The sequence below is a fragment of the Haliotis asinina genome, chromosome 7 (genome assembly GCF_037392515.1).
Source record: "Haliotis asinina isolate JCU_RB_2024 chromosome 7, JCU_Hal_asi_v2, whole genome shotgun sequence".
NCBI classification, from domain to species: Eukaryota; Metazoa; Mollusca; class Gastropoda; order Lepetellida; family Haliotidae; genus Haliotis; species Haliotis asinina.
In genome coordinates, this window is record NC_090286.1 from 62,297,992 (window position 1) to 62,442,170 (window position 144,179).

At 40.0% G+C, this 144,179-nt stretch overlaps 2 protein-coding genes across 9 annotated transcripts; one reads left to right on the forward strand and one right to left on the reverse strand.

Moving 5' to 3' along the window:
- Positions 1–5,672: 5,672 nt before the first annotated feature.
- LOC137290231 (neurocalcin homolog) lies at positions 5,673–84,693 on the forward strand. 6 transcript variants are annotated; one of them, XM_067820980.1, is made up of 4 exons: positions 5,673–5,761; positions 55,550–55,633; positions 73,973–74,426; positions 78,768–84,693. In XM_067820980.1, the coding sequence occupies exons 3-4, from the start codon at positions 74,049–74,051 to the stop codon at positions 78,963–78,965; spliced, it is 576 nt and encodes a 191-aa protein (XP_067677081.1). In that variant the 5' UTR covers positions 5,673–5,761; positions 55,550–55,633; positions 73,973–74,048; the 3' UTR covers positions 78,966–84,693. The 6 variants fall into 6 exon arrangements, with proteins under 6 accessions (XP_067677081.1, XP_067677085.1, XP_067677083.1 ...); XM_067820982.1 differs by lacking the exon at positions 5,673–5,761 and adding an exon at positions 48,925–48,944; XM_067820979.1 differs by lacking the exon at positions 5,673–5,761 and adding an exon at positions 54,079–54,301.
- A 23,166-nt stretch (positions 84,694–107,859) lies between these two features.
- On the reverse strand, positions 107,860–128,586 carry LOC137290229 (uncharacterized). 3 transcript variants are annotated; one of them, XM_067820974.1, is made up of 14 exons: positions 128,464–128,586; positions 127,289–127,687; positions 124,305–124,476; positions 123,319–123,422; positions 117,487–117,669; positions 116,913–117,066; positions 116,527–116,630; positions 116,119–116,304; positions 115,528–115,681; positions 114,577–114,680; positions 112,054–112,239; positions 111,215–111,368; positions 110,723–110,826; positions 107,860–109,494 (listed from the first exon to the last, which is right to left on the reverse strand). In XM_067820974.1, exons 2-14 carry the CDS (start codon positions 127,679–127,681, stop codon positions 109,282–109,284), a joined length of 2,211 nt encoding a protein of 736 aa, XP_067677075.1. In that variant the 5' UTR covers positions 127,682–127,687; positions 128,464–128,586; the 3' UTR covers positions 107,860–109,281. The 3 variants fall into 3 exon arrangements, with proteins under 3 accessions (XP_067677075.1, XP_067677076.1, XP_067677077.1); XM_067820975.1 differs by lacking the exon at positions 128,464–128,586 and having other exon boundaries at positions 127,289–127,712; XM_067820976.1 differs by lacking the exons at positions 127,289–127,687; positions 128,464–128,586 and adding an exon at positions 125,259–125,376 and having other exon boundaries at positions 107,863–109,494.
- Between the last annotated feature and the right edge of the window lie 15,593 nt (positions 128,587–144,179).

The window sequence follows — 144,179 nt, forward strand, 5'->3', positions numbered from 1 at the left end:
TCAACCACCCTTAACTTACCATCCTTGAAGTTCATAGTCAAAAGATCACACTGCCATTACTTACCATCCTTGGAGTTCATAGTCAAAAGATCACCCAGCCTTTACTTACCATCCTTGAAGTTCATAGTCAAAAGATCACACTGCCAGTACTTACCATCCTTGAAGTTCATAGTCAAAAGATCACACTGCCATTACTTACCATCCTTGGAGTTCATAGTCAAAAGATCACACCGCCATTACTTACCATCCTTGAAGTTCATAGTCAAAAGATCACACTGCCATTACTTACCATCCTTGGAGTTCATAGTCAAAAGATCACCCAGCCTTTACTTACCATCCTTGGAGTTCATAGTCAAAAGATCAACCAGCCATTACTTACCATCCCTGAAGTTCAGTAGTCAAAAGATCAACCAGCCATTACTTACCATCCTTGGAGTTGATAGTCAAAAGATCAACCAGCCATTACTTACCATCCCTGAAGTTCATAGTCAAAAGATCAACCAGCCATTACTTACCATCCCTGAAGTTCAGTAGTCAAAAGATCACCCAGCCATTACTTACCATCCTTGGAGTTCATAGTCAAAAGATCAACTAGCCATTCCTTACCACCCCTGGAGTTCATAGTTAATAGATCACACTGCCATTACTTACCATCCCTGAAGTTGATAGTCAAAAGATCACCCAGCCATTCCTTACCACCCCTGGAGTTCATAGTTAATAGATCACACTGCCATTACTTACCATCCCTGAAGTTGATAGTCAAAAGATCACCCATCCATTACTTAACATCCCTGAAGTTCCTCATTGAAAACTGTCTTCCGCAATTGATGTTCATCGTCAGAAGTAATTAAGTAGATCATGTTGTTGGGTTTCCTGACTTGGTTGATATAAATCATCATATATCATATCTCTTTTGAGTAACTCGACACACGCCACTCACACACCAAAGGATATATAAGTGTTTTGTTGTCGCCTATAAACTTGTCATTGACTAATCTAAACTTTGCAGAAGTAACATTCAAACTAAATAGTAATCATAACACCCAGAAACCTATTGAGGAGTATTTTTAGGTACAGTATAACACCTTGATGTTTCTAAAAGAGTTTTGTCTATCTTGCATCGTGTAATCATATCTGACTGTTGTATTGATTTGATTGTGTGCATCACTGGGTCAGGACTTGTGACAACCAGGGCAGTGCTGACTTGTATTAATGGCAGCTCTCTTCCACTCTTCCCTGCTCCTCTAGAGATTCAGGTTGTCATGGCGAAGATACGTCAGCTGTGTTAAGTTCCCTGCGTCAGAGCACTACACATCATGAATTGACAGTCCATGACAATCACTTTAGGTTCATGGTGCCATTGACAACAGTATATGAACCAACAATACGGCAGATCCTGAGCTTTTATATGGAGTCATTTTTTTCAATACTCAGAGAAGAATTTTGTATATTTTTAGAACAATGTAGACCCATCATGTATATATTCATTGCTTTTAATGAATTTGTATCTCTGGTGTCAGTGACAGAACACTAGATACCATGTTTGGTGACAGTGAAGCGATTAACTGTGATGCACAGAGCACTAAATAATGTGGTTGGTTTCAGTGAAGGGGTTGACTGTGATGGACAGCTAAACACTGTGGTTGGTGGCAGTGAAGTGGTTGACTGTGATTTACAGAGCACTAAATACTGTGGTTGGTGGCAGTGAAGGGGTTGACTGTGATGGACAGAGCACTAAATACTATGGGTGGTGGCAGTGAAGGGGTTGAATGTGATGAACAGAGCACTAAATACTGTGGTTGGTGGCAGTGAAGGGGTTGACTGTGATGGAGAGCACTAACTACTGTGGGTGGTGGCAGTGAAGGGGTTGAATATGATGGACAGAGCACTAAATACTGTGGTTGGTGGCAGTGAAGTGGTTGACTGTGATGGACAGCTAAATACTATGGTTGGTGGCAGTGAAGTGGTTGACTGTGATGGACAGAGCACTAAATACTGTGGTTGGTTTCAGTGAAGGGGTTGAATGTGATGGACAGAGCTCTAAATACTGTGGTTGGTGGCAGTGAAGGGGTTGACTGTGATGGACAGAGCACTAAACACTATGGGTGGTCTCAGTGAAGTGGTTGGGTGTGATGGATAGAGCACTAAATTTCATGGTTGTGGAAGTGGAGTGGTTGACTGTAATGGACAGAGCACTAAATACTGTGGTTGGTGGCAGTGAAGGGGTTGAATGTAATGGACAGAGCACTAAATACTATGGGTGGTCTCAGTGAAGTGGTTGGGTGTGATGGATAGAGCACTAAATTTCATGGTTGTGGAAGTGGAGTGGTTGAATGTAATGGACAGCTAAATACTGTGGTTGGTGGCAGTGAAGGGGTTGACTGTAATGGACAGAGCACTAAATACTGTGGTTGTGGCAGTTAATGGGTTGAATGTCATTGTCATGACAGAGCACTAAATACTGTGGTTGGTGGCAGTGAAGGGGTTGACTGTGATGGAGAGCACTAAATGCTGTGGTTGGTGGCAGTGAAGGAGTTGGGTTTCCAAGGCTGTTTTGTCACATGTGTAATGAATGCACACTCACACACCTAACCAAAGCTGGTGAAAATGAAACTTGCAGAATTTCAGCCCAGATGTTACTTCAAAAGAACCAGTGTTAGCATTTGAATGGTACCAGTCTTGGATACACAGAATATCAATTTCAAGTTATACATGTTCAACATTGCAGTAAAAATCTGCTGTTGTTGGTTTCTGTCAGATTTAGCATGCCACAACATGTTGTCAATAGCTGAAACAGTCTTTAATATCAGCTGTCTGGACATTGGCATCATGTTTAATGTAGGATCATGTCACTTGACAAACCGTTATTGAAAAAAACTCACCTTCAAAATGTTTGCGTGTCTCTGGAGGGATGTTTAAATCTCTTAATGATTGGTCATTGTTAGACATATGCTCAGTGCTGGAATGCTTTGTCACTCCTAGATATATTCACAGTGTTGGATGTTTGATCACCGTAAGATATATGATCAGTGCTGGAATGTTTCATGACTCTTAGATAGATTTTCAGTATTGGATGTTTGGTCACTTCTAGATATATGCTCAGTGCTGGATATTTGATCACTGCTATATATATGCTCAGTGCTGGATGTTTTGACACCACTAGATAAATGCTCAGCGATGGATATTAGATCACTGCTAGATATATGCTCAGTGCTGGATGTTTTGACACCACTAGATATATGCTCAGTAATGGTTCTTTCATCACTGCTAGATATATGCTCAGTGCTGGATGTTTGGTCACTGCTAGATATATGCTCAGTGATGGATATTTAATCACTGCTAGATATATGCTCAGCCCTGGATATTAGATCACTACTAGATTATGCTCAGTGATGGATGTTTGGTCACTGCTAGATATATGCACAGAAATGGCTCTAAAAAATCATGGGACCACCACACTCTTTAATGTTTGCTTTTGACATACATACATACACTCACCTTTCAATTTTGCATGTATCATCATTTTTCATTGTGCTAATATTAAATTTGACACTTGTCAATACATTATAAAGCTGTTGGACATACTTCATGGATTCTTTCATTATCAATGAAATATGATTTGATGATACCTTGATGCTCAACTGTTGCAAGGATGTCATTAATTTTTCATTGATTTCTAGCAGGATGATTTACTGTTGGTGGCAACAAAAACACTCCTTTGTTGAGTGGCATAAAAAATATTGAGTTGTTCTCGTGTATATTCATTGTTAATGGTCTGTTTTGTTGTACTTCAGGCCTTGTCCGAACTGCAATTTTACAATTGTAGAGGATGGCCAGGGCCAGTGTGAAAAAACATTAGTGACACATTAAAAAATGATCATTTGATAGTAGTTGATAGTGATTTGTCATCAGTGAAAACACAACTCATGTTTCTATTCTAAACACGATGAATAGACACATCATTGTTGTCCCAGGTAAATCACATTGTTGCCACATGTAGACACATGTTGTTCAATGTTGCCATGTTTACACAAGTTCTTCAATGTAAATGACACTGTTGCCATGTTTAGACACATGTTGTTCAATGTAAATTACACTGTTGCCATGTTTACACAGACTCTTCAATGTAAATTACACTGTTGCCATGTTTAGACTCATGTTGTTCAATGTAGATGACACTGTTGCCATGTTTAGACACATGTTGTTCAGTGTAAATTACACTGTTGCCATGTGTAGACACATTGTTTTTTCAGGCTAATCACTTTGTTGCCATTTCTAGATACATTTTCTTTCAGGTTAGTCACACTGTATAGCCATTTGTAGACTATGTTACAGTTCAATCTACACATCAATTTGTAGCGGTTAATTTGACACTTTTATAGAAACCAGCCAATTTAACTACCTGCAGCAGTTCCACATTCTCACAAAAACCAGCCAATTTCACTTGCAGCAGTTTGACACCCTTTCAGAAACCAACCAGTTTCACTCCTTGCAGCAGTATGACACTCTTACAGAAACCAACCTTTCTGACTCCTTGCAGCAGTTTGACACTCTTACAGAAACCGTCCAATTTGACTCCTACTAACAGTTTGACTCTTTTACAGAAACCTGCTTATTTACATACTTGCAGCAGTTTTAACACTCTTTTAGAAATCAGCCAATTTGACTACTTGGAGCAGTCAGACAGATCTTTGTCGTGGGAGATGTGCGACATTGCATATTGCAGAGCTGTGTTTTTTACATCAATTATGACACTTTTATAGAAACCAGCCAATTTAACTAACTGTAGCAGTTCCACATTCTCACAAAAAACAGCCAATTTCACTTCTTGCGGCAGTTTGACACCCTTTCAGAAACCAACCAGTTTCACTCCTTGCAGCAGATTTTACATCAGTTATGACACTTTAAGTAGAATAAATTGTTACTCTTATTTTGTCCTTGCAGAGAATCTTCCAGAAGTCTAGGTGTGTTGGTTGCCATGACACCATTGTGTGTGACACAACATGTGAGAAAGTGTTTGACAGGTTTATACATTAATGGATATAAAGATGTGTTGAGGTAGAGCCTGCATGCGTAACAATATGTATTGACTAATCCAATAGCTAGGGTCTCTTCGTCTCACAACAAATCTCGCCCCCAAAATCAATACTGATCTGACCTTGACCTTCCTGGAACAATCCCCATTTCTTCAGTAGAGGAATTGGCTCTGTTGGCAATAATCACCTTGATCGGCGAATAACATTTCAACTCCAGATAATGCTTGACCTACATCATTCAATAAGCTGTGAAAAGCTATATCATCAACAGCCCACAAACTTCAAAACAAGACTTTATGATTTCTCAGAACACATTCTCCAGTTTTTATTATCAGACATCCTGGACAAAGAGGGGAAATATGCTGCCTCATACAACTTATCTTGCATAATTTATAGACTTTGTTTTCCTGACAGAGAGACATGTCCCCCTCATCCAAGCTAACTAGACTGTGTGTGTCAGCAGTAGCTGTGTCTGTTTGTCCTTGTGTCCTCACATCTCTTCCCTCTCCGACCCTCACACACTCTATGATTTATTGATCCTCTGCTGCTACAGCAGGGTCATGTGATTGATAATTTCCTGGTGATCTGATTGGCTAGCTTGGCACATCATATTTAATTCATTCAGCAGCTCTGAGAACAAGTAGCAACACTTTGAGAGCAGGTATATGCTTGGACATCGCTTTGTTTATACTAGAGGTGTTCTGGATACAGCTCCCCCGTGGCAGGTAGGCTTAATTCCACCCTTCTCAACCCATCCCCTTTTCTTCTTCATCAAGCCACCCACCAGCTGTGCCATCCTCACACAAATATTGGACACTGTCTGTGATGTCACGATGATGCCTTGTTTACATATTATATGTATGTATATTAAATGTAGTCTGCCTAGCTGTGTAGGCAAGAGAAAACCACCACTGTGGTATATATGTGTTAAACACCATGGGGTCAGTGTTGGAGCAGCAGGAGGTGTTTAGTTCCAATGAAGACTCAATCAGACATATAGTTTGTTTATATGCAGATCAGATGACTCTGTCCATTCCACCACAGGTTCCACTTTCTCTTGTAGTCAAGACAATATTTGTCAATGTTACATTTTATGATTATTCATTCTAGTCAGGTAATTTTTGCTTGGCTTAATTATTCACTTTCTCACAAAAATGGGTTAACTGTCAAAACATTTACTTGATACAAACAGGCCATCTGTAAGTATGTATCATTCATTGTGATATTAACAGAACTTATTTCTCCCTCGTGATTGGTCAGTGTTTGGTTCATGGTGAATATGTGTAGGTATAAGACTCAATAAGCACATACCTAGTCATTGTTCTAGTGTATGTAATATAGTTTTGTTTTCATCTACATTTTATTATGATGTGATATGGAACTTTACCTTGTGTAGATTATAATTACTTTTGGAAAATAACATCCTGCTGAACTGGAAGGTTTCCTGAAAATTGGGTTGTGGTTTAGGTGTGTGGTTTAAGTGTTTTCATACCAAACATCCTCTTTTGTTTCTCCTCATAGGAGCAAGATGTGAATCACATTTTTATTATCTCTTACTGTAGTAGAGCTGGAACATTTCATACACTCACTCAAAGTCTTCTTATTGCATGTGATCTTAGAAGAGGATTGTATGTTGTCTGGAGTTGGAGATTAATGTTTGCCACATTAGCTTCATGCTATCTTTGTGTGCATCTCAACAGTTTTTAAATAAATATAGTGGTTATGAATGTAATATATTCCGAACAAATTGTAGGTGAGAAATATGTCTAACTCTTCATCAAAAGAAATATCATGTGACTCCATGCACAGTTGCACATCTTCATCTGTACCTTGGACTGATTAATGATTAATCACCATCCTTCATTAATAGTATGCATCAATAGGTGAGAAAACATGCTTGAAGGTATCAAGAGGATGGTGTCAAGGGATACCTGTTGCCAGTGCTAATCATGTTGATTATAGAAACATGGATCAGTGCAAACCAGTCATGGATGGTAGTACTTGGTCTTCAGCCATTGGTCCTCTAGCTCATCTATCCTGTGGGATAAATAAACATATGCTATGGTTGAATGCATCAAGACTTGTGTTAAGTGACATTAAGTGACTTAAATAAGACTCATATTGTGTGGAGCCAGAGTTATCCAGTAGACGACACCCTTGCAGATGGGGTGAAATTCTATATTCAACAGAAGATTGTCTCATTATATAACTTTTACATGACATACATCCCAGACTGGCATGATATAACCCTAATATGACAACCACCCCAGACTGGCAGAATATAACCCGTATATGACATCCACCCCAGTCTGGCATGATATTACCCTTATATGACATCCACCCCAGACTGGCAGGATATAACTCTTATGTCACATACACCCCAGACTGGCAGGATATCATTCTTATATAACATACACTGCAGCCTGGCAGGATATAACTCTTATATTATATGCACCCCAGACTGGCAGGATATAACTCTTATGTGACATCCACCCCAGACTGGCAGGATTTAACTCTTATGTGACACACAACCCAGACTGGCAGGATATAACTCTTTTACTGTATAAGCCCCATACTGTCAGGATATAACTCTTGTAGGGTATAAACCACATACACGTACCCTGGATTGATTCTTCCAGCGGCAAACCGGAAAAATCCCACCCACCATGTTTCAAATTCTATTCCCTCTCTTCACCTGTCAGAGTAAAGTGAAGTTGAAAACTGAATCTAATAAGCAGGGTGGGGAAGGTTGGGGAGGATCGACCAGAGTTGGATCAATGTCTCCATAGTTATGTTAAACAAAGTTCCATATTGATAAGAAAACAATCTCAGAATGAGGGTACATGCACACGCGACTTTGTTGACATTGATTTTGACGTTTTTGAAGTGGTTTTCTGTCTACCCAGTTAAACAAGCAGACTGTTGGATTATGGAATTGATTATTAATAGAAGTTATCTTGAATGTTCACTTTATGATTGAGACTCTAGTGGCTAAAGTTGTGATTGCAGGTTTTAATGAGAGCGATGAATGTGAATAGAAACACATTGGCATTAGTACATGTATCCGCAAGATACTGTCACATGTCTGTTCACTAAATGTAACACTTGTGAGGTGCTTGTACAATCATTCTTTGGTACATTCTTGGAGGTGGGGATTAGTGCTTTCACATGATACTTGGTATCAGTGCCCGTTGATGGTGGTTCAGAAACACAGTCAAGGTATAGTCAGAGGCATACAATATTACCTACTTGTCAGTTTGATCTGTTGGGAATAGTCATTTATTATAGTATCGAAAAATTACAGCTTCTGCAGCAATCGCGTTGGTTGTGAATGCAGAGTCATTTTCTTCATTAAATTTGTTCTTAAAACTTTTTTTATTTTGCATGTTGTCCTGTGCTTTTTTATACCCTGTAACCATGGTCTAGGCTGCAGAGACCACTGCTAAATCTGGTCCAAGATGGTCCCAAACTGAACCCGTGTTGACCAGGTTGATTGTGTGGCCGCAGAGACAACTGCTAAGTCTGGTCCAAGATGGTCCCAAACTGAACACGTGTTGACCTGGGTGATTGTGTGGCTGCAGAGACCACCGCTAAGTCTGGTCCACAACCAATTGTATTATGTTTAGAAGATGTTTGTTTTGTGTGCCATTTAATGGTAAGAATATTCACTTTGTTATTTCTTCAGAAAATTACTGTTTTTATAGTTACGCCTAATGTGAGTTTCATTAGGACGTTTTATCTTCAGGACTTAAATACCAAGGACCTGAACACAGGTCAGTCAAGGTCTGTGTTTGGTTCCAGGCAGCAGCCTGGCATTTATTATGTGTCAAACTCTGGTGATAGAACCCCTAAGATGGATATACTGTGACCATTCACTGAATTACACGGCCCAGGTTGTTTATGTATTCCCTTCATACTGGCTACTTATTGAAAGTTGTTACCTTTACCTGCTCTTGATTCTGGTAGGCATCCTCCACAAATTGCCTAGATGACTAAAGTGATAAAATACTGGTGTCACCTATTATGTATGCCCTATAGTAGACTGCCAAAACGTTTTTATACTTGGGCAACTTGAGTCAGAAATATTCTATTTAAGTATACATTTGGCTTGCATAGATCAGTCAGGATGTTGGTAATGTTAATTGTTTCTTGTCCTTTTTTGAGCAGAGGCTTTTGGATAAAAATTAATCAATGTTAGTTCACTTCAGTTCCAAATTCCAATAAATGTTTATATTTTTCCCAATTTAAGGTACTTAATGTGGAAAGATATTTAAATTCTGATATTCCTTTACATCTTAGATCTCCATTTTCTAAATATAAATGTAATTTTATTTTATCATTTGAAACTGGATATACACAAAAGTTAATTACAGTGAGAGATTATGTTTATTTTAACAAAAATGTCATTGAAGATAAATTTCATGTCTTCTCTAAATGTGAACATTTTTCTGATTTAAGATTAAGATTCATTTAGAAATATTTGATTCTGATTCAAATGCCAATTTTATTAATGTTGTGAAGCCAAATAATGACTGTCATAAAGGATGTTAGTAGTTTACTGTATCATGTTCTTCAGCGATTTTGAAACGTTCCTCTCACGCATCATGTGCAGTAAACTATTAATATCATATGCAAATGACAGTATGATGGGCCTGTGGCCTTTTGCTGAATAAGCGTGTCTGACTGTCCATCTCTCTATAGCTGTGTATGATGTTAAGTACAAACAGTGAGATTATACCTTCCTATTCACAAAGTACACCATATGTCCAATGGCAGGATTTGTCTTACAAATTGGGCACACTTCATCACCCATACAATGACTCATCTGTTCAATCTCACATTCTCTGAAATATTGACCTTAGTCTTGAGTTTGATTGTACATACTTACCACTGACTATTTTTCCAAGGACACATCTACATTGGTGTCCAGTATCTCATGTCTGCTTAATTCTTGTGCCCTTGGCGACATTCAGTTCCAACATGGCAGAGGGAGTCTTGCTGAGAGTAATTACTAGTCATTGATTTCACTGAGGTTTCGTCCTAATAGGGACATCTAAAAGCTGGAATTGTCATTGCAATGTGGTTAGAAACACAATGTAGAACATTATCTTGTGATCCAAGACATGCTGGCAATCAGTCTGGTAAGTGTTGTTCACACAATCTTGAAGATGGCAAGCCAGAGGGTTTGATTAGGGGATTTCTTGTGTGCTGTTTCAAATAGGTGAACATATGGTCATGATATTTTGATGAGCATAAAAGAGCACTGAGTCATTACTATTTGACAGTAAACTGGTATGTGCATGTGTGAGGATGTAAAACAGTACTGAGTCATTACTATTGTAAAACAATACTGATATACTCATTACCAACTGAGGATGAAACTGGCAGCTCATATGCACGTTTAGGAATGTAAAACAATGCTCACACGTTCATTGCTAACTGTTAATAAACCTGACACTTGTACACACCTGTAGGGAGATAAAACAATGGTCACCCATTTATTACTCACTATTGGTAAAACCTGACACTTGTACACTCATGTAGGGAGAAACAACAGTAGACAATGCCAGTATTCTTGACATTCTTTAAATGTAAGTCTTCCAAGGCACTACAAGAAGCTGTCACAAACCAGTATCTGTGCTTTTGAATTGCATATTTATCCAACTTATCTATTTGCGGTTTATATTCACGCACATGAGTTTCACCAAGGGGACGAAACTTCTGTGGTCTGCAGATATTGGTTTTCCCTCCATCAACAAGGTGCCATACTGCAATGTATCAGGAAAATATTGCCCAGTGAGGTTTATAAACTCACTCATTCACTCACTGTCCTAGAAGACATAGACATAGGAGAGTAAGTTATTGATGTGACAGTTTTCTCAATGCTCGTGTGTCATGACATTTGGAGTCTGTGTTATTTGTGTGTTGGAGGTGTTTTATCAGTCCTGTTCAGATGTCATCTGATCAGTGATCTGTAATGCCCTTTTCTCTATTTTGGAACATTCTGCGGCTAGTGAATAAATATTTCATGCTTATGAATTTCAGTAGTTATCAAGCCATCTTTGACATTAACATACTGATGCTCTACAGACTCTACCACCATACTTGAAACAGTAGATCCGCCACCATGCTTGAAACAGTAGATCTACTACCACACTTGAACCAATGATTCTACCACCAAGCTAGAAACAGTAGATCTACCACCATGCTTGAAACATTAGATCCACCACCATGCTTGAAACAGTAGATCCACCACCACTCTTGAAACAATAGATCCACCACCATGCTTGAAACAGTAGTTCCACCACCACTCTTGAAACAATAGATCCACCACCATGCTTGAAACAGTAGTTCCACCATTGCTCTTGAAACAGTAGATCCACCACCATGCTTGAAATAGTGGACTTACTACCATGCTTGAAAGAGTAGATCCACCACCACCACACTTGAAACATTAGATCCACCATCATGCTTGAAACAGTAGCTCCACCACCGCTCTTGAAACAGTAGATCCACCACCATGCTTGAAATAGTGGATTTACTACCATGCTTGAAAGAGTAGATCCACCACCACCACTCTTGAAACATTAGATCCACCATCATGCTTGAAACAGTAGTTCCACCACCACTCTTGGAACAGTAGATCCACCACCATGCTTGAAATAGTGGCTTTACTACCATGCTTGAAAGAGTAGATCCACCACCACTCTTGAAACAGTAGATCCACCATCATGCTTGAAAGAGTAGATCTACCACCACTCTTGAAACAGTAGATCCACCATCACACTTGAAACAGTAGATCCACCATCACTCTTGAAACAGTAGATCAGCCATCATGCTTGAAACGGTAGATCCACCACCATGCTTGAAAGAGTAGATCCACCACCACTCTTGAAACAGTAGATCCACCACCACTCTTGAAACATTAGATCCACCATCATGCTTGAAACAGTAGATCCACTACCACTCTTGAAACAGTAGATCCACCATCACACTTGAAACAGTAGATCCACCATCATGCTTGAAACATTAGATCCACCATCACTCTTGAAACAGTAGATCCACCACCATGCTTGAAACAGTAGATCCACCATCACTCTTGAAACAGTAGATCCACCATCACTCTTGAAACAGTAGATGCACCACCCCTCTGGAAACAGTAGATCCACCCCCATGCTTGAAACAGTAGATCCACCACCGCTCTTGAAACAGTAGATCCACCACCATGTTTGAAACATTAGATCCACCATCACACTTGAAACATTAGATCCACCATCACACTTGAAACATTAGATCCACCATCACTCTTGAAACAGTAGATCCACCATCATTCTTGAAACTTGGTATTCACTAATTTGATCCAATTAGATATTTATGGAAAGTGTCTTAACTCATCAGAACTTGAGGTGTAGGTATTAGTGTGACGGTTTCCTTTCAGGTGTGACATAAATGTGGCTCTGTTCCGGTGTAGTGGTATTTAGTGGAGACAAGTGTATGGTGTAATGTGTTTCAGCTCCCTGGTAAACACCACTATATGTCTCAAAGTGAATTGTGTATACCAAGTATTGCATAGCACCACAGATGTTATGAAATACCTTGTAATGTTATGAGACCCGTGAAGGTCTCGAGGTAGAATAGGCCTTCAGCAACCCATGCTTGCCTTAAAAGGCGACTGTGCTTGTCATAAGAGGCCACTAACGGGATCGGGTGGTCGGGCTCGCTGACTTGGTTGACACATGTCATCAGTTCCCAATTGCGCAGATCGATGCTCATGTTGTTGATCACTGGATTGTCTGGTCCAGACTAGACTATTTACAGACCGCCGCCATATAGCTGGAATATTGCTGAGTGCGGCGTAAAACTAAACTCACTCACTCACTGTAATGTTATGAGATACCTCTATATGTTTGTCGACCATCTTAAAATTATTATTGGAGTTCAAAAGCTTGTACAAATATTCCTAATACTGTAGCTGTGCCTTAATGTGTCATTACAACATGGTGCCAGTGGTTATTTGAGTGATTACACTGCAGTACCACATCTGAGTAGGTCTTAGTTACCTGGTTACAAATGCAAACTGCATCACTTCATGCTTTCCATCTCCAAATATTATACACTGAAAAACTGAAACAGCACTCACTTCTATCCCACTCACTCACAGAAACCATTTAAGCCAATATGTAGGAAAATTGTAACTATTTATTTGTGTGCTATGATGAAAGCAGACACTCCCCAAGAGCTAGGAGTCATTTGTTCCAGCTTGAGTTGATGTCCTGGTCAGCCCAAGAACTTTTGATAAATAAGTCATTTTGGTTGTGTGTAATCCCAGGAGGATATAGGGATGGTAATCCATGTAGTGTACAGGAAGATTTGTGGGGCCTCAGCTGGCCAATCAGAATCCCTGCAGACTAATGACTGACAGGAAGAGAATTCTGTGCTTCCCTGTTGTCTGTGCTCGCTAACAATTGAAACAAAATGACAGCCAGATAATCATTTCAAAGGGGCTGAATTGGTATTTTGCTTGAGAAACATTAAAGCATTGTTGTATTTCATATTATTTTATATTCATTCAGACATACGTGTGTATACATGTGATAACAGGACAACAGTAAACAGGATAATTTCCCGTCATGATGTGTATTTGTGATGAAAACCTTATTCTGAGATGAGACACGTATCAGGTGATTGCGTCTTGTTGTTCAACAGGATCCAGATTTACCTAAAATACTACATATCATCCACAAAACTAAAGGTGAAGTCATTGAATACCAGTACCATTTTAAACTCCCATCCCACATAATGTAGAGAGGCCATGATTTAAAAGAAGTATTGTCCAGCGGTGTGATAATGCAGGCATGACTCAGTCACTCCCAGATTTACAGGTCAGTAATCTCCAAATTCCAAATACTTCCTGCTAAAAACTGAAGCAGTTGGTAGCTAAGTTTGAATTGAGGTTTGTCCAGTGAACTCCATTGATTGACATGCAGTTCTCAGAGGGAGCTCTATCTACTGACAGGACAATATGTGAAGGAGCACCTTTGGCTGACAGAATGTTCTGTGAAAGAACTCTGTCATCTGACAATATGTTCTGTGAGGGAGCTCCATTAAATGACATGATGTTCTGTGTAAGAACACCATCACCTGACAGGACATTCTGTGTAAGAATGTCATCACCTGACAGGACATTCTGTGTAAGAACACCATCACCTGACAGGACATTCTGTGTAAGAACACCATCACCTGACAGGACATTCTGTGTAAGAATGCCATCACCTGACAGGACATTCTGTGTAAGAACACCATCACCTGACAGGACATTCTGTGTAAGAACACCATCACCTGTTAGGATGTGCTGTGAAGGAGCTCCATTAAATGACAGAACATTCTGTGAGGGAACTTCATAAACTGACGGGACGATCTGTGAAAGAACCCCTTTGATTGACAGGAATTAGGGAAATCGTTCAAATATGCTATGTTATTGAGATAAGGATGTTTATTCTTGTCAACGTTTTTCCCTCTGTGCCAAGACTGGAAACATTGTATCTGTTGTTACAGATTGGATAGAGAATTCACCAAGGAACAGGCAGGAAATGTGTGAGAGTCATTATGACATTTGACATGGACATAAGTCTTTGTTTGAATAAAGTATGAACAGAGAATTTATTGTGGGAGTCCTAGATTATTGGTGCAGGAATGTGATTCTTATGGAAAATCAGAAAAACCCTATTTGTGTCTAGAATATTCTACCTGTGTTCACTATGTACAACCTTTTCATAATTTGCAGGTCCCAATGTTATAGGTAGTAGTTGTAGTTTGTCACCATGAACAACTAACCACAGTGACAGAAGTAGTTAATGTGTACATGTAATATTTTCCTCATCAAAATATGTGTCAGAAAAAACACGCTGAATGAAAAATGTTAAATTCTGAACAGTGTTTGCCTCTGAGATGTAATGTTAGCACCTTATCATAGATTTACATGTAATGAGAAGTGAGAGGGTGTCTGTGGCATTATGTTGATAATACTGGAGTGACAACTTGTTTAACCAGTGCCCAGGAGAAGGCTGCCACAATAAATCATGTTTATGTGTCTCAAATGAGAAATATGGCTAATAGCAGTCGAATTAACAAATACTTTTCCTGTATTTTGATGTCCAAGATGTAGAACATGATTGAGTTACAGACTCCCAGGAAGAGGCAATAAGGAAGCTAGAACAGCTATACGTCATAGGGAGCGAAACAGGAAACAATCTCTGTGCAGTTTATATAAATAAATTGAAATTGTTTGATTGGTTAACCAAGCAGATATATTTTTCCTATAAGTTTCCATAAACTGAATAAAGTTTAGGCTATTTTTTGTATGTAAGGTTGTCACATAATAAACAGGGTTTGAATTTTTATTATTGCAGTGAATTGTGTCACTGATTTCCTGTTGTCAACAGCGTTTTTGTGTTTATGTTTTTACAAGGAAGTTTTGTTGGCCTGTCTATCAATGAGAAGTAGCTTCAGTATATTTTTGTATACTTTACATCCATAAACAAGAAAAGTATAAGTAACATAAATAATCTTGCAATCTTGATCTGGGTCCTGTAGAGAGCAGAATGAAGATTCCAGTCACTGGTTAAAGAGAGCAGGAATGTTGAACTTTGTATTGATTGCTTAGTTTCTTCCCTTCCTGGTTAGTGCATGCTCTCAATGCATCTCACCAGTACTATTAGATCAGGCCTGGATGGAGTTTGTCTGTAGCAATTTTTTTAATAGTTTAATCAGATTCAATTTAAGTGGACTGACATTGGCAGGTGCTTGTTTCAAAGGAAAATCATTGATTTTTTACCTGTGCCTCCAGCTATGTTATGTAAATGCATTCAGGTAAACAGGCAGTAAATCTGAGTGTTTTGTCTTTATTGTTGTCTTATTTGAATCATGCACCGTAAATAACAGTGGGACAATGGAGCTACTTTACTGTTGAGGCAGAGAAACCGAGCTCTTGTTAATTGCTGCTGAAACTGGCTTGTAGTTGGAAGTGGAATATTTCGTTCAAAACATGTTTGCCTCCCCTCCTGAGATGCTTCACTAGATATCAGTATGTTTTGTATTGTTGCTGCCCTTATTAGCAATACAATTTTATCTGCATGGCAAATAACAGCAAGAAGACATTTTGTTTCAGTTAGATCTGTTTCATATGTGTGGTGTATCTGTTTCCTGAAAACAGATGAAAAACTACCATTTTATGCATACATGTCTCTAAAGATCTGTTCATTGAGATGAAGTTGAATGTTTTTTTGTCCCCCCCAAAAATGCAGAAAGGGGACTATGTATTCAGCAGCCTCAGTCTCTCTGTTGCAGTTGTTGTTAATGCGATATCTCCTGCACTGTTATACCCAATGTCTTCAAATTTGATGACAGCCTATATTTGGATATTACACAAACACCAATCGATATTGGTGACCTTGACCTTATTTTCAAGGTCAACATGACACTTTGACCACTTTTCACTCGTTTTAATGCAATATCTCATGTACTGTTGGACTGGGAACTGGTGGCCCACTTGTTTATAGCTGAAGACTGGTGAAACACTTGCTTGTAGCTGGTAACTGGTGGAATACTTGCTCATAGCTGTAGACTGTTGGCCCACGTATTCCTAGCTTATGACACAGATTGAGGGTTTAGGTCCAGGCCAAGATTGACCCATATTGTGTCATATGGCCTGTCTGTACCTTGCCATGCTTGTGGACTTCAGCAAAGGATGGTTTTCATTTAAGATAATGCTGGCTTCACATGGTGACTGAAATTCTTTTCTGTTTCAGAAAGCTTACTTGTTCCTTACAGTGAATCTTGTTGGTGAAATAATCATAACTTGCTCAGTTATGGAATTTACATCCTGTGGACATTTAAGCTAAAAAATAACTCTAGTTGAGCTGACCTGATAAGCTACACTTTGTAGCATTATGGCTTCCATCTTTTTCTTATTTGACTCTTGAGTATTTTCTCAGAAGCTATGTTAATGTTCTTAAATTAATCAACATCAATACTCACTTCTTGCTTTGAGCATTTTGCCTTCATCTTTTGTCAACAATTTGAAGGTCATTTATTCTGATCAGCATGGTTTGTTCTTTGATAGTTCACTCTCTGATCATGTCAATCACCTATCGTTCTGTAACTCTCTCCCATCGTGCATACTGTTTGTGCTGAACTGTCTCTTTGCTAATGCTTAGTTTCTGAATCTATGTAATTTGGTTAAAACTCCTTCTTCTTTTTGAACTGAAAATGGCCCAAAGTTGGTTAACCAGAACATGAAGAGATAATGCTTCATTAGGCCAATGCATTGCAGAAGGGCCTGGGTGGAAGGGAGGTATTGTGGTTCAGGCTCTGTGAGACAGACAGTCCCCGTGTCCAGTACAGTCATTCTCTAGCATCATGTATAGATTGATGCTCATGTTGTTGATCACTGGATTGTCTGATCCAGACTCGATTATTTACAGACCGCCGCAATATAGCTGGAATATTGCTGAGTGCAGCGTAAAACTAAACTCACTCGCTCACTCTGTCAGTACTGCTTGGGTCCTTCTCAGACGGTGTGTTCAGTACAGTCATTCTCTAGCATCATGTATACAGGAACACCAAGGTGTCTGTCAGTACTGCTTGGGTCCTTCTCAGATGGTGTGTTCAGTACAGTCATTCTCTAGCATCATGTATACAGGAACACCAAGATGTCTGTCAGTACTGCTTGGGTCCTTCTCAGACGGTGTGTTCAGTACAGTCATTCTCTAGCATCATGTATACAGGAACACCAAGGTGTCTGTCAGTACTGCCCGGGTCCTTCTCAGACACTGTGTACAGTACAGTCATTCTCTAGCATCATGTATACAGGAACACCAAGATGTCTGTCAGTACTGCCCGGGTCCTTCTCAGACACTGTGTACAGTACAGTCATTCTCTAGCATCATGTATACAGGAACACCAAGATGTCTGTCAGTACTGCCCGGGTCCTTCTCAGACGGTGTGTACAGTACAGTCATTCTCTAGCATCATGTATACAGGAACACCAAGATGTCTGTCAGTACTGCTTGGGTCCTTCTCAGACGGTGTGTACAGTACAGTCATTCTCTAGCATCATGTATACAGGAACACCAAGGTGTCTGTCAGTACTGCTTGGGTCCTTCTCAGACGGTGTGTTCAGTACAGTCATTCTCTAGCATCATGTATACAGGAACACCAAGGTGTCTGTCAGTACTGCTTGGGTCCTTCTCAGACGGTGTGTTCAGTACAGTCATTCTCTAGCATCATGTATACAGGAACACCAAGATGTCTGTCAGTACTGCTTGGGTCCTTCTCAGACGGTGTGTACAGTACAGTCATTCTCTAGCATCATGTATACAGGAACACCAAGATGTCTGTCAGTACTGCTTGGGTCCTTCTCAGACGGTGTGTACAGTACAGTCATTCTCTAGCATCATGTATACAGGAACACCAAGATGTCTGTCAGTACTGCTTGGGTCCTTCTCAGACGGTGTGTTCAGTACAGTCATTTTCTAGCATCATGTATACAGGAACACCAAGGTGTCTGTCAGTACTGCCCGGGTCCTTCTCAGACACTGTGTACAGTACAGTCATTCTCTAGCATCATGTATACAGGAACACCAAGATGTCTGTCAGTACTGCCCGGGTCCTTCTCAGACACTGTGTACAGTACAGTCATTCTCTAGCATCATGTATACAGGAACACCAGCAAGTACTGCCTGGCTCTGCTATAGTTATTGCCTCCTACAGACTGCAGTACTACTGTGCAGTCCACAGCCACACATTCACCCACAATGCACTTATGGGGTCCTATGGAAGTACCTTCACTACAGCTGCTTCTTGCCATTGGGCGTGTAGGGATCACAAAGATGAATGCTGTCTTGGAGGCTGTGTACAACTATATTCACTCCAGCACCAGATGACAGTCACAGACAGACTTTACAGTTAAACTGACAGTGCAGACTTTACAGTCATTTTCTTTGATTTACATCATGTTTTATTTTGAGGAAGTTTCCCAAATAACAGTATTTATTTTTAACAATGGATAGTTTCCTGTCATGAAACCGATCTGTACATTGTGATATAAGGAAGTGTCATTAGTTGCAGTTGTTCTTTTGAGTAGAAATAATGGCTCCATTTGTATTTTCAATTGTATCACCAGAAACTTTGCCTGGTTTATACACAGAGGATAATTGCTTGAAAGGAAGCATGGTGGGTTTATCAAGTCAATCTTTTCCTCAAATACTTTCATATTTGACTTGGTGAAAGGCATTCCTTTATGTGATGTTTCTTTGCACAGATTTGTGCATGCATGCTTTTTCTATATGTTACCACCCAAGCTACTGATTGGCAGTACTTGTATGCTACAGTCAGTTCCACTCAATCTGGGAAGGTAGTGTTCTATCACTGTATGTTTAAAAAGGGGTGCTCACATATCCATAAGTAGTGCTCAGATTCTTTCATAAGCTAAAGTGTGATGATGTAGTATTGAAGACATAGTTAGGACCCGACATATGCATGACCCGTTGTAATATCTATGATTTTTATATTGTCTTTGAAATCATATGTATCATATAGTCACCAAATCGTGTAGGAATTTAAGTGGACACAATGACAAATAGACAAACGATAATGAAGTTTTTCATTTTCACTTATGAAATTGAATGTGTCAAGAAATAAATTGCCAGTTTAGTTCAAAGTTGAAATCAGTGCTTGGATTCACACTGCAGATGAATGAGTTTTGTACCTTAATGTGTAGGACGTTGCACATCAGTGTGTAAAGCATATATTGTCTTGAATGAAAGGCATCATTGCCTTGAATGTTCGAAAGTCAAGGCATCTTTCAGCAATACTGGCAACAAACATCTCCCAGCCAATCATCCAGGGATGCCTTATTTGATGACATTGCCTATCAACACTCCTTTTCTTTTACTTGTCATTGTTGTGTCATCCATAAAATACGTAATTGCATGGTGGGTGTGTTAACATCACACCAGGCATCCCCACTAAATGCTGTAACTTATGACAGTTGTAAATTAGCTTTTCTGGATTAGGCCCAGGATACTGTGCTGAATTGTTCATTTCCAATTAACAAATTCCAGGGATAGATCCATACTCTTTGTTTTTGATCTGACTAAACAGCTCCATGCATTATGCAACACTTATGACTGTAAGTATCAACTGCCACTCACTGTGTAATGTTAATGTTTGTTAACACTTGGTTATAATGAGGAGCAAGTCTTTGGCAGACCATTTGCCCAGGAATCATTGGTGGATGCAGCAAGATCTCATGCTTTTTCACATTAGTTAACCTCAATGAGCAATTTTCCAAATTGTCACTGTTGTAGATTAATTTATTTTGATAATTTTTTTAAAATTGGAGATAAATCTTCCTGTATAGACCTTCAAACTTAAACCATTTGCAGTATTGCCTCATCAAACCTTTCCCATGCATTGACATTATTGTTGTGATGTTGGTGGAAGGGATTAGTATTTCACCTTACCTCATGTTATGTGTGAACATTCATACAGAGGACGAAACATGGGGCAGGAACAGGGCTCCTTTCTCAAAGCAACCATTACTTAGGTTAACCTTAAGTCCTATTGTTAACATTTCATTGACTTACGATCACTTAAGTTCTTTGTGAAAGGAGCCCTTGCTGAGTGTCATCAGCATTTGCTGCTGTAGGTGATGGTTGAGCATTACTACAACCCTAGCTGAGGAGAAGTTAAAGGCTTGTTCTGACCAAGGTGTTTATCTTGACTGTTTTATGGTCCCAGAAATAGGCATACTTTCAAGTAAAAATATGTTTTGCATTTGTTATCAAATAATAATTAAATTAAGACTGATGAAACTTGAAACATTGTTTATCTCTGATAAACACACTCCTTCTCGGACAATATATAGAAAAGCTGTAGATAAAGCCTGACATTGTTAGGATGTCACTATAACCAGTTTGGCCTGTAAATAACATCAGAATTTCCAGATAGCCCCTTTCACACACTTTCTACACCTCATGCTGCAAAACCACCTAAAGCACCCAAATTCAGCAACTTGCCTCTTCAAGACAACAAGCAGAGAGAACATGTCTCTCCTGGACCCACATTTCAGCTTTTTTCGTCTTCAAGAGAATGTTTGTAGATCATGAGCTATGTGACAATCCTGTACTTGAGTGAGAGTTCAATGAAGAATTCCAGTGTGTCACTCATGTTCAGGCACATTGTTGCTGATGTTGACACTACACAATTTACTGCCATGTAATGCTGCCACATGTTGCACAGTCCATTGTTAACACTGTGTTTATGCTGCATAATACTACATCTGTATGTCTGGTATTACATAGGTAAATATGGAGTAGCATCATGTATACGCAATATGAACATATATACCCAGTCTGTTATTACTGTCAGTGTGTGTGACAGCATGTTCACATTATAATCATTGGCTGTTTACATGATCAAAGAACATTAGGCTGCAGCTGCTGTTTTAGCAACATTGCGTGTCATGGGCTGGGTATTGAGCTTGTTGAAGTTTTAACTGATACTTTTACAAAGATAGGATTGATGGTCATGTACAATTTTTTAATCAATTTTCTTTACACTAAGCACAGTAATGATGTTTACTTTTAAGATCAACATTAATAGAAACTGACACTAACTAGAAAATGGTAATGCCCATGGAAAAACAGTTTCTTTTGTCTGACAAAACAGGTTCTGTTGAGCATACAAGGAAACTGATGGAAAATTATGTGAGATGTCTGAGATACAGCAGGTGTTTATATATGGAAATATATCCATCTTGGTTTTCACAAGGAAGTGTATTGGTAGCGTGAATAGTTTCATAATGTAGTATTTGATATCTGTTTGATTTAAGCCTAGTTTCACTTCCCTATGGGTATATTTCTGATATTCCACCCATAACATTTCTGGAAATGCTGTCAATAACTACTTGCTAGGAGCACCTGGGGTGTAGTTTTCATTTTTGTATTAATATTCTTGGGAATGTGTCAAAATTGATCATATCTTTATCTGTAATGATTATTAAATATTGAAGAGAAAAAGAGATGAGGACAATATTGTTTGCTGATACCTGGTAAAGATTTGTTCAGTGTGATGTTCTTTGATGTGATACTTAATCCAGTTTTAAAAACGTCATCTACGATTATGTTTTCCTATCTAGACTGGTAAGAAAATATCCTTTGAAAAACAATTTGAAACCTTTCTCTGTCAATTACAAATGCTGAACGAGTGCAGTTTTACCAAGTGTAACAAAGATATCTTCTAACTCGCCTACACTTTACGTTAAGAACAAAAAGGAAAAACAGTTACTATGGTTACGACAGTAAGGTCTTAGATTGAGAGAATGGAGACATATGATTGTGTAATGAAGCAAGGGCATGTAGACATGGAACTGTTGGCAGTGAGTTTGTGGGGGTGGAAGAAGAGGGGCAGGGAGACACCATGTCTTGGCTCATAGGTCAGCTCTCCAAGTCTCCAGACGGCCCTGCTTTAATAATAGAGCCAGCTTAACACTAGGCATGCACACCACACAGGGAATGTCATTGTCCGGGGCTCTTTACAGTAGGTGTTCAGACAGTCTTCAGTTTTGACTTATGCAGGGCCAATGCATGTTAATTTGATAGGGTTGAGCTTTTTGTTCCTACTAATGTTGTTACTATTCTTTTTAGAAGCCAAAGAAATCTTCTTGAAGGTTTTTTTAGTCATGACTGTAAGACATCAGATGTGTTCCTATTTTGATCATGAATTGATATGTCTATAACATAGCTGATAGTACAAAAGAGTTCAGGTCTAGCAAGTTTACGTAAAGAAACTGAAGTGAGAACTGTCTGCATGTACAATTATGAACCCGTGAAAAACAGTGCTGACTACAGTGTCTCAGTGTATATCATCAAGTTAGGGTGTGTATTGAGGCCGTGCCAAGCCATTTCCCTTGTCAGCATGAGTCCCATGAGGAATGGAAATTAGTGGCACACTCACACTGCATTCTCTGCCACCCTCTCCAAGATGGCAGACATCCAAATGCAGGAGTGGATTTAACAGTCAGGTGAAAGTACAGAAGTTGATGCGAGGACAATTTGACAGATTTGCTGAGAGTACTTTAGCAAAGGTTGATGTTCACGACTTTATTACAGAATTGTCCACTTGGCACAGGAACGATGCCCTTCCCCAAAGCAAGTGACTAGTTGCTATTTCAGTTAACATGCAATACTCTTGACAGCCTGGGTCATACAGGCCATTACCACTGCATTCAGGCTAAAAGCATAGGATCAGTGATGAGGCCAGGACCGCTGGTATTGATGACTAAACACGTCTTGATTGAGAATCAATGAACATATTAGAATCGACTTTATGTAACAATGCAATTAAAGCGGGGTCATACAATACAAGCTGGTAGAGTCACGGGCTGCCATTGACGCTGCTGCCGTTGATGAGGTGATGATGGATTCGGTACTGATGCAGGTGGGTGGAGGGGGAGGAGGAACATCTCCAGCCCCCAGTCGTCCTAATGAAGGGGAGTTGGGGTATTGTCGTAGTCCAAACATTAACTTGTCACCACTCACAAATAGTTTGATTTTCAACATGGAACTTAGTGTTAAGCCCAGTCTTTTTATTCTTTGTGAGATATTTGCTGGAATATTTCTGAAAATGGTATGAAGTATTTTCTTCGGGCAGATCTACATGTAGTGGCCATAGAGACAGCCAGGCCATGTCAAGTGGTAGAATTTTCACTTCACAGAACCCCAAGATCATTGGTTAGCATTGCAGATTTGCCCTGATTATGACTATTGATTTGTCAGTACATACCCTTATTCACAGGTCTCACCAGGTTGACAACTGGAACCTTGCCTTCCCGATGTTGCTGACATGACACTATTTAACTGAATATCTATTAAGTCTGTACTGACCCTCATTCAGTCATTCAGTAGGTGAAGATTGTTGGAAGTCAAAGCATCTGAAACACCCTTGGGTCGAATGATGTGAAGAATGATAGGGTAGCATTATAGTTGAAAAGTTAATGGTGAACCCCCAGGTTCAAGTCCATATTCAACAGGAGTTCCGTGTTCCATGGCCATCCCAATCACTGTTACATTGATTCTTTCTTCAAGTTAACAATGGTTAAAGCGTTTGCTCATCACACCGGAGACCTGGGTTTGATTCCCTATATGGATACAATATCTGAAGCTCATTTCTGATGTCCTGTGTTGTGATACTGCTGGAATATTGCTACAAGCCACACACAACTACTCACTCACTCACTTTTGATGCTGCTGAGACATGGCTTATATCTGGTAATACATGGCAGCTGGCTGCTTGCTGCTAGAGATATGGTATGGCTGCTTGCTGCTAGAGATATGGTATGGCTGCTTGCTGCTTGCTGCTTGCTGCTAGAGATATGGTATGACTGCTTGCTTCTAGAGATATGGTATGACTGCTTGCTGCATGGTATGACTGCTTGCTGCTAGAGATATGGTATGACTGCTTGCTGCTAGAGATATGGTGTGACTGCTTGTTGCTTGCTGCTAGAGATATGGTATGGCTGCTTGCTGCTAGAGATATGGTATGGCTGCTTGCTGCTAGAGATATGGTATGACTGCTTGCTGCTAGAGATATGGTATGACAGCTTGCTGCTTGCTTCTAGAGATATGGTATGGCTGCTTGCTGCTAGAGATATGGTATGACTGCTTGCTGCTAGAGATATGGTATGACTGCTTGCTGCTAGAGATATGGTATGACTGCTTGCTGCTTGCTGCTAGAGATATGGTGTGACTGCTTGCTGCTTGCTGCTAGAGATATGGTGTGACTGCTTGCTGCTTGCTGCTAGAGATATGGTATGGCTGCTTGCTGCTAGAGATATGGTATGACTGCTTGCTGCTAGAGATATGGTATGACTGCTTGCTGCTAGAGATATGGTGTGACTGCTTGCTGCTTGCTGCTAGAGATATGGTATGACTGCTTGCTTCTAGAGATATGGTATGACTGCTTGCTGCATGGTATGACTGCTTGCTGCTAGAGATATGGTATGACTGCTTGCTGCTAGAGATATGGTGTGACTGCTTGCTGCTTGCTGCTAGAGATATGGTATGGCTGCTTGCTGCTAGAGATATGGTATGGCTGCTTGCTTCTAGAGATATGGTATGGCTGCTTGCTGCTAGAGATATGGTATGACTGCTTGCTGCTAGAGATATGGTATGACTGCTTGCTGCTAGAGATATGGTATGACTGCTTGCTGCTAGAGATATGGTATGACTGCTTGCTGCTAGAGATATGGTATGACTGCTTGCTGCTTGCTGCTAGAGATATGGTATGACTGCTTGCTGCTTGCTGCTAGAGATATGGTGTGACTGCTTGCTGCTTGCTGCTAGAGATATGGTATGGCTGCTTGCTGCTAGAGATATGGTATGACTGCTTCCTGCTAGAGATATGGTGTGACTGCTTGCTGCTAGAGATATGGTATGACTTCTTGCTGCTTGCTGCTAGAGATATGGTATGACTGCTTGCTGCTAGAGATATGGTATGACTGCTTGCTGCTAGAGATATGGTATGACTTCTTGCTGCTTGCTGCTAGAGATATGGTGTGACTGCTTGCTGCTAGAGATATGGTATGACTTCTTGCTGCTTGCTGCTAGAGATATGGTATGGCTGCTTGCTGCTAGAGATATGGTATGACTGCTTGCTGCTAGAGATATGGTGTGACTGCTTGCTGCTAGAGATATGGTATGACTTCTTGCTGCTTGCTGCTAGAGATATGGTATGGCTGCTTGCTGCAAGAGATATGGTATGGCTGCTTGCTGCTAGAGATATGGTATGACTGCTTGCTGCTAGAGATATGGTATGACTTCTTGCTGCTAGAGATATGGTATGACTTCTTGCTGCTTGCTGCTAGAGATATGGTATGGCTGCTTGCTGCTAGAGATATGGTATGACTGCTTGCTGCTAGAGATATGGTATGACTTCTTGCTGCTATCTGCTAGAAATATGGTATGGCTGCTTGCTGCTAGAGATATGGTATGACTTCTTGCTGCTTGCTGCTAGAGATATGGTATGACTGCTTGCTGCTAGAGATATGGTGTGACTGCTTGCTGCTAGAGATATGGTATGACTTCTTGCTGCTTGCTGCTAGAGATATGGTATGGCTGCTTGCTGCTAGAGATATGGTATGACTGCTTGCTGCTAGAGATATGGTGTGACTGCTTGCTGCTAGAGATATGGTATGACTTCTTGCTGCTTGCTGCTAGAGATATGGTATGACTTCTTGCTGCTAGAGATATGGTGTGACTGCTTGCTGCTTGCTGCTAGAGATATGGTATGACTGCTTGCTGCTAGAGATATGGTATGACTGCTTGCTGCTAGAGATATGGTATGACTTCTTGCTGCTTGCTGCTAGAGATATTGTATGGCTGCTTGCTGCTAGAGATATGGTGTGATTGCTTGCTGCTAGAGATATGGTATGACTTCTTGCTGCTTGCTGCTAGAGATATGGTATGGCTGCTTGCTGCTAGAGATATGGTATGATTGCTTGCTGCTAGAGATATGGTATGACTTCTTGCTGCTAGAGATATGGTGTGACTGCTTGCTGCTTGCTGCTAGAGATATGGTATGACTGCTTGCTGCTAGAGATGTGGTATGACTTCTTGCTGCTTGCTGCTAGAGATATGGTATGGCTGCTTGCTGCTAGAGATATGGTGTGATTGCTTGCTGCTAGAGATATGGTATGACTTCTTGCTGCTTGCTGCTAGAGATATGGTATGGCTGCTTGCTGCTAGAGATATGGTGTGATTGCTTGCTGCTAGAGATATGGTATGACTTCTTGCTGCTTGCTGCTAGAGATATGGTATGGCTGCTTGCTGCTAGAGATATGGTATGACTTCTTGCTGCTTGCTGCTAGAGATATGGTATGGCTGCTTGCTGCTATAGATATGGTATGACTTCTTGCTGCTTGCTGCTAGAGATATGGTATGACTGCTTGCTGCTAGAGATATGGTGTGATTGCTTGCTGCTAGAGATATGGTATGGCTGCTTCCTGCTAGGGACTCATGAACTAACTAAATTAATTGAACTCTGGTAAATTGCTAATATTTACTTTGCTATGAATGATTGCTGAAATACTGCTGCTTGTTGCTGGAATATAAGTGATTGAAGAGTAAGCAGCCTTAAAACTCCTGCTTTCAACAGCAGAGAGTACAGAAGAACTTACACCTTGGAGGCTTCGCAGAATAAGTGTTTGATTTTTTGGCAGATGAAATGTAAATACTTCACTGTGATTCTTGGATATTGTATTTCGAGGAATGTCAGTAATGCTGGCAAAAACATGTTTCGCTTGTGTACAAAGGTAGGTTTTCTGTGATGATTGTAAGCGGTATATGGTGTCTGAGATTTTCAAGTTGTTTAGAAGCCACACAAGTGTGGGAAGACGGAAATGTTTTCACAATCAAGGACTAGTAGCTTACCAGGAAGGTACATTCTTAACATAGCCTGTTATAATCAGTATGTAATGTCCAGCTTTTTTTCATCATGATAAGGATTGATTGATTCACTGACTTTTGACACCGAACTGGGAATTGCTTCTGCTGTGTGAATGGTAAGTGCTAGCTGTGCCTCATGCAAATAGCATAGCAGCTAGAATGTGAGCTCTCTAGGGAAGCATCATTCTGTTCAAGTTTACGTTTTATCACCATTGGACTCATTGTCTGCAGAGCTGTCAAGTTGATGTATTCAGAGCAGAAGTGAAAATACCTCATTCTCCTCTGGAGTGTGCTGCACGTTTATTCAATGGTAATGGCTGGACTGATGATCACAGGTAGGATTAGTCAACACAGCTGTCCTGCTGCAGTGTACCGTTCAGAACTGATCACTTAAACAGATTACGCCTTAGCTGCAATAGTCTCTCTATTCCTTACCTTCAACATAGTGTAACAGATCTAAACAATTACAGGCTCACAGATATAAACCAGTGTCTCTTAGGACCAAAGGAAATCTGTTGGCTGATCAGGGACAAAACAGTTGATAGAAGATACCTCAGTATGCTAAAGTATTGCAGCTTGCATGGTTAGAAATTAGTAGTGAAACATGGCTGCCGAGATGCATCTGATTGCTATATACTGTTGTGTTGTTCTGGTTAGAGGTCTGGTTTTCCAAATAGTATGAATAACTCTTAATGTGGCAAGATTGTATGTTCTATTGTGTTTGTTTCCAGGTGTTCATACTTGCCTAGTTGGTTAATTTTCCAGAAAGCTTGCTATGGATGTTAAGTCTAGAAGGAATTACAGCAGTTCTTGATCATTTCTAATTTGGAATGGTCAATGGTAAACATGAAAGTGTATGTGGTGATGTTACAAGAAGGACTGGTCTACTGAACAGCATTACTGAAATGGCTGTATGTATCTTTGATTGCTTCACAAAGTGTGTACAGAAATAATGGCATTTTTTGCCTGTCGAAGGATAACTGTTGACCAGTTCAGTAGTCAGTCAGTCACTCCACTTTCTGTTTCCCTTACAGTAGTAGTTCACTTGCTATGATGGATATTTTAGTTCATGTTGCCTCTTCTATTTGGTTTTATCATGTAAGCCATCTGACATGTCATGAAAGCCTGCTGTTGCTGCTACACAATGCCAGTCTCTTGACTTTAGTTTCCTTATCATAATGGCAAGGTAGTTAATGGTGTGAACCGTTTGTTTGGAACTGGAGTATCCAATAGGATCTGTAACTAGACATAACATACAGTCTGTATTTAATGTCACAGATGGCTAAAGTGCACCCATCTGTATCTGTGCAGGACGCTTGGACAGCAATGTATCATGATGGTGCTACTTTAGCTTGCATGCACATGAGGGTGAGAGTTACATTATGAAAATATTGGAGGGATAAAATCACTCTGATTAGCAAAGGTATTGATGATTGAAGATTGTTCAGTATTGCTTGCCAACCCATAATTAAAGGAAATACTACAGATTCAACTGCAAGAAAGTCAGGATAAGTATAAAATATCAATTTTATCTGAAAATTACATTTTTGAAACCCTTTATGATCATGTTTGATTGAATACTTACTCCTAGTGTATGTTAGGTGAGTCACTGACTCAGTATGTCTTACCACTGCTACAGCCAATACAAGTGGCCCAGTTTTCTAAGGTGCCAGACTTGCATTTCCAAGATATTTTATTCCACTAAAGTGGAGAGGTTTGCATCATGCTTCAATTTGTGCATTACTTTCACTTTAACTAATATGCTCTGATATCTCCGTTTCCTTTGGAAATGTTGGTGATAGATGAAGCTGTATTTGAGGCAGAAAGATGAAGGTCCACAATGCTGAAAACCTTGGAGGCCCAGAAACCCCCTGTACACTTCATGGGTGATAAGGTACCTATGTATAGATGTAGTCTTACTGATCAATACAGAATGCTTTATGCAAGATTTGCAAATTGCAGTTCAGACCCAAGCTGAGGCTGTTTGGTTCTTGCTATCCAGTATGTTGTTAAATTACACAGACTGAAGTCGGGGATCCTGTCCATGGGAGATTGAGTTCTTTCACTGTGTCAGTGTTTGTACACTCTAATGAAGCCGCCAAATATATCACAGATCAGTAGTTCTGTGTAGTTCTGGGGAGGGAAGGTGTGGAACCTGCTGAGATGCTGGGATGTGGAGGGAATATTGCAGATGGCAACAGTCTGCATAATAGTGCGTCTGTAAGCTTGGTTTTGAGGTTTGAGAATCTTTGAAGAAGCCACAGAGGCAGTTAATATAAGAAACTAGAGTAGTTGTACATCAGTATGCAGCCTATAGCCTTACTCAAACAGGTCAGTGCACAGGTACTCATCAGGATGTCAGTGCTGTGGCTCATACCTTAACACAAGTCCCAGTTAATATCCGATCATTTCAGAGCTGTGACCCTGTAAGCCTCAAGCTTGTTCACATGACAGTGTCACTGCCACAAATGACCTCACTGCTATGACCAACCATTGTAAGCCCCATACTTGTACATATTCCAGGTCTAGCTACTGCTTCTATTGTAAGCCCCATACTTGTACATATTCCAGGTCTAGCTACTGCTACTATTGTAAGCCCCATACTTGTACATATTCCAGGTCTAGCTACTGCTTCTATTGTAAGCCCCATACTTGTACATATTCCAGGTCTAGCTACTGCTACCATTGTAAGCCCCATACTTGTACATATTCCAGGTCTAGCTACTGCTACCATTGTAAGCCCCATACTTGTACATATTCCAGGTCTAGCTACTGCTACCATTGTAAGCCCCATACTTGTACATATTCCAGGTCTAGCTACTGCTACTATTGTAAGCCCCATACTTGTACATATTCCAGGTCTAGCTACTGCTACTATTGTAAGCCCCATACTTGTACATATTCCAGGTCTAGCTACTGCTACTATTGTAAACCCCATACACATGATAGTGGAAGAAGGTCCAGAGGCAGATCCAGGAACAGTAGTTCCCTCAGACCCTTTGCACTCTCACCACTGGACAGGCAATTAAGTGCTTCAGTGAAAACACTTCCAGCGAGAGAATATTTCCACCCTTGTGGCCAACAAGCAATCATTAACATTGATTGGAGAGTGTATTGTGACTGTTGTCCAAGGTGAAGATGGCAGGAAGGTGCAGCTAATTGCCAGTCATCATGGAAGAGCATGGAATGAGGATGCCCAAACACTGGGTCAATGTTGTAGAGTGTATGAAGGTGGTATGAGTGTTGACACACTTCCCATGATGAGTTGTCAGTTTGTTTTACGGGAATCTTAGTCCCAGTTCCAATGTGTTCATTTCCTCTAAAGGAGTTGTCGGATTGTTTTACAGGATCTTAGTCCAGTTCTAATGTGTTCATTTCATCTAAAGGAGTTGTCAGTTTGTTTTACAGTGACGTTATTCCTAGTTCCAACCTCATCGTTTTGTCTAAATGAGTTCTTGGCTTGTTTTATCATTTTTTGTGCACCACCTCCAGAAGTATGTTCATGATTTTTTTCGAGTTCGATTTTTTTGGCTTTTGTGTTTGTACAAAATAAAATTGCTATAGTCTTGACACTGTTTGGCTGGATCTCTGATTGAGCCATGAGAACAGTGTCAACATCCTTCTCATTCTGCTGATATTACCTGCTGACTGTGATGTAATTTAAAGAATTGACGTCAACATGTTTGTGTTTCTTAATGTATAAACATCAAGTTGGTATGCTCTCTAGCAGTTTAGGCAAAATGTGCACCCCATGTTTAATGTATATACCTCAGTATATGCAAAGGTATTTTATAGAAATTTTATTAACATGTTGACAGTAACTTCACTTGCTACTAATTTACTCATGCACATACAGAAAACTGTAGACAACAGTAAAAGCTGATATTCAGCCCCAAAATGCCTCCCAATCCCCACCCATTCTGCCAGCAGTAGTTTGTTAGTGAGCATGGTCTCTTGCTTGATGCATAAACACACAAACTGCTTGGCTATCCAATCAAATATCATGAGATCATTACCATATGTTTATTTACATTTATTGATGCATGGAGTTGTGATATCATCTGCAGACTATGATGTCTGAACAAAGCAGTGCCACCTGAGGCTGTGATCTTACCTGCCCTGATACCTGTAGACTGGCTGGTCTGATTATTGTCATCAGCATCACCTTTCATATTGAACTCATCATCTGCTGCATACACTGCTGACATGCATTTACTTGGCAGCAGGGCATGACACACAAATGATGTCACAAAAATAATTGCTGTGTCACCATGACCTGACATCCATTGCGTTTGCATGGGGCAGATTGCCTTATGACCTCATCTGTATCCAGTCGTGGGATCTTTAACAGCATGTCTTGAATTGTAATTGAGATGGAATCAAAGTAAAGGCGATGGACAAGTTTTTAATGTTTATTTCATACTTGTTATAAACCACATTGATGCCTTTGAAGGCAAATACAGTGAACTGTTTTGTGTGGAAGGAATATTTAACAGTGAAATGGACAAGAGACCGGAGAAAGTTTCATATACGCTGTGCATAACTGTGTGAAAGTGCTCTTGTTTCTGATGATATTTCCCCTTTGTGTATGACATAAAATGATGGTATAGTCCATGTTTGTACCAAATGGGATGTGATTAATAGCTTCAATGGAGAATGCAACCGCCACTTTCAAACTTCATGTCAGTGCATTTTCCTTCAGGGTACATTGTGATTCATGCACTTAGGATACATTGTAATCCAGGTACACTCATCCAGACACATTTCTAAAGAATGTTTTGTGGCTCTTTATGGACTAACTGTCCACTTTGCATGATCCCCTATGTTATAATTTCTTGGACTACCAGATGTCACTCAGTGCCTATCCCTAGTGGCCATGTGCAGTGATTCCCTGTGCCTTACATTTGGAAAAGCTGTCAGGTTTTCCAGAACAACAGTTCATTATGTGTAGATCCAGAGATGTGGGGGAATGGCCAAGGTCAGAGTATTTATTCTTCATGCCAATGTGCACTATTTCCATCAGTCAGAATCTCCATTATCTCCAGTGGAATCAATCCTGTCTTCTGTTATCAACAGGCTTGGGGTCAACCAATCTGTACCTCAGGTACTTACAATAGCTCCAACCAATTAGCGAGAGGTAGAGACTCTCTGCCACAAATTTACTTTCGGAAATGATGTCCTGTCTGTTCAGGGACTGAGCTGTCCATGGTCAACAGCGAGCAAGCGTGATGGCAGTCTCCTGGTTACACCACCCTCTCCATGTTTGCCATGTGCCAGCACACAAGCAGATGTGGGTTTCTATGGTAATTAATCAACACAGTGAAATTATTACCTGGCTCACTGTATCCATTTAGGTGACTGAATATATCAGTTTGTTCCTATTTCGAAATAGAAATAAAGGAATGTAGGGTTCAGTGGTCGAGCAGAGCAGCTACCATAACACTATGGATCAGAGAGAATGCAGATCGGGTACATATGTACTTGATGTGAAAAGCTAGGTTCTGTCTCCAGTTAATTAATTTTTCGCATAATACTGGCATGCAGACTGCTCCTCTCATAAAAGTCAGTGTACAAACAGATAATGAATCACCAGCTAAAGAATATCTATAATTCCTGTCGGTACTTAACAGTTTTGACACTAAACTGAATCAGTGTGATGGTGTGTTCCCCATTATTGAGATGTTCTTGATGTACTGACAAGCACATGACTTAGATTAGTTAAACTGGAGAATGTGACCCCCTCCCACTAGCCAGCTACTGTTGTGATACTGGCAGTATTATGTGTTTATGGAGAAATGGGGTAATGGCATCATACAGCATAGATTACAATGAGACACTTCAGACACCAAATATAGCCGGCAGAGATAAGGATCGTCCTCGTCATCATATGTAACGAGATTAAATACACTTCTTGTGATGCATTATGGGAGAAACTAATAACATCAGTGTTGCAGTAGTGGATGGTGAGGAAGGCAGAGGAGAACAACACAGCCTGTGGGTGTCACAGCAAGATTACTTTCTATCTTATGTCCAGGAAATGGGAACAAAATGAGATTTGGCTGTGGAGTACACCTCCTTGTATGGCTTGTTGACATGGAAGGATACATGTTGATATGCATTCACATAGTTTTTCTTAGTATTGAAATATGTAAATTATTCAAGATGTGATGTGAGAAATGAACACAGTTGACATAATGGGCTACAAATTCTTTTAGGGTTGAGAGGTATTAATGCACCTTTATCTTACAAAAACTAAGGTATTTGCTTGATCAAGTTTCCTGTTTCAGTACCAGAGCATTAATATTGCAAGGGAAGACTACAATAGATGAAATCTGTCAGCCCTGTTTGGGTTCATACTACAGCTTCGGACATGTCACATAAGATACTGAGATATCACTTCTTGGAAGAAAATATTTATGTTTCTGTTTTCTTTAAGTATTTTGTTGATAAATATGGGTAGAATAATTTCCTTGAAGTCTTCTCTGAAGATTGTGTTTGTGAATTTGTCAAGTGTTTCATACAGTTACTTATGTTATCTTTATGACATAGTACTTTAAGCCATAGTAGGTGATGGGGAAGAGTCCCTTTCACATGTGAAAACCAAAATGGCTGTCATGTTGTGCAGTAGTCTTTGCTTTAACCTTAGGGATTTCTGAAACTGTACTTTATGATTTAGGAAAAGTTTGTAATCCATCTATGCACCCAACATTAGTCATTTCATCTAGGTAATAGTTTCTCATCTAGATAATAGTTTCTAGAAGCCGTACTAAATGGTTATTGTAAGAACACAGCCAGAGAACACTAAGAAGTAATGCTGTCACCAGCTGTCCTTGATTGGAAATCATTTAATGGTTCACGAACGGCATTTCTTCCACTGTCTGACATAGTGTCTATACCTCAACATCTGAAGCTGGAGATGTTAAATTCCCTTTGGAAATATCACTTGACAAGATACACAAAATACTTGACAGTATGAGAGAAATAGTCATGACATGTACTTCTCAAAAGTAGTGACAGGACATTTATTCAATTTAGTACAATTTCTATTTAATACCACAAGACAAAATCACACAAATTTTAGTAAAATTAAAGAATCCGTGAAATGAAAGGATTTATGTTGCCTTGTTACAGATTCCACCTGTAGACTGACTCTGACTGCCTAATTGATCCATGTCAGGTCCTTGTTACAGGTTCCACCTGTAAATTGCCTCTGACTGAGAGGTTGATCCATGTTAGGTTCTTGTTACATGCTGACACTGTCTACCACTGGTTTCAGTGCCCAGACTTTCTCTGGTCTTCATAGTTACTGTGCATGTATATCATCCATGTGCTCAGTGTGAGTGAGTGAGTGAGTGAGTTTAGGTTTAGGCTTCACTCAGCAGTCTGGCTGTAAATAATGTAGTCTGGACCACATGGCCCAGTGATCAACAGCATGAGCATCAATCCTCACAATTGGGATACAATGACCTGATAGTGACAACCAAGTCAGCATGCCTGACCACCAGATCCTGTTAGTCCTTCGGCTACTGAAGACCAGGATCTTCAAGGGCGTCATGTGCTCTGAGACAACATTCAGTCCAAGCAGGTGTTAAGAATGCGATAAATGTTGTTGGAAATTTCAGTTATTTTTTGGTTCTGTTTGGTATGTCCAAGCACCATCTTGGCAGGAAATGGGAACTCTGTTCAAAGCAGTGTTAAGAAAAGCTCACTATGCTGAAGTGTCTTTTCATCTGTATGGCATTAGTTTGCGGTTTCAGAATCTTAAAGCTATAAACAGATAGGCAATTTCATATTTTCACCAATAACTAATAATAGATTGCGAGTGTTCAATAACATTTCCAGCAGATGACATTTTGAAATCTGATTCATTATTGATAGCATTTTCTGTGGGAAAGGTCAGTAAAAAATTACGCTGCCTCCAGAATCAATACGGTATATATTCTGGTTTGCCTATTGTGTGGACGTGGTGGTAGCCCAAAGTTGAGTAGGAAGTTAGCATGGGAGTCCCTGTCTGTCTTGCTGTGACTGTCATGGACGATCGCGCCATATTTCCCTCAGCAGAGTTGTGTCCCTTGGGCAGGTGAGTTCATGTGTCAGAATTTCAGATCTCCAAAAGAATTTATCCTCTGCCTGTCTGCTTGTTTGTGGGTTGTCCTTTTCCAAAACAAAGCTGATATGCCATGATATTTTGTCACCACCTCTGCCTGGTGTTGCCTATTGTGACAGAGCTGGGATATTAAGTGATGTAGAACCTAGTTACTTCCTCTCTGTCATTGTTTTTACCATCTGATAGTTTACTCTGATTGTCATATTTTTACACTGTTTCCTGCTTACAAAGATTGTAATAATGACATATTAGTTTGTCAGTTATACTGTTACCGTAGCTATCATGGAGTGTTCTCCGTCATCAGTGTATGTATACTCATCTCTCAGCTGCTTCTTGTGAAACAGATGTATTACGCCTACAGTTGTACAAGGAGCCAGTAAACTGTTGGCATTCACAGGGCAGGATTAGCGGAGACTGACGGGATGGAAGGTGATGGGTAGTACAATGTACTGAGGCCATGAGGCCAAGATTCAGACAGTCTCACAAGTGACCCATTCCTTATGAGCATTTATTTAGGGTGCAAATATCGGGGGTTCATATTTTTCATTCCATGCCCTAGGGCAAAATATCACTTTGTCATGGTGACGTGACATCATGAACAGTTCTTTGACGTCATATTTCTTGTATGATGTTGCATTCTACCTGTGGGTAGCCAGCCTGTGTTTGAAAGTAGAATTTGGTGTATTTTGACGACTGTGGTACTATATAGAATGTTATATTTGTGACCATATCATACTATGTTTTCAACATTTGTGCCAAAAATATCAGTATATCCTTTGCTCTCACTTGGGAAATACCAACGTTTAGGCACTTGTGTAGAAAACATTATAGTGTGACATGGACACTCATATAAAATCCTCTATATATGATGGGTCGTATGACATAGATAGAGGTCCTTGAATTGGAAAGTTGGTGAACAAAACTGAAGCACTAGCAGCTAGAGCACACCTGATGCTGGTGAGAGTGAGTGAGTGAGTGAGTATGGGTTTCTGCTGCTTTTAGCAGTATTCCAGCAATATCACGGGGTTACACCAGAGGTGGCTTCATGGTCAGAACCTCAGACATATTGTTTAAGTGGCAAGAAACTGGTGACACACTTCCGCATACTCGAGCCATCAGGATGAACTTCCCATGGAGCTTGACTAATGTGACACCTTATCAGTGTCCAAGTTGTCGGTCACTCACATTAGTTCTCTTTGAATATTTATGATTGGCCAGTCATTGAGACATTGGGATCAATAGTGATGACGACATTATAAAGCTTGCATGTATTGTCCAGTGGCAACAGAGTTGCTTTTTCAAGCTACAATTGGTGAGTCCTCATTGTGTTCTTGGGACTGGAGCCTTGCCTGTGGTTTCACATGGGGTAGAACATTTTTCACACAAAATCTTTCATGTGAATACATTGATCTATCACTACACACAGATGTTTTTGACAGTGGTTGATGATTAGATTGGAACTGTACATGTTTGGGATGTTACCATGTTTGTCACTCACAGGTATGTGTCATCACAGCAAGTCATCAAACTGATAGAAATAGGACAAACTTGGGCATACAGCACAGTCAAGTATAATATACACTAACCACTCTGATAAATATCTTTCATGTGATGCAAGACCAGCATGTCTTCAGGTGAAGAATGGTGGTATTCAGATGTCCCATAGGGTGGTTCTGCTGCTAATGGTTGCAATGACAACTTGAATCTGTATCAACTATAAAGTACTAAAGTATCTCCTATCTTTTATAATAATATCCTGTACCAGTTTACCACCATAAATGTGACTTATCTACCTCAACCAACTTTGTAACTTCGCACAGGGTTTATTTTAAGAATAATTTGATCAGAGGGCTAATTTTAACATTGTGGTATTCAGACTTTTTATATGTTCTCACAATACTTTCTCAAAATATGTCACCTCATCACCTAAATTACTCTCAAATATGAGCAGCTACATGAATCGTTTATATCATTTTTCACTGGTGATTCATAAGGCCAAGACTATCAGTTAATAATTTATATTTACAAAAGCATTAGTATAATTAGAAGTGATGCTTCATGGCAAAGAACCAAAGTGTCTTCATGTGTCATCTCATCAGCTAGAAATCTCCAGGGTTGTCTGTATGAGGATCTTGTTTATCAGGATAGCAAAACTTTTGTACATTGCTATCAATTTATGTCCTTACATGGGTCTGGTTGAATGGTTTTCTGAAATAATTGTTAGTTGCTAGTTTTAAGTAAATTTGCAAGAGACATATTCCTGTTGCACAAAACAATATACTGAAATATAGATGTTATCTTTCTGCCTCTGCTCTATACTATTGGTTGAATGGTACAAGGAAAAGATGACAATATCAATATCTCCCTTGTCATTGTGAACAGTAGTTCTTGATAACTGTGGACATTTCCTTCAGAGCTGACACAGTTGAACCAAAAAGGATACTCTGGTACTTATGATTCCCAAATGTTTTCATATTTTCATCTAGACCTCGTAAGAGGTGATTAATGGGTCAGGCTCGCTTACGTGGTTGACACATGTCATCGGTTCCCAATTGCGCAGATCGATGCTCATTTTGTTGGTCACTGGATTGTCTGGTCCAGACTCAATTATTTACAGACCGCTGCCATATAGCTGGAATATTGCTGAGTGCGTCGTAAACCTAAACTCACTCACTCACTCACTCACTCATCTAGACCTGGTCAAAATAAGATAAAAAAGGTCTGTAAAGTGAGAAAGTACTTGCAGATGAGGGGAATCATACTTGTGCCAATTTGCCAATTTTAAGTGATCTATTTACGCAAGGTTTTAATGGCTATACTGTGATATTTTGTAATGAAGTTGATGAGATCTGACCAGATGTTCTGACACTGTCTGTGAAATGAATAGCTGAATGGCATTAATGATCTGAGTCAATATGGCAGCAAGGTAACAGGATTTGCTGCTCTGCTATCTGGACTCAGTATTTCCTGCACTGAGACATTAAAACTCTTTAAAAAAGTAATTCGGTCTTGTGGGTACTGCCTTTACTCCCTGCAAGTGAGGGAACAAATGTCAGCAGGTATGCACCTTGTGTTGAAGTTTCATATTGGAGTTTGAGATGATTTTAATTTTTAATTTTTTGCCATTTGCATAGAGTCCTGTTGAATGTGTTTAAGATAACTAGTGGTATATTGTCCAAGGAAACAAGTAGTATATGATGTTGTGTTGTCCACCAGGTTAACATCTTCATTGACTGTGCAAGTTACATTTAGCATTGTTAGTAGTTGTAACCAATTGTATCTGTGGACTCTGATCTAATGCAAAATATCACAGTGTAGTAGTGAGTGAGTTTTGTTTCATGCCAATTTTGATAATATTCCAGCAATATAAATGGGCTTCACACATGATTTCCATGTGGAGAATTGAACCCAGGCCTTTCACATGACAAGTTAACGTTTTAACCACAAGGCTACCCCACTGCCCTTCAAACAGTGTAGTAGTATTAATGTAAGTGATGGTTAGATTGTCTCTTGAAATTGAAAGGTGTCAGTCATGTACAGTGAAATGTTACCAGCTGCAGTCTGTTAACTCCGGTCATATTGACAGGCCTAATGTAAGTCAGGAGTGTATAAATCAAGGAGGAACAGGTCTATTCTTGGAACTACTTGATCCCTGTGCCCAATCTGTCCACCCTGCTGAACAGGTATCTTGATGGATTTAGGATGTGGCTGAAGTTTGTCAAGAAATGTTAAGTTACCCAAGTCAGTGAACATCTAAGGCCACTTTGAGCAATATTTTTATAAGGTCATGTTATGTCCAAGATATTTTTGACAAATCCAGTTTTGTGTCAGCTAGATAATATAAAAGGACCTCAAGGGACTTGACACCCAACAGTAAATTTTCTTCAGACCAAGGATTATTTGACTAGTCAGTCATGACAAGCAGAGCCTATCAACTCTAAGGGAGGAAACACACACGAGAGCTGCGAATTTTTTCACTTTGGTGGAATTATAATTAGTAAGCTCTGTAGATGGATGTGTGTGATGGGTAAAGTTCCTTAATTAAAGAAGTTAATTTCTGCAGTAAAAGCTTTTTGGAGTAGAAGTCACTTTGAGGTGGAACTCCCACAAACCAGCTGTGTAGAATCTAGATTACTGCACTGGGAAACATGCAACCTAAGGCAAAGAAGGGAACTGAAGCTGTTAGAGGGATTAGGATCTTGCTGATCAGAGTGGCTAGAGCCTGGAGCCTGAAGTCTGGAGCCAGGAGCCAGGAGCCAGGAGCCAGAGAGGAACACTGAGGGACCATGTGACTGTGTATCAGCCCTCAATCTGAAGTTATTTCCCACAAAATTGGAGTTGGCCATAGTTATTCCACCTAGTTGGACATAAAGGACTGTGCAGTGTTAATAACTATTTGGTTGGCACCTGCTAAGGAACACTTTTCATTCTTTATTTTACATTGTGCTCTCTCCATGAGAATAAATTCCGCTCTGTTGTGCAAGGCCAACAAGATGACCCTATTTTTCATGTTGATGTCATGTGCAATTTGCCACTGAAATCGTCCCAGCCCCATCACAGAAAGTTTGGGTAATTTGAGTTTTGCTGAGTTGTTGGACCATTTCCAGTCAAACAGTTTTCAAATTATGACTATTTATTCCAGTATGCCATGGTTAATAGAAATGCCTCATTGAAAGACTGAATAGTGTTTCTGATTTTGAGTGAGTGAGCGATCATGAATAGGAGGCAGACAGTGAATGTTACCTGTCTTCCATTGCATGCTACACATTTTCAGTAGAGCAAGTTCCAAATCATGCTCAACAGGATGCAGTGGGTTTTCTTTTATCATAGTAGTAGTAGGTTATACCTCACAAGAATATGATGGGACTTCCATTAAAACAAGATAATTGTTGGTTTGGCTTGCAACTGCATGAACCACATATTCTGTGTAAGGCATGTAGATCTCCTATTGTCATTAAGATATTGCTCACATGGAAGCTGCTGTTGGATAGACTTATGGGAGACTTGTCTGAGACAGAGACCATAGAACATCAAGCCAACTCCATGGCACGCACTTCACAATCAGACTGGACAACAACGTTTTGATCTCTCACTCTTTGCCATGTTTACTTTTGATTTTTGCCCTTTACTGGATAGGATGGTCTTCTCTGGAGATGCAAAGGCTGTGAAGACTCCTATAATTGCTGGTGATTCTTGGTAAACATGGCCAGCAAGGTAGAGACAGTGGCCTACTTGCCAAGTCCACCAGGCTCAGATCAATAACATGGCCTTCTTTCAGCAGAAGTGTGGGTCAACCATGCCAACATCAATCTCAAATGATCAGTCACATCTTAGATTCACTACGCCTACAATTTGTCTCAAGACTGATGATGACTGGTCCAACATCTTGACTGTGGAGTTTGTGCCTTACCTGATATCACCATGGCGGGGTTTCCACCAATGTCTGTAAAACATTTCCCTGTAATCAGGGGGTCAGGATGGTGGTAATCAGAGACTTGGAAACTTTTATGTCTGTGCTGTAACAGTTGTGCTTGTTACAAGCCTGTGTCTGTGTCTCTGTCTGTGTCTGTGTCTCTGTCTGCCACTATACTGCAAGACACAGATTCTGTCTGCCATGGCTGCAATACACAGAACTGTGTCTGATGTTTCACCTCAACTTTGACAGATGTTGTAAACAGGATCTGCTTTTATTTTCTGCTTTTATTCTGCTACCATGTCTACTGACGATTATAAATATAGGCTGATATTTTCCCAGGAAAGCTTTTGACCACATGCCATGATCTTCTTCTTTATTATCTTCAGAGTTTCAAACATTTTATCGTTGTGTGCTTTAGGGCTGGCTCAATACTTGTATAATTTCAGATATTGTCAATGGAAAGAAGCACTCATTGAAATGGACATCATGTCCTCCATAGTATCTTAAAGTATGGTGACCTAATCACATTTTAATGTACACACAGTTCACAATAAGTTATGTCTAAATTCTGTGTTTTTGACCCATGAATCATGTCCAGGACACTGTGTTGTTTGTAACCCCTGTTGTATTATGGTGATGTGTGATGTCTTTTGCATTTTGGCTCAGGAATACTTGTGGAATATCTATCAATAATCAGGTCATAATTAGTTGACAGTATTTGATTTCTTAACCTCTTGTAATATGCACTAATGTTAATAGTTCACTAACTGTCTCACTTAGTACCTTCCATATAGGTTTGGTAACACATTCAAAATACTATTTCTGAATTTCTGAAAATGTAGTTAAATTTGAAGTAAAAATACTCACTCTAGTCCTATTTGAGAAATTATCAGCATGGTTCTTGATGAACATGTTTTAAGCGTATTGGAAATTTCTGCATTCATTCCGCGCTTGATGTCAGAGTTCACAAAGCTGTCATTTGATTCATATGGAAGTCCTAAGGTTAAATGTGACATTGATATAATTGATTAGATCCAAGTTGTGTTTTTAGTACTCATGTAGAAAATTCCTGCTACCATGAATCTATATTTAGTTTCTCTTTTGTTTGGGGGATTAACATTACTTTTGTTTGTACTTAAATCTATGTATTTTGTCACCAGACACAATGCCCTCCAGTCTTGGTTTCAGTAATGCACAGGGACAGTGATATGTGCTATGTGTCTTGTTTTCTTTTAACACATTGTCCATGCCTGTAAGGTTAACATGCTGCTGCTGTAGCTGTGTGGAGCAGACCATGTGTGGAGCCCTGCTGTAAAACCTCATTCATCATGAGATGACACTCATAGGAACAATAAAGTTTGGCTTGAGGCTATTTTGAGAGTTTTGACAAGTGTTTGACATCTCACCTACATACCAACATAAAGGGCACCTTGTGGGTCACACATAACCCTTAAGACTATGTAGAAAGAATAAGCCAATCATACTCTGTCTAAAGGTGTAACAAAAAGTCTACCTTTTGTAAGAAACAGTGTCTAGTGGTCTGTGACAATCTGTTGTGTCCTGTGACAGTGTATGGTGCTCTCCAACACTGTATAGTACTGTTAGAGTGTATGGTGGTGCATAACAGGGTATATTGTCCTGTGGGTTCTTTCTTGTTTAGAGTACATGATATTTCACTAAATCAGATTTCTGATGTAAGTAACATATTCAGTAAATATTTTTCATTGACAAGTGAGGTAAATATTTTACTTATTTTATTATTCGAACATTTGCTTGAAATGGAAATCATGACAACCTTAAATAAAAATATGACAAAAGTGTTTCATGTTTATGTGCTAGTGATGGAGCTTGAAAGGGATGAATGAGAGGAAAGCCCGAAGTGATGCACATCTTACACATCTAACTTACAGAAAATGTTCCATTTGCCTCTTGCTGACCTATTTCCTTTCCTTAAGAAAATTGTGCTGATTTACATATACCATGGGGAATATTCAAGTAGAAAAAGTCTTCAGATCTTATGTGAATATTTTGCAGCTAGACGCAGAGGCATCTGTATCAGTGTGACCAGTCTCTCTCATCTCACTTCATGGAGAAGAGATGTAGTATGGGATTCCAGCATTGATTTCTGACTGTGTGATGATCAATGATGTTCTACTGTCAGACTTGTACCTTTGATCAGCTACAGATCCCTCTAAGTATGTGAAGGATACTCTGTAAGGCTTCATCATTGGGAGCTGGTCAGATGTCTCTGTGTCCTCTTGTTTCCTGGCCATTAGAACTCACAGACTACATACACTGTGTCTGGTGCTATTGGATTGGAATCAGATGTCTGTTTGTTTCTCTCCTACTCTTTTTTGGTGTCTATTTCCCTTTAACCCATGCATTTGATAACACATGACTGTTACTTTCTCACTTCTCAATGGGAATTCCTAGACCAAACATCTTACTGGGACCTCTTGCTTTTCATAACAGGTGATAGAAATGAGAATATTTTGAGTTAGGGGCTGATTGTTGCAAAGCACAGTCACTTTGCAGCGTTGTTTTTCACAGCTGTTGCAGAATCTCTTGATTTCCTGGGTTCAGATCCTGATACCATGGTTTTAGGTGGCAACTGACATGTAGCAAGATGCTGGAGTGAGCCACCCTTCACCTAGCCGCAGCCTGAGTTCCTGGGTTCAGTCTTAGCCTCTGAGCTCCACCACATATGACTGATAGCAGACTGCATCATGGGTAAAAGGGAACAACTGTATCTACAGTTGGGATTGGCTACACCTTCATTACATAAACACCCACCACAAATATCTTGTTCCACAGTTAAACATCAGCATGGTTAATTATGTTCTGCATCTGATGTGGGTGCTGACATCTATTGTTTCACACCACCAGGGTCATATCAGACACAAGACTGTCTAACTTGCTGCGTATCATCTCCGTTTCACCTCAGTTGTCTCTGACAGACCTACTTGTGGTTCTGCAACATCCAGGCACATCTGTGTCCAACATGACTGGTTCAGTGCACCTTGATCAACATGACAGAGATAAAACTGTCTAACGTGCTGCATATCATCTCTGTTTAACCTCAGTTGTCTCTGACAGACCTGCTTGTGATCCTGCAACATCTGGGCACATCTGTGTCCAACATGACTGGTTCAGTGCACCTTGATCAACATGACAGAGACAAAACTGTCTAACGTGGTGCATATCATCTCTGTTTCACCTGAGTTGTCTCCGACAGACCTGCTAGAAGCCCTGCAACATCCAGGCACATCCTGAGTGGTGTTGTTTTGCTCCAGCAGCATGCAGCCATATCCTGTGTCCAACATGGTTTATTCAGTCTCCTTGATCAGCATACCAGTTTTTAAACTGCACATCAGATTGATGTTTGATGGAGGCCAAAGAGTCATGGTTTGTAAGTATTTACTACTTAAGTTGAATGTTTCCAGGAATGGGTACGGAGTACACTGATGAAGATCTGGAATTCAGCAACTAAGAGACTGCGACAATGTTTCCAGATCCAGTAATCCTCTGATGATCTTTTGAATACGATAACAAATGGGTTGTGATGTTGATTGTCTGTACCTCTAGAATTACACTCATAAAAATACCTTCCTCTTAACCATTTAAGACTACGATAGATGGTAATCTGATAGTGTACTTATTCTGGTCTACTATTCAAACTGTTTACTGAAGAACCTCGGATGGGCTCATTCTATGTGTTAGTTTACTGAGCAGTTACTGAATCTTGCTGTGTAGAGTGTGGTTGTGAAGCTACTCAGCTGTCAGATGGGTTTCACTGCACATTCTGTGAAAGAGCAACAGTTCTATCATTACACTCAGTCAGGGTGTCTCAACTCTCAGTGGCAAGACCCTAATGTGCCCGCTGTAATGTAAATAACCTGGAAATAATCAAGTTTGAACCAGATAATCCAGTGACTGTTGGTGTATGAAGACATTCAATCCATAGGTGAATTCAGGGATTTGGAGGTGACAGTGAGGGGTTATGAAGGGGTGCACACCTCCTTTTTGTCCGTGAAAATGGGTGAAAAGAAAGTGTGCATCCTCCCTTTCTCAAGAACTGTATCCGCCTTAGTTGTTGATTCTCATCTGTACGGTCAATGGTCATGACCAACATTGGTTGCTGGGAACCTGTTCTACCTTAGAGCCTCCACAGTGATGGTAATATTGCTGTCCTCAAATGTGACACAACTCCAATTCAAACTGTTCATTGTTAGCTTCATGGACATTTTTTACAGTGGTGCCTGTTACTTACTTTTGTCATTTTTTGTTTTTCTTATATACAAGTCATGCTCCTCTTCCTGTTCAAAATGTAAAACAAATAAATATCTCCATACACAGATGTATGTCTCACACTGTAATCCTATTTTGTTTGGTGATATGCATGTTTTGATTCTATGTCTTTATATATTACGACTAGTGAACTTTGGCATTGACTAGAGAACTTTGGCATCACTCTGGAATCCCAGTTCTCATCACTAATGATGACTTGACAAATGAGATTAGACCAGAATAGCTGATCAACTTATCCCAGACTGCAAATGAACTCCATGACCCCGCCTCCATATTGTTTTGGTAAGCAGCAGAGCATACACTGTCTTAGAAGACCACACCAGCCTGTCAGTGTTATTAATGACTGACCCTACACCGATGAGGTCAGCAGTTTATACCTTGTCCGCCTCTCAACCAATCAACTGATTGTTTGTTTTGAATACACAGTTAGTCAGGCAAGGTCGCCAGCCACACAGATGTTACACATAACCGCTTCAACACATCCTCGTATGATCTCATCATTTTTGAAGATGTGCCTATGAAAGTTAGACATTATTTTCCTCTAGCAGACACTTTGACAAATAATTGAGATTAATGTTGTTCATTTCTTCCTGGTGCAAGATGTTATTGTTATTAAAAACATTTGGTTTTCTGAAGCAGTCAGTGTGATTGGCCACTACACTATTTAGCCACATCAGAGGCTGACTGAAGAGACTGTGTCCTGGGAAAGATCAAGTACTTTGTAAGGTACTGTTTGTGAGCTTCACTTTTCATTCCATACATGTATACCCTTTTTTTATTCTTTCACTGACACTGGTTAACTTTGCACAAATTAGTGTGATAAGGTTACTTATACATCAGTTGTATTTGAAATGGACGGTAGTAATTTCCATTATGATATGAAGTTCCCTTAGCAGGTTTACTCCATAACTGCTGCTTACAGTTTTACTTATCTGATAATGTCAATTTGTTAGAAATGAATGTAGAAATAAACCCATCTGTATGATAAGTTATCTGATTATTCTGTCACAATAAGGATTTAATGTCCAAAAAATGAGCATTTTGATAAGAGGACATTAAGTGAAATAGTAGTAGATTGTATTTCTTCCCTCACTGAAAACAGTTAGCCTTGATAATGATTGTTTATCGCCATGTGATTTATCACGCAACAGCCGATACTGCGGCAACCATTTTGCAGCTGATACAGGATTGTTTTCTCACTGACTGGTGTATAATCAGCATTAAACCCTGAGGAGTCGTCACAAAAGTTGGCTGTATCATGCTGCTTCATTAACTGTTGGGTATATGGCAGTGTGTGCCATCACACCTGGACAGCATGGGTACTTGTTGTTTATGATATCCATCTCTGGTTTGCCCATTACAGACTCAGATTATTTCAGGTTGACATCAATTGTGGAAGGCTGTGCCATTCAACATTTGAAGTGTCACTTGTGACATACTTTTGACCAAAGTTAAGTATTTTGGGTTTTGTTTTCATAATTTCTGCTTGTTCAACTTATCCAAGCATATATTATCATAACTCCAAAGGGAAAAGTGTTTGGAAAAAGAGTTAATGAATGCTGAAAGAAGTTTATTTCATTTACACCTGTGACCAGAATGACCTCTGTCATTTTAGTCACTTGTTTTCACTGGATACTTGACTTACCTTTGCATGTATTTGTATCATCACCTTTTCATGAACACCAGGAGTCATCACAGTGTCATAGTTGTTCATAAACACATGCTTGGTATATGGTTATGTGTAATGGTAAGTTCTCATAAGCATACTTCAGAACCTGTTGTTTCTAATTCTAGTCATTGAATAGACAATAGAAATCTTGTTAAAAAGCGTAAATTGGTACAATGTGTGAATCCCTGCCTTGCTGTTTCAATAATATCTCATTGTCTCTGTACTGTCAGAAGTCGACAAAAAACACTCTAGTCATGAAATAGCCAGTTTTCTACACTACTGATGGACATGAAATCTAGATAGTCTGGCTTCTGCATCCAAGTTTATAATGCAGGATGTAAGTGTTACAGATACCTTGTTTCAGAAAACAGCGTATACACTTGTACAGGAAGGGAAAGGCTATCAGTTTCCAGCAAAGCCTATCTGATGGCAGGAGGAATCAGAGTGTTATGGCTGCTGTTGCTGCTGACAAGCTTGAGAAACTATCTTGAGAAAACATTTGATATTTTACCTGAGGAGCTTGCCTTGAAAATGTACACATGGTTGTTTATATGTAGATCTCCTGATGATAGGCTGCAAAGGTTGGTGCTTGGTGTGAACTTCAGGAAAGATTCATAACCTGATAATGCTGGAGTATTTGGTGCAGTCTTGTTGTCATTCTGTTCTGCTGTGACCTTTCCCAGATATAATGGATACATTCTTCAGAAGGCCAAGACACATTGTGGGTTCATAGACTGAAATATGTATCATAATAACACATTTGCAGACTGTTTGTAGATGCATAGTGATTTGAAACCTTTCTGTTTTCGTTTGTTCTGTGATGTTGTTTGTTGCTGGACAAATGGCAGTATGTAGGTAATAGATATCGCTGAATAGATGTTGTAAAGATGACGTCAGGACCACATCTCTGTGAAGAGGTCTTAATATGGTACTCAGTGACTCAGTTCATATGGAACTGTTACAAGAAAACTTGAGCACATGTCAGCTTTGTTCAGTCATCTTTGTAATGTAGTATTTGATTTAACACACTTGGATGTATAAAGAAAAACTGTTTGTGAAAGATAAGAAATGCTTTGCATTGATAAAAACTATTAAACAAGGATACCTAACAATTACTGGCTTATTGTTTGAAACATGTTGCATATGGGAGAAATTTGGAGGCATTGGTTCTGGTGTACGAGTTGTATTCTGTGATCCAGGGTGTCTCTTCTGAGAGTGGAATATTGGTGGTCCGTCATCTGCTGTATGATACCAAACACAGGTAAAAGACGGTAATTATTGCTTCCTATCTTGTGACTCGGCAGAAGTTACAAACTGTTGACTAAGCACATCTTGAGGTTCAGATTCAACTCATTTGCTGCACATTATTTGTCTATGAAATTATGACATGTTTTGTTGGGGGTGGGGGTGGCTGGCAGTTTTACACATTATGTAGAAGGAACTAGTGGACGGGGATGTAAGGGCAGAGTGTACTGGCAAAGAAATAGTGTAAATGTTGCTATGAATTTGTCTGTTTTGCATTATATTAGAAGCTTAAGTGACAATGACTTACCCTAACTGTATCTGCATACATATTGTATGTGCAGACACTGCCACTGAGTAGCCATGTTTACAGGTCAGACCACTTCTACATTTCCGCCATTTCATCAAATCAAATTCAAAGGGGAATAATGTTTTGCGAATGACCGTTTGTGTGTATCTGAGATGAAGCAATAGAAATATTTATGGAAGTAGGGTTTTTTTCACTCATTGTATGAAAACAGGTAAAACAAATGCAGTATGTGTCTTAATCAATCACATTGCTGTATGCAGGTGTACCTGTAATAGTGTGCAGTGACCATGCACAGCTGTGGCCAGTGCTTCACCATGGCATGTTGTTCAGCAGTCCAGCCAATATCAGTAGGTAATGAAGACGCAGTACACTCCTCATAAATCAGTCTGTTGCTGTGCCAATAGCTTTGTGTCTGTGACAGTGCTGCTCAAATATATTTATATGGGGGTCATTAATCAGTTCCAAATTCAAGAAGCTCTGTTCCTTTTACTGTCATAAAGGCACGTAACATATGACGGCAGCTGATAACAGCATTATATTATGGGCTTCTGGAAATCCTTCCAGTTTCAGCCTAACTTGGCTATCAAGCAATGCTTTAAGTGTATCCACTGGTTCATCTGCACCAGAAACAGTGATTTACATAGCAAACAGCTGCACTCACTTCAGTACAGTGTGTCCAAACTCCTTGTAAATGTGTTGAAATTGACCCACTCTGAAACATAGTTTGTTGTAAGCTGTTAAACTTCTTTGTAGACCAATATTCAGACCAAAGTCCATTGCTAATGTCGGTGAAACTTTTGAAATATGCTTTAAAAAAAATGTCCACTTGAGTGAGTGAGTGAGTGAGTTTAGTTTTACGCCGCACTCAGCAATATTACAGCTATATGGCGGCGGTCTGTAAATAATCGAGTCTGGACCAGACAATCCAGTGATCAACAACATGAGCATCGATCTGCGCAATTGGGAACCGATGACATGTGTCAACCAAGTCAGCGAGCCTGACCACTTGAGAATATCTGGTGCTGCATTGACAAAAGATACAATTAAGAAGAGACTGTTTCATGCAGATTTTCCTTCATAACTGCTTGATCTCTTTGTTAACTCTTGTACTGCTGTTCTCACATGTTATGATATTTATACCACCTGGATGACTCTTCATATCACCAAGGCCAGACAGTGAGTTAACCTACTCCTATCACCCCACACTCCTCCAGTAGTGGAAGTCCATAGCACCATTGAGAGCTTAAACCTGTGCCACTAACAGGCATAGATAATTGTGTAACTAATGCACTATTTATAGTAGGATTTAACATTGTCTCAACTGGTTGCCAGTGGTAGGAAGCTTGTTGATGAGAAACAATGCAGTTACACATCTGGTAAAAAGGTTAGGTCTGACAACACTATTGGGCAATTAGCTGTGTTGATAGAAGCAGTGTAATTCATTGTGGAATACTACTTTTCAGGGAACATGTTGAACAACAAATAGCATGGGTGGCTGAGCAGAACCCATTACTGCAATAAAGTTGATGGTGAGACTGTCAACTGAACAATAGTGTGTTCACCTCCATCACACCTATTCTAATAGCAGCTGTGTTGCCTGTAGAGCGTAGATTCAGACTCGACATTAAGTACTACTTGCATCGATGACTGAAAACAATAGACAGAGAAATTTTCCAATGCTTAATCCACTGAGAATTGTCAAAAACACAGCTGGTCATATCCAGTATTACTTTATCTGAAAGGTTCTTATCAGGCCAAACCAGTCAAATTGCTTATGTTTTTGGAAATATTGATCTTGTAAAAAAAAAACGTTAAGAATATGCTGACAGACAAATAAATGACCAGTTTGGGGGGGATCCTAAAAGCAAACATTTATACATGTGTGTGCGTATTCATCTCCAGCTTTTGTAACTGTAACTGCTGCCCATGATGCATGATGGCTGCATGTCTTTGTGGTTGTCTGAAATACCTCCCTTAGTCGCATGGCTGTTCTCGAGATCATCATGTTCATAAAATGTTTAGGATATATTGAATTTCTGTTAGCTTGCAGTGACATAATGTCACTTGTGTACATGCACTAAACATATACTGAAACTAATATGTGTAAATAAGGGCATTTTCAGAGTGTAATAATTGCTTTTTTCAACAAAGTTATTTGTAAGAACAGCATATGTTGACATATTGATATCTGATGAATGTTCAGTGAGAGCTTGAAACAAGCTCCTGTCTCACATTGGCCCATCAAAAGTCTCATGTACTGTTATTGCTTCTCATAGGTCCCTGTTGTCTTGTCATGGTGATGCAAGGAGCCTGCTCCTGGATGAGCTCATGCAGATAATGAACATAATAAGATTAATTGTTCTGTAATATATTCCTTTTTTCTAATGTTTATTCAGGAGTTAGTTCCAGGGTTCATTTGTACCAGGCTGATGATGGTGATTCGGTGGATTTACATATGAATGGATTATGCTAAATGTTATGCCAGTTTATTCTATGGAGACTAATTGCTAAACTATGTAATTAAAGATGATTTTCAGTGACATTAACTTCGTGTCTCATCATATAAACAAAAGGCATACATAGGGTTATGCATGTTATATATATGTATCTGATGTAATGTTTTTTACATGTTGCAACATTCACAAATAAATGCATGATAATACGTAACTGGCATGGCGGATGTTTGTGTCCACCTATTCCGCTCTACTTATATTATAATGAAGTGAGGTTCTGAATTCCTTGTCTCTCTGGGCTCCTTTCCAATTTAAAATGGGTTTGTTTGTTACTATCAAATTTCTATATGCATGTATTCTGAGACTAAGCATTAGTCGAGTGATCACATGCATGAATTGCTTTAATGAGGTAGCATTACCAGTGGGTAGATGAGTGATTATACTAGCGTTGTTATAACAAAGAAACCTCATACATTGATCAGACATTAATACAGGGTTAAGGAATATTGTTACTTGCAGTTTTTTCTGCCTTTTTTCAGAAGTTGTGACCCATGAAGGTCAGGGGTAGAATAGGTCTTCAGCAACCCATGCTTGCTATGGAAGGCGACAGTGCTTGTCGTAAGAGGCAACTAGCAGGATCAGGTGGTCAGGCTCGCTGACTTGTTCGGCACATCTCATTGGTTCCCTGTTGCGCTGATCGATGCTCATGCTGTTGATCACTGGACTGTCTGGTCTAGACTTAATTATTTACAGACCACCCCCATATAGCTGGAATATTGCTGAGTGTGGTGTAAAACTCACTCACTTACTCCAAATGTTATAATATATACTATGATCAACTAGATTCTTGGACTTCCTGTTCTGAATGGTTATCTGTAATAAATAATTATAACATGCATGGTGTGGGACTTTGCATTAACTTGATGCTGATGTGCTTTGATATCCTTACCCTTAGTGATGTTTACCACAACTCACTCACTCACTCACTCACTCACTCACTCACTCACTCACTCTACCAACCGCATGATCACCCAGAAACATACACTGTGTTCATGATGCAACATTTTGACAATATTTTTTGTTTTGAAATGTTCAAAATCATATCCCAAATTGCAGATTTATATCCTATGACTGTTTTCATGAAACAGAATTGTTACATATAGCACACACATGTCAAACAGTTTATTGTTGTATCAGGAAGACCCATTGTTACTCAGTGTACTGTGACTTATGTTGAAATATTATAAAATGTGGAGTATGAACTTTCATGTAGTGTGTGTAGTGTTATTTTCCTGGCAGCAGTTAGGGCTATTACTCCACCCACAGAACAGCAGGCATGGTATGGTATATACATCCACTGCTGTGCTGGCACAGCGATAGAGCAGTGCACAGCATGCTGTTGGCAGTGCCATAATGCCCATGCTGTTCACTGAAGGGAGGTGACGGTTGACAATCACAGCATGCCAGCCAGCCTTCACATACCACTGTCAGTGTAACACTACATGTGTCAACAATGTGACATTTATCTCATGTCAGACTCATATCAATACCCATATACAGTAATTATATATGGTAGCTTGTTAGAAACTTCATACTCAGATGAACACTTAGTCCCTAAATACACACAGGTTTCATAGAAACAAGCAACCACTTATAAATAGAGTTTCCGTGATTGATCCAGTGCTTAGTTTCTGTCTTTTGGAACTTGTTCCATTGTTGTTTGAAAAGAAATAAATTTCAGTAATAGAATCACTGTAAGTGTTAAGAAACTTATGTTAAGGAACAGCTTACAAAGCAGATTTCATGATTTGCAAGAATGCTTTGATTCAGAAGTTATTTCACAGGTATTCAAGGTACACAAGTTTCATCTCAGCGTAATTGTGTGTATGCTGTGAGAAGATAGATATTTCACAGTTATTCAAGATACACAAATTAACAAATTACATCTCAGTGTATTTGTGTGTATGCTATAATTAGATAGATATTTCACAGGTATTCAAGATACACAAGTTTCATCTCAGTGTAATTGTGTGTATGCTGTGATAAGATAGATATTTCACAGTTATTCAAGATATACAAATTACATCTCTGTATTTGTGTGTATGCTATAATTAGATAGTTATTTCACAGGTATTCAAGGCACACAAATTACATCTCAGTGTAATTGTGTATGCTGTGATTAGATAGATATTTCACAGAAATATGAGATACACAAGTTACACAAGTTACATCTCAGTGTATTTGTGTGTATGCTGTGATCAGATAGATATTTCACAGGTGTTCGAGATACACAAATTACATCTCGGTGTAATTTGAGAGATAGTGGTAATGATATTGTGATCATTGTTTCATTATTGTAATTATTCTGAAAATCTTATACTACTGTACTGTTTATTCTGTTAAGCAGACATTTGTTAGCATGCCCTATATTAAGTCAAATGTTTGCTGTCCAGATGACCCCGAGTATCATTGTCTTGTTTCACTTCACCCATGTCTGAAACACACAACATCCTCCACACAAGTAATCCACACTAGGATCACAACCAAATTGACTTAAAACACCTATAGATCCAATTAAGCAATTCTTTACATTAAATTGTCAGATTTCCTGATATATTGTATACACTACAGGTAGGAGGGACTGGAATTTCTCCTGCTGTTAATGAGCTCACTGGTTCCTATCCCTGAGCTCTGTGAGCTAGCTGGGCAAGCAAACCATGGTGTCTGCAGCACCTGGAGAGTTGAGACATTCACTACACTTAATAACAGCCAAGTATCTGCACAGATGTAAATGGGGAGAGAACCAGGAGGGATATATGTGGCACTGGTGGGCGTTTGGGGGGTTCATTATACACTGTGGCAGATTCCATGCCACGCTTGATTCAACTGTTTACACCTTTTGTAAGAAATCAACTGGATTGTCAGGTCCCACCAACATATTGAGGTGCAGTGATCACACACACCTAGCTGTGACGGAAGTACAGCAACACCCGATCACAGCTGCAGGTATACCAGTGCTGACCTCTAGCGAGTGTTCCATTCACCATTCACTCGCTTGACTTGTGTATCTGGGCCAGCGTGATGTGCCGAGTCTAGGTAGCTAGGCCAGTTCACACAAGTGGCATTGTTGCTTAGGAGCAGTCAGGCAGAACGGTTGTAAGGGAGAGATACTCTCAGGATACTCCACCTGTCACCCTGTCTCTGGTTACACTACTGGCAGTCACTGGGATGGAATAGGCTGGCTAGCACCCCCAGGTAAGACGAAGCTACTGGTCTCCTAGCAAATAGCCTTGTTAAGCCTCACACACACACTCACAGATCACCCCAAATCATTGTACACTGTAGACACTCAGGAGATGAAGGTAGGGTTGAGTCACAGCTGGATTTTCCCTTCAGTTGGAGGGTAATATCTACTCATACTTGAGTTCAGTCACTATAACTTTAAAGGTTTAGCCATGTGTGATACAGCAGGCTGACTTGAAGTGCAATGTAGTCTATAAATAGCTCAAGTCGTAGTGTAGGACTGGTGACCTCATAGTGTTGTGTTTGCCATGATGTATATGGAAAAGGAACTATTTCTGTGTGTATGTGATGAATAAAGGTAGGTGAAGGTGGTGGCATCACATGCTGGGTTTGGAAGGGTGTCTGTGTGTGCTGATGCCATGAACAGCTTCTCAACACACAAGCACCTGCAAGATACCGGCCATTGTTGGGATTGTTGCGTACATGACTGATGTTGTAAGAATGGCTGTGTTTCAAGGATTATGCTGGCTGAACCGCTTGGGTTGGACTGGACAGCCTCAAGGGATATTGGAGGAATAATCATTTGTTTTTGTGGAACCAGACTGTGGTTTGGAATAATAATATCAGGACAGGTTGTCAGTTAGGCAAGGGCCCTGTGCTGAAACAGGAAGTGCTCTATCATTCATAAATATCCACATGTACTTATTGATTCAGACAATGGTGGGAGATTACAGCAATGGACATCATGAATGTGTGGAATGTGATACATAGATTCTGTCAGGAACCAGTCAGTCATTTGAGCCTATGATATTGGTATTTTATAACATGCTGACCAGGAAATTGTCATCCATATTTTTTAAGGAATGCTTTATGTATGGAGGTTATATGCTGTCATGGTAGGTGTATGTTTTGACACATTGTTTTATGCTCATATCTATAGTTTACTATAGTTTGTGTGAACACATGTTTAACTACCTTTGTTATCCTGAAATTATTTTGTATTTTCATATCTACTACCTATTCCCAAACACCCTTCCTAATTTCAGCCCCTAAAATATTGTCTTACCCACCTTGACTCCCACTGGAATACAGAGATGACTATTTGAAATTTGTGGCAAACAGGTGTTGAACTTGTTGTTCATGTTTTCATCCATTGGTTTTACAGATGACTTAGTTTCAGCAGAATATTTATAGCTGTGACTAAGTTATAGCAGGGCTGTTGATAACTGCTAACAACCCTGACTTTTCATCTGTTTACAGTTTCAACTAACATCCTCCACCCTTCTACCGTCATCAACCAACAAGCCCTAGCCAGCCTCCATTCAACACCTATGCTAACCCAAGGTAGTTCCTCATCTTGTTAAGTGTTGGTGTCACTGTCGGATCATCTTGTTCTATTTTGTTTCCTTTATTATGTTGACATCAAGCAAATGCCGTCAAGCATGTTGACACTTGTAGAATCATTTCCCATCATATAACCCCTGCTCATGCATGTGCAAGTGCACGCAAGCACGCACACACGCACGCACACACACACACATGTGCATGCATTTCCTTTTTGCAATAGTCAGAAACAGGAAAAAGCCTAGCATCAGAGCTGTCTGTCGGAGTCTGTGAATGTGAGTGTATTAATCATTTACACTTAACTGGTATTTCTCATCATGTTTCTTTGATTCTTTGTAATACGTGGAAAACATTAACTGATTTATGTCCTGTCTGATAAATGACAGTATGGTGACTGTCAGGCTGTTCCTCCAAATATTATTACCACCTGGACAGCAGCAATGTGAAAACAGTGACAAGAATCATGTAATGGCTGTCAGTTTTGATGTTTTTATTCCTGTAGAGTTATGCAGAATTTAAAACTGCAGTCCAATCCTATGCTTCATTGAACAAATAGGTAATTGTCCTTGAATTTTATAAACGATGGAAAATCATGACCATAAAATTCCACCATGTTTGAATATTGATGAATTCTCTGCAACATATTTTTTAAACACTGACATGAATCAATATTGCTCTCTATGGGCATTGAGGACCTAATTTTGGTAGAAAGAAAATGCAAACACTCATCAAACTCAATTAAGGACCCATTTGTTATGCAAGAACATGAAATAATATCTATCTCATTATTCTTGAATGGCATAATGATCCAGCAGAGGCTTCAGTTTATGGTAAGGATTCAGCATTCACTGGAGACCCACTTTAGGATAAACGTTTCAGCTTGGAAGCTTCCTAAAGTGTTTTAAGTGAAGTGTAAGATTTTTAGTCTCTCCTTGCCACCAGACCGATAGGCTGCCGTCAGTGTAACGTCATGAGTCATGACGTGTTGACATCAGCACCTGTGTTCAAGTCAATCACAAGCCATTCACACTTGGTAGCCGGGACAGCACCAAGCTGGAGGTCATGTAGGTTGGTAGACTGCTTCCTCCTATTGGACCAGGAAACATCAACCTCCTTCATGAATATTTTCTGAATTGTTGGAACAAAATTTCAGCAGTGTGCACTGCTTGTTGTTATGGAATATTTCAAAGATGAGGCTATTTTGTAGTATTCCACTTGGAAATTTCAAGCTCTGATAAGCAGCTTTACTATATACATGGAGTTTTGATTTTATATGGTGATGTTGCACAGCAGTTTTAGAATTAGGTCTTTAATGGCATTTGGAATTATAACATAAGGTAAAATTGCTTGAAAAAGATGTCTCCACTTAAGTCTCAAATGCGCTAGCTACATAAGACATATTCCCTCTTCTATCATTTGAATTAGTTGGCAGATATTGAACTAAAATATTGAACCTAAAAGAAGTGATATCTCTGTTTTGTTTCCTGATCGTTAAAGCAGAACATTTACTTGGTAGTTCATTTCTCCAGGTGGAGTATTGAGGGACATGTACTGGACACATTCATGTGACTTGAATACCTAGCCAATGGTTGCTTAATTACTTTGTCACTAGGTTTGTCTTTCTTGCTGTTTCTAAACCGTCCTACGTCCTGTTGTACATTTCATTTCCCCTCGAGGGTGTTTCCATGTATTGTCTTGTGTTGTGTTGACCTATGGGACTGTGGTGGCACTGCTCCTGGCTTCTTCTGAATCTGGTGCTTCCAGCAGGGTTGAAGGCCATTTGTGTTGCATGAGAACTATTACTGTCAGATACCCCAGTGTTTACAACAAGTCTTCTGATAATCAGAGGTGTGAGGTGTTTTTGTGATGGTTGTTCTTTTCTGTCTTTTCCAATATGGTTAAAATGGTGCAGTGTATTCTAATCACACAAAAGACTTGTATAAATAACTGTAGATGTATGAACTACAACTTGCTAAAGCTTCAGTTCAGGGTCAGATTTATATTAATGGTGGTTTTGTAGTTTTAGGATCAATGGTTCTTCTTTAGCTTCACCCATTAGACTTTAATGAGTATCTTCTGCAAACACAACATTTATGGGTCAACATTCTGCAGATGCCGCCTACCAAGGCTTTAATGAAAACTAAATTCTGAAGCCAGTAAACACAGTGTGCAAACCCTGTTGATAGGGCACCTGTCATTGCATCTTTAAGATACCGGCTTTCTGTACATCTTGACCTGGACATTGGGACAGAACAAATTATGTAAATGTTCACTAGCTTGTCTAGGTATTTAGGTTGAATTATTTTATTTTTGGAGAAAAATCATGAAAGAATTTGAAGTAGGAAATATGTGTCATATTTCATTGTGGCACACGGAATATTCTGTCAAGGAACTATCAATAATGTATGTATTTGATACATATGAAAGGAATACAGTACGTGTTGCTAATGTACTTCTGTCAGGTGACTCAGTTTGATCTTGTACCAGGGTCTGTTGATGGTTGGTTTGAATCTGAGCTTTGCTGCGATTCTTCTTGACCTTTCATTATGCTTATCCTTGAAGGTGCGTGACAGGAAGTTATTAAGCTGACTTCAATATATGCAACTAAGCAACACACTGTTTACTAAATAATAGTTTTTAAGCCATATCTCCCTCCCATGAAATATGGAACCAATGCATACTACATTGTACCACAGATGTCTTTCTCTATCTAGTGTTTGCAGGATGGCATGGTTGTCTTTACTGTACAAGAAGTTATTGAAACTAATAACATGTTGTGCCTCATGTTACTTTAGCTAACATAAGTTACTTTGTATTTTTTTATGGAAAAAGACTTTCCATCTTCTGGATTTTTCATGGTTGCCTGATTCTAATGAGGAGAGGTGAGGTCACACTAAAGAATATTTAGCTCAATGTGTATGCATGTGGCTGCTTGTACCAGTCCAGATTGAAGCTGGTTTTATAGTGCTATCCCACAAAAATATCTTTCCGCAGTTAAGAAAGAATACCCCACTCAGACACAGTATACAGACTCCGAGCTGATCAATTCTTCTTTAATCCATCAGTGCTGAGTGTGTGGCAGGGATAAACAAGTACCATATTTTAATGTATTTTGGTATGTTACGGATGGGGATCAAATTGTAATCTTCCGCTCTCCTGGCGGATGGTCTAGTCACTACATGACTGAGATGGTCCCTCTCTTAATGAAACTATATGGAGTGTTTCATAATTTATGTCCATAATTTTTCACATAAATATTGGCTTGCTTCTTTGTATTATCAAAGAATCTCTAGACACTGGTCTTGCTGAAATTATCTGATATAGGTTTTTCCCTTTATATTGTCAATTAATTCAAAGTAGATTTGGGAAGCAAATGTCCGGGACAGCTGTTTAACAAGAGGCTGAATGAACAGTCATACTATCATGAAGAAGTCATTAGAGCATTGTCGTAGAAACATACCTTTGAGTTAGTGGGTTACCTCATGCTTGTAGGAGCATTCAGCTGTGGACAGGTCTCGATGTATGACAGTGTGACAGATTGGGTTGCATGTGTGACAGCAAGGGGCTGCATGTGTGACAGTGTGACAGAAAGGGACGTATATGTGACTGTGACAGAAAGTGGCTGCATGTCTGCATATATGTAAATGCAGGTACTTCAGATATCAGAGATGTCATTAAACTACAGCATTCCGCCATAAGTATTTGGAAAATCAACATGGCGGTCATTACGTGCCGTTTCGCCTCATAGACATTTTGTAGTAATAAATTAAATTAGGTAAGTATAAACAAAGTTATCTTACCTCAGTATTTGGTAATATGACCTTTAGAGGTAATTACTCGCAAAAGTTGTCTTGGGATGGTGTTGTAGAGCGATCTGATGTACTGGACAGACATACCTTTCCACGCACGATGGATGGAATGTTCCAAGTCGACAACACTGTTTATATTTTGAATGTTTTTCTGAATTTCCTTTTTAAGTTTCCACCACACATTTTCAATAATGTTTAAGTCAGGAGACTGGGCAGGCCAGTTTAGACTGTTTAAATCATTGATACGGCGAAATTCCTGCACTGCACGAGCCCGATGTACAGGTGCATTATATAGTCATTATTTGGATAATGACGAACAATAACAGGCCAGATGTTGTCATTTAGTATATCAATGTACTTCATATTGCCGCTTACAACCATCATTGTCCCCACGCCATTGTAGGTAATACATCCCCACATCATGAGTCCAAACTTTTTACGTGATGGAGGACAGATACAATCACCTAGCCATTCTACGCTGACTTTTCTCCAAACTCTCACACAACTTTCAGAGCCCACTATAACTTTGCATTCATCGCTGACACAACTCCAGTAATCAGCAACATTTTTCATTCTCTTCCCTCTGCTTCACGCTGCATGATTTCTACGATTCACCTCACAAATTCTAATGACTTTTCTCACCGAGCGTGAAATCCTCCCGAATGTAGTTTTTTTTCAACAGTTCCCTTGGAGAAACTTCTGTCCCTGCTATCATTGAAAATATTGGTAATTCCGTTCAAGGAGCTCCTACGATTCTTTTTTACACATGACAAAAGTCGTCGTTCATCTCGAGCCTTGAACAAAACTGTCCTTCCACTTCTATGGTGATTTTCTGTATTTCCTCGTGTCAAATATCAGTCTAAAAAACTGTAAACGGTGCTTGAAGGCACTGCAACTATCCTGACAGTTTCAGATCTTTTTATCCCTGCTTCAAATAATGTGACGATCTTTTCTTTTACAGTCGATGACAATTCTTTCGATTTCCAACCCATGTTGTTTACGATCACGATTTCAGTGAAGCAGACGACAAGTGATGTCACAACTTTGTCCACATGAGGCTCACGTGACGTATCAACCACTGTCAAAATTACATGGTGTAAGACGACGTAGTTTTTGCAGTGCCTCAAAAATACGGCACGACTTAACACCATATTAAAATTTCGTCACAGGATTTTCCGAATACTTATGGCGGAATGCTGTAGCTTATACAAACTTGAATGCAGATATTACAGACAGTACAGGTGTAATTACACAAGAATAAATGCAGATGCTACAGGCAAGATAGGTGTAATTACACACTATTGAATGCAGGTATTACAGATGTCACAGGTGTAATTACACAAGATGAATGCAGATGTTATAGGTATCACTGGTCTAAGTATACATGCTTGAATGCAGATATTACAAGTATAACAGGTGATATCATACAAGAATTACAGACAGCACAGGTGTATTTACACAAGATTGCATGTAGATATTACAGACAAGACAGGTGTAGTTACACAAGATTGAATGTAGATATTTCAGGTATCAGGTGTGTTAAGGTGCTAACAAGATTTTCCTTGTTCTACTCACTGTGGCTCTGTAGCTAGTGAGATAACAGTTCAGGTAGATAGTTCAGGTAGATAGATTGACTACTTGTCAAACTTTGCATGTCAGAAAGAACTACACTCAATGAGTATTGTCCTTGGCACCCAGCAAACATTATGGTGATACTGCTCAAGTTAATTAATCTAATAAGCTCAAAGGAGAGAATTATTTTAGCTAGCCATCCGATTGTAGCGCAAAACATATGCAGCAATATCTCCAAGTTAGACAGAATGTCAATTCTCAACTCAAATTGAAATATTGTTGCCTTTTATGTCATGTAATCAAACAATTACTAAGCACAATTTGGGCAAAATATATTTTATGGACCCCAGAAACTGATATTGACCTTGACCACTGACCTTGGTTGATATCAGCTTTTGAAGTGACATATGGCTAAATACTGAAGGTTGTAATGTAATAAATACATATTACCAACTGCCTTTGTCACAAACTCACGATGACCTCCTCCAAAGTCAGTTATTGTCTGTTAATCAATCCTCCTCCCCGCCTGTCTCACATACACTGCAGATGGTTTGATCTGTGAGGATTGTAATTTCTCATGGTTGAAGCTTGAAATGTATGATTCTGTGCATGCAAAGGAAGTGTGGTCATGTTAAGCATGTACTGTATGACGGGAATATAATTTTTCCCTCTGACTGACATTTTACTGATGGAATATTAGCCATATAACAGAACTTGCGCAACCTGCTGTCGTTAATGGGTTGCACGTCTTTGATGTATGAAGTCAGTGGAGCTCAAGATGAAGTCCTCATGGTACTGAGTGAACTCAAGGCTCATCATTGGGAAGATAGTATATTAGTGTTGCTGCGACTGCTGGTATTAATGTGCTCCTCAAAGACAATTCATCAAGTAATCCTTTCATATTATTATATTACTGTAACTGTTACGCCTTGTTTTAAACTTCATGTGAATAGCATAAGTCAGTGTATCTAGAAGATTCTGTGAATATGGATCTGTGCTTCAGTTATGTACAGTGAAGACTGTAGTGCATAGATAGCATTGTCACTCCTGTTTTTTATGTCTTTACATATAATGTTATTCTAATCCATGTGGAACTTATTGCCATATTTGAGTTATTTTACGAATAGGATAAGAACATAAAGATGAAGCACAGACAGAAAGATATCGCCCTTCAAATAATAACTTTCCTGTTCCTCTCCCTATGGGCGTTCTCAGACAGAATGGATCATCAGAAATATATTGCCCCTCGGATACCATCCTTCTCTCATCCCCCTAGTGGGCATTCTGTGATATGAATCTTCAGGAACTATGGCTGAATATTTGAAAAAATGTCCCTGATGTAACAGTACTTTAGTAAATCATCACAACACTATCCCTCATAACAGCTGTGGTTAGCCATGGCATTAACTACAAGCTGAGGTGGCACAAGTTTTTACACACAGGCCACCTTTACACAAGGCTCTCTCAAACAGGCTGAGGTGGCACAAGTCTTTACAAACAGGTCACCTTTACACAAGTCTCTCTCAAACAGGCTGAGGTGGCACAAGTCTTTACAAACAGGCCACCTTTACACAAGTCTCTCTCAAACAGGCTGAGGTGGCACAAGTCTTTACACACAGACCACCTTTACACTAGCTCTCTCAAACAGGCTGAGGTGGCATGTCTTTACAGACATACCACCTTTACACAAGACTCTCAATCAGGCTGAGGTGGCAAGTCTTTACAGACATACCACCTTTACACAAGTCTCTCTCAAACAGGCTGAGGTGGCACAAGTCTTTACACACAGGCCACCTTTACACAAGGCTCTCTCAAACAGGCTGAGGTGGCACAAGTCTTTACACACAGGCCACCTTTACACAAGGCTCTCTCAAACAGGCTGAGGTGGCACAAGTCTTTACACACAGGCCACCTTCACACAAGTCTCTCTCAAACAGGCTGAGGTGGCACAAGTCTTTACACACAGGCCACCTTTACACAAGGCTCTCTCAAACAGGCTGAGGTGGCATGTCTTTACAGACATACCACCTTTACACCAGGCTCTCTCAGACAGGCTGAGGTGGCACGTCTTTACAGACATACCACCTTTACACCAGGCTCTCTCAGACAGGCTGAGGTGGCACAGGTCTTTACAGACATACCACCTTTACACCAGGCTGACTTAGAGAGGCTGCAGTGGCATGAGCTGGCACCAGAAATGTTTTCCACACATGGATGTGGGGAGTTGAAACTGGGTCTTCAGCGTGACAAGCCAATACTTTAGCCACCATGTACTCCACCAACCCTGATCCCTTTAAGGGTTGAAATTCCTTGTTTCACTGAGGTGTGGGTACAAGGCTGAAATAGGCTGTGTTGTTGTCAAGTGTTGCATACATTGCTAGAGATGAGGTTTTGATCCTGGCTGAGATATGCCCCAAGATTCTGATTTGTTGTAAACATCCATGACCTGCTTTTTGAAAAACTTTCCTCTTGTAATTAACTTCAGTATCAAACTGAAATTCTGTTCAGTTTCTATTGAGGACAGTGAAAAAGAAAGAAGAAGAAAGAAAGAAGAAAGCTGCCTATTTTGACAGATGTTTGTCAGTTTGTGTTATGTGATCAACAGGTGTCTATTTTAACAAGGCAAGTGAACCCTAATCAAAGTGTTCAGCTTTACAGGGAATATTTCTATCAAGTGTCTCACATTGATGAAATATGTCATCCAGTGAGATGCTGAAGGGAAAGCAGCTCTGTTGATCACCGTATAGTGTGGTGACAATGTTGATCACTGCTGTCTTTATTAATATACTGGGCATGATTGGAAATGAACATCCTTAAATGTCAGGGAAGTGTTACCTTTGTGGGGCGTGGCACTGGGACATGATGACAAAAGTGTTGTTGACAGAAATGACATCCTATCATCTCGGCATGCTATTCTTCCCAGCATGCATCTCTCTTGGCAATATTGCCTGAGCAGAGGTTTCTGACCTGCATTCGTTAGACTCTGTGAGTGAAATTAAACAAGAAGATTGGTGGCAGTGGACTTCTGAAGACAGAGTTCAGCCAGATTATTTTTTGTTTGTAAATATTCTGATTTTGAATAAAAGGACAAAAATATTAACTGAAAAATATGAAATGAAAATCTGGAAGATCATGTGAAGTAGTAAAGTAAGTTTGGAGAGAGTGATTGAGTTTATGCTGCCTTTAGCAATGTTCCAGCAATATCATGGCAGGCAACACCAGAAATGGACTTCTAGTGTTGTACCCATGTGGGGAATCAAACACGGGTCTTCAATGTGACAAGCAAATGCTTTAAAACTAGGGTATCCCACACCCCTTTTAAGTTTAGAAGATGGAGACGTTACACAATATGTTTGAGGCCAATACTGATGTCTCATGACCGTAAGTCTCTACGTCAACTTGTCATACATAATATGTTCAGGTTTTCATAGTGGCCCTTGAACTGCAAAAATACACAACACACAAATCATGAATTCATTCATGAATGCTTATTCACAACATCAACTCCTCTGAAATATACTTTCCTTAGGTTTCCTTGTAGAGATGTTTCCATGTTGTACAATGTAGAAACGTTTCCATGGTGTTCAGTTTAGAGGTGTTTCCATGGCGTTCAGCGGAGAGATGTTTCCATAGCGTTCAGCATAGTGATGTTTCCAAGGCGTTCAGTGTAGAGATGTGAGAGTGCACCATATTATGTATACCACTCCATCATGGTGTAGTAACTGCTGTGTCAGTTCTTCAGTGTTATATATGTAAACTTATACCACTCAACTTCAACATGTCAGCTCCTACACCTGATGTTTATCTTGGCACCAGTCTGTTTATTTGTACAAATTGTACATGTGCTGTAAGATTATCTGACTTGAACATCTTGCTTTGAGGATACACATGGAACATTTACCAATTCCCTCTTCCATCCACATACTCTAAAATGTACACATTTGTCTGCAAGTGCTACTCATTTATAGGTGTCAATTATCGAATTCCAGACATCTTGATGTATTTGGATAAGTCATTATTTTCTTGGTCAGCTTGGCAGTGGCTTAGTTTTACTTATGTGGTTGAGGCCTGCCATGGTCATGATAGCGTTACAGGAACAAAGTCATCTAATTTTATGATGGGTTTATTGCTTCATCCTGTCACAGATCCATGTGACGTATGGGGGACCTGCCAACTGCAAGACAGAAATCTTGGCTGTCCATTGTTTTGTCCATGTTGGTAGATCAGATCCGACATGTTGTACCTGAAAACAGGATAGGGCTATTATTAGAGTGACTGATTAAAATAAACTGGTCAGTGAGTGAGCAACTGTGGGTTGTTCTGGAGACTCCGACTCCTGGCCATGACAGTAGAACAGTGAGTTTGACTGCTGGTGATCACAGCAGAACAGTGACTCTGACTGCTGGCGATCACAGTAGAACAGTGACTCTGACATTTTGCGATCACAGTAGAACAGTGACTCTGACATTTGGCGATCACAGTAGAACAGTGACTCTGACTCCTGGTGATCACAGTAGAACAGTGACTCTGACTGCTGGCGATCACATTAGAACAGTGACTCTGACATTTGGCGATCACAGTAGAACAGTGACTCTGGCATTTGGCGATCACAGTAGAACAGTGATGCTGGTGGACGCATCACATTTACCACCCCAGTTGTAGTCACTCCTACATTGAGGACTGTTTGCCACATTCACTGACACAAGTAGTAAGGGATCATGAGATGTTCATGAATACTATACACTTTTAATGAAAATAAGTCTGTGAAATGTTCTTGATCCCTAACTGTTTGATGTTCAGTACAAAGATACAAATATTTGCTTGCCCAAAATATAACTGACTTGCCCTGTGTGTTGGGCAAAGGGATTTTTGAACCCCTGAATACACTTGTCACACTGCTGTTTATTACTCTATATGATGAAGTTGTGACAGTGTTGGTATAAGCTTGCCATTATTCACATGGAAATCAGTAATACAGGGATGTTTTCTCAGGTGTCATGACCAGAATTTCTTCCTGTGAATAAAGCCTTGCCAGTGTCATGTTTTCCATGCCTGACGCCATGTTGCCAATTCCTGTGGTGTTGGAGCTTTCATGTAGCTGTGAAGAAGGGCTGTAAGTGAAGAGCTAAATATATTTGATGTTCCTCAAGATTGGATTGTATTTCACTCTGCTAGTCTGCAGCACTAGAGGCGGAGGTGGTGGTAGCAGCGGCAGTACACATTTCTTCCTCCCCCACCACACCCCATGATGTGCAGACAGGCAAGGGTTCTGCACTGACTCTTGACCTTCTTCTCTACTCACCTAGCTAACCTTCCCATGCTTTCTGTTTATTTATCATGGATTAAACAAAGCATTTGCAGATAGCTTTGTGAACTGTGTTTGTGAATTGGTGTCTATTCGTCTCTCTTTTCTCACTCCTAACAAATAGCATTACACAGGATGTGATGATAACCTAGTGTGACATTAGTTAAAATTAAAAACCCCACCAGGTTAAGTTGGAATAGAAACATCTGTTATTTGTAGCAGGTAAAGAATGAATTATATCTGAGTGAAGGATGTGTATCAGTGGGGGTTAGGCCCTAGCAAGATGCTGAAGACAATCAAGCTCTGTTTCTGAATGCAAAGCAGGTTAATGTGATTCCTGGACCTTATTGATGGATTGTTGCAGACCACATCTGTCCCCATGTGTACTAGCTGTGGGCAGACTGGAACCATAGTGGTCTTGATCCAACTCTGCTTCTTCAGAATCAAAATTTGTGCTTGGCATGGAATGTGATTGAAATGGGGATCAGATGTTTACAATGGCTGCTAGGTATAGATAATTCCTCCCTTGGGCAACTACTGAGGCAGGTGAATCACACAGCAATCACAAAGTCAAAATCATGGTATATGAATCTACTTAGTGTAGGTGCACCTGATTGAAGTGCATCTCATGTTGATTATTAAGTTCTATGGTGGCAGTGTTGACCTCCAGGTAGCCTGCTTCAGACTCAGTCTCACCTGTATTGTGAAAGCTGACTGCAACTGCAGTTAGAGAGGGAAGCTGCCTACGAGACACCACCTGCCCATCAGATACGGATTCATGAGTACCTGCTTATACACAGGTGGGGACAGTGTAACTTTATTATCACACATTCAGATAATATCTGACAAAGGGGTGACTGTTGGGGTCTAAGGAACTATTGTGATATCAATAGACAGTTGCATTCTACTATTGCAATAACTATTGCAATTGTTCAGACAAAATTCAGACAAGTTGCTATTTTCTGCCAACTTATGTTCCATTTAACTGCTTAAACCTTCAAAGATGTTCAGTTGTTTAATCTTTATAACTTTCAGGTCAGTATTGGTCAAGTTGTCATGATGAGTTCTTGATGAACAGGATTTAAGATTAAAAAATTCCCAAACAAGCCAACACATTCAGACAGGATTTAATACCTAGGAAATACTGTTTGCTCTACCACCATGTATAGCATGATAAAGCTCGCTTTCGCCCTGAACTATTATAGTTAAAGCATGAGGGCACTTGTTTTAACAGTCTCCAGCAAGATGGGCAAGGCTGACCCTGAGAAATACGGGGATGGGATGGTAGAGGTTAGGGATTTTGTAATGAGGTTCCAAAACCATGTTCCTGAACATATTCTTAAAAAATACAAACCATCAGTTTGGACAACACAGAATGGCCGCAAATCTTTCACAGCAAATTGAAGAATGGCTGCCTAAATGTGCTCCTTTTGACAAAACTAATAGTGAGGTAGTGTTGTCATTTAGCACTGTCAGGGTTGTTTGACTCTTAGGTCTATAGACCCACGCCAGTTACATTGCGCTACTTGACATAATTTCTGTACTCTTATATCATAATTTCGTGTTGCATAAATAATTTTTTTGAATTTTATTTTTGTAAGAACAAGTCACCTTTTGCACATATGTGAAGAATCATCTTATATACAATCACATAAATTCTGTTGCTTATTTATTGAATGGCTAAAATACAAGTTAATCAACATGTGTACAGTGCTGTGAACTCCTTTAACATGGCAGCCTATGGGATTGTGCATTGTGGATAAGTGTGATGTCATTAGGTAAAAGGTAGGTGGTTGGAAAACTGAACTGAAATTGTGTGCGCAGAGCAGAGATTTGCCAGTCAAATTGTACAGAGATCAGTCCTAAACTAACTTAATGAGAATTATCTATGCTTCACTGAAATAACAAAGAGGTCTATTGAAATAACCAAATACAACTGGCACGGGTCTGTACCTTTGGTTAGGGCTGGCACATCAAGATAGTGTCTCCAGTGCACACGATCAGTCAGTTTGATTGTATTTCCACAATACTTCAATATCGGCTTACATCTTCTGACATGCAAGACGCTACTTTTCGACTTACCTGTTTTTACCCAAAGTGTTCCCATACAGTTGATTTAGCTGCCACATTGTTTATGATTTCAAATTTCACAAAATCCCCACTGTCTGCTTGAGCTGCCATTTTGGCAAGGCGTAACTCTACATCCCCCATACATCACTGCAAAATGTCGTTCATGGCAAATAGATATTAATCCCAGTCAAATGTAGGACATGTTTTCAGGTTATGGTTATTCATAAAACAAATTAAAGTGATAGCAGCGATAGTTGATGCAACTAACAATATTTTGGATCGTCATTTCATACACTTATTGATAAAGCACTATTGGGGGGCTCACAATGACGATCAGTCAATGGTTCTTTACATCATAAGACCTTTAATCCTACACATGCTCCAAGATGTTTTTTTAACTTTTCATTTCTCAGGTTTTGGAATATGATGAGTACAGACCGGCTGACATTTTGTTTTGAAGAAACGATTTACTGTAGTGTGAGGACACAGGTAGGGCTTATTGTACTGATATATCAGCAGAGTCACTTGTCTGTGCATGTCGGACCAGGTATTCTTACATGAAGGACATGATTTAGTTGCTCTTCAGCTGTCGGCAGAGAAGTCACTCATCACTGTGAGTGGACACTAGCTGCAGCAGGTTTACACTGTAGCTAGGTAACAACACCAGTAACAGCTAGAGTGCCCCTCTCACATTTCATTATACTCTTACATATCCCTGTCAGCTAGTCACCGATGGTGTCATAAAGCAATTATATAATAGCCAATATCATATAAAACACCTACTATGCCATGTCACCATCAGATATGACATTTTTAAACTTTTATGGGTTTATTCTACAAATGTTTCCACAGAACCTGTATCAATTTCCATCCTTGTGCTGAAGGTGTGGTGTATGACAAATGACACAGTGTCGCTGTGCGTATTACATCACAGATAGATTGTTCTTTTAACTGAATGCTGTAAGCTGAGAACAAAAGAGTGTCCAGATTGATGTGAGCCCACCATTGTCTTCAAGTCTTCTAATCATCTAGCCTCAGGGGCATGCTCACATTTTACCTGACCCTGTACAAGTGACCCCTCTGGCTATGCACAGGGAGTTATCCCTGGTGTGTGGAGTGAGGTAAGACTGGCAGGCAGCCTGCTGTCCATTCAGTGGTGTACACACGCTGTAGGTGACCAGTTGTACAGTTTCTCACAGGGAGGAGGAGAGTGTGAAGGGTGGGTAAGCTAACTCAACTTCATGACAGAGTAAGTTAGCCCTTCAGACTTTTGTATTTAAACATTAGTTTGATGGCTATTTCAGTGGTGTGTAGAATTTGTTCTGTTTACATGTGTCGTGTGAATTGAAAGACCAGTTTGATTCCATGAGGACACTATGTGAGGACAATATGTGAAGCCCATTTTAGTTGTTATGCTCTGCACTGTTGCTGTTGTTGTTGTACAAATAGTTTGCATCTGATTTATACTTCATTTAGTTAGATACAGATCTTGAAACACACTATTACTGTCTGGTTGTGTTTCCGCTAAAGAAAGCCATATCTTAATATTGTCACTTATGATGGCAATAAAATATCATCTTATCTGCCATTGATGTTTTATTGAATAGTATAATTTGTTTACATGACAGTGGCTACTGATTATGATGTGTTATGGCTTGTTATTACATGGATCTTTGGTCAATATGTGTATTTTGTTGGCTCAGCATTCTGTGAATTGATCCAGGAGTTATGTCATTACAAGAACAGCATGTTGTCTCTGGCATCACTGTGCAGCCAGGGTCTAGCATCTGAGAGGCAGCTCTCATTTGCAGCTTAGGTGTGTAAGTGATGACAAGGGCCTTGAAACTGATGACTTGCACTGTTCATGTAAATGTGATTTATGATACAGGTGTATATTTCAATCCCATTTTTGTGGTGTGGAAAAAAAATTCAGTTTATGTTTATGAACGAGAGTCTTACCTTAAAAATACCTCACCCCTGTTGCCATCACCAAGCTGGGCAGAGGGGATGTTTCACCATTTTTCCCAGTGCTGCAAATTGATGATAAAGAAAGTGTAAACTTACTTCAAATCATGTCAGTAGTGAACATGATCAAAGTTCTTCATTCTGTTCAGGAGGTCTTGATATAGATGTGTATGTATGCTTCGCCTTTACCATATGCTTAGAAATGAGCCAGATATGCTCTGCATTACCTGCACTTTCATCTGTATTAGATTAACACACATAGAGGAAGCCATTAGTCCCAAACAGGCTCCTTCCCCACCAACTTTGAAGTTTTTTGACTGTGAAATAATTGGTGAAACTAAATGTGTGCAATATTGTGTGTTTGTATAGGATGGGAATGTTGGTAGATTCATGGAACCTCCATGAGGGAACACTTATGTGTCTTCTTACACAGGGGTTGTATGTAGGTGATCTAGCTCTCCCTGCTGATCAGCTAATCCATGTAATAGGATCCATGTATATATTACATCTTTAGCTGACTGGAAGATCACTGAAATGGTTCACAGCTCAGCTGGTCAGCTTATCCATGTAATAGGATCCATGTATATATTACATCTTTAGCTGGCTGGAAGATCACTGAAATGGTTCACAACTCTGCTGGTCAGGCAGTCTGTATTATAGGATCCATGTATATATTAGATGATTAGCTAGCTGGAAGATCACTGAAATGGTTCACAACTCTGCTGGTCTGGCAGTTTGTGTTATAGGATCCATGTATATATTAGATGATTAGCTGGCTGGAAGATCACTGAAATGGTTCACAACTCTGCTGGTTGGGCAGTCTGTGTTTTAGGATCCATGTATGTAATAGATGATTAGCTAGCTGGAAGATCACTGAAATGGTTCACAATTCTTTTGGGGAGTTAGCTCAGTTTGATTTGGGTGTATGTGTAAGGAAGATGTCTTCGGTTTTGAAAACAATTTCAGTGTATTTTGAATGTAAGGTTGGAAGAGAACACATCTCAAGCTTCTTCCTGTCAATAATTAACAATCCAAATATCAGCATGTCTTGGAAACTGATGCCTTATGTTTGGACACATATGACTGAAAATATCATTGAAATGTCTATAATTTTAGCACACATTATTAATCTTTTCCCCTCTCCTTTGAAATGTGTTTGGCTAAAATGTTTGTAGTTTCTCCCATGGTTGCTATAGTGACTTTTCCTGGGTGTTCCTGGTGAGTGAAGACTGGTATTGATCTCTGTTACAGCTGCAGAACTATTCTATAAATCATTCATTTCACAAATATATTGATAAACTGGATGAAATTAATTTTGAGAAAATAAATGATAGACAGCCTGTATGCTGAAATACTCTGATTGAAAACAGAATCAATGTTATTATCAGTTTCAAAGTTAGACTTCATAATCATGTGACGGTTGAGATTTGTGGATGAAATTATCAAGGAGCCATGTCTAGGGAGCTACCACAAAGTCCAAAATGCCATGCTACTAAACTGTTTATATTTGTTACTTGCTTAAAATTCTTGACCTCCAACTGCATGACTTTGAGATGTAACGAGAAGACAGAGTGCTGTTGTAGGAAGGCTGCTAATGGCCTGGCAACAGTCTATTACTGTTACATATTTCTGGAGGGAACTCAATACTGGTCGGAATTACTGCCATTCATTTGTACATGATTTGGTTGCTAACAGTGAGGTTATGGAGGAAGTGGTCATTCCTAAAGGTATCGGTACCAGTTCTAAGTTTAGACATGGAGGATGTCCAGCTTTAGAACTAATGTAAGTGTGTTCATTCCAGGATTTATTTATTTGGGTGACCAAAAAAGTTTAACCAGAAAGTGGGCGTGATACTTTTTCCTAATTTCACTTAGCATCATCAGTCAACGCAGGTTTTGTCACTCCATGTCATGTTCATTAGGTTGTGGTTGTTTAGTCAACTAGTTGCTGGGGTAGCATCATGTGATGTGCATTTTTGCCTTTCCTTGCTATGATGATAATCAAATATTTACTGCTGAAAGCTAGGTTCACTCATTTCTGTCAAGAAGGATCAGTCTCAAAACAAACCTAACCAAGGTATGCTATCTGAGGGCTGCAGTGTTTACAGGACTGAGGACTGAACTATGGTGTGTCATGCAAACACTGTACCTACTGGGTGACCCCATCGACCCCTTCAAAGTAATAGACTTAAATATTCTTGCCAACAAGCTGAAGCTTCCTGTTACTGGACAGTGCCTGCATGTCCGACAGTTTCAGCCCATATCAATAATATGATTAACATGATTATCGACATAATTCCCAGGGTAGTTATAGCCTGCTGATCCAGCACATGCCTTCACATGGCAACCTTGCTAGGCACAGCTGGATTAGGGGCTCAAGTACAAAGCTATGGTGAGATGTAATACAGCTACACTCCATACACAACTGAAATGACTTTGTTTACATTCTTGAGTTAGGAGTAGTGTGACGGTCTAGGAGTTGTCACACAGCTGCTGGAGTTCAGGATGGTATGTGGTATGAAGTATGCTTTTTGATATGCATGTTTGATCAAGGACATTTTGCCATAGAATTCAAATCAGGGAAGTGGAAATGTCATCCCTGTGTATATACTTCATAGTTGGCTAGGTGGTGTCTTGTGCATAGTGCCATGGTAAGAAAGAAGTTAAAGTTGGTCATGGAGAGTTCTTATGTGCTTCCCAGGCAGCGTGACTTAACTGTGGCCATATAATATTGTCTTTGTTTCAGATTTCTATGTATGTTTCTCATGTGACACTGTTTGGATGGTTGTCGTGTGACACTGCATGGATGGTTGTCGTGTGACACTGCATGGATGTCGTGTGACACTGCATGGATGGTTGTCGTGTGATACTGTATGGATGGTTGTTGTCTGACACTGCATGGATGGATGTCGTGTGACACTGCATGGATGGATGTCGTGTGACACTGCATGGATGTTTGTTGTGTGACACTATGGATGGTTGTCATGTGACACTGCATGGATGTCATGTGACACTGCATGGATGGTTGTCGTGTGACACTATGGATGGTTGTTGTGTGATACTGTATGGATGGTTGTTGTCTGACACTGCATGGATGGTTGTCATCTGACACTTCATTGATGGTTCGTGATTCTCCATAGTCGTATGGTTGACATGGTATCTGTTTTTGTGTAGTATTGTATAGTAGATGTGTGACACAGAATGGGTGAATATCCTTACTAAAATTATGCTGTCTCTTACGTTAATGGTCCTCTAATTTCATCCCGAGTCGAAAGTTCCACTTATGGCTTCAAAGTGCTGTGTTCTTGACCAATCCAATCTGTACAATCAATTGCTGGAATACTGCCAGATATTGCCCGTTCACAGTGCTGCTAAAGAGCATGTACAAGTATTACAATTACCTTCTCGGTCAACTGACAGTATGATTTTTCATATTTTGATCATGTATGTTTGAGGGTTTTTTGTAAGTAAACAGATTGTTACTTTGATTTAATGATTTACCATTATTTTCTGTCTTTATTTATGTAGAGAATAGAGCAGTAACAGCTGTTCTGATGGCTGAATGGTTTCCACCTCTATTGTTTGTGAAAAGTCTTCACACTTACCATTACCATTTCAGTTTGAGCTTTGAGCAAGGCCTGTGAGCACCAAAGCCAAGCAAGGAAGCAGCAGCAAGTGTGAGAGGAAGAGCGAGCATGGGGAAGAGCAACAGTAAACTGAAGCCCGAGATTCTGGAGGATCTCCGCCAGAATACAAGCTTCACAGACGAAGAACTTCAGGAATGGTATAAAGGATTTCTCAAAGACTGTCCAAGTGGACACCTCTCTGTAGATGAATTCAAGAAAATATATGGAAACTTTTTTCCGTATGGAGATGCATCGAAATTTGCTGAGCACGTGTTCCGCACATTTGACACAAACAGTGACGGTACAATAGACTTCCGTGAGTTTATGTGTGCACTCAGTGTCACTTCAAGAGGGAAGCTGGATCAGAAGCTTAAGTGGGCATTCAGCATGTACGATCTGGATGGTAATGGATACATTTCTAGGAATGAAATGTTGGAGATTGTTCAAGTAAGTTGTCAGTTGATCCTTTTCACTCAATACCCCTGTGATAATCTGTTTAGAATGGTTAGCTGCAAACCTTTGTAGGAACTGGTAGGAGTGAGTCAGGAGGGGTTGCAATCACTGGCTAGATAGATGCATGTCTTTGTACCAAAACTGACTAGATCAATGGTCATGATGCCAATAACTACTAGATTATATGGCCCAGTTTTGAAATAAAGCAGGACAAGTGCTGAGTGCAATCTGAAAAAGCAAGACTATAATTTGGTTAATTGGTTAGCCTGGAGGTTACTGGCTCTTCACACAGAACTAGCTGGTGTGAGATCACATTAGGTACAACCAGCCTTGTAGCTCTCTTCATGGAAGGCATAGTGTGGTAGATCAACTGAATTCTTGTGCAGATTTTCTTTCCAGGGTTACAGCAAGTGTTCACCATACATAAAAATCAATACACCGTAGAGAACTTTCTTTTCCTGAGCATTTGAAATATATGGGTCCTGCTGCCTCACAGGTTGTTATATGACAATAGGGATCATTGCTGTGGTAGGACATACTTGACTTCTAACAGCAAAATACATATTCGGTCATTGAGATTTCTGATTGAAATTTGTATATGCTTGATGTGACAGACACAAAACAATAAACAAACAGGACAAAACATCAAACCTGGAGATTTCATTATTAGCATGACAAAAATGTCAAATCAAATGCTGGATGCCCCAATACACTGCACACACACTATAAGACTGTTGGCCCCATGAAATGGTCTGCCCTATGCCCAGTTAAACAATTAATGGCACATCCCATTTCCCATGTCACAAGCTCATTATGTCTCTAGGATGCCTGCTCCTCTACCTACTACCCTAAATCCACTTCATTCTAAATCTTCTGGCAAGTTCAAGCACAGCACAGCAGACAGCAGCTTAAATGAATTGCAGTAAAAAAGTCTGTGCCTGAGTTTATAGAAATCTGTATTTACACCTGTGTATATTTCTGTTTAATGTGTTTCCTAGCAATTAAATTATGTGTCATAACTGCAACCAATATGGAACAGGCAGCCAAAATACCTGACTCCTGGCAGTATCGTGCTGTGCTTATCTGACTGTGGCAGGTCAGTGAGTGCCTCCAATCTACATGGTTTAAACATGCAGCAAGTGAAAACAAGTTCCCTAGCTCCCAGAAAACACTACACATCAGGTATTAGGTCTGACATTCAACAAATCATCCTTTCATGAACAAAAGGTCAGATTGTAATCATTTAAGCTGATCTCCATCTTGCCTCCAGAGTACATTCTACAACCTCTGTTTCCCTGTCATTATACACTGACTCTCACGGAGAGCATGTTATAGAGAAACTTGAGCCACAATATTTCTTGTCATGGTGGAGTCATAACTAATGGATTTTATGCAAAATAGTAGCGGTGGAATATCTATCAAGACTTAGTTGGGCTCTGGCCAAGATTTCAGTTCTCAGGCTGTCAGTCTGTGATAATCTCTGAGTAGAAACTCGCACGTGATTTCATCACCACCTCTTGATACCATGCATGTCAAGAAACTTGCAATACTTCCTATACCAGATACCACATAAATATGCAGCTCACTTTTTGCGTGGATATTCCATTACATATACCTGACTACTGACATCCTCCAAATTCCTGTGATGTGGCAGAAGACATGGACATTGTCCAGTGATGTCAGTCAGTTGTGCATGGAAATCAGTAAATGTTCATTACCTCAATCAGGAACAAATCCTGTGAATAATTAATCATATGACTGAAACCACACATTGTACCTTACAGTACTGATTTGGATTGAGTTTACCCCAAGAAATTCTCTTATTTCCATCAGAATGGAAGCGAGCTGTATAGTGACATCATTGTATTTCCAGTTGATTTAAACCTGTTTCATTAAACATGTTACATGCTACTTTCTTCTCACCATGCCAGAATAGCTATCTGTGTTGAATATAAAGGCAGGGACTGGATTCTTGATTACAATGAAAGTTTCTAAATAATGCACAATTACACCTTTGAAATCAATCATACCCAGATACAGCAGGCCCTGATATATTCTACCCAAATACACCTGACCCTGATATATCCTACCCAAATACACCACTCTAAAATATCCAACCCAAATGCAGCAGGCCCTGATGTAACCTACACATAATTATACAGTAGGCCCTGACATATTCTAACCAAATAAAGCAGGCTCTGATGTATCCTACCCAAATACAGCAGGCCCTGATATATCTCACCCAAATACAGCAGGCCCTGATGTATTCTACCCCAAATGAGTAGGCCTTGATATTTTCTACCCAGATACAGCAGGCCCTGATATATCTCACCCAAATACAGCAGGCTCTGATATATCCTACCCAAATTCAGCAGGTCCTGATATATCTTACGCAAATGCAGCAGGCCTTGATATTTTCTACCCAGATACAGCGGGCCCTGATGTATCCTACCCAAATACAGCAATTAATCAATGAACATGTTTTACTGAAAAAAGGATCATAGTTAAAAAATCTAGACTTGCCACATTTCTAGACTGGTGTAGGCTTTGTTGGATATATTTGCTTCAGGGTCTGTACGACAGTAATACAGCATGTACATCTCCATGATTTACAATACTGCACAGGAATTACACTATAGCATCTCGACTCTTCAACATTGCAGTCACCAGTACCAAACTTGGCCTTGGTCATTCTCAAGTTTGAATGTATTCTATAAACAAACCTCCTCCCCTGTTTAACTTGTTGCCATAATAAGCTTTACTATGCTGTGTGTCTGAGCAAGAACAGCGCTGCCAAGGGAGGAGGCCCAAGACTCACCAGTGTGTGCCTTGGGGATATCAGCTGTTATGTCTATGCTGAAGCAAGCTATATTTAGTTAAGAATTTACATTCAGTTAGACTGTGTGCAATAGTAAGGGTCAAGGTTAAATACATTGCACAAGCGCATCATGAGATAAAAACAAGCTGAACAAATCTGCTTCAAATTTTTGTCTTACACAGGGTTGTGTTCGATGTATTTTCCAAATGATTAAAGACATGGAGCGAAGGTTTGTTCTGTTGTTTTCTCAGGCTTCTCCATCATCCAAAGTAGTGAATGTTACTTTGTTAGGTTGATACACAATTCCAGACTAGAACTGAGACTCCTACCACATCACACCTTGTGTTCTATAGTCCATTTGACTCAAAAGTGAACCAATAAATTGCAAGGTAACTCAAAAACTGATAAACATAACATACTCAGTGAAATGCTCATCAAAATCAGAACATCATACAACTCTGTGAGGTTTTTGCAGAATGTTTTTCCTTAAAATAGAAAAAAGGTGTTTAACAAATTATCATTAAACTATTGACACAGTTCACTATTTGGTAAAAGGAAGGAGTGCAGAGAAAGGGAAAGCCAGGTCATTGAGTTTGTTATGTTTATTAGTTTTTTAGCTAGACTGCAGTTCATCGGTCTGTTTTTGAGCCAAACGGACTATATGTCCTGATCAGTCTGAATTAAATGTGAGTTCATAACAGTGTAATTGTACTTCTTAAAAAGAAGTTTCCTCTTGCATGTAAATTCTTTGATATTAGAGACCACCATTTGCCTGCCCGTAGACATTGCATTATCTTTGAACCATCCCTGCAGTACATACTGTTAAGTAACCTACTTCCTTAATTAGCTGGCTCCACCTCCACACCTATCATAAGCCTTATGATGATACAATCCACAAAATCAGTATAACCTTGGGAAGGTCTGTGTACAGCCTTTGTGCTGCACCTGTCTTGATGTACATGGTCATGACGAGTATATCGACATGTGTCTGTGATGGAAGGGGAAGCTTTCTTGTTTCCACACTTTTATTTACTCCTCGAGTTGCTGTGCCATAATGGACATGATAGATTACCCCACTGCATGAGATGTTTCCCTAATGCTCTAGTCTCATCCACTGGTTGTGAGGAAAGTAGCTTCTGTTAAGTATGTGTGGGTGGACCTGACGCACTGGTGCTTTGTCCATTTGTCTTTGATGGAATTATCACTTGAGGAGCCTACATTGACTATCAAGTGTAGATTTGATGTCTGAAATACATCAAACACAATACTTAAGGATTGATCTCTTCTTCAGATATTTTTTCTTTTGATTTTCAGTTTTAAAATCAAGAATTTGTCATTTCATCAAAATAATGTCCTTGAATCTTTGCATGGAACAACAATGTTCTGTACTCTTTGCACTTGCAAAACCCACCTGCAAATCAGTAGGCTGATAACACCTTGATAAATATGCAATCAAGTGGTAAGGTCATCCAAGGTTACCTGACTGCATGATTAATGGTGTTAATGTTCTGTTTCAGGCAATTTACAAGATGGTCGGCACAGTTATGAAAATGCCTGAGGACGAATCAACACCGGAGAAACGTACCGACAAAATCTTCCGACAAATGGATAAAAACCTGGATGGGAAGTTGTCTTTGGCAGAATTTATTGAAGGTGCCAAAAGTGATCCTTCAATTGTGCGTCTGCTTCAATGTGATACTCACTCCCAGAGTTGAGTGGGATGTATTTGGTTCTTTTCTATGTAGATCTATCACCATATTCTGGGGTTGCCTCCTCTTCAATTGCCTCTTGCAGAGCCTTGTGACTCAAGAAAGTATCTCAGTCCAGGCAATGGCAGGCATAATGGCGGCCACCTTGTGTTACTGTTTTGTTCAGGCTCCAATGCTGTATATATTCACTGTACAAGGACAGCCAAATGCTGTGAAGAATGAACTGATACTGTATTCCACACACCCCATTACAACTTGGGAGAAAGATGGTCTCAGTGGTGTTCCTACAGTATACTATTTTCCACGTGTTTGTTGTTAGAGATTTGTATGTATGTGAATATAGGGAAACTTCATCTAAACATGTTGATTTGGCTTCTGATTTGAAACTGAATGCTGTTTTTCTATGATTGAGTTGAATTTGTTGTGAGGACATCATTTCCATACTTAACATTCTGAGATGTGTTTGTACAGCAAATAATTACAATTATTTATAATTGATAATATATGAAGTTATTGATATTCATGAGATGTTTATATTCTGCAATATAAATATACATATATATATATATATATATATCAGAGGATGAGTATAAAATGACTTTTAAGAATATTGACTGTGTTGTCTGAGCTTTTTTATAATAGTCCCGAGTGTATTTACTTCTCCATCAACACTGATGAACTAGACACACAGCAGCATGAGTCCATAGCACTGAAATAGCTTACCAGACATTGATTAACCTGTCATAGAAAGCAACTTTTTATTCATTGTGGTGCATCACAAACGTCCATGTCAACTTGAAAGCACTGAACAGTTATTGATAGGCACCTGCTGTGTTCATGTGAAAGGTGTTTGGTCAAGGGCAGATAATGTATCAAAACTATCACGACAGGGATCTGATATAAGTATTTAAGATTATTCATTGGGGATGTTCATTCCATGAATGACTGTACTCTTACGTTTTGCCAGATCAGTTATATTTCTTGTGTTAGATGTGGGTCAAAGCGTCAAGATAAACAATAAGATGTGGGTCAAAGCGTCAAGATAAACAATAAGATGTGGGTCAAAGTGTCAAGATAAACAATAAGATGTGGGTCAAAGTGTCAAGATAAACAATAAGATGTTGGTCAGGGTGTCAAGATAAACAATAAGATGTGGTCAACGTTGATCTGAAGATCTAGAAATAATGATAATAAGTAGTATACATTTCAAATGGGGTCATGGGTGGAAGTCTTACCAGTTTTTCTATCTATATTAAAGATTCATCTATAACACAAGAAAATGACTTGTCTGGCACTGGATAGACTATAATATTTTGCTGTTGATCTGTCTTGAATGTGTAACGGTAGTGTGTTCCTGAATGGACACGTGATTTATATATTGTCTTGCCAATACACTGGTCTGCGGTCCAATCTTCTTGACAACACATTGGATTTCTCGTCCTCATACATTTCATCAACACCTACACAAGGACTGGTCAAGCTGCACTAGTATGGCCAACATCTAGGGAGCATTTGAGTCAAACCTCTCGGATACCATTTGCTTCCATTATTATTTACTGTAATCATTATGTTTAATATAAGCAATTCTCATTTTCATTTCCTTCAAATTCAGTATTGTTAACCAAACATACTTTTTACTATACATTGTTAAATGTTAATTCATATATTTTCATCTTGAAGTCGTTTTTGTTTTCTGAGGAATAATTGCCATGATATTTTTTCATTTTACATTGTTAAATTGGCTTAGTTTGCAGTGATGAAGATCATGAGAATGTTGATTGTACTGACTGAAATGAGGGAGGGCTTCTGAGTGCTACCACATGGCAGTTGTATCAGTGAATGGTAGTTCTCACCCATCTGGTATTTTAGTTATTTTGCAGGTAACATTTTCATTCTCTTGGGTGATTTCTGGGTTTCTTTCATTTCATGGAGGTTACTTTCTGAACATATTATCATGGTAGTCCTATTTGACTTAGACAGCTGTTTAGGCCTGGACTTTTGACACCTCATATTTCTCACCTAGATATTAAGGGTAGATTTCGGATACAAACACCAAGCTATACAGTCATCGCAGATTTACTGCCTGTACTGAGTTCCTATTTAGCGAAAGTTAGTTGTAAAGCATTTTCAAGAAATGTTTCAGAAATGAACATTGATTTGAGCTATTTTTCTTATTGTGTACAGAAATATAAGGGCAGTGTTTTTCATTATTCATAGTTCATATAGATCTGAGCTGGATGAGAGAAAATGTGGAGTTATTTCCCCTTGATATCAATCACAGCCTGACCTCTTATTTCATGATAGGAAATAGTTTCCACACTTGTATTTGCACCATTTCTATCCATGCTGTCTGTGAAACTAGGATAGGGATTTGCAGCTCAGTTCAGTGCTATTGCACATGTGACATCTCCACATTTGATTTGATGAATGTGTAATAAAGGGAGATAAATCTTATGGCTCAGTGATGTACATTATCACCTGTAGATCTGTAAATATATCTCATCTAGACTCAAGCTATGTAGGTCATGTTAAATAGGTGTCATGGTGGAAGCATTGATATAAGCACAACCTGAGACCACTCACCATGAACAGTCATGTTCATATATTCATGTCAAGTGTTTGCAGGAATCTGATGAACTAGTGATTACTATTCCGTGGAATAGTGACTTGAATGTTTCTTTTCCAAATGCTTGAAAACAAAATGAAGGTAAGGAAGAGCATGGTTCCTACTGTTATACATGACCCTAATTAAAATAGTGAGTGAAGGTCTGGGCCCTGTTCTACCAAGCGATCATGGGACTACACTTGTTGAAGGTCTCTCACTGTATGAGAGCTATAATTGTCTTAGCACAGAGGTTGCTTTTAGGATAGCACTTTTTCAGTTTCCTTGACAAGTCAGTAGAAATATACCTTCAGCTCAACAGAGGTGCTCTTTGCTGTAGTAACAACAGACTGATGCAAGTTCGTATGAAAATGATTTAATTCCTTGTTACGATGTTCCTAGTTTCCCATGTAAGCGGACGCCTGTGATTGTGAAGTGACACTGACAGGATCTAGGAAGACACTGGGATTAATGTTAAATATCTTGTTTCACTGTCACTTGATGGTTACACATTGCTTTACAGCAGTTTAGTTCAGTGTTAATGCCAAAAATGTAATGCATGCTCTCAAAAAAGCTGTCCAAGATGTGAGTACTCAAGTATCCATTCCTGTGGGTACACCCGCCTCCTGTATTACACATGTTACATGGCCACCAGAAAGTTGGAGACATTCATTGGTAGAGTGGAGTGGGATGTGTGTAGCCCATCCTTGAAGTGTTCACTAACTCTTTAGGCAGAATGATGATTTTAAGCTCCATATGACTAACTCATTTGATATTTATGCAATGGAAATTTATTGTATATTTTGCATGGAGTTTTGCTTTGCACAATCTTTGCTATAAATATTCCTGGCCCAAAGTTTGAAGCATGTGCAGTACCATAGTGATTCATTGTATTTGATGGGACTGCAGTCATTTGTAATATACATCTCAGATCATTTAATGTTATTTCATATTTTCTGATCTCATGTTAAGCATTTACATGTGTGTTTGTCATATGTCATCTGACAGATGTTGTCGAGGAAGTTATTCTTGATTTCAGGTGTTCTTATCCTAGCTCTGTTAGAGGCTACAAGCCTTGCACCTAACACATACAATTGCAACCCAGAAACATACCATTACAACCAACAAAACACAGTTACAATCCGAAAAAATACAGTTGCAAACCAGAAACATACTATTAACACCATGAAAACATCATTACAAACCAGAAAGCATACCTTTAACACCATGAAAACATCATTACAAACCAGAAACATAAGGCTACCAATGAGAAACATATAGTACTGACCTGTGGAACAAAGACAGTCTCTCTGCTCTTGTGGATAGGACATCTGCACAGGTTGCAGAAGATGATTTGCTAAGTCTCTGACTATGTTCTCACAATCACTCACCAGACTTACATTAAACTAATATTCAGATATGGGCATCACGAAACACTGATTAATTTATATCATAGCACCCATCAAATACAGACATGATCTTTTGCAACTCTGCACCGATCAGGAGTCTGCCCATCTGGAGTCATGTTCTCAAGACAAAAATGATGAAAAAGACATTCACCAATGATAACTTTGCACTCATCAGAAACCTGTTCATCCACTGCTACACATTCATCCAAAATGCTTACAAACATTCATAACACTGCACCCATCCACAGCCATAACACCAAACAGGTCGTTCACCAAAAGTTGCACCCAGACATGAGACCCAGCTCCATATGTAAACACAGACCAAACATACAGACATGGTTTCACTCAATATTCGTTTGGTTGTAGCAAAATACACAATGTGTTTATTCATTTGTATTCTAGCAGCAAATGCCTACATCACAGGCAGACTAATGTACAATTGAGATGTTCTAAATTGTTGATTGGCAGTTGTTCAGGAAAGCTTTATTTCCCTGCACTGTGACTAGATTAACCAACTGACTAGACTCCACCTCACACAACCTTCACCATGTGTTGTGGTAACATGTATGATTGTTCTACTTGATATTGTGCCTCTGGGCACATGTTGTGCCACTTGGCACATGTATTTTTTCATCATTGAGAGTTTTATTGTGCCTGCACAAAGTCCCCACCCGCTGTATGCCTGTAATACATAGTTTGATTATGTCACACTCAGGCTTCAGGCAAACGTTTCTATATTTCTTGGTTTACAGATTTTCCCACGAAAATGCAGGTTGGTAGGTGTAGAAACTACTGAACACATTTCAGAAGAGGTTCTGTTCGTTGACGGTCATCTGAATGATGCTGAACAAATATTTTATCTGTGACAACTTTGTTTACTTGTTATTTGTTTTCTTATTTTGACATTTTAGGTATGAACACATGCTATGGCATCTTGGGAAGTATTTAAAGCATTTTTGTCAGATGTTTTCCCTTTTTGGTGGGCTTGGTGGATCTGTAAACCAGTTTTTAGAAAAAAGTGTTGCCTTGGAACTGAAAGAATCTGCCTACTGTGCCATACCTCAGAGCACTATATGACAGAAAATGACAGCTTTTTCTGGGTTTTTTACTGTATCATGTTGAAGGAAATGGTTGTATTATTCAGTTATTTCTTCTGAATACAAATAGAAACTTAAAATGTTTAACCAATTAGCCCTGTACAGTGTACTGTATGGATCAGTTTACATTATGTGGGATACCTACCACCCTTCACAGTTTAGTACTCTGCAGTAGACAGGTGCATGTATAGGGAGCTGGAACATAGTCACAGGACAACATGCCATGTCTGCAGTCAGTGACAGGCCTCAGAATGTTTGTAGTATTGCCTGGTGTACTGTACAGTGTTTCATCTGTACATTTGTGCATAGTTTGGTATAAATACTGGACTTAACTGTACAACTGTACACTAAGTTGAACATGTTGATCCTTGACCACTGTATTGCTGTACAGATATTTTGTTCATACATCTCCACTGTACAGTACAAGCCTAGGTCTGGTAAGACCTGTACAGTACAGTGAAGGTGTCTGGAACTGTACATCGCATCTGTGTACACATGTGTACAATTCTGTTGCTCCCCATGTTATTCTCTTTGATGTAAGCACCTGCCACAAATGTAGCATTTTCATCATGGCCCCCAACTTTTCACCTGCCACTGTGTTTGCAAATAAACTCTCCCTCCAGGTTTTTGTTCCCATGTTTTTGATTCCTAGAAGACACCAACGATATGTGACTGGGCAAACCTACAGGTCCTGAACCAGACTTGTTCCATCATACTTATCACATGGACAGTAGCAGCTTGTCCTCTTGTCTGCTTTTGTCCTCAGCAAACATACAGGCCAAGAGGTTAAAGCATGAAGTCCTGGGTTTGATTCCCCATATGGGTACTACGTATGAAGCCCAAGACCCATGTTTGATTCCCCATATGGGTTCGACGTATGAAGCCCAAGACCCATGTTTGATTCCCCATATGGGTACGACGTATGAAGCCCATTTCTGGTGTCCCCTGCCATGATATTGCAGGAATACTGCTAAACTGAAACTCACTCATCAGTCATCCAGGGTTTATCAACTGTGCTATATGCATCGCTTATTTGGTTAGCTATAACTTTGTGCATGAATTTATGAGCCTGTACAACCAACCAAAGTCAGTGAACCTATATCTCAAACATTTATAAAACTAAGATTTACTGAACTTTGGTTGTTTATGCAGAATATACCAGCAAAGCTGCTCCTATAGATTAGTTTTGCGCTGCATTTAGCATTATTCCAGTAGTATCACAGCATGGGACAAGACACCAGGAATGGGCTCCACACACTGTATCCACGTGGGGAATCAAACCCGGGTCTCCAGAGTGACGAGTGAACGCTTTAACCTCAAAGCTCCACCACTGCCCTATATGCAGGTTATTGGTTGAGCAAGGTCTCAATGTGCAGCTTTATCTATGAGTGCCTTCAATGATCCTCACTTTGAAGGAATTGCTTAATTGACACATCTTTTACTGTTGAAATTGTGTGATGTCTTAGGGTTATAACTACTAAAGACTGAAGTGAGCAAATTGTTTCGCAGGTGATATAACTTGAAGAACATGCGATCAAGTACTTTTTAAGTAAAAAGTGCATAAACATATTACACAATAGGGACGTTTCTTTCCTATTCTACCTTAGAGAAGTGGACATAGTCAGGCCTTCACTGACTAGTTCTCTATCAGCAACATTGAAATCATTGAGACAATCCACAATAAGTTGAGGACTTGAGTTGGCATGAGATGGTTGTTCTTTGGGCATTTCCCAAACACAGAATGTAACAGCTCGTTGGGTTCAAGCTTCTGACATCTGACCAAACACATGGAAACTTGACTCGGTTTGAAGAGAAGATCAAGATTTCTTCTTGCAACTAGACATGAATACAGATGAAACTTGGGTTTGTCCTTTTCAACTTGAGCCCAAAATATGCATGTGCTTGTTCGTTGTGCACGTTCTCACGTTGCTGCACGTTCAAGGGTCAAGGATTCCGGCTTATGTCAGTAACTGGTCACATTGAAACAACCCATTTGATGAACCTCTGTCTCGTTATGTAGTGTAACTTTTACAATCGTGCAATTCCTGTTACGGCATTGCTTTAAATGTATCAACCAGCCCTTGTACTAAGCAATACATCTACATGCAACCATATCACCACAAGTAAAGTAGCGTCACTAGGCCGCATACTTGAAACGCTGTACGATTTCCAGGTTTCCGTTTCTCAGAGCTCGAAGTACAAGAGAGCACGCTGTACGACGTGTTTGTTAGGACCAGAAGGAGCGTAGTGTTACAATATACAGGTGCTTAGACTTATGAAATCATATTCTGATCTGGTTATCGCACTAAGTTGTGCATTAGGACGGAACCAGTAATCAGGAAACGAGATTGTTCTGTAATCGAGGTTTTGACTTGATGATGTGTTACTGCTGTAGTAAAACAAACATAATCTGGTTGATTACCATGAAGTGAGGGCAAAGTTGACTAACTTGTTTCATCACTGAGATTTTTCCAGTGCCGTTGACTGAAACATTGACACACAAATATATCTTATTGGTATAAACGTCTTAAGTTAACGCGGCATCATACAGCAGCGCATGATTTGTCCGTTTGCCAGAAGAAATACGTTCATTGCGTGTTTAGCCACAAAGTACCAGTTATAAGTAAATTCCTTTGTAGACATCCAATTACATTAAACGTTCTTAAAATCTTTACGATGTGTCTTACGTCAAACACCACATAATAAAATAATCTGGGTTCTCTCTTTCCTACACAGCAAACAGTGTACACACCAGCAACAACGCATTACTTCATAGTCGTTTCCCATCGCAGACTTGTGACGTCGAACATTTTACCCCACGTAATCGTTCCTGGTTGTAACCAAGTCACTGTGTGTGAACATTCACTCATACACAGCAAGACACAGTCGGCCTGAAGTCATCGGAAGACATCGTGTGACATCACGTGTAAACTGTGTGGATCATGATCAGACTTTCACTAGGATCACCTGCATCAAATCCGAATTTGTTTATTTTCCTATTATATTTATCCCTTCGTTGCGTCAGTACCAGTGACACATCGTACCAGTGTCTTTGTTTAAGCTGTAGTAAACTGACAACAAAGGGAAGCTCTCAAATCGGAGACGAACACAACAACTTTGTTATGCTGTTGATGTCTGACGGACTGTCTAGATTTACAGCAACCCGGCCAGGGCCCCGTTTCAAAAAGCCTAAGATCTCGTAACTTTTCTCGTAGCATTTGCACCTCCTATGTTACAGTATGCCATGAACGAGAGCTACGAGAAAAGTTACGACATCTTAGGCTTACGAGAGTTTTGTGAAACAGGGCCCTGGAAAATATTTTAAATATCATGTTCCATACATGTGAGTAAATCCAACATATCTTAATATATGCCTGTTGTAGATAGGCAGTAAATACGCATATATGTTTCATAAGATTATACACTGTGACGAAGTAGTAAGTTTTTTTCTTTTGCTTGTAAGCATTGATTAAATCTGTTTTGGGCTCTACTGGTAACATTTTGAGGTTACGAGCCCTAATGTCTGTCTGAAGGTTTGGCTTACCCTTGCTTGCCATAAAAGGGGACTATGCTTGCCGTAAGAAGTGACTAAAAGGATCGGGTGGTCAGTCTCGCTGACTTGGTTGACACATGTCATCGGTTCCCAGTTGCGCAGATTAATGTTCATGCTATTGATCTGTTGACTGTCTGGTCCAGACTCGGTTATTTACAGACCACCGCCATATAGTTAGAATACTGCTGACTGCGGCTGAAAACTAAACTCACTCACTCACTTTACACTGTTATTAATGGGTGTAACATTTGGTTATTCTGTCGGAAACTGTATAAAACTGTTCTTGTTGTATAACCTCTCTTTGTTATGTGTGCCACTTATACATAGGTCGAGACGTTCGTAAGGTTTGTTTTCTGGGCGCTTGGGACATTCAATAGAACCTGTTCTCGGCAATGTAAGATTCTCTCTCATGTAAAACTACTAAAATACATCCAGTGTAATCCACCCTCTAAGAATGTGCTGAGGGATGCTGTTGATGTTCGACACGTTCACACCATTTACCATAACGGTAGTGCTGCTGTCACCTTGTGTTGTACGTGCCAAATCTGGCACTGCTGAGACTGACCCATACACCGAGTGAGAACACAAGAGAATATCACACCCAAGTAAATGTGAAGTGGCAGCACCAACAGCGTGGTGACTTGCGAAGATGATGTCATGTCCCCCCTCCACCCCACTCAATGTACCGCATCTAGGCACTGCGGCTGTTGGAACACAAAGTAGTCTTGCCTTGTTGAATAATTGATCTGAGGAATGCTATCGCAAATGTTTGCTCACAGAAAGGAAAAATTGATTTTGTGGACTGGATACCAACATGGTACGTTTCCCCGGCTCCTACAAACGTCTAGGATAGTGGGTATTGTGTTGACTTAAACGGACACGGGCTTCAGACAGATCCGTTAAAAAAAAAGATTGGCTATTTCCCGTGAAATTCCGTGAAAATGACAAAGAGGCCGACCACACAGACCAGACAATCAGATGGCAGTATATGTCAAACATTTTATTCTTTGCCCTAGTCCAGTATCCATCCACATTATTCCGTTGTTGTGCATAAGTTCAGAATTACGACCCAGAATGAGTTCGCGAATCGACTTCTTCAGACAAAGCGACGTCTTCTTTGATTGAAATATTTATTTGATACGTCTGTCCAGTTTTTAACCGGGCTCGTCTGACGTTCACTCATATGCTGGCACGTGCAGTGACGACATTGCACCAGTCAGTCAGTGACGATGTCACACACCAGGTGCTAAGTGAACCTGTCTAGTTCATCTGAAAGAATGCCTCCTTTCTATACTTTTCATCTCAGGGTATTGTTTGTTGGTTGTTGAACGCCTTGTAACAGATGTCAGTAAAAAATGGAGTCTAGAGTCTAGACATGGGCAAAACTAATAGTAGTTTTGTTGATAATACTTTCATTTGGCTTTAGGTACATTTGTTGGGACGCTCGACAGGGGATAGCTGTAAACATATTGATGCAGCAGTAAGTACCGTCTACTGTTCCTCGCTGTTTAATAAGTGACTTAGGTTTATGCCGCCTTTAGCATTATTCCAGCAACATCACCCCGGGGGACACCAGAAATGGGCTTCACGCATTCTATCCATATGGGGAATCAAACCCGGGTCTTCAGCGTGAAGAGCGGACGCTTTGACTACTAGACTAACCCACCGCCCCTCGCTATTTAAAAACATGGAAGAAGAAATAATCTTATCCAGCCATGTATTGATATGTAGTCAGTCTCTATGTCAGCCAGACCTCTAGGAATACGTCACACTGTTATTCCGGGTTAAGGTTTCTGGCAGATGACGGTTTGTGTGCGCTGTTCCGTGAAATGAGGCGGGGAAGTTTACCTAAGACGTCAGTACAACATTCTACTGGCGATGGGGAAGATAGGATTATTTCTGCCTCACACAGTCAACCCCCTACATCATCCATCTCTCGTACAGATAGTTTGTGTCTACCTTCGCTGTAGACGGAACTGACCTCTCTGCACCCGCACAAACACTTGTCCGGGTAATTCATTTAGCTTGTTTTCCAGCATTGTCCATTTTTCTGCAGTCATTCCTGGTATCAGTAAACTTTGCACCCATTTATCACTTACATATGAATGCACAAGTGACCACCAATACACTTAAGTTCTAGGCTCGACGCCGAAATTTAATCACCATGCTAATGTTATCTATGGCTCCATCGGAGACGACCCGTGAAGGTCCCTGGATAGAATAGGCCTTCAGCAACCCATGCTTGCCATAAAAGGTGACTATGCTTGTCGTAAGTGGAGACTAACGGGATCGGGTGGTCAGACTAGCTGACTTGGTTGACACATGTCATCGGTTCCCAAATTGTGCAGATCGATGCTCATGTTGTTGATCACTGGGCTGTCTGGTCCAGACTCGATTATTTAGACCGCCGCCATATAGCTGGCATATTGCTGAGTGCGACGTAAAACTAAACTCACTCACTCCAATGGAGACTAGTTTAGGAAGCGGAGTACATCTTAACTCACTCACTCACTCACTTACTCACTCACTCACTCACTTCCACTACTCGAAACATGAATACGGTTCTACTTTCACCCACATCAGTCGGGTGTTCTCCCCGCTGTCATCCATTCCCAGAGTGAGACCAGGGTTTCGACTCAATGCTAATGATCAAAGAGATAAGGTGTCTTCGGTCTGGCGGGCTAAACTTGTCCATTGGTCTTTACATGATCTAGCTCTGGCATAGCGTTTCGGCTAAGTCATTTCCGTTAATTCAAGCGCCAACTAAATTGAAAATAATTATAACATTGTTCATTTTCCTGCAATCATATTTGGTTCTCACTGCTGTTGGTAAGACTCGAACAAGGTATAATAGATTAATTGGGTAATTGGCCTTGTTTTCTCCGGCGTCGAAAATTTAATCATTATTATATACAACACCATCAGCAACATTACCACATTTTATGACAGTCTGTCTCTTGGATAATACCACTAACACCATCTATACATGTTTACTTGTTGGTTAAAACCATTAAACAGTTTATGCATATTTAGTTACCTGCTGGTTAATGTCACTACCACAGCCTATTCATATTTACCTGTATAAAACATTGTCACAGTTTATCGATATTTACTTGTTGGTTAACATAACATAACATCACCACGATTTTGTGCATATTTACTGTGTGTAGGTTAATAACTTTAACACAGTTTATGCATATTTACCTGTTGGTTAATAACATAACCAAAGTTTATGTATATTTGCCTGTTCGTTAATAACATTACCACAGTGTATTAATGTGTTTGCCTCTTGGTAAATAACATTGCCCTAGTAGTTTGCATATTCATCAGTTGGTGAGTAACATTACCACAGTTTTTGCATGTATATCTGGTGGTTAATAACATTACGAGACTTCAGGCGTGTTTATAAGCGTTCTAATCTCCAGCGACGGAATCAATAAAGTATAATTATCGTAATCGTACGGGCGGGAAACTTGATTATGATCAATGACAGTATCATTTGGTAACATGCATTTATGATTGTTTAACGGAAGGACGGTGGAGCGACGCCAGTTCACTGTACCGCCTACAATGAGTTGATGAATAGCGGCCAAGTCTCGCACCATGTCGACCAGCGGGCAGCGGTAGTCCTATATAAACATTTTCCATGTAATGGCCACCGTGTAAATAGTCAAACTACTGTCATCCGATCATGATGTGCCATCTATGCAATCAATTATCATGTGCATGTGTAGATTTCATATAAATATCATTGATTTTAACATTTATGGAGAGAGCATTTATCCTGAAACATGTTTGGTATTTGTTGTTTTTATTGACCTGGGTGTTGTTTTGTTTTTTAAATGATAAATGAACGTATGCATTATGTTTCAGAAATAAAATGGTTAAATTATTGTCTCCCTCTGAGAACATTATTCTACTCTTATTTCTCTATTTTAACTGATGTCTTACAAGACATACAACTACCAAATACATAATGAAAGCGATGAAATGACGACAAAAATCTGAAAAACTAAGTGCAAGCATCAAGATGAATATACTTGCACCGGACGTTCATGGTTTGGACACGTCCGCAAAATGGCATTTATTTTTTCTCGCCATTTCTTGTGAAGAGGTCCCAGAGCTGGATCATGATGTCGGGTCAGCAGCGTTCACTCTCGAACCCAGAATGTCCTACATATGCCCTGTTACTGAAATGTGAAGAGATCTAGCCAGCCGGTGTAATGTCAATGTACCTTTTTGTCGGGGGAGTATCTGTGACGATTATAAATACATTGCAGGAAAAGGTGGCAAACGAAACATCAAGACACAATGTTTGTGAACCTACAGCAGACTAGATACCCAGTGAGAGTAACAATTAGTCCACCTGCAGTATAATATCATTGACTAGTCATTATTGACTACCCTTCACTGCTCCTACCTACCGATACCCCTACACTGCCACCACTACCACCCACTACCATTCACTGCCACCGCTCTCATCCACTAACCTTCACTGCCACTACCATCACCCACTACCATTCACTTCCACCACCCTCATCCACTACTCTTCACTGCCGCCACCCTCATCCACTACCCTTCACCGCCGCTACCATCACCCACTACCCTTCACTGCCATCACCCTCATCCACTACCCTTCACTACCACCACCCTCGTCCACTACCCTTCACGTCCACCACCCTCATCCACTACCTTTCACGTCCACCACCACCACCACCACCACCATTCACTTCCACCACCCTAATCCACTACCCCTCACTTCCACCACCACCCTCATCCACTACCCTTCACTGCCACCACCCTAAAGAAGCCGTCGAACACCAATTATAACTTCGTTGAGAACATTCGTCTAACATTTGACGTATATCCTGAACTTGGGTGTAGAGTTGGGATGCTATTGTGAATCACATTAGGATCTCCGTCACCCTCTAACACCAGTAGCTCTATGATCCCCTGCGCATAGAAGAACAATAATTGCGGGGTTTTTCATCTGATTCATGTCCTCCGTCAATAATTCGGCTTTCTTTGTGTCGGGACAGAGAGAAATATGAAGCAGTTGCCTTGATTTAGCAATCTCCACGTATTTAATGTAATTCTCTCTCAAGACATTACCTATTGAGCAGGGCTATTATTGATTAGGTTATTGTTTGTTCAGGTAAACATTCTCCGACTGGGCTGACCCTATCCGGCACGATGCTGAGGTAGTCCCAATGTTGTTACTGACGCCGTGACAACACTGCTGTTGTCAAAACAACATCATTAATAGAATTTCCTTGTTTTGGTCTCGCATATTGAACTGATTGAGGCCACCGTATGGTGGATGACAGACATAACTGATTATTGATCCGTTGGGACAAGTCTTGCCTTCTCAAGCCTCGTGGAGAAGATTTGATTTAGTGTCTCTCCTCACTGATACAGCGCAGGGCTAACGGTAAACTATAGCAGTAATGGCCTGTTAATAAATAGCTCATTGACATTTGAATGTAGCTGGTAACATGACACTTTAGACGACAGTTGCTGATTGTTGAATGTACCAAGAATGGCTTGATTACATAAGGACATTTAGCACGAAATCGTGTTATCGGCCTTGCATTGTGGAAGGTAAATCGGCACAAAGAGGGTCATCAGGACGGTCTGTGTAAAAATGCTGTCAACAAACAAACATCTGTCACCCACAAGAGGTACATATTGTGTTATGACTGTCACCAGCAAGTTTGTAGGTGTACATTGTGTATCATGACCATTTGTCACCAGCAAGTTTATAGGTACATACCACATCTTGTGTATTATGACTGTTTGTCACCAACAAGTGTACATAAAGTAAATTGTTATGAGTGAATGGCATCACTAAAGCTCACAAGGTCCGGTATCGAGTCTCTTCACTTGTACCTCTGAAAATATTTACGCGATACAGCTGGAAGGTTGAAAGATTGGAATAAACCCAAACCACTCGGTATTGTATGAAGGTTTATCATGTCAGGTGGTCACAAAACAACGCAGGCCAGTGGGACAGCCTTGTGGGCAAGGTGTTGGCTTGTCACGACCAAGACAAGGATTCGATTCTCTTACATGGGTGCAGTGTATGCTATTGCTGGAATATTGATGAAAACGGCGTGACACCCATCCATTCACTTATAGCAAAACGATATTACCCAAAACTCCTGCCTGTAGATCCTAGCGATCCTTCCGTCCCATTGTACATAGTCAGATCATCACATTATTGTTAGAAAACATTTTAAATTTTCTTTGTTTACGGTTCTAGACGCGGACATCTAAGTCCGGTTCATAGCGAACCATGCAGTCACTCTCTGGGTAAAGAAACATTACCATGCAGCTCACTATCGTCGTCTTACTTGGGATTTTAACTATTTTGCACAAGAATCTGTACATCGCACTGAAAGAAATCGGTTATCGCTGAATGTTCTTGATTTCAGTATTAGCGCGTTTGTTTAGAAGCAAGAGGAGAGTCTGGTCACGCGATATGCAAATTAGCTTCTCGCAATGGTATAACGCCCGAAGCTGTTATCGCCGACAGATTGATTTAGGTAAGTGTAAATCAACGTCACCAGCGAGGAGCTGGGTAAAACAGTTATGCTATGACGGAATGACCGATGTGTGAGTGTTGCCCAAGACAGCCTGGAAGGTTATATGCGCATAGTTCTGAATGTTTGGCTGGACACGGTAGACAGACCCACATCATGGACAAGGCGGTCCCGACACCGGTGATGGAGTCCGGTGAGGCGGCAAACTATACCGACGGTAGGAGACTGACATCTGTATAGCATGAAGCATGTGTGTGTTTTCAATGTTATTTAGTTGCACACAATACATGCTCTTAGTCCCACAAACACGTAAGTCATAGTTTAGTTTTATGCCGTTTTAAGCAATATTCCAGCAATACCGTGGCGGGGAACACCTGAAACGAGCCTCATACACCGTATCCATGTGGGGAATCGAACCCGGGTCTACCCCGTGACGAGTCAACGCTTTAACCACTAGGCTACCCACATACGTTAAGTTGACTCGTCATGTGCAGCATGCTACCCTAACCCAATAATGAGTGTTTTACTAATACAATTAGAGCTATTATCATTTTGTTACACACCTCTGATTTTCCAACACAGTGTGTTTATCTCCATTCTACCATAACCGTATTATTAAGATTTTTAAAAAAAAATGAATACTTTGTTGGGAAATGAGAGGTATATAACGTGATTATACACCTCTGAATTGCTTTAAGTAATCAGTCACAATCCAGTATTTACTGAAGTCATTACAGAATGTATTGAATGATGTGGATTAATAACCGCTTCCACGGTTCACCTCCACAAAGGCAGTAAAGTTGTGCGGTACATGGGCGCCCACCAGTGGCAAGCTCGTGTTTGGTTCAAACATAACTGGATCCAAGCCCTGCTACATGACACACTACGATGGATTAGGTTGGAAATATCCGTACGTCTTTGTTAACTTGTCTCGGCTCTAGAAGACGTCCAGTGCTTCATGGCGACAAGGTGTTTGCGTCATAGCCCTCAGAGATTATACGTATTTGTAATTAGCTGGACATCTCTCCAGTTTAGCGGTAAAGGCTTCACAATTGCCGGCTCGGGGATGTAATGTACTGCGTCGTTGATGTTGCTGCTGTTTATCATCTACAGGTTCACGTTTGTACATATAATGCATGTGCGTGCACGTGTGTATAGGTATATGTGTTTGCGTTTGTGTGTGGAAGAGTCTGCATTCGTTCGGGTCTCTTCCTGAGTGATGGATAATCGTTAACTTTCTTTTCGTTTAAAATGGCGTGGCGAATGTAACCTATCCCCTTTAAAAACAACCAATAGCCAACACACAAGAAAAAACACACAATAAAACAACACAAAAATAAAAACAAATTCTGAAAAACCCGCGAAGTCTGTCTTCCACGTGCACCAGACTGTTGTGTGGGGGTTTTTGAATCAAACATAGTTCCAGTGATCAACGTGCTCCATCAACGCAGCTCAACATAGTTCAGCGCAGGACGTTTCAGTCGGCTCAGTGCGGGTGTGTAGGTTGCACCTCCTACATCAACCAGCAATAACGGTGGGGCTACTGTCGATGACGTCTCCTGGGAACACCGAACCAGTCTCATTTACCATGATTTGTCTAAATACTCCACGCTAAATATGAGAAACAGCAGTTACTCCGGTTCAGTGTAGGTGGGTCGTTTCCGTCTTTTTTTCTGCACGTTCTGCCTGACTTAAGAGGTCAATGGACTTCCAGACATCAATTGGTTCGGCCCAGCCTGTTTTGGTCGTACGAAGAGACTGATGAACCGGGTGAAGAGTTGCCAGTCATCATACCCTGATAGCTGTTCATACTCCAGGGATAAGACATCGATATGCCCGATGTTCCCACCAACACATTTGTGCATGCAACCTTTTAACGCAACTAAGAATCCCGCGCCCCGTACTAGCCCGCCCTTGTGATCGACGGTTTACCTGCCTTGGTGCTCTGTGGGGCCCCGGCTACGTTACTCTGATATTAACCTCCACATAGGTAGCACAAAGGCAACTGGGCCAGAGATCTACGTACCCGGCATTCTACCATCTGATGTTCATAGATGCTGAACCGCGAGTGTCAACACGGTACGGATGACAGATCGTGACTTGCAAACGTAGTAGACCATAGTTGTCATGGTGTTACCTGTACTAACCGTACTTTATGACCATCTCTCATACACCAATGTCATGGTGTTACCTGTACTAACCGTACTTTATGACCATCTCTCATACACCAATGTCATGGTGTTACCTGTACTAACCGTACTTTATGACCATCTCTCATACACCAATGTCATGGTGTTACCTGTACTAACCGTACTTTATGACCATCTCTCATACACCAATGTCATGGTGTTACCTGTACTAACCGTACTTTATGACCATCTCTCATACACCTTTGTCATGGTGTTACCTGTACTAACCGTACTTTATGACCATCTCTCATACACCAATGTCATGGTGTTACCTGTACTAACCGTACTTTATGACCATCTCTCATACACCAATGTCATGGTGTTACCTGTACTAACCGTACTTTATGACCATCTCTCATACACCTTTGTCATGGTGTTACCTGTACTAACCGTACTTTATGACCATCTCTCATACACCAATGTCATGGTGTTACCTGTACTAACCGTACTTCATGACCATCTCTCATACACCTTTGTCATGTTTAACAAGTCTATTAGTAAATCATCAAGCTGGCGCCCGCGGCATTGTGAAATACATCCAGCTTGGTAGGTATAATCCACTTTCCCATCTCAGTGTGCGCTGCATTATTAACTTCCGATCAAGGCGATACAAGGGCCATGGGATCGCTCTGCCATCCACATCAAAATCACCTGCGGATTGACCACAGCGACCGATTACTTACAACCCTGGAGAGATAATTGAAAACAGTCTATCAAATCAAAATGTACCGTTTGTTTTCACAATCGCCACAATAACTGTTTTAACCGCGTGTTTTCGTAGCCCGGCACTTCTGGAGCTAGAATATGTATAACAAAATCCGACATGGTGGATATGATTTTATTTCGTGTACAAGGTCATTATGGAAACTGGTCGGCAGTGATCAACAAGAACTGAATGATTTAGCTATGAATGTACAGATAAGATCAGTCGTTTATCACATGGTGATGAATGTATTTTTTCCATTGAAAGTTTCCATTTCCACTACCGCTGGGGATGTGTTTACTTCGTGCATGTACATACAGTGGAAATAGAGTGTGTAGTACATTATTCATGTCACCTGATGCCTCGACAACCGCTGCATGACGGTCAGTTTCTAAGTGCGGCGGCAGACACCATACGCGTGTGGCACGTGACAGACTCCGCGGGAGGCGTGTTAATCAAAAAGACATAAGACACAGTTAATACCCGATGCTCTATTCACTACTACTACTACTACTACTACTACTACTACTACTACTACTACTACTACTACTCGGTATTTCACATTACAGGAATGTAAGCCTGTTGAATTGAAAAAGCCTTTCACTTCAAGGAAAAGTAAAACCTGGAGATTTTACGAACGACTCTATCAGAGTGAGTGAGTTTAGTGTTAGGCCGCTTCTAGCACTATTCCAGCAATATCACGGTAGGGGGACACCAGAAATGGGTTTCACACATGATAACTTCATGAATATTGGTTAACTGGTTTGTTTGTTGTTTAAACTGTACTCAACAACAAGACACACCAGCAAACGAAGACCTCCCTATGAACCTTGATCCACCATCTACAGAGGCGACAAGGCGAGCTTTTAAGTCCCCGAAGAACGGAAAGTAGGAAGGCCCAGATCCCATATCCGGGGAAGTCAATGGAAATTGCCCTGGAAACACCAGTAACCGTGTCCCAACACTTGTTTCTAAAGACCTGGCAACAACAGCCTATTCCTCAAGAGTGGAAAGAAGGGTTGATTGTCAAGCTGGTATCAGAAAGGACAGGTATAGCCACACTCCCTGTAATAACAGAGCAATCTTCGGAATGGTTTGTATGGCAGCTTCACTGACTTTTAGAAAGCCTTCGATAGTGAGAACAGAACGTTATTGTGGAAGATGATGGAGCACTATGGAATCCCAGACAAGAACATCTCCATTATACGATCTAATTACGAGGGAATGACATGCAGAGTATTACACTCAGGCGATGTAGCAGAGAACAGGGATAATCTACAACATCTCTGTATGGTCTCCCTGCAGAACAGTACCAAGGACAGACAGGTGCCTGACAAAGCTGAGTACTTTCACCATTCCTTTTCTTGCTGGCAGTTGACTGGGTGAAGAGGGGAACAATAAGCGGGAGGAAGAATTCTAGGAAGTGTTTTGGAAACAAATGGTGCCACAGGGAATGCAAGAACTGCCTTAAACCTCATAAGAAGAGTATGGAAAGTCAAGGACATCAGTATGAGAATGATAATGTGAATTTTCACCTCCAATGTGAAAAGATGTTCCTTATATAACTGTAACTTGGCGTACAACAGTCTATCGTCAGAAAAGATAATTCAGTCCTTCATCAACAAGTCACTGTGCAAGATCCTCCGAATCTTGTGGCCCGTGAATATCGGCAGCCATGAACTTTGGCAAAGAACAGAACAGCTAGCACCTCCCCTGCAAGTCATCAAAGGAGAATGGACATAGATTGGGCGCACCTTTCAAAAAGACCCAGAAAACACCACCTGAGAAGCTCTACAGTGGAATCCACAACACAAGAGAGCAAGGGGACATCAGAAACTCATGGCGAAGATCAACCATTTAGGAAGTAACTAAGTAACTGGTTACTCCTGGAACACCATTGTACAACATGTCCAGAATCGAGGCAGCGGTCGATAGTCTGTGGCCTTTGCTCCACCAACAGCGCGAAGGCATAATTCCAGTGAAGTCAGCAACATTCCAGTTATATGACAGCAGTCTGCAAATAAGTCGAGACTGGACCAGATGATCCAGTTATCAACATCATGAACATTGATGTATGCATTTGGGATATGATAACATGTGTCAGCCAAGTGAGCGAGTGGTGTCTTATGACAAAATAGGGGTTGCTGAAGATCAGTTCTAACTCGGGCCTTAGGAAGAACCACTGCCGTGGTGTATGTGCTGTCTACACGTTGGTCTTCAAATGCATACATGTACACAACTGTACGTGTAAGGTAAGATGTACAAATGATAACCATGTGCAATATTGGCAAGAGAGATTGTTGAGGGATTTGTGTTCCTGAAACAGTAATCTCATATCTGCAGTCACTCCTTATCCTGGTGAAGATTTGACCCATTCAGTCATTGTGTTCCTGAAACAGTAATCTCATATCTGCAGTCACTCCTTATCCTGGTGAAGATTTGACCCATTCAGTCATTGTGTTCCTGAAACAGTAATCTCATATCTGCAGTCACTCCTTATCCTGGTGAAGATTTGACCCATTCAGTCATTGTGTTCCTGAAACAGTAATCTCATATCTGCAGTCACTCCTTATCCTGGTGAAGATTTGACCCATTCAGTCATTGTGTTCCTGAAACAGTAATCTCATATCTGCAGTCACTCCTTATCCTGGTGAAGATTTGACCCATTCAGTCATTGTGTTCCTGAAACAGTAATCTCATATCTGCAGTCACTCCTTATCCTGGTGAAGATTTGACCCATTCAGTCATTGTGTTCCTGAAACAGTAATCTCATATCTGCAGTCACTCCTTATCCTGGTGAAGATTTGACCCATTCAGTCATTGTGTTCCTGAAACAGTAATCTCATATCTGCAGTCACTCCTTATCCTGGTGAAGATTTGACCCATTCAGTCATTGTGTTCCTGAAACAGTAATCTCATATCTGCAGTCACTCCTTATCCTGGTGAAGATTTGACCCATTCAGTCATTGTGTTCCTGAAACAGTAATCTCATATCTGCAGTCACTCCTTATCCTGGTGAAGATTTGACCCATTCAGTCATTGTGTTCCTGAAACAGTAATCTCATATCTGCAGTCACTCCTTATCCTGGTGAAGATTTGACCCATTCAGTCATTGTGTTCCTGAAACAGTAATCTCATATCTGCAGTCACTCCTTATCCTGGTGAAGATTTGACCCATTCAGTCATTGTGTTCCTGAAACAGTAATCTCATATCTGCAGTCACTCCTTATCCTGGTGAAGATTTGACCCATTCAGTCATTGTGTTCCTGAAACAGTAATCTCATATCTGCAGTCACTCCTTATCCTGGTGAAGATTTGACCCATTCAGTCATTGTGTTCCTGAAACAGTAATCTCATATCTGCAGTCACTGGTTATCCCGTTGAGGATTTGACCTATACAGTCATTGTGTTCCCGAAGCAGTAATCTCATGCTTGCAGGCAGTGGTTATCCTGGTGAGAATTTAACCACCTAGCGTAACCACTGACCACTCTATTATCCAACTTGTCCAATATTATGCAGAAATAATTCAATAACTTTTCCTGCTATCAGATAATGATAAAATCACTAGTTTAAAGAATGAATTTATTTTCCATTGATGGTGAATACACAACCTATTTGTGGCACTGTGGGCAGTGTGTGGAGGAAGAGTGGACAACTGACCCACAACCACGACCCGCAAACAAACAAAATGTAACAATAATCTATAATAAAACACCAAATAAAGTTTGAGCTATGATTCACAGCCACCTGTTATTCAGTCACTGTACATGAAATCATCCTTCAGTACTCCAAACAGAGCCTTCCAGTCAGCTGTGGTGAGGTAATGTGAGTGGTGACACACTATAAACAGCCGGTGATTAGGATGGAGTGGTAAACACATATAAACAGCGACATGTCCTAATACCATAGTTTGATCATCAGCTTTCCTCCATGGCTTTGCAGTGTGATCAAAATCATTATGCATTATATATTTCTTCCTATACCAATTTTTCTGTAAAAACCTTGTTGGAAGGGACAAAAAATTGTATGAAAAATGACTTTTTAAGCTTTTCTCTTGTCTTGCAGTGTAATGGGCTGATGACAATTTGTGTGTAGTGGATACGTACACAGTCAGCAAAATGTAACAACTGCGTTTTTCAGTTCATTTTGCCACTTTATAGTTCAAAGATGGGTAAAGACTCCATCAGTTAAACAATCTTTGCTTGAATAGTTATTATTAATACACGAAAAAGCCTCATTTCAAGACATTTCAAACAAGTTTACAAGGCCCAACATAGAAAAGTATGATACTTTAGGGATAACAACTTCTTTATTTCAGTGATGTGACATTATGGTATAGCTTCTTATACCGTTTTCAAGCAGTTTTCACTCTTGCTTGAAAAACGGTATAAGAAGCTATACGAAAACGTCACATCATAGAAATAATGTTATCCATAAAGTATCATACCTCTCTACTATCCATCAACTTTGATCAAACAGATCAAAAGTCCAATATGTCAGTAACAAAAACAGGGGGACTTTCATACCAAATCTGACAACATAAATGTGCATTGTCTGCCTACAACAAAAGCTCAACACCTTTAAGTGTAATTAGTGTTGTTGATGTTGCAGAGATTTAGCATGGCTATGTATGACTGGTTCAATCTAAAACATATGAAACGCTAGGAAGACTGGAGTATTAAATCCAATCCATACATTGAATGAGTGAGTGAGTGAGTGAGTGAGTTAATATTTAACGTCACATCGGCAGTATCTCAGCCATATTGTGACGAGAACATTTAACAAAGAAAAGGACTATATGTACATTATAAACTCTGTCGGCGAAGGACAGTAAAACAACTAGGATATCACAATTTGAATTAAAACTAGCGTGGAAAGTTAAAACTAATATCACTATTCGGACAATACAACATAAAATCAGGCTATAGATTGCCAACACCTGAAGGTAGATCACCATACTAGGGATCATGGGGACTTACAGTACCTTTGCTACCTGCATGGACCCTAGTTGGATTTACACCGTCCCCTCAGCTGTTAGCAATTTAGTCCCATCTAGCCAAAAATTAAAAATACACATATGCTACGATTAAAAACAGTGGAAGTCTAAACGTACAGGAAAGGTTTTGGGACTTACATACCCTCTCAGGAGGACAATATTTTTATGGTACTTCAACCTCCTTTGAGGGTACAGCCACTAACATTTCAAGTTACTAATCTAAACTACCATGAATTAAAATGCAGCTATCTACACAATATAATAATCAAAATTCAACGATGAAATCAGTTTCTTTTAAAAATCCAAGAATTAAATGAGAACTTACGGTGTTAAAAAGGTCCTTCATTGTTTTCACATTGAAATATTTATCCCTTATGATGGAGAATTCAACACAGTCAAGCAGTATATGCTTGACCGTGGTTCTCTCATCACAAGGGATGCAAAACGGAGGATCTTCACCTTTCAATAGGTATGAATGAGTATATCTAGTATGGCCAATACGACATCGTCGCATAATGACCTCTTCAAATCTGGACTGACAGCCCAATTGAGTATAACCAATATAAGGTTTTATGTCATGTAATTTATTTATTCCCACTTGGGTGTCCCACTTCTTTTGTATCAGATCACGAATGTAAGTTCTAATGCTAGCTTTATAGTCACTGTATGGAATAAGAAGTGGTGTCACAGATTTGTTGAGTGCAGCCTTAGCAGCAAGATCGGCCATTGCATTCCCAGAAATACCTACATGGCTGGGTAACCAACAAAAGACAATGTCGTATTGGCCAGTAGCAAGATCATTGTACAATTCAATAATTTCTATTAAAAGTGGATGTTTACAAGAAATATTTTTAATCGCCTGAAGACAAGAAAGAGAGTCTGAATAGATTATATATTGTTTACGTTTAGGGTGTCTTTGAATATATTTGAGAGCTGTTAATATAGCGTTAGCTTCTGCTGTAAAAATAGAACTATTATCAGGTAATCTAGAAGATATTGTTCTGGATCCAATGACAGTGGCACAAGCCACTGCGCCACCATTCTTGGACCCATCTGTAAATAAGGATTTATAATTGCTATATTTATGTTTCAAATGATTATATTCTTGTTTATACTGTAATTCATTCGTTTCTGACTTTTTAAATGAAGTTAATGTTAGGTCCACTTGGGGTCTGACCAACTGCCAAGGAGGAGAAGAAATAAGACGGGAGGGAGCTATGTTTTCCAGCTCAATGCCAGCAGCAGAAAGAAAGGGTCTAATTCTATGTCCTAGAGGCGGGACAAGAGAAGACTTTTTGTTGTATAAATCCTCATAAAGGGGATTGAAGACACAGCTATATGCAGGGTTAGATTCATTAGAGTGTAATTTAGTTATGTATTGTAAGGATAATTTAATACGACGTTGTGTAAGAGATGGTTCATCGGCCTCAACGTAAAGACTGTCAATAGGTGAAGTTCTGAAGGAACCAAGACATAGTCTTAGACCTTGATGATGGACAGAATCAAGAAGTTTCAGGTGGCTTTTGCAGGCTCCGCCATATACGATGGAGCCATAATCAAGTTTGGAACGGACAAGTGATCTGTATAAGTGTAGGAGAGTAGCTTGATCCCCTCCCCACTTTGAGTTCGAAACAACTTTAAGTAAATCGAGTGCCTTCAGGCATTTAGTTTTTAAGGATTTGATATGTGGCAAAAAAGTTAAATGGGAGTCGAAAATAAGACCCAAGAACTTGGCCTCCTTCACAACTTTGATGAGAGTGCCATTTAGAAATAGTTCCGGATCCTTATGATGCTTATATTTTCTACAAAAGTGAAGGCAATTAGTTTTAGACTTTGAGAATTTAAAGCCGTTTTGTAGACACCAGGTATTTATTTTATTTAAACACAACTGCAATTGCCGTTCAATAGTGTGCATATTTTTCCCACGACAAGAAATATTAAAATCATCCACAAAAAGTGATCCGTCTATTGAATCATTTAAAACCTTGGATAAACTATTGATTTTAATACTAAACAATGTGACCGACAAAATACTGCCTTGCGGAACACCCTGATCCTGATTATAATGGTCAGACAGGGTAGAACCCACTCGGACTTGAAATTGTCTGTCACTCAAAAAACGTGAAATAAAAAGAGGCAAACAACCCCTCAAACCAAAATCATGTAAATCCTTTAAAATACCATGCTTCCAGGTGGTATCGTATGCTTTCTCAAGATCAAAGAATATCGATACTGCATGTTGTTTATTAACTACTGCATTTTTAACGAAGGATTCTAGTCGTACCAAATGATCAATGGTACTACGGTTTTTCCTAAAACCACACTGAATATTTGTTATAAGTTTATTGGTTTCAAGATACCACGTTAACCTACTGTTTACCATTCGTTCCATGGTTTTACAAACACAACTCGTTAAAGAGATTGGTCTGTAATTAGACGGATCAGTATGATCCCGGCCAGGCTTTGGAATAGGGACAACAATGGCATTACGCCACGAAGGTGGAAACTCTCCTGAAGTCCATATGTGATCAAATATTTCTAAAAGGATTTCTAAACATGAGTCGGACAAATGCTTTAGAAGCTGGTAGTGAATATTATCAGCTCCTGTTGCAGTATTATGAGCTTGCTCAAGGGCAGTATGGAGCTCATATAATGAAAATAATTCGTTATAATCTTCACCATTGTCTGAATTAAAATTGATTTTTTTCTTCTGTTCTTTCTGATATTGTAGAAACTCAGGGACATAATTTGATGAAGATGAATTCTTGGCTAAGGTTGCACCAAGTTTATTTGCAATGTCAGTTTTGTTAGTTAATATAGTCTCACCGTCCTTCAGATGATGAATAGTAGATTTGGAGCCTTTGCCCTTTATTCTTTGGATCATGTTCCACACCTTTGACATTGGTGTACGTGAATTTATTCTGGAAACATAATCTCGCCAAGACTGACGTTTGTTTTGTTTAAATGCACATCTAGCCTTAGCGTTAGTAATTCTGACTTTGTCTAGATTATGGACAGTAGGATGTTTGCGAAAATATTTTTCAGCTTTCTTCCTACACTTTCTAGCCTGTTTACATTCATTAGTAAACCATGGTTTACGAATGTGCGGAATTGGAGAGGACTGTGGAATTGTTTTGTCAGCAATGTCGTTTAGGATGCTCGAAAACGACTGTATAGGATCTTCACTGTTCTTAAAAAGATCACGCTTCAAGTGTTCAACACACAGAGTCTGATATAAAGACCAATCAGCCCTGGCAAAGTTCCTTCTTAATACAGGTGGATCATCAGCAGGGTTTATGTTTTTGAGAATGGTGTGGAACTGATCACTGCCACATAGGTCATCATGGACCATCCATTCAAATTCATTATATAAGGTGGAATCAGCTAGTGATAGATCGAGGGAAGAATATGTTCCCGTGGCCGGATGTAAATAAGTGACTGAGTCGTCATTTAAAATACATAACTTATTATCGGAAATGAATTCCTCTAAAATTTTACCTTTATTATTAGTATTTTCACTTCCCCAAAGCGGATTGTGTCCGTTAAGGTCCCCCATAATAATGCATGGTTTTGGAAGCTGATCATATAGATTTTGAAGATCGGATTGGCGAACATCTGAAGATGGAGGAATATACAAACTGCACAATGTCAAAACAATGTGTAAAGTCAGGCGAACTGCAACTGTTTGAAGATTCGTATTTAGAGTAACAGGGCTATGTGTCACACTCTGGTGAACCAAAATAGAAGCACCTCCAGTTGCTCGATCTCCCGGAGGAGAAAAAGAATGATAATTGTTGAACTGTCGTAAAGTAAAGGTATCAGTAGTTTTTAAATACGTCTCTTGGAGACATAGCGCTGATGGCTGAAAGTCCTGTATCAGCAATTGCACTTCGCTGAAATTGTTTTTCAGTCCTCTACAATTCCACTGCAGTATATGTGACAACTGTGTCATGGTGCCTCAATGGGCGATCTTTCACGTGAATGTGAAGAAGAACTATTCCTCCGCTTGTCCTGTTGGGACACAGTTACGTCCATGTCTAGAGGTCCAAATGAATTTTGGAGAGGAACCTCTGAAGGTGAAGAGTCAGTAAGTGAGAGATTTCTATTTAATTTTTTCCCTTTCTTTCGTTTTGATTGATCTGTGGCTGGTTGTGAACTGGCACGTTGCAAGGTAGGCGTTTGTGATGACTCAGGCTGAACATCAGTCTGAGACCCAGACGTCGACAGGATAACATGGGCAGTAGCTTGTTTGGGTGAAAGGACGGGTTTTTCTGATTTGACCCATGTCAAGTCAGTCTGACACAATACAGACGATGTTACCACAGATCGGGAGACTGCAGCGGAATAAGTTTTAGTCAATGGATGTGTTGTCTGAGTTTGAAACAGTTTCTTTGCCTCCAGGTAAGAAATATTATTTTGACACTTGAGTTTCATGATATGTGATTCTGTTTGCCACACTGGGCAAGACTTGGAAGACGCAGCATGAGTGCCATTACAATTGCAGCATTTGAGGTCCTTCTGGCAGTCAGTGCCATCATGGTTGTCACCACAACGATGGCAGACAGGAGCTTGAACCATGTCCAAACTTTTGACATTTATAACATCGGAGTGGAGTGGGGACATACACCTCCACTCCAATGTTAAAATAGCCTACTTTGATGGAATCAGGAAGGGACGAACGAGCAAAAGTCATTAAGTATGTATTTGTGTTAATGATAACACCATCTTTCTTTATTGTGAAACGTTTGACAGCAGTTACCGCCTGCTCTGTCAACTCGGTAGTGATTTCATCCTCAGACATGTCAGACAGGCAACGAGCCCTGTCACGAACAATGCCTCGACAAGAGTTCAGAGACCTGTGCACAGTCACAGCAACCTCAACATTTGCAAATGTTTTGATTGACAGCAAATTGAGAGACTGCTGTCTCCGTGCACACTCCACAAGAAGCGAACCACTACGGAGACGGGTGACGTTGCTCACCTCACCACAAATCCCAGATATAGCTTTGGAAATGGCAAATGGGTTTAGTTTGATTGGTGAAAAATCAACAGCCTCGATCACCAGAAATCGTGCCCATGAATCATTGTTAAAAGAAGTATTTCCAGATGAAACATCCAAATCCTCAAGACGTCTTTTCTTTTCGCTGCGAGATGAACCAGAGTTTATTAGTGCCATGATGAAAGAAAAACGTTTCAGCACCCCTGCTCCCCACCCACCATGGAGTGTCAACAAGGACGGTGTCAAATAGCATCGGATATCCTAGATGCCGACACCAAGGATACAAGGATGTTATACTCCAGTGAGTATGACACAAATAGCAACATTTGTATACCATATTAACTGCCAGGGTGGTTCTGCCCATGACAAGAAATTGGACACATGTTGAATCTGGAGGTCAACATCACCAGATTGGCCCATGAGCCACCGCCTTCTGGCACAGGACTCTAGGCAATGTAATTATATTACAGAGTAGAACGCACCAATGTAAAGTTATGAATCATTTAAACATTGCAAATCAAAAATGTCCAAGACCCAAAAGATAATTTACTGTGCAAATATAATCACCATGCACAGGGCTTGGCGTGACCAGCCGATTGGTCGAACCGGGCCCATTCGACCACCCGTCTAGGTGAAGTCAGGGCCAAAGTGGTGTGTTGAGCAACAGGAACACGGTTCCAGGCCCCTGTTACCCTCAACCACCAGGACCATACATTGAAGCATGAACCATATCATTCATTAAGGAGATCAGTAACTTCAAACCAATAACTTTAAAACACAATATACACATAGAAACTGGAGTTGAATAAGACTGTAAACATGTCTGCTCTGAGGCAAAAAACAAAATATCTTCAAAGTTGTAAGGAAAAATGAGAGTATGACATTCTTAATTTTTGAGATTTATTTTAAGAAACTTCCCTTATCAACATATATAAAACAGGTGAGATGTGAAAGAATCAGAGTGAATGTAAACTGTTTCATGAGCATTGTGTACTACATATATCACAGTAAATATAAGATTATTAGCATCATAAAGAACTTTGTAAAATCTGTAACATAAACACTTTGAAAACAGTAACACTCACTCAGTATCGTTCCAGTCACATTTTACCTGAGAGGTAAAGTGAGTACAGGTACTGAGCACAGGTACAGTCACACTTTACCTGTCAGGTAACACTTGCTTAGTACAGGTACAGTCACACTTTACCTGCCAGGTAACACTTGCTTGGTACAGGTACAGTCACACTTTACCTGCCAGGTAACACTTGCTCAGTAAAGGTATAGTCACACTTTACCTGCCAGGTAACACTTGCTCAGTAAAGGTACAGTCACACTTTACATGCCAGGTGGAGAACCAAATAAAAGTAGTTAACCAGGAACAAGTCTGAAGGTAATGTGGTTAATCTTGCTGATCGGCTGTATGTCACAGTACCTGTGATTCAATGATCAGCTGTATGTCACAGTATCTGTGATTCAATGATCAGCTGTATGTTACAGTACCTGTGATTCAATGCTCATGACATAAGCTTGGTTTGTTGAGATTCAGCTATGTGCATACATTATAATGTAGCAAAGGTTAAACAAACAACTTGTAAACAGAAGGTAAGGGTATTCAACATGGGAAAACAATATAGACAACACACATTAACATAAACATGTGAGAAACAGAATATCCACATTCAAGCAGTCAGTGTTAAACAATGCTGGGTGACAGTGAATGATACCAGAGCCGCGTGAAGTGTTACCATATTGGTAACACTTCAGGAAGGTACATGTACTTCACTCAAGGCATATATACATATACATTACTCAAGGCACATGTACACCCCTCAAGGCATATGTGCACCATTCAAGGCACATGTACATTACTGTGGGCACATGTACCCAGTCAAGATACATGTGCACCACTTAAGTGAGTGAGTGAGTGAATATTCCAGCAATATCACGGCAGGGGGACACCAGAAAATGGGCCTCACACATTGTACCCATGTGGGGAATCGAACCCGGGTCTTCGGCGTGACGAGCGAACGCTTTAACCACTACACTGCCCCTGTACCACTCAAGACACATGTACACCACTCAAAGCATATGTACATAACTCAAAGAACGTGTACACTACTCAAGGCATATGTACATTACTGATTACATTAGTGTTGACATCGGCACAGAGTAAGTGATGTAAAATACAGAATACATCGTGAAATGATGAGTACCAGATGGTTGGACTAGCGCTAACAAGCTACGTCAAACACACCAGTGTTACACAGATGCTGTCTATAGTGATGAACCATCTGCTCCTGCTCATGTGTCTCTATTGAACCTTTTCTCAAATATCGAGTTTTCTGAATTGCATCCTCAGCGCTCAACCTTTGAACTTTGACAAGGTAACATGCAATCATTGTCCCAGTTCGACCTTGACCTTGAGCACAGTGGAGAGCAACTGCCTGGAACAGATAATGTGTCACAAATACAACCCACTGTCACTCAAATTATGTAATCTCTACAAATGATTTTCCAGTAGAACGAAAGCTTGATTATTCCTTTTCAAACTGTTGACCTTTTCAAATTACATTGACCATAAAGTTGAAAAGCAAAGCAGTACTTGAATTGGGCTGCCATTTTGCCCATGCTGTAGTTCCCTTTTAAAAGTTATTTTGGGAAGCAGCTTTAATCAACATCTTACATATGATTAAATTAACAGACATCATCCTACTGACGTTTAAATCAACAGGCATCATCCTAATAATGATCAAGTCAACATACATCATCCTATTGATAACCAAGTCAACATACATCATCCTATTGATAACCAAGTCAACATACATCATCCTATTGATAACCAAGTCAACATACATCATCCTATTGACAATCAAGTCAACATACATCATCCTATTGATAACCAAGTCAACATACATCATCCTATTGATAACCAAGTCAACATACATCATCCTATTGATAACCAAGTCAACATACATCATCCTATTGATAACCAAGTCAACATACATCATCCTATTGATAACCAAGTCAACATACATCATCCTATTGATAACCAAGTCAACATACATCATCCTATTGATAACCAAGTCAACATACATCATCCTATTGATAACCAAGTCAACATACATCATCCTATTGACAATCAAGTCAACATACATCATCCTATTGATAACCAAGTCAACATACATCATCCTATTGATAACCAAGTCAACATACATCATCCTATTGACAATCAAGTCAACATACATCATCCTATTGATAACCAAGTCAACATACATCATCCTATTGATAACCAAGTCAACATACATCATCCTATTGATAACCAAGTCAACATACATCATCCTATTGATAACCAAGTCAACATACATCATCCTATTGACAATCAAGTCAACATACATCATCCTATTGATAACCAAGTCAACATACATCATCCTATTGATAACCAAGTCAACATACATCATCCTATTGATAACCAAGTCAACATACATGATCCTATTGATAACCAAGTCAACATACATCATCCTACTGACAACCAAGTCAACATAAATCATCCTACTGACGATTAACTTAAAAGACATTATCCTACTGACAATCAAGTCAACAGACATCACTGTACTGATGTAAGCTCCAGTGTATGTTGGAGAAGAACACAGGACACATGAAGGAGAGACTCACCTTCTTCTTCACCTCAGCCTTGCTGATGATATTAAGAAACTCCTCAACCTGCTCCACAGTAGGTGGGGTAAAGTCCTGTATCTTTAGAGACACAAACTCCAACTCTGTGACCATAAGAGAAGCAGTTGACCATAGTTTCTTCAACACAGGTAGGTGTATCCTACAGGGGGACTTGTAGTCCTCTCATTCTGTATAACTGCATATTACTTAAATGTGTCAAATACAAGCACAGTACAAACCATGTTTCTTTTTGCATAAGGATCGCTAGCTACCTTCATTGGCAGATGCCATTTGGTAATGACATAGTAACAGATACTGTGACAAATGGCAAAATTCTGTCTACATCATACCACCTAAAACAACAACCCAGTGATTGAAAGTATGAACAATCATTCAGTGATCCAGTTTAGTCGGTTCCTGTGGCAAGAATGAGAACTTGTAACCTGGTAAAGCCCAGTATGTGTGACGCTGTGTACACACCTTGTTACTCACCTGGACAGAGGGTGATAGGGGGATCACGCTCAGCAGTCAGGGACACCAGATATGCCACATTGTTGTCCAGGAGGTAGCGGAGGTTCTGGCGGGTTTCAGGAAATGCCAGGGTACACAGTAAACCATCCACAACCCATGAGAAGTTGTCTGGCATCTGCAACATGGCCACACAGCACAGTTCAGATTATGTCTAACATGGCCACACAACACAGTTCAGATTATGTCTAACATGGCCACACAACACAGTTCAGATTATGTCTAACATGGCCACACAGCACAGTTCAGATTATGTCAAACATGGCCACACAACACAGTTCAGATTATGTCTAACATGGCCACACAGCACAGTTCAGATTATGTCTAACATGGCCACACAACACAGTTCAGATTATGTCCAACATGGCCACACAGCACAGTTCAGATTATGTCAAACATGGCCACACACCACAGTTCAGATTATGTCTAACATGGCCACACAACACAGTTCAGATTATGTCTAACATGGCCACACAGCACAGTTCAGATTATGTCTAACATGGCCACACAGCACAGTTCAGATTATGTCTAACATGGCCACACAACACAGTTCAGATTATGTCAAACATGGCCACACAGCACAGTTCAGATTATGTCTAACATGGCCACACAGCTCAGTTCAGATTATGTCTAACATGGCCACACAACACAGTTCATGGGATTTGTCTATGTTATATGCTCAACGTTGGAATAAAGTATAGTTTTCAGCCCACATATAAGCTGCACACTACAAGCTGATCCGAGTGTGACCGCAACGTTTGTAAAATGTTCAAATTTCACATAAAATATGTGAGGGAAGATACCTGTCTGATGGTCTTCTCAAAGTCGTAGATGGCCTGTTCCTGTTCCTTGGTCTCAACAGACCCAGGTCTGAGTTGGCGTGTTCTCCGCAGGGCTGCTGTTGCTGACACCCCCTCCTCATTCACCAGGTAACATGCGATTAGGGTGCCTGTCCTGCCTCGCCCACCTCTACAGTGAAGTGCCACAGCCTGGATACATACGGGAAGGGTTCACAGTTAGATGTGGCATTTCATTCATAAAACAGATGCCTGTTCACTGAGTAGCACACGTTATCAGTTGTGATGCAAACCCTACCTGGCAAGCACCTGTCAACTACAGAAATGCTACAAAATGCTACATCACATGGTACATGTATACTCTCACTGTAAAGACTGTAGAGACATTGTACAGTGTTCCCAGAAATTATTGAGAAAATGTTTGTTTTTTTTCTAATGATGCTAAGATTGGAAAAAGGGCTTTCACTATGCACTAAGCATACTAAATAAGGGAGACAACTCTTGAAGGCTTAGAAGGCAGCTCATTACGTCAAGAGTTATCTCCCTTGTCTGAGCAGACGGCTTCCTGTGTTGACATGGCAGAATTTACAGCAAGAGAGAAAAGAAAGCTCATTCTAGATGATTTTGAAAGGGGTGAGGCTGATGCTAAAGTGTTAGCTTGTAGACATGGTATTCCTCTGTCTACAGTATACAGAACTTTGAAGAATATTCAAACAGGAACCGGGATAGAGCACAAAGCAGGGACAGGTCGGCCTAGGAAATTCAGCGTTGTGGATCGCCGAAGACTTGGGCAGATTGTGAGTAGGGGCAAATTGAAAAGTGTTGAGAACATCAGAATGAAATGATTAGCAGAGGAAGTCCTCAGGTATGCAATGAAACAGTTAGGCAGGAATTACAGAGACTTAATTGGGTGAAAAAACGTGGAATTCCCTCGCCGTTGATGAAAGATGCACAAAAGGAAAAACGTTTAAACTGGTGTCAGGCTCATGAAAATCAAGATTGGGATAATGCTTTCTTTTCGGATGAAAGTTCTGTTTGGCTTTTCCCTAATTATGTGAAAAATTGGACCAAAGATACTGTCAAACCTATCTACCAGCGACCAAAACATAGCCCGAAGTTTCACATGTGGGGTGGCATATCGGCTCGCGGAGTGACGTCATTGTGTGTTTTCATGGGAAACTTGACAAAAGAAAGATACGTTGACATTCTAAATGATCACCTTCTTCCGACAGCACAAACATTGTATGAAGATGATTGGATTTTCCAGCATGATAATGACCCAAAACACACTGCGCGCTACACAAAACAGTGGTTGTCGGGCGAAAATGTTCAAGTTTTAGACTGGCCCAGTTACAGCCCACACCTAAACCCAATTGAGAATGTGTGGAGAGTCATGAAGGACAGAATAAACCAAAAGGGACTGAAAAATATTGAAGATATGAAGGCCGAGGTGGTCCAATATTGGGATACCCTGTCACACGATTACCTACAAATTTTGATGGGTAGTGTGCCTAGGCGTATTCAGGCATGCATTGCTGAGCGAGGAGGTCTAACAAATTACTAAAACAAGACTGAGACTGTAAAAGGATGATGTTTTAACATGTTTATGTAAGTAAAACGCCAGAAGTTAATAAACGTAATGAGTTACATGACGCAACATGATTCTCAATAATTTCTGGGAATACTATATAAGATGTGAGTATTTGACAATATAGGATGAATAAAATGACACATAGTGAAATGCGTTTTAAGTTATTTTTAGCAATATTCCAACAATATCACAGCAGGGGACATCAGAAATGGGCTTCACATATTTTGCCCATGTGGAAAATGGAACCAGTGTCTTTAATGAGGAGATGCTTTAAGCATGAGGCTACCCTACTATCCCCTCACAAAGAAAGACCTGCCCAAGTAATGCAGGTCCAACAAACATCAAACATCTTCAGATGAGAGTGAGTGAGTGAGTGAGTGAGTGAGTGAGTGAGTGAGTGAGTGAGTGAGTGAGTGATTATGGTTTAACACTGCTTTTAGCAATATTCCAGCGATATTATGGTGGGAAATGAGCTTCAAACATTGTACCCATGTGTGGAATTGAACTTGGGTCTTTGGTGCGATGAGCGTATACTTTAACCATTAGGCTACCCCACTGCCCTGCCAGATAAAGAACAGTAATAGTAACCTCTTTATGTGGCATTTAGAAACTTGTATGATGAAGCAGATCACTTTCTGTGGAAAGGTAGTGATCATCTACTTGATAGGAGTGTTAGTATCTATTACAATATCCACACAAAATGTTCTGCTTCAAAGATAATTAAATAATAACCAACCTGTTTTTTCTTTATAAGTAAATATTTTCCCATCCTTTCTTGAGGGTATGGGTTTGGCATGAAGAGACCACATATCTGGGTTTAAAAATCAAGTTGGTAGAATCTTTGCAGATCAATAAAGCCTTATGCCTGCTGCTTGTGTCCCAGTGTTTCCAGACATACCTGGGACATTAGCATGAACTAGTGTTTCAGTCAGAGTCACCTTGTGTTGCTGGGCTGCATGGTCCATCACGGAGAGGAACTTGGCCACCTGGTGCTGGTTTGGACTGGAGAAATCCTTCATCTTGATGTCCACCTTCTCCAGCCCTGTAAGATGGTACTGCATGTGAATAGACACCCATTTTAATGTCATACGGTAAGTCTGCATAAAAATAGGCACCATTATAATATGGTCCTGCATGTGAATATATCATGCATGTGAAAAGACACCAACATGACATGGTACAGTCTGCAACTGAAAACAGACCAATGTAACATGGCACAGTCTGCATGTGAAAACACACCAATGTAACATGGTACAGTCTGCATGTGAATAGACACCAACATCATATAGTACAGCTAGTATGTGAGTAGACATTAATATGAAATGGTACAGCAAGTGAGTGAGTAGACTATATGACATGAAACAGTAAGTGCATGAACAGAGATCAATATCACATGATATCTAGTGTGTGATTAGAAACCAAAATCACATGATACACCTAGTCAGTCACATTCATTTATTGCATCGCACAGGTTCCAAAAATTTCAAAAGTCACTTGTTACAAGGCAAGAGACTTTTAGAAAATAACTTGTCCTTACTAATTTTCCACTTGCCTTGAATTCTATGACACAATTATGATGATGAAATTCATAATGAATAAATCAACGTGGTATTTGATGTTAACACTTACTTAACTGTTTATTGAAAAGTGATAGACAGTTTACTTCAATATGCAAAATTTAATGGCTACATTTTGAGCATATATAAAATGAAATCAAAGTTTATTTGCTGTGAAACCATAAGCAGAAATTATTTATAGCCCATGGACAAGTAAGATACCATTATTTGACTGAATGAAATGAAAACTGACTTGTCCCAGGCATCAAGGAATGGGATATTTGAACCCCTGCAATGGTGCATTGATTAATTAATATTAACATGATAGTATACCAGCAAGTCCATGTGTGTCAGGGTCCCGCTCCTCGGTCAGACAGACCAGAAATCCCACATTATGGTCCACCAGATACTGCAGGTGCTCCCTTTCTTCAGGGAATCCCAGAGCACACAGCTTGCCCCTGACTACCCATGAGAACCGCCAGGGCACCTGCAACAAAGTCAACATAACACTGCAGCAACCATTTATGTTGACTCACAGCTAAAAGAAACTTTACAGTCACACTCAAAACAACACTCACTGCCTCAGCCAACACTCAACTCTATACTACACCAGCCATCAGGCAACAGAGCACTGCCTCAGCTATTAGAGTTAACTCACTGCTAAAAGAACCATTAGTGCCACTCAACACCAAACATCACACTCGACAACTCTAAAAAAAACAACCCAACACCAACCATCACTACACCAACCATCATTCAACACAACACTTCAACAATCAACGCTAATGTACAAGTATTACAAGGCGATAGCTAATGTCTGTATATAAGTAGAAATAAATGAGTGAGTGAGTGAGTGAGTGAGTGAGTGAGTGAGTGAGTGAGTGAGTGAGTGAAGATTCAATGCTGGAATGACACTGTTCTCACCTTTCTTCTGTAAGTTTCGTATTCTGCCACCAGAACTTCTTGTGACCTTGACCAAAGGGATCCAGGTCGAAGTTCACGGACCATGTTAACAGCTTCTGCTGCTGTCATGACCTCTTTCTGGACAAAGTAACATGCCAGCATGGTGCCAGCCCTTCCGAGGCCATCTGAACAGTGGACAGCTACTGCCTGAAGAAACAGGAAATTGTGTGTTTGTTTGTTTCATTTCCATTTCGCTTAATTTCTTGGAAACATTCTGTACCTGTACTTCTTCTGCCTACAAGAAACATGGAAAACTAGAGGTAGCCTTGTGTTACTGTGATCAACAACACAGCTCTCTAAACCTTGCTGCCAACAAATGAGTATGACAAACTAGAGGAAGCCATTAGTTTTGTTGTGACACCTATGTACCTTATTCTCTGCCTCTGCCAGGTCCACCAAGGTGAGGAACTCTACAACCTGCTCGATGTCTGGCGTGGAGGATGCAGCCATCTTCAGGTCCACCTTCATCAAGTCTGACAGATAACAGGACATTGGCATCATACAGAATACATGTATATGGACACAAGAATCACACTCGAAATTTCTTTTCAGATTAATCATGTCTTCCAACTGGGAGAGAGCTATGCAAGAAAGATGTAGGACAGTAAAAATAAACCTACCAAAGAACATGTTCGGATTTATTCAGATACATGATATTTTGTCATCTTTTGCCAGTCATTTAAGACCATGTGACAAAATAGTTCAAGCCAGCAGGAAGATAATGTTTTTCTTTCAGAGATTTGGTGATAGTTCACCTGGGAAGTTGTCGACATCCGGGTCGAGCTCTTGAGTGAGACAGACAAGGAAGGGAACGTTGTTCCTGACCAGGTAATTCAAGTCGGATGCACTTTCAGGGTACGCTAATGCACACAATAAGTCCTTCACAACCCATGAAAACTTCCTGGGAATCTGAAATAATCATACCTTGAAACATCAGTAATTGCTGGATAGGATGTACTTCACTTGGAACAAAAACAACACAAATTTGATCATTGAGTAATTCTATTTAAAAGAGAAAATGCTCAGGAGGAAATGTGCCACACATTGATTTGTTTGTTTGACATACATATAATAAGGTGATGACAATAATAAAGTTATTTAGCCCCTTTTTAACATCTTTGTTCAGAGGCATTTAGGCAATGGCACAGTCAAATAGTGAGTTTTCAAGACATGCTTGAATAGTTCAAGGTCTTGAATGTTCTGAATATTTAGTGACAACAACATTTCTGCAGAAGAGATATCAATACACAATCACAAACCATCATATTTGGGTTAATTTGAAAATTTTATGAGCAAGGGACTTTGCTCGATGTGTGTGTAATGACTGACCCCTGATTTAGCTGACTGGAACTCTTCCACTGCAGTCATCATCTCTGGAGAAAAGGGGGACGCCATCAGAACACTGCTGGCATGGGCAGCAGCCTTCTCAGTTGTCATGTCATGGAAGTCAATAAAGAAGCAGGCACACAGCATCATCCATACATCAGCCTCAGTGTGGACAACAGCAGCAACCTAGAAGAGTGAGTGAGTGAGTGAGTGAGTGAGTGAGTTCTAATGAGCACTTTGCCAAATGTTGAAATTTTCACTCTAAGTATTGAAAATAAACATTTATGTTGTGATCTTAGAGTCCCATATGGGCAGTAAGCTTGTATGAGTTCTGTCAAGTATGAAGGAGCACAGGAGAGAGATGTGGTCAAATTTAGAAGTTTTGTTGATCACTCTTGAAGCTGCAGCCTGGATATGCTGTATATGGGTGAACTGTTCTTTCGAAATGTTGGTCAGACTAAGGCTGTTGCAGTAGTAAATGCATGAGATAATTAAGGAGAGCCAAAATCTCTCAGCTGATGATTTCGGTAAGCATGCTTGAATATTTCCAGTATTCTATAGATGACAGTTTGCTGTCTGACAGGGCTTTTTACATGATGTTTCATTGTGTTGCAATATATTGGGAATGTGTGTGTGTGATAGTGACTGACAGTATCAGTGACTGATGGCACATGGAGAGCCTGTTCTCTACATACCAAAACATTCAAATGTACATGCCATGATGGCAGAAACTTGTATTCAGATTATATTTAGAGGGATTGTAGTTTCTGTCTTAGAAAATTTGTTGCATGAAAAGTAAGCTGTTTTGTCAATCAATTACTGTGGAGAATGTTGGTGTGAACATTAACTGATAACATAGAGATAACTTTATATATCTATTTTACCCAAATAATACAAGTTATGAGAAAAAACATTGCAATGCATATCGTTTGAAAGGCATAATTAGATAAAACCAGCAATATTGTGCAGCCAAAATTATGTGTCTGCTCATCATGCTGAAGGCCCAGGTTCATTCCCCAGTGGACACACCTAGGTTCTGGGAACGAGGTGGGTACATTTGTACCTTTAGACAAGATACTTAGAGCCACATTATCTCTGTTTACCCAGCTGTAAAGTGGATACCTCGGAGGATGTACTGGCAATGTGAGTGTTTAGTTCATTGTACCAAACAGGCAGCATGGCTGCATGATCCCAAGGGAGTTGAAAAAGTATCAGAAAGTACAATAGTGTCCTGTGACCAGGGTTGTAATGTAGGTAGCGCAGTGAGTCAGCAATTGGCCTGGATATGTACACCATACTGCGGACTACTGCTATCACTTTTACTCAGCGTGTGATGTTCGTTCCCCACTTGGGTCATCTACAAGGAGCCCCTGTTGTGCACATGGGAAGTAAGGCTGTGTATTATCAGATGGTTACTGCCCAGAGTTACTGCAAAACAGATTCACTAAGCCTATCCATGTGAGACTTCTATTGCTGATGTGTTAGTCACAGCCTACTCGCTTGCTCATTAAACTTGTAACTTGCAGTGTCTGTGCTAACACTGCAATGTAAATATGATGGCTGTGACGATCATGTGACTAGCTGCCCCCCAAATCCTGATGTACTGATACCCTAAAGCACTTAGATATAACAAATTTGGTATAAACAAAGAACAAGACCTTTCCTGGTAATTCACACCTGAACTTGGGTTCTGTAGAGACTTTTTTTTAGTTTTAAACATATTTTATTCACAGAGAAAAGGATCAGGAACAAGATCTCCAGCTTAGAATACCCTCTCCGTGGTATGTACATAGGTAGTATAGATTCCTGCAACTAGAGATGACAGATGTGGACAACGAGGTAGTAGAAGTGAAAAAGAGCTAGAGCTGTACAGAATAACACAGAAATGTTATACAAACTGTTTTGTCTCACTGATGAATGATTGCACTAACTTTAATAAATTTGTATTTTCACATGATAGGTCTGCAGTTCCTTCTAACAAAAGTGTGAGGTCAAATGAAATACGTGCTGATAAACAAATGCGCTTAACAGATAACATGAAGTTAACTCCTTGTTGTTTGTACAATAAACATTCAAACAGATAATGATACAAATCCTCAATAAAATCACCACATGTACAAACGGGATCAGTTTTCAGCCCAACTGTACAAATCAGACTTTAAACAACTACCAGAATATCGCAACTTGGTATGAATAATATTTCATTTTCTTTTACCACACAAATAATACTGAGGTGCATACACATGGCTGTCAGTGATAGATGATTTAAAATTAGAAACACGTTTTGAATTACAAACTGTGGTTGGTAAATTGTTCCTAGAGCATATTGTAGAAGGAAAAAAGGATTCTTTTGAATGTTTAAGTCTTGGAGTAAGAATTCATAGATTTAGAGAATTGCGTAGATTATACTTAGGTTTAGAACCAACATTCAAAGGACGGAGTTCTTTTAGATATGAAGGAGCCATTTCATGTTGAATTTTATACATACACACTTGGTATCATATGAATTTCATTATCTAAACTCATCATTGTGTTGATGTCAAAATTTTGTAGATGCAATAATTCATCATAATGAGAGAATTATGCATTTTCTGTCAATTAATACACTCGCTGGTGTTCTTAATCTCCATATACACTTTGGCATGATGCTGATGTAGTGTAATACATGGACAGTTGTTATGTATTCAGGTTCACTCCATGATTCCATGATTCGTTTCCATTAAACGATTCCACATGGATGACAAACAGACTTCTTCACTTCAACTTTTTATCCAGGAGTGGAAGCTACTAGTGACGTCATATATGTCATGCACATGAGGTCATACATTAACTGGCGCCAAGTTGCACACAGGCAAATAGAGTTATTAACAGGACATAACAACAATATAACTTCCACATGGTTGATGAGGTAAGTTTGTCATCCCCCCTCCATCTCCCTCCATCAACAGAAGGTACATCTCAGGCCATATGGTATTGTTCTGAGACCTTGTACAGTGTAAACATGAAAAAAAAAACATTTAGAAGATATAACACATTATGTCTTGGTATTTCACTTTCTAAATTCAATTTGGTGATCAGGGATCTGATTCTGAGAATGTGGGTTTGAATCCAATAAAGGATTCAAATCCCAGAGGAATCAGAGTTTGTATTGAAAATGTAATGTCAATATAACATGTTCAATTTGACCATTTTCCTAACAACATTGTCTGTTCATTGCTTTCATTTGTGGGTGCCATGCCAGTTTACACTGAATTGTCTACACTACCAGTTGTCTGGTGGAAACACACAGGATCTACACTACCAGTTGTCTGGTGGAAACACACAGGATCTACAGTACCAGTTGTCTGGTGGAAACACACGGGATCTACAGTACCAGTTGTCTAGTGGAAACACACAGGATCTACACTACCAGTTGTCTGGTGGAAACACACAGGATCTACAGTACCAGTTGTCTGGTGGAAACACACAGGATCTACAGTACCAGTTGTCTTGTGGAAACACACAGGATCTACACTACCAGTTGTCTGGTGGAAACACAAGGGATCTACACTACCAGTTGTCTGGTGGAAACACAAGGGATCTACACTACCAGTTGTCTGGTGGAAACACATGGGATCTACACTACCAGTTGTCTGGTGGAAACACATGGGATCTACACTACCAGTTGTCTGACTTCCATTCTTGGGGAGGCCAAGCTGGCTAAGTGGGGTATATTGCTTTGTGTGCTGATAAATCAGTGCCTCAGTGAGGCAAATGTTTAAATACACACATAGACATTTCCAAAGTGAAAAAGCTGAAAAACAAATGAATTTATTCAATAAACTGCTTAAATATGATGGATCATCACTTGTCTAGAGATCTGGTACACACTGTTGCTGCTGCTGTTCAGAACTATGGGAAGAGGTAAGCTACATACATGGGTCATGAATGTTTCACCCCCTCTTCTCCAAAATACTAGACCCCCTTGATACAGTTCCTACATCCTACAGTCCTACTGTATTCAATCATGACAAGGCCATAGAACTACCTTATTTTATATATGAATAGACATAACGCATAACTCAGCAGTCGTTCAACAGGTTTTATGTAAGACTAAGCTTTGAGATTTGAGGTATGTTAATTATGAAGGACCCCACTCTCTCACTCTCGAGATGTTATCTGACACCTCACATTTGAACATTTTCAAGAGCAGCAAGGAATAATAACATCAAACATATTCTATGAGTTTCCAAATATGTCCTCAAGTCCAATCGCTGAGATTATTACACATTCCAGTCTTGAAGTAGTCTTCAAATGCCTGAACACATTGTTGTTGTTGAGGGGTCTGGACAGATCCAGGGCGGACAGTTCTAAGTTGTCTCAAGGCATGTGTACTGGGGAAGTTGTGTCGGGCCACTAGGAAGCAGGCTAACAGTGTCCCTGTACGCCCCTTGCCCATGTTACAATGGACAGCCACCGCCTACACAGAGAAGGCAACATTGTTACTGTCTTCACTCAGAGAAGGCAACATTGTTACTGTCTTTACACTGAGAAGGCAACACTGTTAATATCTTTAGACATAACAGGGAAAACTGTTTACTGTCTTTACACAGAGAAGGAAACACTAATACTGTCCTTAAACATAAACGGCAATACTATTGCTCTTTTTACACAGAAAAGAACAACATTAATAATCACTGCTACTGTCTTCACACAGAGATGGCATTTATTCTTATTAAGCATAAAAGGGAAAATTGTTACTGTCTTTACACACAAAGGGCAACACTGTTACTGTCCTTACACTGAGAAAGTAACATCATTACTGCCTTTAACAAGAAAAGGCAGCACTGTTACTTTCATTACACAGAAAAGTCAAAACTGTTATTGTCTTTGAACTGAGAAGGCAACACCACTACTGCCTTTGATAAGTAAAAGCAACACTGTTACTTTACATAGAAAAGGGAACACGGATTCTGTTTCTTATGTGAAAATGTAACACTGTTACTGTTTTTACACAGAAAAGGCAACACTCTTAATGTTTTCACACATAAATTGCAACACTGTTATTGTTTTCACACATACAAGGCAACACTCTTAATGTTTTCACACATACAAGGCAACACTGTTACTGTTTTCGCACATAAATGGCAACACTGTTATTGTTTCCACACATACAAGGCAACATTGTTATTGTTTACACACATACAAGGCAACACTGTTACTGTTTTCACACATAAAAGGCAACACTGTTGTTTTCATGTACAAAAGGCAACGTTGTTACTGTTTTCACAAATAAATGGCAACACTGTTATTGTTTTCACACATCAAAGGCATCATTGCTACTGTTTGTACAGTGAGACGGCAACACGCATTATTGTTTCTACTCAGAATAGTAAACACTGTTATTGTCTTTATCAGAGATGGCAACACTGTCATTGTCTTTACACATAAAAGACAACATGGATACTGTCACAACACAGAAAAGTGAACATTGTTACTGTCTTTACACAGAAAAGACAACATTGTTACTGTCTTTACACAGAAAAGACAACATTGTTACTGTCTTTACACAGAAAAGACAACATTGTTCCTGTCTTTACACAGAAAAGATAACATTGCTGTTGGAGTTAGTAAGGAGTTAGTTTTGAGTAACGAGTAGGAACAATTAGTGTAGCATGTAGGAGGAGTTTTGTATAACCAGTTTGAGGAGTCAGTTTTGTGCAGCCAAAGGGTGAGGCGGGTGTTGAGAGTGGTGAGGCTGAGGAACTTTGTGGAGTTTGCTAGATGGTCAGGGGGTTGGTAGTTTCATGAAGGAGTGTGCTAAAGGGTGGTGGTCCAGGAAGAGTGTCAGCTCACCTCTTGCTTCTTCTTGGCCTGGTGTACTACCTCGAGAAACTGCTTGATCTGGTCCAGAGTTGGAGCAGTGAAGTCACGGATACCGATCCTCACGACACATAGATCTGCAAGTAAGCATCAGATATCTTGAATGGCTCCAATATACCGCAATAGATCACAATTGTATGCAAGCACTTAACAGCACTAATCTGGACCATTTCACCAACATGAAACATCTCAATGTTTGATAGCTACAAAATGTATATCAGTTTGGTGCTGTAATTTTAGCAATATGATGTAATTTAGGACACTATGCCTCTTTGATATGAGATTTAAAGAACACAAAACCTCTGTTGAAAGAGACGGCCCACAAATTTGCCCTTTCAGGGCATATAATTAATAACTCTACTCACTCCATTGATTAGCAACAGACTAGCATCTTGGCTACCACTGTTCATGACTGGGGTAAGTGGAAAATACTAAAAGCCATCAACATCTGGAGATTAATCCCAGAGATTAATAGAGATGAGGGTGTAAACCTCCTTAGTGTCTGGAACATAAGGAAGGATAAGATCCTTGTCAAATTCAGTGTATGATGCTATGCTGTGGACTGCCTCTGGCCCACATTAAGGTCTGGGCTAGAATTGAATTTCAGTAATCCACAGGATGTAAGAGTCTACTATGTACAGAGTGAATTGTATGTCCAGAATGGGAGAGTCTGCTGTATATAGAGTGTATCTTATGTACATGATGGAGGAGTCTATGTTACATAGGGTTCATCATATACTTGTCGTAAGAGGCAATTAATGGGATTGGTTAGTCAAGCTCGCTGACTGGGTTGACACATGCCATCAATATCCCAATTGTATGGATTGATGCTCATGCTGTTGATCCCTGAGTTGTCAGATCTGATTACCTACAGACCATCGCCACATACTAGTAGCTGGAATACTGCTGAGTGAACTAAACTCACTCACTCAGTCACTCGCTGCCTTTGGCTGACTGACCTGGGAAGTCATGGGTAGGTGCAACCCTGTCCTGAGTGAGATTGACCAGGTGGCGTACGTTGTGTTCCAGTAGGTACTTTATGTGCTCAGGGTGGTCAGGGAAGCCCAGGCCACACAGTAGCCCTTCCTCCACCCAGGAGAAGTTTCTTGGAACTCGGGATACCATAACTCTCTGTAAACAACATGAATATTAACACATTGTAAAATACAGTGTCTGTATACCTTGTACCTCGTGTTGGAAATTAATGATACTTCATAATTACACAATGAAATATACCCAGGTTACCAGGTGGAATAAACACTGCATGCTTCCTTGTCATGTGCAAAATAATACACATTTCTAGGTCAGTACTTACCTGTGTATGTAGACTCTCCTGTCCTGTATATATGATGAACCCTATTTAACATAGACTCCTCCATCATGTACATAAGATACACTCTATATACAGTAGACTCTCCCATCCTGTACATAGAATACACCCTATGTAAAGTGGACTCTCCCATCCTGTATGTACGCTATACCCTACTTACAGTGAACTATCTTTCTGAGATATAAAATACACTGTGTACATGAACAGTAGCCCATTTCATGTTGGACAAGGGATACTACACGCCACATACAGTTGACTATGCAATTCTACAACAATGGACATTGATCTGCACGACACTTACCTTAAAAATAGTAGCCTGTTCCATCCTGAACAGATATTGATTTACACAGTACAACATGCTCACCTGTTTATTGACCTCAATTGTCCTTCACTATTAGAAACATCATGTAAACCTGTAGATACAGATACAGAAAGCCTCCCACAATTTACGTACCCACTGTGGTGTTGCTATAGCTGGGATGAAACAACACCTGCATGCTGTTGTTGACAGTTTACTGACATACTTAACAGTTGTGACATGCACAACTATGGATACATAATTCATCTAATTATTCAGTCTCACCTTATTAGCTTTCAATCATCCAAATGAAGTTGCCAGCACCACTCTTCTAGAGTATGTTTATAGTGCATATCAACCGGAATATTTGTATCACAGTCTCCTTCAAAACAAGCAAGGTGGATCTGGTTGGTCATGCTCCAGAGGTTGTGTATAAACGAGAGCTCCTTTCATAAGGCTTTGATACAGCTGTGAAATGTCTCCATAGAAACGATTGACATTAGTGTGCATCCTCGGCTGAATTTAGAATTTGCTTGGCCAAATGGGTCAATGTTTACTGTGACAATCTATGAAAAGAGTACTTGCATCTGTGTATGTTGCCATTATAATTACCTGTGTATGTTGCCACTATAATTACACATGTTGCCATTATAATTACCTATAATTACCTGTGTATGTTGTCACTAAAATTACCTGTGTATGTTGTCACTATAATTACCTGTGCATGTTGCCACTATATTTACCTGTGTATGTTGTCACTATAATTACCAGTGTATGTTGTCACTATAATTACCTGTGTATATTGTCACCATAATTACCTGTGTATGGTGCCACTATATTTACCTGTGTATGTTGCCACTATAATTACATATGTTGCCACTATAATTACCTGTGTATATTGCCACTATAATTACCTGTGTATGTTGTCACTATAATTACATGTGTATGTTGTCACTATAATTACCAGTGTATGTTGTCACTATAATTACCTGTGTATGCTGCCACTATAATTACCTGTGTATGCTGCCACTATAATTACCTGTGTGTGCTGCCACTATAATTACCTGTGTATGTTGCCACTATAATTACCAGTGTATGTTGTCACTATAATTACCTGTGTATGCTGCCACTATAATTACCTGTGTATGCTGCCACTATAATTACCAGTGTATGTTGTCACTATAATTACCTGTGTATGCTGCCACTATAATTACCAGTGTATGTGGCCACTATAATTACCTGTGTATGTGGCCACTATAATTACCTGTGTATGCTGCCACTATAATTACCTGTATATGTGGCCACTATAATTACCTGTGTATGTTGCCACTATAGCTGTATATGTATATTGCCACTATTATTGCATGTGTATGTTGGTGCCATACCTGCCTGTGTATGGTGCCACTATAATTCCTGTGTATGTTGGCACAGTTTTGGAAAGCAGATTGTCCTCAAGGCCAGTCCCACTATAATTACCTGTGTATGGTATCACTATTATTACCTGTGTTTGTTGTCACTGTGATGTGAAGGGCAAATTTCACTTAAGGCCAGATCCACTGTATACTTTCCTGTGTGTGTTGACATTAGGCCAGCCCACATAATTATTACCTGTGTATGTCATCACTATAATTACCTGTGTATGCTGCCACTATATTTACCTGTGTATGTTGCCACTATAATTACATATGTTGCCACTATAATTACTAGTGTATGTTGCCACTATAATTACCAGTGTATGTTGTCACTATAATTACCTGTGTATGTTGTCACTATAATTACCTGTGTATGCTGCCACTATAATTACCTGTGTATGTGGCCACTATAATTACCTGTGTATGCTGCCACTATAATTACCTGTGTATGCTGCCACTATAATTACCTGTGTATGTTGTCACTATAATTACCTGTGTATGTGGCCACTATAATTACCTGTGTAAGCTGCCACTATAATTACCTGTATATGTGGCCACTATAATTACCCGTGTATGTTGCCATTATAGCTGTATATGTATATTGCCACTATTATTGCATGTGTATGTTGGTGCCATACCTGCCTGTGTATGGTGCCTCTATAATTCCTGTGTATGTTGGCACAGTTTTGGAAAGCAGATTGTCCTCAAGGCCAGTCCCACTATAATTACCTGTGTATGGTATCACTATTATTACCTGTGTTTGTTGTCACTGTGATGTGAAGGGCAAATTTCACTTAAGGCCAGATCCACTGTATACTTTCCTGTGTGTGTTGACATTAGGCTAGATTGTCCTCAAGGCCAGCCCACATAATTATTACCTGTGTATGTCATCACTATAATTACCTGTGAATGTTGATAGTGTGGTGTAGTGGGCAGTGGATTTGGAACCAACACTGCTGAGAACACACTGGCTGTGGAAGGACCTTGGCTCCTCCAGCCTGACCATGTTCTTGGTTTCCCATCTCCTCCTGGGTGTAGTTGCAGGGAACGTAAGCCCTGTCCCTCAGAGTTTAGTGGATGTGAGTTTGCCCATTGTCCTTGACTTAGAGCAGTAGGTTTGGTTTGTTGTGTCTCTCCATCTCTAGACTGAGGTGGTGTGGGGTGCTGTCTGGGTCTTGCAGGGTGGGGCAGGGGCAGGGATGGTGTGGAAAGGGTAGGGGTGGGAAGTGAAGCCCATCCTCCCTGTACTCGAGATCGATCACGTCGACGCCTGACAGCATTGTCACTGTTCTGCATCTATAACTGATGTACACACATCCTTCTATAACTGAATGTTATTTAATGAATGTAAACTGGCACAGCATGCAGAGAAGGAGATTGTTTCACATATTACATACAGACATTTAAAAATACACCCAAAAGCTCAAGAAAACTGGTGATGAGGACACACATAACATTGTGGTACCTAAAATTGGTATTGGTTATAGGAGAGTATCATCATTAGATTACACTAAATCTTATCAAAGAAGTCATAAGTTTTTTTCATTACTGATGATTGTATTTGACATTTCCCTTTTCTTATTAATATATTGAATGTTGCATTACCTGGTAGGATGAAAGATGAATAAACAATATTACCACTGATGTGTATTTGATAAATAAATACCTGATACTGACTGTATGTACATGGATGCGAGTTACCCGTCACATGTTCTCCTCAATGGGTATCCTAAACCCCCTGAAACACTATTACAATCACAACTCATCAGTGTATCCATGTACACATGTTTACTGGGACCTATACACCTTGAAATAGCTCATGCTGATTGAATAATCCAGTCCCTTGATGAAAACACATTCTCTCACAGAACAGGAACCAATCATCAACTTAAGCAAAATGAAAACGGGTTCATATTCCTGTCTCACAAAATTTAACATTGATGTTCTTTAACCGCCTTAAAAGATATTTTACCACCGCTTCACCAACCCATAAAGCGTCCTTAATGGTTGTTTGAAACTGAAATCATCATGGAAAAATACACAATTTTACATAATAAAGTAACAAACAAACTGATCACCTGACACGATATAAGTGAACGCATCCAACCAAACCTTATGCATGTAAACCAGCCATTCAAATTACACAGTGTGTTGCAATAAAATCTGCGAACTGGTTCAACAAGGGAGGTAATCTATTCTCTACATTGCATTGGGTGACCGCTAGACAATACCACAAATACCACAATATCGAACGACATATTGAACGACATATAATTCCTCATCGACAATCTGGTAGAACGTCTTTCATTTTGGTAGCAAACTAATAAAGCAAAGAAACGATTCAAACAGCTAAAACGATTTAAAAGTGTACGTTTTTGCTGCAAAGTTGTAACTGAATAGATCTCCATGGTGTAGCCTGATGCCATTGTTCTGTCAATGTATTTTCTTGAATTCTCAGTAATGCGTCAAACAATTACCGAGACTGTTGCCAGTCTGTTCTTGGTTTAGTTTTATCCAGCTGACACAGTAAAGAGTTATGTGCTCAATACACTAATGTTCAAGTGTGGCCGACGCTGTCAAGGTGTTGATAACATGAACAACAGTTCACGACTACAGGCCACGGTGACACACAATCACTGTGGCTTTCCGATCCACATTAGTCGTTTCAGATGATAAGCGTGGAGTACTGGTGACCTGGTTTCTGCTGAATCCTTTACTAAAAAATACTTTTGCTCATTTGTTACAAGGAGGGTTACAACGTTCCAGATAAAACCTGTAAAACGTTTCAAAGTACGGAAGTGGAGCACATTTCCAAGTTTAACACGTCAGTTCTCGACATATGATGGAGGATTCGTCCAGGCTGGAAACTGACATGACGTTGCATCAAGTTGTGATGGGGTGTCACCAGTGGGGTGGGTAAGCTAACCGTTTCACGAACACCATCTATGATATTTGTTGAAATATATTTTGAATGGTCTATATATATTGCAGGCACTTCAGAACAACAATGTTTAGAAAGCCTTCCAGGTAACGAACTGACTTACTACCAACCGACTCGCCAAGGACACTTACTGGGCACCACCTGCCTGCTTCTAACTCTTGTACTGTTTCCACGGTTAACCAGAACCTCATGGCATTTATCTGTGGCATATTCTGATCATGGCATTCAACTTTGACACAAACTGGACCCGACATTCCACTGTGTTACACACTGGGCATGATATTCAAATGTGGCACACAAAAACTGGGCATGACATTCAATGACATAAAATGAACAAGACACATACTGAGCATGACATTCCACTGTGACACACTCTGCATGACATTCCACTGTGACACACACTGCATGACATTCCACTGTGACACACTCTGCATGACATTCCACTGTGACATACATATAGCAGTACGTGGAGTCAGCCCACAGATGACATCCTTACCTTGTCAGCTCGCTGACGGGGTTAGCCTCTTTGGTCATGCGGACAGGGCGTCCGACATCGGATCAGAAGGTCCGTCGTTCGAATTTGTCTGGCCTCTACACACACGGGAGTGAGTGAGTGAGTTAGTTAATATTTTACGTCACATCGGCAATGTCTCAGCCATATCGTGACGAGAGGATTTAATACTGAAATGAAATACATGTATAGTATAAAAACCTGTCAGCGAAGGACAGTAAAACAACTAGAATATCACAAATGAGATTAAAACTAGTGTGGAAAGTTAAAACTAATATCACTATTTGGACAATACAACATAAAATCAGATTCCCAGCAACTGAAGGTAGATCACCATACTAGGGACCATGGGGACTTACAGTTCCTTTGCTACCTGCATGGACCCTAGTCGGATTTACATCATCCCTTCAGCTGTCAGCAATTTAGACACATCTAGCCAAAAATTAAAAAATACAGACATACTACGACTAAGAACAGTGGAAAGTTTAAATTTACTGTGAATATTTTTGGACTTACGTACCCTCTCAGGAGGACAATAATTTTACAATACTTCAACCTCCTTTGAGGGTACAGCCAACAACAATTCAAGATACCAATCCAAACTTCCAATAATCAAAATACATCTATTTACACAACATTCTTTCAAAATTCAACCAAAAAATCAATTTCTTTTAAAAAACCAATAATTAAATGAGACCTAACGCTAGTAAAAAGATCCTTAATTGTTTTAACTGTAAAATACTTATCCCTTGTGATGGAGAATTCAACGCAGTCAAGCAGGATATGCTTGACTGTGACTCTCTCATCACAAGGGATACAAAACGGAGGATCCTCGCCTTTTAAAAGGTGTGAATGAGTATATCTAGTATGGCCAATACGACATCGTCTTAAAATAACCTCTTCAAATCTGGACTGACAACCCAAGTAGGTGTAACCAATATACGGTTTTATTTCGTGTAATTTATTTATACCTGCTTGGGTGTCCCACTTCTTCTGCATCAGATCACGGATGTAGGTTCTAATGCTAGCCTTGTAATCAGTGTATGGAATGAGAAGTGGTGTAACAGATTTGTTGAGTGCTGCCTTCGCAGCAAGATCGGCCATTGCGTTACCTGAAATGCCTACGTGGCTGGGTAACCAACAGAATACGATGTCGCATTGGCCAGTAGCAAGTGTATTGCACAATTCAGTAATTTCTATTAAAAGTGGATGTTTACAAGAAATATTTTTAATAGCCTGAAGGCAAGAAAGAGAGTCTGAAAAGATTATATACTGTTTATGTTTAGGATGTCTTTCAATATATTTGAGAGCCGTTATTATGGCGTAAGCTTCAGCTGTAAAAATAGAACAGTTATCTGGTAACCTAGAAGATATTGTTCTGGATCCAATGACAGTGGCACAAGCCACTGCGCCACCATCCTTGGACCCATCTGTAAATAAGGATTTATAATTGCTGTATTTATGTTTTAATTGATTATATTCTTGTTTATATTGTAATTCATTAGTTTCTGATTTTTTCAATGTGGTTATTGTTAGGTCCACTTGGCCTAACCAACTGCCAAGGAGGAGAAGAAAGAAGACGGGGTGGGGGGGGGGGGAGAGGGGGGGGGGGGGAGCTATGTTTTCCAGCCCAATGCCGGCCGAAGAAAGAAATGGTTTAATTCTGTGTCCTAGAGGTGGAACAACAGAAGATTTTTTATTGTATAAATCCTCGTAAAGGGGATAGAAAACACAGTTATATGCAGGGTTAGATTCATTAGAGTATAATTTAGTAATGTACTGTAAAGCTAACTTAATACGGCGCTGCTCAAGAGATGGTTCATCAGCCTCAACTTAGAGACTGTCAATAGGTGGAGTTCTGAAGGAACCAAGACAAAGTCTTAGACCTTGGTGATGGACAGAATCTAATAGTTTCAGGTTGCTTTTGCAGGCTCCACCATATACGATTGAGCCATAATCAAGTTTAGAGCGGATGAGTGATCTATATAAGTGAAGGAGGGTAGTCTGATCCCCTCCCCACTTTGAATTAGAAACAACATCTAATAAATCGAGTGCCTTCAAGCATTTGGTTTTTAGGGATTTAATATGGGGCAAAAAGGTCAAATGTGAATCGAAAATAAGTCCCAAGAACTTCGCCTCCTTTACAACTTTGATAGGGGTGCCACTTAGAAATAGTTCTGGGTCTTTATGAGGTTTATATTTACGGCAGAAATGTATACAATTGGTATTTGATTTAGAAAATTTGAAGCCATTTTTAAGACACCATTTATCTATTTTGTTCAAACACAGCCGCAGTTGCCGTTTAATAGTATGCATATTTTTCCCACGGCAAGAAATCACTTCCACAGAGGTCATCGTGAACTGACCATGTGAATTCACCCAACAAAGTTGAATCTGCAAGAGACAGATCTAGGGATGAATAAGTACCTTACCAGGATGCAAGTATGTTACTGAATCATCATTAAAGATGCACAGGTCATTGTCAGCTATGAAATCCTCAATCATTCTGCCTTTCTGATTTATACTTGATCTTCCCCATAAAGGATTATGTCCATTGAAATCGCCCATGATGATAAAGGGCTTTGGAAGCTGGTCACACAAGATTTGAAGATCAGGCTTCTGAATATTGGAAGACGGGGGAAGGTACAAGGAACAGAGTGTGAGTGTGAGACGGACTGCTACAGCTACAGCTTGCAAGTTAGTGTTAAGAGGAACAGGACTGTGAATGACGTCCCGTCGCACAAGGACAGATGCGCCACCGGTAGCTTTATCGCCCGGTGGTGAAAAAGAATGAAAAGGACTATAACGTCTTATATCACACTTATCTGTATGTTTAAGGTATGTCTCTTGTAAACAAACTGCTGACGGATGTTGATCTTGTGCTAATAACTGGAGTTCATGGAAATTATGCCGAAGTCCTCTGCATTACACTGAATGATATGATTTGAGCTACTCATGGCGGTTCAATTGGAGATGGAGATCGAGATGGAGTTCCACTCACCAGGTTAGGCAATGTAGGAGTGGTTTCCATCTGAAGAAGTTCAAAGGTGTTATGAACCTCAGTAGGTTTGATGGACGGTGGAACCTCCAAGTGTTGGAAGGACCTGTGTTTCTTCTTTGTTTGTTTTTTAATTTTTCCTGCATGCGCAGTGCACAGAACTGTATCATTGTCCTTTTGAAAATTGGATGACGAAGCTTTTGACTGATGGACTTCTGTCTGGGAGGCTGATGTTGATGTTTGTGAATCACTGTGATTTAGAAGATCAGAGTCCTCAAGTGTAAGATGTCCTTTAACACATGAAATGTCGGTTTGACATGATACTGAAACTTTAGTTGAAGTTGGGGTCGAGACTGCGGCTGAATATGTTCTGGTTGAACAGGGAGACTGTGATGACAATAGTTTTTTGGCTTCATTACAGGACACATTGTTAGTGCACTTGTATTTAAGAATTTGGGCTTCATGTACGAAACAGGGACATGATTTTGAGGAAGCAAGATGGTCACCACTGCAGTTGGCACACTTCAGAGACTCATTCGTGCACACTGAACTCTCATGAGCTCCACTGCATTGAGAACATGTAACATTTAGATGACAGTTCTTGGCTCCATGACCGAACTTTTGGCAGTTATAACATCTAAGTGGGTTTGGGACAGATACGTCCACACCAATATTGAAGTATCCAACTTTAACACATGTAGGGAGTTTGGAAAGAGAAAACGTAAAAAGATAAGTGTGGGTCTTAATGATAGAATCATTTTGTTTTCTAGTGAAACTTTTCACAGCCGTGACCCCTTGATGTTTCATTTCAGTGACAATCTCGTCTTCACTCATGTCGGAGAGACAACGAGCGCGACCACGGACGATTCCACGACAGGAATTCAGTGTTTTGTGTACAGTAACCACCACTGGAACATTGGCAAATTGTTTGATGGATAAAAGGTTCACAGATTGCTGCTTTCTAGAACATTCAACAAGCAATGACCCAGAACGGAGGCGAGTAACATTGTTAACCTCACCACATCCATTAATAGCCTTAGAAAAGGCGAATGGGTTCAATTTTATTGGAATATGGTCCGCAGCTTCAATTACAATAAATCGAGCCCATGAATCTACAGCAGAGCTATGATCATGATCTGAGGAACTTGCATCTGAGTGACGTCTCTTGGAACCAGCGAGTTTTTGAGATATAGTGAAAAGGATTGGTTCGGCACCCCTGCTCCCCACCCGCCATTGAGCGTCAACAAGGACGGTGTCAATAAGCACCGGTGATCCAAGGTGCTGACACCAGGGATACAGGGGTGTTATACTCCGGGGAATATGACTTGAATAGCTGTATTTTGTCAAACATTTTGATGCCAGACTGGTCCGGACCTTGACAAGAAATTGAAGACATACATTATTCAGAGGTCAACATCACCAGATTGGCCCATGAGCCACCGCCCTTTGGCATAAGACTCTAGGCAGTATAATATAAACTATAATTTATGCAATAGATGTCAAAAGTGCCAATACCCAATAACAAATACAATGTGCAAAAATAGTCACCATGCACAGGGCTTGGCGTGACCAGCCGATTGATAGAACCGGGCCCGTTCTACCACCCGTCTAGGTGAAGTCAGGGCCAAAGGGGTGTGTTAGGCAATAGGAACACGGTTCCAGGCCCCTATTGCCCTCAACCACCAGGATCCCCTCCTCCACCGACACAGGGCCGCAACCCACGGCTAACTGGTTGGTGGACCAAATATACCCCCGGGTCCACAACTGGGGTGTAGGCGAGCTCTTGGCGTTACCCAGCACCCACCACGAGGAGGTGGCTCGCCTCGGGTGCCTACACACACTGGACCTGACATTTACGTGTGACATACACACTGAGCATGACATTCAACTTAAACACACAGGGCATGGCATTCAACTGTTTCCTGCACTGGACATGTCATTCAACTGTGACACACACTGGACAAGTCATTCAACTGTGATGCAACTGGACATACCATTCAACCGAGACACACTGGGCATGACATTCAACTGTTACACTGGACGTTGTCATTCAACTGTGACACACACTGGTAGTTACATGCAACCATGACACAAACTGGACATGACATTCAACTGTGATACACACTGGACATGAGTGAGTGAGTGAGTTAATATTTAACGTCACATTGGCAATATTGCAGCCATATCGTGACGAGAACGTTAAATACTGAAACGAAATATATGGATACTATAAAAACCTGTCAACGACGGACAGTAAAACAACTAGAATATCACAATTGGGATTAAAACTAGTGTGGAATATAAAAACTAATATCACTATTTGGACAATACAACATAAAATCAGGCTATAGATTGCCAACAACTAAAGGTAGATCACCATACTAGGGGCCATGGGGACTTACACTACCTTTGTTACCTGCATGGACCCTAGTTGGATTTACATCATCCCCTCAGCTGTCAGCAATTTAGACACATCTAGCCAAAAATTAAAAATACACATATACTACGATTAAGAACAGTGGAAAGTTTAAATTTACTGTGAATGCTTTTGGACTTACGTACCCTCTCAGGAGGACAATAATTTTACAATACTTCAACCCCCTTTGAGGGTACAGCCACCAACAATTCAAGATACCAATCCAAACTTCCAATAATCAAAATACATCTATTTACACAATAAGTTTTCAAAATTCAGCCCCAAAATCAATTTCTTTTAAAAAAGCAATAATTAAATGAGACCTAATGCTGGTAAAAAGATCCGTGATTGTTTTAACTGTATAATACTTATCCCTTGTGATGGAGAATTCAGCTTGATGCAGAATATGCTTGACCGTGACTCTCTCATCACAAGGGATACAAAACGGAGGATCCTCATCTTTCAATAGGTATGCATGAGTATATCGTGTATGGCCAATACGGCATCGTCTTAAAATAACCTCTTCAAATCTGGACTGACAGCCCAAGTAGGTGTAACCAATATACGGTTTTATTTCGTGTGATTTATTTATACCCTCTTGGGTGTCCCACTTTTTCTGCATCAGATCACGGATGTAGGTTCTAATGCTAGCTTTGTAATCAGAGTATGGGATAAGAAGTGGTGTCACGGATTTGTTGAGTGCCGCCTTGGCAGCCATTGTGTTACCAGAAATGCCTACGTGGCTGGGTAACCAACAAAAGACGATGTCGTATTGGCCAGTGGCAATATACAATTATTATACAATTCAATAATATCAATTAAAAGTGGATGTTTACATGAAAATTTTTTAATCGCCTGAAGACAAGAAAGAGAGTCTGAATAGATTATATATTGTTTATGTTTAGGGTGTCTTTGAATATATTTAAGAGCTGTTAATATGGCGTTAGCTTCAGCTGTAAAAATAGAACTATTATCTGGTAATCTAGAAGATATTGTTCTGGATCCAATGACAGTGGCACAAGCTACTGCGCCACCATCCTTAGACCCATCTGTAATAAGGATTTATAATTGCTATATTTATGTTTTAATTGCTTATATTCTTACTTATACTGTAATTCATTAGTTTCTGATTTTTTTAAATGTGGTCAATGTCAGGTCTACTTGGGGCCTGACCAACTGCCAAGGAGGAGAAGAAATAAGACGGGAGGGAGCTATGTTTTTCAACTAAATGCCGGCAGCAGAAAGAAAGGGTTTAATTCTGTGTCCTAGAGTGGGGACAAGAGAAGACTTTTTGTTGTATAAATCCTCATGAAGGGGATTGAAAACACAGTTATATGCAGGGTTAGATTGATTTCAGTATAACCTAGTAATGTACTGTAAAGCTAACTTTATACGTTATACGTGCTCAAGAGATGGTTCATCAGCCTCAACGTAGAGACTGTCAACAGGTGAAGTTCTGAAGGACCCAAGACAAAGTCTTAGGCCGTGGTGATGGACAGAATCAAGAAGTTTAAGGTTGCTTTTGCAGGCTCCACCATATACGATTGAACCATAATCAAGTTTTGAACGAACGAGTGATCGATATAGGTGCAAGAGGGTCGCTTGATCCCCTCCCCACTTTGAGTTGGAAACAACTTTCAACAAGTCAAGAGCCTTCAGGCATTTAGTTTTAAGGAACTTAATATGAGGCAGAAATGTTAAGTGGGAGTCAAAGATAAGGCCCAAGAACTTGGCCTCCTTAACCACCCTGATGGGAGTGCCATCTAAAGATAGTTCTGGGTCCCTATGTGGCTTATATTTTCGACAAAAGTGTATACAATTAGTTTTGGATTTAGAAAACTTAAAGCCGTTTTCAAGACACCATTTATTTATTTTGTTTAAACACAGCTGCAGTTGCCGTCAATAGTATGCATATTTTTCCCACGGCAAGAAATATTAAAATCATCCACAAATAACGATCCATCATTTGAATCGTTTAAAACTTTTGATAAACTATTTATCTTTATACTAAAAGTGTAACAGACAAAATACTGCCTTGTGGAACACCCTGATCCTGACTGTAATGATCAGACAGGGTAGAACCCACACGGACTTGAAACTGTCTGTCATTTAAAAAGTTGGCTATAAATTGAGGCAAACGACCTCGCAATCCGAAGCCTTGTAAATCTTTTAAAATGCCATATTTTCAGGTTGTGTCATATGCTTTGTCAAGATCAAAAAAGATAGACACAGCATGTTGTTTATTTACAAAGGAATTTTTATAAACGATTCTAGACGCACAAGGTGATCCATAGTACTTCAGTCTTTTCGGAAACCACATTGAATATCAGTAATAAGATGATTGGTTTCCAAATACCACACTAAACGATTATTCACCATACGCTCCATAGTTTTGCAAACACAGCTAGTGAGAGATATTGGACGGTAGTTAGATGGATCTGTATGATCTCGGCCAGGCTTTGGAACAGGGATAACAATTGCGTTTCTCCACGAAGGAGGAAAACTGCCCGATGTCCAAATTTCATCAAATATGTTCAAAAGTGTCTGGAGACATGATTCAGGCAAGTGTTTCAATAGTTGATAATGTATATTATCTTCTCCAGTAGCAGTATCATGAGCTTGTTCAAGTGCAGTAGTGAGCTCATGAAGTGAAAATACTTCATTGTAATCTTCACCATTGTCCGAACTGAAGTTGACTTTTTGACGTTCCTGGTTTTGTTGAAATTTCTGAAATTTAGGATTATAATTTGATGATGAAGAGTGTTTGGCCAAAGTCTCACCTAATTTATCTGCGATGTCAGATTTATCTGTTAATATATCATCACCATCTTTGAGGTGGTGAATGCTTGCCTTCGAACCCTTGCCTTTCATTCTTTGAACCATATTCCACACCTTTGATAGTGGTGTGCGTGAGTTAATTTTAGACACATAATGCCTCCAGGACTGACGTTTACACTGTTTAAATGTTCGTCTAGCCTTTGCACTGTTTATTTTCACAATATTAAAATTATGAACTGTAGGGTGTCGACGACAATACTTTTCTGCCTTTTTCCTACATTTTCTAGCTCGTTTGCAATCATCTGTAAACCATGGTTTACGTGTGTGAGGGTTCATAGAGGACTTAGGAATAGTTTCATCTGCTATACCTTTCAGTTTCTTCGAGAATAGTTGAATAGGGTCTGGAATATTTTTGAAACTTTCAGGCTGCAGTGTTCCGGAACAACGAGTTTGAAACAATGGCCAGTTTGCTTTGGTAAAATTCCATCTGGTTAAAGGTGGTTCATCAGTGGGGTTTATAGCTTGAAGCAGTGTAGGAAAATGATCACTTCCACATCGGACATCATGAACAGACCAGTCAATTTCATTTAGTAAATTGGCATCTGTCAGAGTCAGATCTAATGCTGAATACGTTCCCGTAGCAGGATGTAAGTATGTGTTAGAGCAATCATTTAAGATACATATGTTATTGTCAGAAATAAAATCTTCAATTACTTTGCCTTTAGCATTAGTACTAACACTGCCCCATAGAGGGTTATGTCCGTTTAAATCACCCATGATGACACATGGTTTCGGAAGTTGATCATATAAACCTTGTAGATCCGCCTGCTGTAAAGCTGAAGAGGGTGGAATGTACAAAAACAGAGTGTTAAGGCTATGTGAAATGTAAGTCGAACTGCAACAGCTTGGAGGTGAGTAGCTAATGGAACAACGCTGTGAATAACATCCTGTCTTACCACGATGGAAGAGCCTCCAGTGGCTTTTACACCTGGAGGTGAAAAGTGATTATACACATTATATTTTCTGATATCACATTTATCTGTGTCCCTAAGATACGTTTCTTGTAGACACATTGCAGATGGTTTCAAATCCTGTATTAAAATCTGTAAATCATTAAAATTATTCCTAAGTCCCCTACAATTCCATTGGATTATGTTGGAAGAGTGCACCATGGAGGCTCAATTGGCGACCGTTCTCGTCGGAAGTAGGACGGATTCTTTCCGCTCTGCGACGAAGGTGTTGTGTCCATATCAAGTACTTCAAAGGAGTTATGGACAACTATCTCTGAAGATGAAGTTTTCTTGTTTGTCTGTTTTCTATTTAATTTCTTTCTTTCATTTTTGGACAAAGATTGAGCAGCTGGTTGTACTGTGACTGGTGTACTGGGAACATCAAGGACATTGGCATCAATCGGAACTTGATTTACAGTTTGAGTTGAAGATGAGAGGGACTCAATGACAGAAGTCATGTTAGAGGGCTGATCTGATTTGATCCATGTCAAATCAGTCTGAACAGAAACTGATGAGCATTTAATAGGTGGAGTAGCAACAACTGAAGAAAAAGATTTATTGATTTGAATTGGTACCTGATTGTCAACAAGTATTTTTGCCTCATTAAAGGAGATGTTTTTTTCCATGTTTGATGGTTAATATTTTCGACTGTTTTTGCCACACAGGACATAACCTTGATGAAGCAACGTGTTGACCCTTGCAGTTTGCACATTTGATATCTGCTGAGCAATCTACGTTCTCATGTCCTTCTCCACAACGGTGACAAACAGCAGATCCATTGCATGATTTGGAGCCATGTCCAAATTTTTGGCACTTGAAACATCGGAGAGGATTGGGGATATAGACCTCCACTCCGATGTTGACATAACCAGCTTTTATAGATTTGGGTAAGGTTGACAGCGAAAAGGTAAACCGATATGTATTTGACGGAATGATATCACCGTCCCGAGTCTTCACTGTAAAACATTTGACTGTTATCACTCCTTGATTTTGTAACTCTTGTGAAATATCTTCTTCAGACATGTCGGACAGGCAACGTGCTCTGTCATGAACAATGCCGCGACAAGTATTTAATGTTTTGTGTGCAGATGCAACAACCTCAATGTTTGCAAATGTTTTCACGGATAAGAGGTTAAGAGACTGTTGCCTCCTTAAACACTCAATAAGCAGTGATCCACTACGAAGACGTGTTACGTTCTTCACTTCTCCGCAAATTCCGGAAATGGCCTTAGAAATTGCAAACGGGTTGAGCTTAAGTGGCTGCTTGTCTACTGCTTCAATGACAATAAATCTAGGCCATGAATCAAGTACAGGAGATACAGCATGATCAGCGTCACCTGAATCAACATGTCGGCGTTTAGATCTGTTTGAACCAGGATTTTGTTGAGCCATAGTGGAAAGAATGGAATTCAGCATCCCTGCTCCCCACCCACCATGGAGTGCCAAACAAGCGGTGTTGATTTGCATCGGATCTCCAACATGCAAACACCAGGGATACAGGAATGGTATACTTCAGCAAATATGACGCGAAAAGCTGCGTAAGTTTACCAAATCAAATGTTCGCCCAAAACAAGAAATTGGAAACATACAGATTTCGGAGGTCAACATCGCCGAATTGGCCCATGAGCCACCGCCTTCTGGCATGAGACTCTAGGCAGAATTAATTTTGATAACGAAACACGTTAGCCAAGACCAATCAAAATCAAATATTATTTATAAAAAGGTGAATAGGTATATAAGTCACACGCAGGGCTTGGCATGACCAGCCGATTGGTTGAACCGGGCCCATTCAACCTCCCGTCTAGGTGAAGTCAGGGCCAAAGTGGTGTGTTGAGCAGCAGGAACACGGTTCCAGATGCCCACTGCCCTCAACCACCAGGATCCCTTTCTCCACCGACACAGGGCCGCAACCCACGGCAAACGGGTTGGTGGACCAAATATGCCCCCGGGTCCACTACGGGGGTGTCGGCGAGCTCTTGGCGTTACCCAGCACCCACCACGAGGAGGTGGCTCGCCACGGGTGCCCACACTGGACATGACATTCATCCGTAACACACACTGGATATGACATTCAACTGTGACATACACAAGGCATGACATTCAACTGTTACCTACACCGGACATATGCATGTCATTCAACTGTGATACACACTGGATATTCGTGAGTGTTTTGTAATAGGGTCTATTTCTAGCTGTGGGCAGATAGTCCGATCTCCTGTATAGCTTTTATGTGTATTTCAGGGCAGTTTGTTAATTGGTCACATGTTTGGTTGTTTATTGATACAAAATGTGGCATCATACAGTGTGAGCAGGAAGTATTTCTGCAGGATGGGTTTGGTAGTTCTACTTCATTCTCATTTTTTCTCCATCTGTTGCAGTGTTCAGTGGTACTAAAGTAACAGGTTAAAACCCGGGAATAAATTACTAAAAGTAAGACCAGGTGTTTCCTAATATTTCTGGTTTTCTAACCTGAATTCAAAGAACGTATCATTTATATGTTTATAGATGATCAAACCATCAACATTTGACATGTTTTCAAAGTGTAGATACCTGAGACAAAAGTAAAACAATGGGTACAGTATTCTTTGCATGCCTACTTTGGAGACCGGAAGTCAGTCTTATGTGTAAGATGCACCTGGCATGAGAACAAAAATTGTCAAGGGACAGCAAGACCTAACGAATCAAATACGAGAGTTAAAGCAGTTCACAAAATCGAAAGAGGGTGAGAACTGGAGAATCCGTTCAATTTCCTAACCCTATATTTTAGTGACATCAAAAATCAAACTGGTATCGAAGTAATTGCAACCTTACGGCATTCTTAGATGGAAAACTTATCGTAACAACACAGTCATTTATTAGTATCAGTATTTTACTATTAACCACGGAAAAGAAACCCATCCAAAACCCAATTTCAACTTACTATCTTGATAACCTGACCCACAAGGAAAAATTAAATGTCATCTCTAAACGCAAAATACACGAATCACTATTCACGAGATGACAATCAATACCTCTCGCAATGACGAAATACTCTTCATCAATATATCTGCTCATTATGATTACGTCAATTGTTTTGGCGAATGAATAGCAAAGTGGAAGGAGAAGTATTAAACGGTTTTAAGTTCTACTCCAGAAAGGACCACCACCATGAATTCCAGTCGAAGCCAATTTTGAAAATTGTTGGAATGGAAACGCAAGCAATATTTTACTCAGAATTCCTGAACTACCAAAATGCGCCAGTTCACCACTTAGACCTATCTGTGTGCTAAGTGTGGTGAAGAAATGGTCAACGATATTGAAAGTTCTGCCCCGGAAGAGACGCGTGTGCACGGAGGAACGAACGATTGGATGGTCGGAGTCCATTTTATAAAATAAACATGGCAAAAATTGAGTCATTTTGCAGTGTTGGTAAGCATGATCGTATGACATTAATATGTAACGTCATTTTCAAGATTCTAGTATACAAACCTCAAAATATGTCATACATCAAATACCGAGCACAGCGTCAACAGCCAACTGCAATATCATTCGTGACCCTTCTCCACATTGCCTGTATCAGATGTTGAATTTGATGTTAAGGTGTTGCATTCCATTCTTGTTCCAATATATTTTGTAACTGGAGTATCCCAATTGAGTATTCTGCGACACATAATGTCACATACACGCTTTAAAGGACAGATCAAGGTAGAGTTGCCACTTCATTTTGACGTGAGAAATCACCTAAGGCACGTGTACCCTTTGGTCTTTGTCGTCCATAATTACTAGCCTTGTTTTCAGAATATGATAATCGAAATTTGGTACAGGACCCTGTCTATGATGTCAGCAATGTATCGTTCAGATTTTGTCCCATCGCCCACAAGCTCAAAGTTACTGTCGTGGGGAGGAGGAGCCCTTATACCATCAATGAATCCCCGCCAAACGATACTTGCTCTCAGATAATTCCGTTGCTACATATGCATTCTCTGTGAGGCGCAGTTATCAGTCTTGAACAAAAGAAATCGACTTTCGCCCGACCTGTAAACCCTTCCTCATGACCTCAAGTACCAGTGGAGCCGAGCTTGACACCAAGTTAGTCGTGCTGTTTTGTGTTCTGGAGATAATGATGGATTTCTCACAGGACGGCTTGATCTATTCCCGGTCAGTTTTAGGCACTTTGTACTGGTCTACGACAAACGACAACGTGGAGGCCTGTCTGTTTTCACACACCAATTGACTTGAACACACCAGGTCTTGAGAGAAACTCCGTATTGTTGATAACCAGTTGTCATGGAGGGGTGTGTGCGTGTGTGCACAAATCATGAGATATATGTGTATATGTCATGCGTACACATTCTGCACATAACTGAATATCTAGAAGACATGTTTGTTAAAGACACTCATCGCCAAAAGAAACGCGAAATTCATCAGTATCTGCTGTGACGTAAATCCAGTGTGTTGAACAGGTCTCTGGTACGTAATTGATTCCGTCAACAGTGTTTTTCTCGGCAAATGTTTACCACAAACGCAGCATACATGACGCCACACATCTCTAAAACGTGAACGGTTTTCAGTTTGCCCGTGTACAGACAGGTTGTGAAGTTAGAATTGCATTTTATTCCTGATGTTCTTCTTGTTACCATGCTACATAAGGAATCACGGATACTGCTTAACGTCTGCATTCGCAGTTTCATGCAACAGTGAGCATGCCCCGTTATAGTGGTAACAGACGTCAGAGGGCTGTTGGCAGGTTGGAGCATACATCGTCACCAGGCATTATAGGACACATCAGTTCACTATCTACAGACTGCTTGACCACTACCAGCAAAACAAACATCGTCGCTGACATCCCTTGTAGCGGACGTCCACGTGTAAAGTCATACAGAGACGTACACATGCACGCACACACAGAGATACATGCAGATAATACACACACGCCATATGGACTCTCTCTACTACAAAGTCACATTATGCGTCACACATATAGTTCCATGTTGCAATGCTTATTGAGAAGCATCATATCTACCAATTCATTGTGACGTCTCATTTGCGAAATCGCTTCATACCAGCAACCAAAAGAGCCTTTAAAGCAACCTATAAAGGACAATAACTAAAGGGATGCTTTATGTGGGTTCCATATTGATGTATCGGACGTTCATGTAAT

What these genes read in the sequence shown, in the direction of transcription:
- LOC137290231 (XM_067820980.1), top strand. Translation starts at nt 74,049, where the DNA reads ATGGGGAAGAGCAACAGTAAACTGAAGCCCGAGATTCTGGAGGATCTC. An exon ending in AAATGTTGGAGATTGTTCAA is followed by an intron (nt 74,427 to 78,767) that starts GTAAGTTGTCAG and finishes GTTCTGTTTCAG; the next exon opens with GCAATTTACAAGATGGTCGG.
- LOC137290229 (XM_067820974.1), bottom strand. Translation starts at nt 127,681, where the DNA reads ATGCAGAACAGTGACAATGCTGTCAGGCGTCGACGTGATCGATCTCGA. An exon ending in TCCAGTCAGCTAAATCAGGG is followed by an intron (nt 117,067 to 117,486) that starts GTCAGTCATTAC and finishes TGATTATTTCAG; the next exon opens with ATTCCCAGGAAGTTTTCATG. An exon ending in ATGCAGCCCAGCAACACAAG is followed by an intron (nt 112,240 to 114,576) that starts GTGACTCTGACT and finishes GTATGTATCCAG; the next exon opens with GCTGTGGCACTTCACTGTAG.